This window comes from Callospermophilus lateralis, chromosome 14 (genome assembly GCF_048772815.1).
Source record: "Callospermophilus lateralis isolate mCalLat2 chromosome 14, mCalLat2.hap1, whole genome shotgun sequence".
Lineage (NCBI taxonomy): Eukaryota > Metazoa > Chordata > Mammalia > Rodentia > Sciuridae > Callospermophilus > Callospermophilus lateralis.
Window position 1 is genome coordinate 91,538,937 of NC_135318.1, and position 121,896 is coordinate 91,660,832.

At 47.8% G+C, this 121,896-nt stretch overlaps 2 protein-coding genes across 4 annotated transcripts; both read left to right on the forward strand.

The window, feature by feature from the left end:
* Nucleotides 1–62,683: 62,683 nt before the first annotated feature.
* LOC143637899 (mitoregulin-like) lies at nt 62,684–63,624 on the forward strand. Its single transcript, XM_077105223.1, has 2 exons — nt 62,684–62,967; nt 63,535–63,624. The coding sequence occupies exon 1, from the start codon at nt 62,718–62,720 to the stop codon at nt 62,886–62,888; it is 171 nt and encodes a 56-aa protein (XP_076961338.1). The 5' UTR covers nt 62,684–62,717; the 3' UTR covers nt 62,889–62,967; nt 63,535–63,624.
* Nucleotides 63,625–67,220: 3,596 nt separating this feature from the next.
* Nucleotides 67,221–115,017, forward strand: LOC143380794 (nephrocystin-1-like). 3 transcript variants are annotated; one of them, XM_076834039.2, is made up of 20 exons: nt 67,221–67,314; nt 70,332–70,405; nt 75,497–75,557; nt 76,553–76,677; nt 78,648–78,861; nt 80,324–80,425; nt 83,550–83,641; nt 83,944–83,986; nt 84,921–85,005; nt 86,937–87,031; nt 88,794–88,922; nt 94,115–94,189; nt 95,858–95,968; nt 97,174–97,256; nt 99,367–99,443; nt 100,655–100,754; nt 106,316–106,428; nt 108,860–108,933; nt 112,117–112,161; nt 113,877–115,017. In XM_076834039.2, the coding sequence occupies exons 1-20, from the start codon at nt 67,246–67,248 to the stop codon at nt 114,147–114,149; spliced, it is 2,040 nt and encodes a 679-aa protein (XP_076690154.2). In that variant the 5' UTR covers nt 67,221–67,245; the 3' UTR covers nt 114,150–115,017. The 3 variants fall into 3 exon arrangements, with proteins under 3 accessions (XP_076690154.2, XP_076690155.2, XP_076961367.1); XM_076834040.2 differs by lacking the exon at nt 95,858–95,968; XM_077105252.1 differs by lacking the exons at nt 67,221–67,314; nt 70,332–70,405; nt 75,497–75,557; ... (9 more) ...; nt 95,858–95,968; nt 97,174–97,256 and having other exon boundaries at nt 99,443–99,528.
* The last annotated feature ends 6,879 nt before the right edge of the window (nt 115,018–121,896 follow it).

A 121,896-nucleotide genomic window follows, 5' to 3' on the forward strand; every position in this document is an offset into this window, starting at 1 on the left:
CCATCATCCCTTGCCCGGCTTGGCTTCAGCTAGAGCTCCAGCTTTGAGGATTCAAAAACTGGATTCATAACCAGTCCCCCCTCCTCACCAGCTTTGTGATGCTAGACCTACCTTTGTGCCTCATGGGTGCTCCAGTGTCCCCAGCTCTTCCCTGGGAATTACTGTCACATCACTTCCTAGGATGTCATTGGGCATATGTGCCCATAAATGCCTGTATTGTAGACAGGATTCACAATTACAAGAAGGAAAGAATGAAACATAACCCATTCAGGCCTGTGTCCCACGCAGGGACCTGGGCAATGCCACTTTCCCCTCTTGTTTGCAGTTCCCACTCTGATCTATAGTCAGTTTGAAGCTATTGGGATTCAGACTGTCAATCCTCTAGCATAGAACTTCCCAAGACTTCTTGTGAGATTTCACATTGGCCCAAGTGCCTCTTCTCAGTCTAGGAGATAGGTAACCCACAGAGACTCTAAGATACCATAGCTTCCTGGTTCCCTCTTGTGTCTAAGGAATAGAATTGGGCAAAAGTGATGGGATGTCATCTCCAAGATTGAGTTATGGGAAGTCTGACTTGTGTCTGGCTCCCTCTCCAGCATTTTCCCCAACTCTTGCCGCAGTCCAGCTGCAGCAAAATAACCAGGGGGGTGATGAACAACTTGTGTACATTGATACAGCAGGAATGGGAGCCGTTTATTGTAGGACAGGAGAGGTATTTATACATTCCACACAGCTTATCTAATTAACATAAAATAGATACAGCAGTCAACCAATAAGGAATCTCCACACTTAATGGCTCGCTGGTGTTACTTCACAAACTCTGTCTCCCTTTCAATCTTGATCCAAGGAATGAAATGATATGCTGTCTTTGTATACAACTTTGTGGTAAAGACCAGTCCTCCCATCAGAAAAGTGTTGAGTCTCAGCCAAACTGGTTTTTTACCAGGATCACAGGCATGAGCTCAGAGGCAGATTCTCCCAGCTAAGCCTCAGTGGGATCTGCAGTCAAAGCCTCCAGGGACATGGAGACAGAGGCATCCAGCTGAGCCACCTTGGACACAGTTGCACAGAAACTTGACCTTATAAATGCCCATGGCTTTCAGTTGTGAGTTAGCGGGTGATGATCCACAACTCTGGACATTGAGTGCAGTCTCCAGGCTGTGCGGTGTGGCCTAACCTATCCCTATCTGCCCAGGCCCTCCAGCCGTATTGGTCTTTTATCCATCCTCCTCTTGTGGCCACACTGAATCAGGACTTCCAATTTCTATGTGGCCCTACCTTCCCCAACACGCTGTTCCCAAAATGAGCAGGACTGGCTTCCTTTTGTCATTCTAGTTCCTGTAGCAATGCCACATCACAGAGATGGTTCTCAGTCCCCACCTAGTGACTCCAGCTTTCCTTCACACTGGGCCCTATTTTGGCTCTGGCTCTTGTTCTATTCTTTCACGTGCATCTGCTTTGTGAATTTTGTGCACCTCCAGCTGCAGATGTGCAGCTACCAGAGGGTAGGGCTCATGGTGGTGATTTTCAGAGCCTGTGCAGGCCCAGCATGACCTTTAGGTAGGGTGAGTGCTGGAATACAGTGATGAGTGAAGAAATGAATTCAGAAACCCCCTGCCTCTTAGTTGCTCCTACTATGCACAGGAATGCTAATGATGGGAGGTCCCATGGCATGGGACACTTTGGACATACCATGACTAGGGCCCTCTGAGCATGGATAATACTGCAACCCCTGGTGGCCAGCATCAGCACTATGCCCCAGGGAGGAAACCCCAAATCAAAACCTTGACCTGAGTGTGGGTATTCCCAAGGCAATGAGATCACAGAGTCCCTGGTGCAAAGCAGTAAATCCTCTAAATTCCAGGGGAATGAAGGGAAATCAGAGTCTCCCTTGTTTCTTTTTTCCCTCTGCAGGACCCAGAGTGTTGTCCTCACTTCAGCCAGGGCTATGACCCTGGCCGCAGTCTGGCTGGGCACAATTCAGGAGCCACTTGTCAAAAGAAACTAACTTTATTTTTAGAACCACACAAGATAAACAAAACAGCTCCTCAGGAAAAAACCCTCAGAGCCCAACTGCCACCACCGGCTTCCCACAAGCCACACACCCCAACAACCAACCTCCCACAATCCTCCTGCTCTTGAGGCCGATTGGCTGGGTCGCATGGGCGGAGCCAAAAAAGTCCCCCAATGAGCAGCTCCGTGGTCTGAAAGGGCAGGGAAACAGCCCAATGAGCATCACCGCAGAGGAGCCAATCAGCTAGATGTTGCTAGATGTTGCTGGGGCTGCTGTGAGCCAATCATCAGCTGGTAGTCTGAAAGGGCAGGGAAACAGCTCAATGAGCATCTCCACAGAGGAGCCAATCAGCTAGGTGTTGCTGGGGCCGCTGTGAGCCAATCATCAGCTGGCAGTCTGAAAGTTTGCTGGAGCCCCTTCGGCTGTGGCTCTCAACAGACCCTGGCCCCAAACCCAAATGAGGATCATTAGATTTCAAAAAGACAGTCCTTTCATTGGACCCAGTGCTATGGGCCAGGCTATCTGGGCAATGACCAAACACATCCCATTTTACAGTGAGACTCCATATCATGTAACAAATGCTTCTCCCATGGGAAAGCCCCGCCTCTGTACCTATTAATAGTTACCTAGCAAAACATACTTGGCAACACAAAATAGCAATTCTTATACAATGTAAAATTGTTCTTTTTGGTTTCCATTTTTCTTGGGCAATGTACCTTCTCAGAGATTGATTGTCTAGACGTTAGTATCCATTTTCTAACTTGTACTGAACTAGTTACTTCCCTTCTTGCTTGCTTGCTGCTATGCCGACCTGGAGAGTCCCATGGGAAATACCAACGTACCCATTGCATTGTCTTGCTAACTGCCTAATTCAGTTTCTGTACCTGCTTGCTTGGAGCTACGTCACCCCAGATGGCTTTTTGCCTTTAAATATGCTAAAATGTTCAGGCTTGGGGCTGTTCCTTGCAGAGACAGTTATGGGAGTGCGGGGAGCAGTCACTGGCTGTCTGGCTAAATAAAGACTCTTCAATTTGGACAAAACTGGGACGTGTGTGTTTTCTGAGTGACCTGCCCCACGATACCAGGAGGAGTGGCCCAATCTAACAACCCTCTGCACAATCCAAGTCCCTGTTCCCCCTAACCCCAAGCTTCTTGCTCTTGAGAAAACCTGGGAAAGGAAGATAATTTTCCAAGGATCATGTTAGGCAAGTGATTCATAGATGGTGAACTGTCACCACCAGAAACTACTGGGAGCATACATGGACCTTGCATCCCTGGCTCATGAACCTGGATTTTCTTCCCACATTGATTTTTTAGAGGAAGTGAGGCTTCTCATGTGGCACCCCCACACTAAGGCATCTCTTACTTCTTCCGTGGGAACAATGGTGGGCAATGGACCTCATACCATGTCTTTCAAGAGCATGCTGGGGCATCCCCAGCCCATCCTGACCCTAGGGAACCTTGGGGACATCCCACAAACAGCATAGCATTTCTCCACTTCACATGCAAAGATCCCAGGTGAGAGCCCTACATTCCACTCTGGACTCTGCCCCTGTCATGTGCCTTGAACAGTCCTTCCTCTTTCCTGTCATAGTTCCTTGATTGTCCTTCTACGGTTAGTTCATGGAACCCAGGGGCTTGTGGCCCACCCTACCCTGCTGTTGAGATCTATAGAGAAAGTAGTGACACTGTGGAACATGTCTGGGAACCTGTGTATGATGGAAAGCCCCACCCTCCAGGTTTTCATCTTCAAGGTAATGTGTCGAAAGGGAGCCAGAAATGCTCTGCCAGATAGAGACAGGTGTGAGAACTGACTGAGCCTCAAAAGGTGCCCAGGTCTTGGGTGCAGAGTTAGTTTTATGTGGAATTGCTGGGGACCCTGAAGAAAACCTATTTACCTTGATGCAAAGAGAAGGTGGACTCCCTCAGTCTGGTCATGCTGCTGTGCTTCTCAGAACCCTGGGACATCCCAGGTGTGTGGAGGTGGGAGTCCACATAACATCCCAGTCTGCACCTGGGCACCTCTATCTGGATTTGAAGCATGTGTATCTGCCTCAGGGATCATCAGAACAATGTAACCCCCTCTGAAAGTGGGCTTAAAGACACTCAGGTCTGAAATAGCCCTGCCCTCTGGACTCCCTAGTCCCTGTTCTTTAGGAGACAACACCAATTCTTAGCCCACAGACTGGGCCCACTCAGATCCCAGGAGAATCCAGGTAGTGTTTTTTCTACCTCTAGCCTTCATGACCCACAAGACAGTGTGTGGATGGACAAAATCAGATTCCTCTTCACCATGGGGATGGCCCCAGCCCACTTCTTAGCATGCTCACGTCTGTACATTGGCCTGTAGAGACCTGGAGAGGAGGGAACCCACAGGCTGGGACCCAAGACCCTAGATCCTATGATCAGAGCAGTCCACTGACATGAACAAACAGGTCATAGCACATAGTCACCACTACCTGTCACTGAGAATTCAATTGAGACACCTGCAGAGTTGAAGTTGACCTGGTATTCCCAGGAGTGGGGGTAAACTGCATCCAATTACAATGACGGTTTTCACAAAAACATAAATGTTTTAGAATTTCACTTATCTCACATTCCCAGTAATCAGGTTCATAAAAATATAAAGTAGAATTTTCTTTTCTTGGGCCTGGGGAGGGCACTAGAATTCAGTCTTGACAGCAAAATGAGAGTCCTGGGGATAGATGGTGGTGACGGCTGTGCAGCAACATGAATGTACTTAATGCCATTGAACTGTGCACATAAAAATGGCTAAAATTACAAAATGGATGTTTCATGTATTTTACACAATTACAAAATTAGAGAAATTGTTGATTTACTCCTTGGGGTTGTTTGTGTTGTGATGGCAGAGACCGTGTAATTTATAGAAGAGACTTTATTTCTCAAAGTTCTGGAGGTTGGAAATCCAATATCAGGTGCCACGTTCTGAGAACATTCTTGCTGTGACCTCCTGTGTCAGAAGGTAAAACAGGGAGGGACAAGGGCGGCTTTGAGAAGCTTCCTTTGTAAGGACCTTAATGCCATTCTCAAGCAAGGAGTCTCCATGGCCTAATGACCTCTTAATGTCCCCACCTGTTAACACATCATATTCAGGAGACACACGTTGAAAGTATAAAACCACTAAGTAGAGACAAAACACAATGATATAGCATGGTCCTGCTGTGCCTTCCCGGGGCCCCTGTCCTCCTGTGCAGCAGTCCTGTCACCCTGTCTAACTGTCACCTGTCACCCTGTCTAGCTGTTTCAGACCAGAAAGCCCAGCATCCGGCCCAGTGCACAGGGTCCCACGGCCACTAGGGGGCAGCCGCAGGCCTCACACTAGGGAGTTTGTATCTAGGTGAGGATCTGGTGGCAACCTAGGTCACCAGCTGAGGTGACAGGCCAGCAGGCGGAGCGCGCGGAGGGCACCGCCCCCAGCAGGCCAACCCTAAGGGGGAAGCGGAGCCGTCGCCAGGGAGACGGGGGCGGGGCCTCTGCCAGGGCGGGAACATGGAGCCGCGGTCGCGCGGAGGGACCCGCCCCCAGGGGGCCAACTCTTAGGGGAAGCGGAGCTGTCGCCAGGGAGACGGGGGCGGGGCCTCTGCCAGGGCGGGAACATGGAGCCGCGGTCGCGCGGAGGGCACCGCCCCCAGGGGGCCAACTCTAAGGGGAAGCGGAGCCGTCGCCAGGGAGACGGGGGCGGGGCCTCTGCCAGGGCGGGAACTTGGAGCCGCGGTCGCGCGGAGGGCACCGCCCCCAGGGGGCCAACCCTAAGGGGAAGCGGAGCCGTCGCCAGGGAGACGGGGGCGGGGCCTATCCAGGGCGCGAACTTGGAGCCGCTGTCGCGCGGAGCTCCGTGTGGGAGGAGCCCGGAAGTAGCGCCCGGCGGCGGGGCTGCAGGTCCCGGCGGGTTGGCTCGCGGGGTCCGTGACAGGAGAAGGTGAGCTGCCGGGAGCGGCCCCGGTCTAGGCGCCCACACGAGGGTGCGACCCGGGAGGACGCTGCCGCCGCCCTGGAGCCTCGGTCCCGGCTGCCTGTCCCCGGATCCGCCGGGGCGGTCCCCACAGCGCCCACCCCGACCCCGCTGTCCAGGTCCTCACCTGAGGGCTCTCCTCAGTGGAGCTGCTGGCCACAGCTGGTGGGTTTTGATCTGCAGGGTCCTGTTCAGGATGCGGTGGCCTCAGCAGTGTGGCCTTCGCCGCGGACCTCAGAGGAGAAGAGGTGGCCTGACCCGCAGGACCCTGGAGAGGGGATGGCGACGGAGGAGCCAGGTGACCTGGGAGCAGGAGGCGGTTTACAGAGGGACCCGCCCAGGTACTTCGGTCTCACTGACTCTGTGTCCTTCTGTTTCCTGTCCACCTGTGGGTCTTGTCTTAAGTCCTCGCTTTAAAAACCCTTTCCTGTGTCCTCCTGCTCCTGGTGAGCACTGGGGAGAGACCCTGCGGGGTTTTAATCGTGCAGTTCCTGGAAGTGCCTGGGAGAGAGCAGTGACTTAGGGTGGGACAGGGAGTGCGTCCTGGGCTCCAGCGTCTCCACTGTGAGAGAGTCGCCTGAGGACAGTTTTGCAATCTGTGCCATGGGGTGATTCCCAGCGATGGCGGTTGAGTGCTGAAACGTGTTGTCTGCTTGCTTGGTTTCAGACACCAGCCTAAGCCCTGATTCCTCTAGGAAACTCCATGGAACCACGAGGTGGACAGTCCTGGGGACCTTCTGTTTTAGAGGTGAGGAAAGTGAGCTGGCAGGGGTTAAGTGATTTTCAAAAGGGCGGTGCCCGATTTTTTATTGAAAACCTCAGTGTTTCCTGATGCATGTTGTTGTGGGAGATGTGCTTCCCTTCTCCTGTGACCAGGGGTTTATATTCAGCTTGGCAGAGAATGAATTGGACACCTGTAAGGAACGTGAACTAGCACGTGTTCTGACTGCTCCATGTATGTTAAGTCAGAACCTAGGACATGTGAGTCTGTAAAAAGAGCACAGTGTACGAGGTTACGGTTGCATGTTCCCTAATACAAGTTATTGAGTTGAAGTTGCATTTGTTAATTTTAAAATATAGAAGCAAGTATGGAGTTTGGTCCATTTGAGGATTTATTCAATGCAATATCAGACTTTGTTTCTTTTTACTGGCACTGTGGAGATGTGAATGAGAACAAGTTGGTGACATCTTTCAGGTGGAAACATTGCCCGAGGAGGAGGTCATCAAGTTGGCCGAGAAGCCATTTTGTGAAGCACCTGTTGACTCAAGGCTTTTGATGATGAACTCAGGTATGGAGACTTTAATTCTTCCTAGATCTTTGCATTTGGTGAGTCACAGAAAGTATCTGAGTAGATGATTATTTGTAAGCATGTCCACAATAATCTCATGTAGTGTGCTTAACTGAGTAACAGATCTCGGATGGGGAAATATTGCCATTTCCTTTGTTGCATTGAAGAAAAGTAATCAATGACATAATATTTTCTTTTTTAAAAAAAAGTTTTTATTTTGCCTTGAGGTATGCCAGTGTGTTGACCAAGCATGATTGTTGGTAGGTAGGATAGCAAGAACTTGAATTCAGGGATTTGACTGTCATGTGTCCATCTGTTGTTTTTCATTGATTTCTTTGAATAGATCCAGATTGGCAGCCGTCACAGTTTTAGCTTTTGACTTTCCCAGCTGTGGGCATCCTGATGGCCCTCAACTCCCTGTCAACACAGACAAGTCTATAAGGAACATGAGGATAAATATCCCTATGCATGTCCCCTTGCTTAAGCAATATGTAGGTAAAGTACGGACAGGTGGAATTTCTGGGTCAAAGAATGTCTGTTTACATCTTTGACTAAGCAGTGCCAGGTGGCTCTTCTGAAGAGCTCAACCTGTCCACATATGGCCAGCATTCTCTTCTCTAGGTTTCTGACTTGTGCATGTTGAGTAGCTAGCACACTGTTTTTGTTGGTATTTTTCTTAGTGTCTATTCTGATGCTTTTCATTGGGGGATTCTCTCCCGTGAAAATGAGCTTCCTCTGCATCCCCCTACCCATTCCTCTGCTTGACCTTGTTTTTTTCTTATCGCACATGTAAGTTCTCTGGAGATGTTGGATTGTTTGTCCATTATGAGACCAACACAGGCCCTCTAGAACTTTCAAACAATTAGTAAATTCCTAAAGAGAAAGTGAGCCCAGAAATTGTGCTAGCATTTTGGGAAGAAAAGTGTTGGATGATATATTCAAAGCATGAGGTTCTATTTTATTCTTTCCAAAATATCTCTGGGCAATGAAATGGAAGTCAGGGTATCTGAGGAAATAATCATCTGTTTCCAATTTTCTGGGCTTTGGTTTAAGTGGTCAAGTTGTGATACGTATTAATTCATGGATCCAATAGGGTGATAGTTCTTTTAGGTTATCTTAGGTGCCTTCAAACTGAGGTTGTTGGCTGTCCTCGGCATAGTTAGTGACATGGAGCCATGACAGTTGTTGATACACTTGCAACTCTAGTGCAGTCTTGAAGAGGCAATGTGTCTGGTCCCATTTCCCCCCTTCAGGCTCCATGTGCACATTTGAGAATGGTTCCAGCCATTTTCTTATCCCTTAGATCATTCCCCTCATATGTCCTGTGAGACATTTTCTATGTGAGGCTTGAAGAAGAGACTATTCTGTAAAGAAAACCTTGTGATCTGTGTAGTATAATATTGAATCAGGTCATTGAGAAATCACAAATTCTGTTTAAAGATATTTGCATCTTAGCCAAATAAAACCTATTTCTAGGCATCCTGGTGCAGACAAGGATTTATCTTTATATCTACCATCATCTGTTTTTTTTCGCTTGCATGAAGTTCATCAATTTACAGGCCATTTTATCAGATGTGCAACTAGATCCCATTTAAATGACACACTTTTAAATGGTAGACCTTTTTACATGAGTGCTTTTTCAAACACAGGTTTGGGCTCACGAGCCCACATGCCAGTAGTTAGCTGGAACAGGTTCTTCAGTTTGGCCTATCCCTCAGTATCCCCCCGACGTCATCTGTTCAATCAGCTTCATTCCTCCAGCTCCGTCACTGGCTTTCATAGAAACCACATGCTGTCTATGAATCAGGGATTCCAGTCCTACAACATTGCATTCTTTGCGTATTTAAAGTAATCCAGTTTTCACATCACCATGCCTGACATCAGCAGTAATATTTATCAGCAAATGTTAGCTTTTCCAAGATGCAATTCTATGTGCTCCTCTCCCAAAGAGTCTTACTAGGCATATTGCATACGTAATTATTAAGTAAAGACCGTAATGTTTAAAATGTCATTCATTGTGCAGTTGACATATGTCTGAGATACTTTTTATTTTGGCGGAGGTATTATTTAATGGGGAATTTCAACAGCTACGTAATAGTGAAATGAGAAATCTTGCATCCATTTTTTTCTTTGTGTATGATGATTTTTATGAGTAAGGATAAGATACTTCCTTGTTCCAATGCAGATGATGCCCACTTCTGTGAATGTATGCAGAGAGTCACCTGCTACTTGGATGTCTGCGTGTTGTGCTTGACACTAACATCGTACTTGGTAGGTGGCAGAAAGTCAATACCTAAGTTAAGCTTCTGTGTTCTAGCAGCTGTGCTGAATATCTTTGGTGTGCCACCTTCTGCAATCCATGCTGCTCTGTTCGAGTCCTTTAATGACTTCCTGGTGATGAGCATCATGGTCTCCTGGTCTTTAGAACGGCCAAGCATTGCTTTGTGAATGCGGAAGATGGTCATGTGGAGGGCTCCAGGGAGGACGGATCATTGAACATGTACTCTAATCCGTATGCCTCTTTAATGACCTGTTTTTTCTTCTTGGGTTTTAAGGGAGACAGTGCCCTCAAACACTTCTGTGCACCTGGGAATCCAGGCTTCTGCTTCACCTTGAAGGAAGCATTAATGATTCATTTCCAGAAGACATGAGAAGTGAGCCTCTGGTATCCTGCAGGTTCCTTGCATTGCCCATGGGCTAGAAGAGAGAAGAGTTGCTGCATGAGATTTGATCTCCTTTTTCCTGAAGAGTTCCACACAGAGGTGAGTCCCCAGCATGTTTAGATACCATTTCAGACATCTTTGTTGATGGAAATGAATCAGAGCCCCTGATGATGTGGAAGAGCTAAAGATGGGTTTGCTATGAATTTTCTATTTCATTTCTCAGGGACTGAGTCAAGCCAGCCATGATACTGTCAGCGCATGAGCTGCTGGTCAAATGTGAGGAAGTGGTCTTGCTTTGTGAAAACACCACCCTGATTCAGGGAGCCAGAGGCAGCCTGCAGTCCCTCAGTTTTCCTGTAAAGGCAGATTGCTATGGATGGCCTCTGCCCTCGTCTTGGGTTTGAGGGTCCAGGCAGATCCCTAGTTCCTTTGGACCTTTATTGCCATTGGGCCGGCCCAGGGTCCTTGGACTCTACTTGGTCTTCTGGCCTGGGTCAGGGGATGTGAGGTTTGGAATCCCCCTCTGTGGCAGGATCCCAGGCCCCCCACCACTTGAGGGCAGGCACAGCCTTCCCCAATTGTGTTAGAGGGGGAGACTTCTCCCACCCATCCTCATCCATGCTCATCCCGCATCGTGTGGCTTGACACCTGAGGACCTTTATTCATTGACTTAGTGGTTAGTGATGATGGTTGCTAAGACCAAGTGACTCTTTCAAGGTCACATCACTTGTATAATAGGGCTAGAGTATGGATCTTCCTAATTGATTTCATGGGACTCTCTCATGGGAACTGTGACTGCCTCCTAAACACACACACTACATTTGCAGTGTCAAAATTCATGGCGCTGTCTCCTTGGCAAGTGTATCTTGTCTTGTACTTGGGAATTTCACAAATATTTTCCTTTGGTTTGTGGAGGTTATGCAGAAGGAATTTCATTTGAAATAGCCCAAATAAGAAATACCAGTTGTCTTTTTCACACATTGATTTGTGTATTGAATATCTCTGTGTGTGTGCTTGCATGAGTTGCTCCTTCGAATTTGTTGAAGAATGGTTGGCTGGGGAGCAAGGTAACGAGAGATGGATATCAAAGCTTGTCCAGTATTCTGAGGTGATGAATGTATTTAGGATGTGAAGGCTTTTCTAGCCAGTTCCTATGACTCAGTCAGGGATCAGTCAGAGGATTCTGTCTGGTAGACTCTTTGGAGCAGACATCAAAGTGGCCTGGTCTTACCCTGTCCAGGACTGAATGCTGAGCTTGAATGGGAGCTTCTTGTCATTTCAAGCATTTCCATGAGTCTGTCCTCTGTTCTCTTGAATCCAAGCGGTTTCTAACAGGAAAGGAGAACAAAAATTGAAAGTATGGTGATTGATTATTTATACCAATGTCATTTCAATCAACTTTGTATTATACAAAATTAACTTTCTGCTAGTCATATTTCATAAGTTGAAGAAATAATGAAAATATTGGGTTTGGGGGATGAGGATGTACTAATCAAATATTTTTGAGCAACAAGACCTGTTTTTTTGTTTGTTTGTTTGTTTGTTTGTTTTTTTACTTAAATAATAAAGTGCCAGAGGACCACACCTGCCATTCAGCCTCAAAAACCTCCAGGTCCAGCGTCCAGGTGGACCATTTCATCAGGGTGTGTGGAACCACACTGTCCTGGGATGAGAGAGCAGTACCCAGGGATGTTGTCATCTCACCGAGTAGATATTGCCAGAGACAGTGGGGAGGTAGCTGCACATGAGGAAGGGAAGAGCTCTCAGGATAGGAAGAGGGGACCACTTTGGGACTCACTGGGTATGGCACGAGGCTGCTGGATGTGCTATATGCCTGGGCCCACTGAGTGGGGCAGATCCCTGCTCTGTGTCCCTGTACCCTCCTCGTAGCCTGTGTTGGCAGCAGATTAGGGAATTGGGATCAGAAGTTCCCCCAGTAACACAGGCACCAGCCCCCACAGTGTGTTCCTAGCCCTTTCCCCACCTGGCCTGACTTGGCGCTTTTCTTGCTTCAGGGCTGAGACCCTACAGTCATTAGAGTCTGTCTGTGGCCCAGATGCACCCTGCATGGCCAACATGCTCAGACCTTCAGCTGGGTCCTAAGCGCTGCAACCAAACCCTATCAACTGGGTGGCCTACAGCAGAGGAAGGGCCTTCGGTTGAAATCCAGAGGCTCAACACAGTAGGTGTTGGGCTGTCCCAGTGCCAAAACCCCTCCCAGGTTTCTAGGGGAGTGTCCCCCCAACTCTGTCAGCCCTTGCCCACTCTCCTACCGCTGCCCACGATCTGTGGTTCCCGTATGGGCATCCCCTCCTGACTCCAACCTCACGTAGGCAGTGTCCCCAAGTCTCCCTGGTCTCTGGGTCCAGACTCTCCTCTTCCTACAAGAATATCAGATATTGGATTTGGGCCCAGTTGATGCTGTATTCCATCATGTGAGCTCTTAGCTTCATCACTGTGCAAAGATTTTTTTTCTACACAAGTTCGCACGAATTTTGGGTGGCTAAGAATTTTCAGGGGACACTCTTCTAATGAGTAAACTTTCCTTCCTTCAGATCTCTTCCCACTGAGCCTTCCTTGCACCCTTGTTCTAATTCCTTTATGGCAGGTTTCCTCCTTATGGCTGAGAGGACCTAGTGACCCCTAGATTCATACATTCTCTTTAATCACCAACACACTGAAGAATTCTCCATGGGACTGCGGTGTTTGCATTAGAACCCACCCCCTGACCTCTAAAAGTGTCTAGACAATTGGGTTGGCTCCCTCCCTCCTGAAAATCTTTGATGCCCTTTGAAGTAAGTTATTCTTTTGGATTCCTCCCACAGTAGGCAAGTCCTTGGATCCCCTGCAAGAAAGTCTTCTGGCCTGAAGGTCAGATGTGTCCAGATGTTGTCTTGAAGGATATCAGCTCCTAGAAGCCCTCATCCTGGCTGCAGTGTTTCCTCGCCTCAATGCAAAGCAAGAAAGTGCAGTTGGCCCTGCACCCATTCTTCTGCATCCATGGTCCCCACCAGCTGGAAATCCAAACTATCAGGAAAGGAGTTGTGTCTCTCTGGACAGATACTTCTCTCCTCCTTGTTTCCTGGATCTTACAGTGTTACAGAGAATGACACTGCCCTTTCATTGTATTAGGTGTCAGAAGTCATCTGGAGATAATGGAAGTGCTCCAGGAAGAAGATATGCAGCATTTAGATGCAAATACTCTGGCATTTTTGTAAGAGACTTGAGCCTGTGTGGCTGGTGTTTTTGGAGGACTTTGAACAAATCTCCCTTGGATTTCCTGTGACATTTCTGGTTTCTGGGCTTGGGAGTGTTCAGGACTTGAGTGTGAGTCAGCCCCATGGGGATGTGATAGGGGGGCAGTCGGAGCTGTTGTGCAGAACCTCAGTGATGGCTTGTAAGGCCACATGCAACACTGCGAGCAGCAGATGAGAAGGGAGCCCTCTCCCCATGTGTTTAGCTTAGCTCTTGTCTTTTATCCAAAATCATGACTTGTGAAATGTTGCAGAAATGGACTCATGCCAAGAAGTTGGGATGTTCTGGGGAGCATGGGCTGTCATTCTATTCTGTCTCTGCATTATGATGTGTTAGAGGGTGGGAACTTGAAGATGTGCTTAGGCCATGGATTCTTCTTTCCTGGGAAGGGGCTTCTCAAAGCAGCCCTTGTCCCTGTTTCACCTGCTTCCCCAGGAGGACACAACAAGAACATTCTTACAAGTTGGCCCCCAGTCTTGGTCTTCCAGCCTCCCAAATTTGAGAAATAAAATCTGAGCTATGAATTAACAGTGTCTTGTATTCTGCCATCACAACACAAACTATGCTAAGATGAGTCAATCAGTAGTCTCCCAAGTGTTTACATTGTGGTAATCAACACCAAACATCCATTTTGTAATTGAACCATTTTGGAGTGCACAGTTGAGTGGCATTAAGCATGTTCATATTGGTGCATAGGCATCGCCACCATGCATCTCTAGAACTCACATGGACATACTCTTGCCATCAGTACTGAATTCTAGTGCCCTCCCAGGCCCAGGCAAAAAACATTGTACTTTATCTTTTGATGAACCTGATAATTGGGAACCTGAGATGAGTGAGATCCTACAAAATTTGTTTTTCTCTGGACATCATCATTTTCAAGGGATGCAGTTCACCCCCACTCGTGGGCATACCAGGTCAGCTGCCAAATCTGCGGGTGTCTCAATTGCATTCTCAGTGACAGTGGTGGTTGTGTTCACATGAGCTGTTGTCTGTCCAGCTCAGATCCCAGGATCTAGGGTCTTGGGTTCCACGCAGCCTTTAAGTCCCCTCCTCCTCCAGGTCTCTACAGGCCAATGTGCATGAAGGCTCTGTGCCTGGTGGTTTCCTTAGCTGATTGCAGGATGTGTCCATTGTGTTGTAGGTCATGATGGACTATAAATAGAACCAATGCCTGGATACTCCTGGGATGTGAGGGGGCCCAGCCCGTGTGCTGAGAATTGGTGTGACCTCCTAATTAATAGGCCCTCAGGATCCCAGAGGAAAGGGCAAGTCCAGAGCCAGCGGAATTTCAGTGTCTCTGAGAGAACTTTTGGGGTGGGGGGCCGGGATATATTGATGTGATGACTCTGATGGAGAGTCACGTACTTCGAATCCAGGTCGAGGTGCTCAGGAGCAGCCTGGGATGGCACTTGGGTTCCCCACCTCCATACCCATGGGACATCTCAGGGCTCTGAGAAGCACAGCTGCCCGACCACAATGAGGGCATCTGCTGTCTCTGCATACAGTGAGCTGGGTTTTCTTCACGTCTCTCAACAATTCCACATAACACCAGCTCTGAACCCAGAGTCCTGGGCACTTAGTTGAGGCTCAGTTAGCTCCCACCTCTCTCTACCTGACAGAGCCCTCCTGGCTCCCTCTGCACTCATTGCGTTGAAGATGAAAACCTGGAGGGTGGGACTTCCCATCATCCCAAAGTTCCCAGACACATTCCACTGTGTCATTTGTTCCTGGCACCCAGACGGTTGTGGTGGGCCACAAGCACCCTGGCATCCATGTCTGGAACCATAGCAGTACAATCAAGAAACAGAAAGGAGAGGGGTCCGACTGATCAGGTCAGATGACAGGGCATAGTACAGAGTGGAATGGAGAGTTCCCACCCGGGGTGATTGTTGTGATGTGCAGAAATGCTCTGCTGGTGCTGGGTGCCCCCATGGTTCCCAGGGTCTTGAAAGGCTACAGATGCCCCCTGAATGATTCAGATGCACATAGTAGGAAGCCCATTGCCCACTATTTTCTTGTGGAAGAAGTAGGAGACCCTCTTAGTGTGGAGGTGCCATCTAAGAAACAGCCTCACTTCTCTGAAAAAATTGATGGGAAAAAAAGGGTATGGACCTGTGCCCAAAGGGCCATATATGCTCCTGGAAGTTGGTGGTGGCCATAGTTCTCCATCCATTAAGTACTCCCTCACCCACTAATGTCCTTGTGTCCTTGAGAAATGCTCTCCCTTTCCTGGTTTTCCTGAATAGAAATCCTCTTGCATCTTGGGTGAATAGGGTTATGGGTTGTGCAGAGGGTGTTTGTCCACTGAACACCTTAGAGACTGTCCTTTATGGAGCCTAATGATCCTCATTGAGGTTGAAGCCAGGGTCCTAACTGTGGTTAGTGTGAGGACACCCTGGGTTCAGCAGAGGGAAAGAAGGACAAGGGAAACTCAGATGTCCCTTCATTGTCCCTGGACTTGAGAGGACTTACCCCTTTGCACCTGGGATCAGGAGACCTCATTTCCTCAAGGACACCCACACTCAGGGGTAGGTCTTGAGTTTGGGGTCCTTACTGGGGTCCAGGGCTGTTGTTAGCCACCAGGAATGACAGTGCTCTCCATGCTCAGTGGAGCCAGTGTTTCCAGGGAAGAGAGCCCATGGTCACGCCTTGTCTAAAGCATCCCACACCAGGGGCTCCCATCCCTAGCACTCCTGTCCTGAAAGGAAGCCCCTGAGAGGCAAGGTGAGTCCAACCACCTCTCATGTGTTCACTCATCACCGTGTTCCAGCAGTCACCCCAGTTAACAGTCCTGACAGGCTTGAACATGGCTCAGAATGGAACCTCATGAGCTCTACCCTGCTGTAGCTGCAGATCTGTGGCTGTAGAGACACAAAATCTCAAAACATATGCACTTGAAAGAAAAGAGCAAGAGCCAGCACCCAAACAGGCCAGTTTTGGCAAGGACAGCCTGAGTGCCTAGGTTGGGACTCAGAATTATGTCAGTGGGGTGGCATTGCTGCTGGCACCAGCATGATAACAGAGAGCCAGCCCTGCTCAATTTTGGTAGCAGTGTGTTGGGGAAGGCAGCAGAAATTGAGAGGCAGGATTGAGTTTGGCCCTAGAAGGAGGCTGGATAAAAGGCCAGTGTGGGTTGGAGGGCCTGGGCAGATAGAGAGAGGCCAGGGCACACCTTAAAGCCTAGAGACTGCACTTGATGTCCAGGGTTGTGAAACGCCACCTCCCCTCTTATTCACAACTGAGAGCAAGAGGCATTGAGAAGTTCAGTTTGTGTGCAGCTCATCCAAGGTGGCTCGGGTAGGCACCTCTATTTCCTTGTCTCAGGAGGCTGGGAGTCCAGGCTCTACCGAGGCTCGGCTGGGAGGATCAGAGTCTGAGTTCATGCCTGTGTTCCTGGTGGGATCCATGTTGGCTAGCCTCAGGGCTTTTGTGATGAGAGGATAGGTGATTGTCATGTCTTTATCCCAGGACACACTTGCTAAATGGATTTGTTCTGTTCCCATGAATCCAGAGATAGAGAATGAGCCCCCTTGAGGTGAGGGGAGAACTGGTTCTGGGCAGTAGGATGCTGTGGTACCTCGGAGTCTCTGTGAGACCCCAACACTAGACACACTTGGCCCTTTTGAAATCTTAGGAGAAGCCTTGGGAAGTTGTATGGCAGAGGGGAGCAGCCTCTGCATCGCAGTCACCTCCAACTTGCCATGGTGTAGAGTGGGAACTGCAGCCACGATGGGACGGACATTGGCCACGTCCCTGTGTGGGACACAGGTCTGATTGAGTCAGGGTGCATTCTCTGTCTCTCCCCTTCTTGTGATTGTCCCATCTCTACATTTGTGCTTTAGCCACCTATGAGTCCCATCTCTGGTCTCCGAGAGAATACAGGGTTTTATGGGCCAATAGACACAATAATCCCTAGAAATTAGATGCTACCCTACTTTCCAGAAAAGACTGGGCACTCCATGAGTGGCACAATGATGGGATCAGAGTCCCAAAGCTGGTGAGAGGGATGGACTTGTTGTGAATGCATTTGTGAAGGCTCCAAGCTGGAATTCTATTGAAAGCAAGCTGGGCAGGCACTGGTGGGGGTATTTGGGTATTTGTTGGTGAACTCATGTGCAGTTGATGTTGGTAGGCACGGGGGAGAAATCAGCAGCCCATAGAGCTTTTGAAAGTGGTCTTATGTGAAAAGAGTCTCAGGTATGGGGAGCACAGGAAATGACATCATTGCCTTGACAATGGATCAAACAGAACATGGAACCCTGGTATCCAGGCACCCACTTCACTGACCAAGCCATCCGAGCTCATTTGGTTGGAGTCACTGGAGTGAGAAGGATGTTCTCCTGTGGTTGCAAACAATGCCGAGCCTCAGGCCCCCAGGAATCTCAGGGGGGCCAAGTAGCCCTTTTGGGGAAACATTGGAGGCTTCATCTTAGATGCCAGAGCCTCTGGCGATTGTCGCAGAGGAGCTCAAGAGTAACCCTGTGTAGCACAGGGCAGGTGAGCCCAGCAGGCCTTTTAGTCTGATCCCTGATGAATGGCCCAGGATTCCTATTCTGACTGTGTGTGTGTGTGTGTGTGTGTGTGTGTGTGTGTGTGTGTGTTTGTACTGATGGGAACTGTTCCATTGTGCTTTGACTCAAGTCATTTTTCTGTTTGTCACCTTTTCCATTTTGAACCCACCATTCTTGGTCCCAACCCAGGGTGAAAATGATCAGAACACGGATGAGCCCTGCAGGGTACAGAGCCTTGTACCTTACAGGCAGGATCAGCTTAGGAATCAGCTCCTGCCTGTCATTTGTGGGAGGAACCTAGATTTCAGCAGCAACATGGGGTTCATCTACTGGGATTTCATCCCCACCCAGCAGGTGCTGGACCTGCTGTTTTCAAGGTAAGCACCAGACCACCAAGCCCAAGTGTGTAGCCCCCTCATGCCTGGGTCTTGGGGCTGCCATGTACCTCTCAGGGACCCAAAGTTTTGTGATACCTAGTGAGATAGAGGACCACGCTCATAGTGGAATGTCAGCCCTGAGTGGGATGAATCCTGGAGGTGCCTGCCACAGCCTTGCAAGGGGAATGAACTCCCCCTCTCAGGCAGAGAAACCATCCTGACTCCAGGTGGTCCACAGAGGTCCGTGGAGCAGCCCCCACACACTGGGCACCACAGCTCAATTGTGTTCGCTGAGCTCATTCCCAGGTGGACTCAGTGAGGCTAGGTGGCCTTTCTGGTGTGATGTTGGCTTCGTGAAGAAATAGTTCTGTGCCAGAGGCGTCTCATAACTCAGGCCTTGGGCAAAGCACTTTTGGGTTAATAAAGACATGTTACTTTACATAGTGGGACAGAGCTTCCTAGCTGGGATATAGCTGGACAGGGGCTTTGGAGATGGCAGCTCCCACACCAGAGAGATATGTGGGAATCAGCACTTTGGGCTCATTCACTGATGAACATGGAGAAAGCACCCACTGTGTGAAGACACGTTTCCAGTCACGTTTCATAATTCAGTGAAAAATGGGGTACAAATGATTGCCACTGTGTCCCTTGTCATGGGGGTCAGCCCGAAACTACAGGTGCCATGAGTACATATCCTACATGTGACAGCATCCCTGACTCCATGAGGCATAACTGCACGTTGTCCTCTTCAGTGAACATGGTAGACCCCTGGACCAACTTCAACATGGAATGGGCTTGGGGTCAAGAGGGTGGGCTCCTGTTTCCAGAATAGGGACCTGCAAGGTGATTTGACTTGGGAAGGCTGAGGAAAGACTGCTCTCCCCAATTCTGTTTTCTGCCTGCAGTGTAAGGTGTGGGGCTTCAACAGTAGGAGGGGTAAGGCAGGGAGTTGTAGGTGGAGTCATGGTCCTCTGGGGACAATGGATCCCCCCACACTACACCTCCCTGTCCTCCCCAGGGCCACAGAGATGTGGCCTGCACTCATGGGAAAAGAGAGGTCCACTGCTGCTCAGGGGGACTCAGTGAGAGCTCACAGAGAATGAGGTAGCATTGCAGCCCACGCCAGGGGAGGAGGTGTCTCTTGAGCCCTGAGAAGAGGGGGCAGGAGGACAGACACTCCTGGAAGGTGCATTCCAGGTTGGAGAGCACGTAGCCAAGAGGAAGAAGAGTGTCAGGCCTGCCCAGAGGAGGGGAGAGCTGGTCATACCATGGATCTAACGCTCCTTGGTTGAAGGTTCTTTGCCTAGCAACCTGTCCTGTCCCTGCCTGTACAGCCACTGTGTCTTGTCTGGGGTGGGCTGGTGTGTGCAGAGCCAGGGAAGGTTCAGGAGCATAGGGTCCGAGTTTTGCTCTGGAGGCCGTGGCGAAGGCGAGGCCAGGATTTTGCTGACTCCATACCTGCCTCCCCACAGTGCCTCACATTCCTTCCCGGGGACCTGGGTGAACTTCCACACTGAGGCTTCCCATCAGCCTCCAGGCTCTCTGAGTCTGCAGCTGCTGCTGCGATCCATGTGGCTCCTGCTGGGTGGCTTGAACCTGGAGCACCAGGCACACCACCTCCTGGCCGCAATTGAAGATGGCAAATCAAGCCAGGCAGAGCCTGAGAGCCAGGCGGACTGGGGTGAGTACCTAAGGGTACATGAGGAAAGGTCCGAGTGTTGTCCCACTGCGGGGTGTCTGTATGTCCGGTGTTGGGCTGGAAATTAGGATAAGCCTTTGTCCACTCAGGAAGTGACCCCAGTGTGCAAAGAGGTCCTGTGTGGGCTAAGGGCCTGAGGTCTTCTTGGCAGCAGGGGCTTTGTCTGTCTGTGCGAAGGTCAGGGCAAGGCAGTCATGTTGGCATCGTTTCTCCTCTAGCTACAAGCTCAGTTCCTGTCACGGCTCCTAAACCAACCCCAGAGCCAGAGCCTTCTCCCTGGGAAGGGGCAGAGCCGGAGTCCAGGACATCAGGGGTCTCCACTAGGAACTCTTCTCGGCCCCAATTCAACAAGCGGGTGGGAGGCAGATGCCTCATTCACGTGTACATGGAAAATGAAAGGACAAAGTATAAGAGCATCCTGGTGAGTCTTTGAGTGGGGGAGTCTCCTGGGAGCCCACACTGGGGAAGACCGAGTCCACAGCAAACACCTTGGACTAGGCCTGTCTTCTTGAATTGGAGCTTCTGGAAGGTCAGGAAGGAGAGCAGAAAATGAGGAAGAGAGAGTTTGGTGTTAAGAGCTTGACCTGAGAGGCGGGGAGCAGCAGCATGCCAGGTCTGGGTGGGAGTGGGCCTGTGTGTTTTGGGGTGTGCAGGTCAGAAGTGCAGGAGTGAGGGCTGGGTTCAGAGGAAGTCAGAGAAATATCGAGGGTACAGGCCATCCTCTACTGACCTTGGTATTGAGGAGGAGCATATTGAACCATGGAGGTTGAAGCAGAGGAGTTGGCAGTCATTTTCTTATGTGTGGGAGGGGACATGTTGCTGGTTGAAGGGAAGGGAGCCATTGTGGGATGATTAGGGTGGGTAGGTGTGGGTCACAGACAACTGGGGGCCTTGGAGGAGCCCATTAGTGTCCTAGTTTGCATGTATGTGAATAGAGAATGAGCGGCTCTCTCTGCAGAATTTTCCTGGGTGTGGAGTATCCATCATGAGACTCTGGTGTCCAGCTGCAGGGGAGCCATGTTGAACCACCACACCTGCTGGGTCTGTACCTCCTGACACCCCAGCAAGCACTGACACTCTCGAGCCCAGCAGCTTCCATGCCTATCATTAAAGAGTCCTAAGTGTGTGTTGTGCCCTGGCTGTCAGGACTAAAGCACCTAGGGTTTGTGCCTGGTCCACACAAAAATGCAGCTGCATCCCAGACCAGAGCAGGGATATGGAAGTCCACTGGACCATACCTCCCATCTTGATGGGACTAGAGTGTGTCTGTGCAAAGCCTTTTGGTCCTTATTCCCTTCTCCCTGCAGGGCATAGCAGGTTGAAGCAAACTCTTGTACCAAGATTGGGATTGGGCTAGAAGCACATAGGAAGACCCCACATGGTCACATGAAGGCCTCAGGTAGCAGGGTAACAAGATGGTGCCCTTGTGTTGAGAGCTCAGTTGTCTCTGATTGTCCTTGAGCACTGTCCTCTGGGTAGCTACTCCCAAATTCCCTCTCTGATGAGCTTTCTCCAACCCTGCTCAGGTGACCTGCCAGGACAGGGCTCCAGTCATCATCCGCAGGGCCTTAGATGCACACTTTCTCCAGCAGGAGGATCCAGAAAACTTTGAGCTTCTGCAAATTGTCTCGAACCATCAGAGTAAGTGGAACCATCAGAGGGTAGGGAGCAGTGAGTCACAGTGGGCTCAAGAAAACTGGGAGCCAAAACACAGTGTGCGTTCACCAAATGCCCAGGAAGAGTATGGTGGGACTTGTGCACAAGACAAAGTGTAATGTATAAATCTGTAGGTTCTTCATATTCCCCAGGGACTGTGGACCTGCCTACCATGTATTCTATCCTTGGCCTGAGGAGGCATTGCAAAGCTATTATCCATGAGGGACCAAGAAGAGAGGCTTCTTTGTCTTGTGTCAAAGAAGACAGACAACCACAGGGTGCCTACTTTGGCAGCCTTTCCTGACTGAGACAAGTACATGAGAAAAGCAGTTCAATGAAGAATCATTTCTGGCTTCCAATCTTTCTATTCATTGCAAACTGAGTCCACTTACGACCAGAGGCCATTTCTAGAGAGAAGTGTGTGGTAGAATAGAACCCTTCACAGCTTGTAAACTCTTGTTGGAGCGAGAGAGAAAGAGAGAGAGAGAGGAGAAAGAAGGAGGAGGAGGAGGAGGAGAAAAATGAAAATGAGTTGAAGGAGAGGACAATGAATTAGAAGGTCAAGATGACTATAAGAAGAAGCATGAGGAGAAGATAAAGAAGGACAAGAACAAGGAGAAACAGAAGCAGAACAAGAAGTATAACAATAAATTGATTAAAAATGTGAATGAGAATTATACTCATGAGGAGGAAATGCAGAGGTGGGGAACTCAAGAGAAATATGTTGCTCTGAATGGCACAGCCCTGCTGTGGACATCCTCCACCCACGCTCAACACACCTCCAAACCGTACCCCTCAAATTAGCGTAGCCCTGTATGAGGGGATGGATCCACTGGCAAGGTGGAGGCACCCACCATCTAGTGCTTTTCCCCAAACCCACCTGTGATCATTGCTGCAGTGGGGAGAAAACCTTCAACACATGAGTCTTTGGGGGCCAATCCAGATGCAAAGTCTAGCTGTTTCTCTTTGGCGGGTTCAACATGAACTGAGAGGTTCTGGGGTGCAAGGGGCTATTTCCTAGAAAGGTGATCCTGTAGTGGACCTCCTGTGCATAGAGGGTCCTCAGGGAGGAATCAGTGGGGAGTCTTTGGTGGAACAGTAGGTGGATTTGCGGGCTCTCAGGTCTGTGTGTGAGACCTGCGCTGGCAGAGGCTCTCAGTTGTGGGGGATGTTGGGTAGTGTATTCCTTGAGTGTCACCTACCACGCCTCTGCCCCTTCCTCTCCAGAGCTGAGGATCCCTGCTGATGGGAACGTATATTACGCCCTGGATGGCAGAGTGGATTATAACTTCCTACTTCGGGAAACAGCTGCCAGAAAGTGGTTCAAGGTCAAGCCAAAGGAGGTAATCAGCCACCTTCTTCAGTCTTTAATCCTGGGGCCACTCCACATCCTCCAAGGGGACAGGAACCTCAGGTTCTGGATGGATGTTGTAGAATGCCCACGGAGCCAACTGCCAGGCTGGGTGGGGTGCAGGTGCTGGGCTTTGCTGATGTTGTCATCCCCCACAGTTCTTGGAGCCTTCTGTGGCAGTGACATCCAGGATCCCAGCAGCTGGGAGCAGCAGCTCTGCAGTGGCTGCAGGACCATCGCCCCAGGCCACCCAAAGCAATGAGTGGTGCAAGAGGAAAGTCACCAGTAGCAGCTCCTCACTGCTTCACTCCAGCGAGCAGGTGGAAGACAGCCGCTTTGTTCACATCCTCCTACAAGGACAGAGCCGGAGGGAGACAAAGCGCATCCTGGTAAGCCCAACAGCAGGGCTGCCTACTGAGTGTCCACACAGTGGAAGGTAGTAGACACAGCCAACCCCGGGGCTGTGGTGGGAAATAAAGAAGAGAGAGGTCCATCTTAAGGGCTTGACCTGAGGAGGGAGAGCCTCAGCATGCCCAGCTCCAGCGGTGAGTGGGTCTGTGTATTGTGGGTTTTGCAGGCCAGAAGTGCAGACGGAAGTGCTGTGGGCAGATGAGGTCAGAGAAATGTCCAGGGTGCAGGCTGCAGTGCCTAGAACTTGGTATTCTCAATGAGTGAGGTTGGAGCACAGGAGGTGGCAGTGACTTGTCACATGTGGAGGAGGGGATGTGTTGCTGGTGGCAGGGAAGAAAACCTCCTTAGCATGACTAGGTGTGGGAATTTGGGGTCGGGATCACCTGGGGGGTCATGCCAAAGCTTCGGAATGTCAGCTTTTGCATGTATGTGAATAGGGAGCTAAAGGGGTTTTTGGCAGAATTTCTATGGATGTGCAGTAGACACGCTAATGCTGCAGGTGTCCAGCTGCAGAGGAGACATGTTCAGTGCCTGCCAGTGCTGAGTCAAGTACATCATTACAACCAGACCCACACTGAGCTTCCAGAGGCCAGGGCCTCTCCAGGCTGTCATGAAACACTCAAGTGCACACTCTTGTATCTGAGTCTGTTTTGTGTAGTGGCAGTCAGGACCAAAATTTTTAGTGTATCTGCCTCTTCCACCCAGAAAGGCAGCCTGCATCCCAGAGCACACTTGGCACGCAGGTCCCTGGCCCATTGCTCTCATCTCAGTGAGTTGAGAGTGTGTCTGTGCACAGGCAGTTTGGTCCTTTGCCTGAGTGGAATGTGGCTCCCCAGGGGGAGGGGGGATGGCAGGTACAGGCAGATATTTGTACCAGGATTGTTCTAGTAGCACATTGCAAGAACCCAGGGGGTATATGGAGGCCACACTCAGGTAGCAGGATAACAAGATTGTGCCCTTGTCTATGTAGCTGAGATTTCTCCTGAATGTTTGACCACAGTCTTCTGGGTAGCTCCTCTAAAAACCATTCTCTGATGACATTTGTCCCACCCTGATCCAGGTGACCTGCCAGGAGAGGGTGACGAGCCTCATCCGCAGGGCCTTGGACCAAAATAGGTTGCAGCATGAGGATGTGGACAACTATGAGCTGCTGAGAATGATGTCTCTGCAGGAGAGTAAGTAGGACAATCAGACAGTGGGGAGAAATGATCCACAGTGGGCTCAGGATAACTCACAAGAGAAAGTGGGCCTTGGCCCTAAAAAAACCAGAGTGTGGTGGGCCTGGTGCAGGAAACCAACTACAGTGATGGGTATGTCCAATGTGGAGGTACTCAATGAGGCCCCAGGGGGCTGTTGGACCTCCCTAAATGTGTTCTCCCCTGGACCTGGTCAGGCAATGCAAAGCTAATATCGATGAGGGGCAAGGAAGAGAGAGGCTTAATCAACGTGAGTTTGGTTTATGGCTCACTGATAAGGATGCCTTCAAATGAAGAGGAGGAGAACAGGGCTCCTGATTGGATCAGCATTGCTATGGACGGAAGCAGCACAGGTCCCAATCCATGGCCAGGATATGAGAAGTCCTGCCTACTCACAAGAATGTCAGGATGGCAGCAACTGAGAACAGGACTCAGTGAAGAGGAAGTCAAGGCCAGGGGACAGCCTGTTTGGGTTATTTTTGGAATAATTCCAAGTCCTCTGTGCCTGGGTGCCCATCTCCTGAAGATACCAGAATGGCCAGGTTATGATTCCTTCCAGCAATAAAGAAGGCCATCTGAAGAACATAGGCCACAATGCTGAGCTATCCACAATGAAAGTGCTCTTTCCTTTCTTGTGAGCCAGACACTCCTAGCCTCCACCATCCCAGCCTGTCCACAATAGAATCCACCATCTGTTGGGCATGTAGGTGAGTTTTCCCATTTTCACACACCACCTCATTTGGGTTGGCTCTGTCTTACACATGAGGAAGACTGAGGTGCAAGGAGCTGGGCAAGGGGGCAGTGTCTGCGAATCTCAGGGAGTTGGGAGGCTGTGCAGGAGGACCAGAAGTTCCCAACAGCCTCAGAAACTTAGGGAGACCCTGTACCCAAGTCGAAAGGCCTGGGAATGGTCTCAGTGCTTAAGTGCCTCTGGTTTTATCCCTGGTACAAAAATAAGCCAGTCAATAAGGAATTACCAAACTGAGAATCTACGAAGGTGATTTCAGAAACACACTTTCAACCCAAGCATCAGTTGAGAGCAGGCTCCAGACCAGGGGAGGTTTGTGTGTAACAAACGTCAAAAGGGAGGACTAGCAGGGGGCCTGGAACCCACTAGGTGTGATGGCATCTATGCCTTATGGCAGGAGGGTGGCAGTGATGCTGGCCCTTTCCTAGATTTTGAAAATCTTGTTTTCATTGGGGAAGCTTTATGGAGGTGGAATCTAGTTTAGCAATCCTGGTCCAGATGAGGTGCTGACTACCACAGGTAGAAGCCTATCCAGAATGCGGTGTCTGTTATTCAATCTTTCCTGACTATGAGTATGACAAAGAAAGGAAGTCACTTGTCTTTGGTCTTGGTTTCACTCCCGGCCATTGATTGAGAACTGATTTCATCTTGGGGTTCTGAAGAGAGGCTGCATCTGGGCAGAAGAGTGTGATAGATTTGAACTCCTCAGGATGCCCAGCCATTGCCAGAGAAAGAAGGAGAAGGAGGAGGAGGAGAAAGAGGACACTCCTGAGTGGGGAGAGGATCACACGATGAAGAGCAGGAGGAGAAGAAGGAAAAAAGGAGGTGAAACGGAAGGAAGTGTGGAGGGAGATACACAAGAAGAAGAACAAGAAGGAATCATGTAAGAACAAGAAAAAGACCCAGAAAGAACTACAAGAAGATGCAGGACAGAAAGAAGAGCCACAAGTAGAACAAGAACCAGAATACAAGCACCAAGCAGACAGTCATGATGAGAAACAAGGGGAAGGAGAGCGAACCTAGAAAACAATAGAGTTCTCCAGGCACCACCCTGCTGAAGTCCTCCCATGTCCATGCCCAACACACCTCTGATGGATACCACCTCCCCTCCGCGTATTCATCCATGAGTGAATTCATCCAGGCAAGAGGGTGAATTGACCCACCATCCAACGCTTCCCTGAATGCCCATGTGTAAGCATGCAGGAGCCTTTGGGGTGCCAATCCTGATGCAAAGTCTAGCAGTGTCTCTTTGGCAGGTGCAACCTGCACTGAGAAGTTCTGGGGCCCAAGGTGTTGTAGGGCCAAAGAGGCAAGGCACTGAAGATAGCAGGAAACAGTTTAATTTGGCTGCAGCCAGGTTCAGAGGGTACAGCTTTTGCTGTAATCAATCAATCCCCTGAACCCGGAGTTCAGGGAATTTCAGGGTTTTATACCCAGCATGTAAGGGGAGGGGCTCAGAAGTTCACAGTCTGCAGAAGTTCACATAAAAGCAGCTTTTCTTTCACTTTTGTGGGCAAGTTAACTCTTCAAGGACAACACCTGAGAGTGGTAGAGCTTCTTTTCCCTTTCTTTCCTCCCCCTGCCAGCTGTTACCATGGAGCCCATTTGTAACTTATCTTAAAAAAAAAAATGTAGACATCTCTGTGCTGCTCAGCTCAAAGCCAGAGGCCTTGTTTGCACATTTCTTCAAAGTACTATACTGGATACGTTTGTGAAAAACTAGTAAGAAGGTGTCCAACACCTGGAGTGTTGGTATCTTCTTAGCCAGTGGCCAAGTAAACAGGGTGACATGAAAATAGGAAGTTTATCTACCATGGACTCTCTTGCTGACAGTCTTCAAATCAGCCATGTTTGTAGAAGGCTTTTCTGTGGAGAAAGGGGGTGCCACTTCAAAGGTGCTGTTTCCATTGTCAGGTGCTCTTTTGGTTAAAATCCTGTGCATCATCTTCTCCAGGGAAGAATCATTGAGGGAGTCTTTGGTGGCACTGTAGCTGGATTGGAGGGCTCTCAAGTCTGGTGCTGGCCTGCCCTGGCGGAGACTCTCAGGGGTTGGGGGTGTTTTGTGGTATAATCCTTGAGTGCCCCCTAACAATTCTCTCCACTTCTCTCTGCAGAAATCAAGGTCCCTGACCACTCACTCATGTATCTGTCCATGAATCCGAGAATAAAATACCATTTCATCGTGAGGAAACGCCCCCAGGTCAAGGGAAAGGAGGTAAACACCTACCTTATTCAAGCTGTACTTGTGCTGCCATTCCACTTCCACCTGGGGAAACAAGAAGCCTCATCACCTGGACATATGTGCTAGAAGCCCATAGAGCTAACTGACAGGCTGGGGTGGCTTTCTGTTTCTGGGTTTGCTGATGTTCCATCCCCCACAGTTCTCAGAATCATCCTGCAAGTCCTCCAGGCCACTTTCCCACAAGCAGGTGGGAGACACCAGCTTAATTCGTGTCCAGTTAGAAACACAAAGTCCAAAGATGGCCAAGACTTTCCTGGTAAGCCTGGGAGCAGGGGTGTCCCCTGGTGCTTACACCTGGGTGGGGAGCAGACACTGGTCCAATACCATGGACTACTCATGCCCTCTTGCATTGGAGTTTCTGGATGATCAGGAGGATAGATGGGAATCAAGAAGGGAGAGGTCAGTGTGAAGGGCTGGAGCTGAGATGAGGGAGAGCAGCAGCTTGTCCACCGCCACGTCTGAGGGAGTCTGCGTGTCAGGTGGCAGCATGCAGTCCAGAAGGGCAGGGACAGGTATGGGTGACAGATGAGAATAGGACAGGACCTAGGTGGCAGGTTCCCATGTATGGGATGCTGTCATCCATGGAGGAGGACAGCAGTGTGAGGTACTGCATGTTCCTTAAACAAGGAGCTGAGAGGGTCCCTCTGCAGAGTCGATATGGATGTGTAGAGCAAGCACACTAAATGTCCAGGTAATCTGCAGGACAGGAGCCCTTTCCAATGACCACCCTTGCCGGATGAGGTGTCCTCCTACACGCCAGCCAGCACTGAGCCTCTGGAGGCCAGGAGCTCTCGTGGCTGTCTTTCAGCACTCCTGTGTGTGGTCATGTTCCTGGGTCTGTTTTGGGCCCTGGCAATCCAGACCAAAGCCCTCTAGGTTTTGTGTCTGGGCCACCCAAATGCCGCCTGCATCCTCAAGCAGACCTGGGATCTTGGAGGCCACTGTCCCATTCCTCCCAACTTGTGAGATGAGATTGCATCTGTATACAGGGAGTGGGGTCCTTTCACCTTGAGTGGAGTGGGGCTCCACAAAGAGCAATGGCAGGTCCAGAAAGTCCTATGTACAAGGATTGGGCCAGTAGCCTATGGGAAGAGCCCACACGATGAGCAGGAAGCCAGCCTCAGGTAGTAAGGTCATGGATGTTGCCCTTGTATTTAGAGTGGAGGTGCCTCCAAAATGCCCCTGCCCACTGTCCTTGAGTAGTCACTTCAAGGCCCATTTCCTGAAGGCCTGTCTCCCACGCTGCTCCAGGTGACCTGCCACGATAGGGCTCCTGTCGTCATCCGCAGGGCCCTCGAGCTACACTTGCTTGATCAGGAGAAGCCGGAGGAATATGAGCTGGGCCAAATCATCTCTCACCGTCAGAGTAAGTGGGACAATCAGGTGGCAGGGAGCAAGGGTCAGGATGTGGACTCAGGTCAACTCTTAGCACCAAAGAGTAGTCTCTGACCCCCAAGAACACTCCAGCAGGGTGTGTTGGGGCTCGTGCACAAAGACAACTGCACTTCTGCTGGTGTAATTCTCGAGGTTCTATGGTATACCCCAGTGGCTATTGCAGCTCCCCACCAGATGCCCTCCCCTGGACATGAACAGGCATCTAAAACTGACATCAGTGAGGAGTGAGGAGGAAAGCCTGCTTACAGGCTGTGGTCTGGGATAAGAGTGGTTTCAGAGGAACATGGGAATGCATGGGCTAAAGATGGAACTGGCACTTTTGTGGACTGAATCAGCAATATTGAAAGCTTCTGTGTGACCAGAAAACCACTGCCTGGGCAGAGCATGGCCAGGATTCTAGCAAGCAGTAACAGGATGAAATTGGGAAGAATACACAGCCTGGGAGACAGCCTGAATCATCTGTGTTTGGATAAAGTCCATGGTCTTCCGCACCTGAGTCCACTTGCCAAGGAGTGATCACAATAGCCAGGTTATGACCCCTAACTGAAGTCACATGAGGGCTTCCTGAGCACGTCGGCCACAAAGCTCATCTGTTAATAATGCCAGCGCTTTTTGGTGGGTTGGTTTGTTTTTGTGAGCCCAACACCCACAGCAGCCATGATCCCAGCCTATGTATGCTGAAGACCACCACCCCTATGAGTTCTAGGATCAATTTTCTCCTATCTTAACATACTGTTAGGTTAGTAGAATCTATGGAAGAGGAAGTCTGTCTGGGGCCTTGGTAGCCTAAGAAATTCATAGCAGAGATCCACACATCCAACCCGAAGGGATGGAGAACAGGTTCTAGGTTAGACGAGGCTGAAAGGAAACACGTGTTCAGAGGAAGGAGAAGCGGGCTGTTGTATTCCCCCACTCGGGGTCATGGCACCACTGGACCATACACCATGTTGGAGGGAAGCAGTCCCTTTGCTGGTCTTTGGAAACATTGTTCTCAGTAGGGCAGCATTTGGAGTGTGGCCTCCATTCTCGGAAGCCTGGTCCACATGGAGGCGGGCACCAACAATGACAGAAGCATGGCTCTAATGTGGTATCTGTTCTGGTCAGCCTGTCCTCCCTGTGGCCATACTTGAGGAAAATAACTCAGAAGAGGAATCCTAGGCCTTTTCTCCGGGTTTCACAGCTTTCTCTTTGGTTGTGCACTGAGGCTGTCCATAAAGCTCTAGTGTGTGGCAGTGGAGAGCTCCTCAGCCCTTGCCAAACAGGCATAGACTGGGAGAGAGAGAATGAGGCTGGCAGACAGGGAGAGAGAGAAAGACAGAGAGGAGAGGAGGACCTCTACTTGGAGGATGAGGATTCAGTGGAGCCAACAGGGCCAAGGTACTATTGTCCAGGACGCACCCCTGTTTAGGTCTTCCTCCAACCATACCCACCCTTTCTTCCAGTCCCTCCCACCTCCCAGTAATATGTTCATCTTGAATGAGAATTTCATGATGACATCAGAGCACTCACCATCCAATGCTTCCCTCCAAAGCCACCTATGAAGACGGCCCATGTGGGGTCTGAATCTTCGGCACAGGAGCCTTGTGTGGGAGATTTCAGATGCAAACCCTAGTGGTGTGCTTTGGCAGATGCAAGAGGACCTGGGATGTTCTGGAGTCCAAAGCCTTTGGAAGGAACAGACATTAGGTCTGTTGAAGTGCTCTGCCTAGTTTTTGCTCAGGGAGGACTGTGGAGGCTGTCTTTGTTGGTATTGGTGCTGAGTTGGAGAGCTCTCAGGTGTGTGGCTCAGGTCCTTTCTGGCACGCACAGGCTGTCAGATGTTGGGGTGTCCTAGGGAGCACCTCCTGAGTGCCACCTTCTTTTTGTACTTGCCTCTCTCCCCAGAGCTGAGGATTCCAGCGCAGGCCAACGTATTTTATGCAAAGAACCCTCACACAAAATCCAACTTCGGGCTGAGGAAAAGGACCCTCTCCCAAAAGAATGATGAGTGGATCCAGCCTCAACCTCCCTCTCTTCCTGCAAAGAAGGCTCCAGCCCTCCTGAGGATGCTTGCAAAACCATTCTGCTGCTGTGTGCCTGGGCGGGGCTGAGGCAGCCCAGGAATATTTACATTGATTACTATTTGCTTGGAAAGTTTGAACCTATAGTTTGCCATTGTCCTTGACCTTGTTTAGTAACACAGTTGTTACTCTATCCTGTATTTGTTGTTTCCATTAATATATTATTATTTAAAAATATATATGTTTTTGTTACCTGATCTACTCTGATGATTTGAGTATACTAAATGTAGCAGTGATTCCTAAAGGACACATCCAAACCAACAGGAAGGAATGTTTCCTTGTGTCAGCAAGAATTTTGGTTTTTAGGAGTTTGGCAGATGGCATTATCTGAGTCAGTTTTCCAATGTGGGCAATGAAGTACCGACTATCATGGTACAAACACACACTAGAACACACACACACACACTAGAACACACACACACACTAGAACACACACACACACTAGAACACACACACACACACACTAGAGCACACACACACACAAGCACACACTCACTGAGAGATAGATACACAGATAGATTTGGTCTCTGCTGAAATACTTTGGAGACGTGGTTCTGATTTCTCCCATTTTGGAGTATTTTCAATTGCATAAGGTGTCTTGCAAATGAATCCCATGTCTGAAGAAGACATGCATGTGTACTTCACATGCCACTTTCCACATAGCAGGAAGGTCATGTCATGTAATATTTTTCAAGCAGCTGTGTTTTGACTGTGAACCATCCCATGAGGTCAGCTGTGGAATTTTCCACTGGTAGCATCACAATGGGGATCCACTCTTTGGATTTGGGGTATTTCTGATTTTCTTGATTCAGATTGGAATGATATATATATGATTTTTGATCAAAATTGTGCATTTGATGATAATGAATGCCATGCATCTAGGAATCTGTAGACTCTAGACAATGAATGAATGTCTACTGTTGCCTGGACTATTCTGCAAATTCCTGTAGCATTTGAGCATGTGTGAGGGCTTCATAGGGCTTGCAAAATATCTAGGTCAGATGGTCCTGCATGAAGCTGAGCTCCTAGTGGTCTCCTTCACAGCATAAGGGCCAAGGAGAAACCCACTTCCACTTAGAATATGGGAAGCTACCTTATGAAGGTGATCGTAGGTGTGGGACCCTCTTGCTAGGACCCTTTTTTATTGGGCCAGAACTGTGCTCTGAATGTGCTTGCTGAGAAGAGCTTGGAATTTCCTAACTGAAGCAGTTCGTGCAAGCTTCTTCCACTTGCAGGAACAAAGTTTGTTCTTGTTGAGCACTTTGGGTTGTCCCTGGTTGAACTAGAGTGTGTCAGAAGCACTTGTAATGATTGACATTCATGGTTTCACATTGAAGCCTCTGTGCCATTGTTCAACCACTGATGGCTGCAGGTAAGGCCCCTGCCTTTCAATGAGTTTTATGAAAAAATAGGAGTTTTGGATTTCAATGAACCTTTGGAGAACTGATCTTCTCAACATTCCCCTTGCCTCCCCAAGTTGGGTGGTGTCAATTATGCAGGCTTCCTTGGGAGCACACATTTTATATTGGGCTGGAATTGGACTCTGGATGTGATTGCTGAAAATAGCTGGGGAGTGGGAGAATGGAAGCTGTTTGCTGCAAGCAGTTTCAATTTGATTTGTTGATTAACTTTCTTGTAAGTGGGCACATGGTGTTTTTTTCTGTGTGACCTAGAAGAAAGCAAAACTGCTTCTTACAGGTGACAGGCATGCTTTCACATTGAAGCCTCTGTGCCATTGATCAAAAACAGTTCACTCATGTGGCACCTGCACTTCAAGGGAATGTTGTAAACAAGTGTGACAAATGGATGTCAATGAGACTTTGGAGAACTGATCTTCTCAGCTGGTCCTCTTTTCCCCTGCAAGTGGGTGATGCTAGATTCAAGAGATGTCTTTCTGGCACCCTTTGTGTTTCATGCCTGAACTGTGCTCTGAAAGGGCTTGAGGAGAACAGTATAGAAGTGCAGAAGTGAAGCTGTTTGTGGAAGCAGCTTCAAGTGGCACAAGCTAACTTGTTCTCAGTGAGCACATGGGGATGTTTCCCTGGTTGAAGCAGTGTGAGTGAGAACGGCTTCTCAGAGCTGGTAGGCATGTTTGCATTTGGCAAACTTTGCCATCTGTCACACAGAGTTCCTTGCATGAAACCTGCATTTCCAGTGTTTTCAGAAAGGTCTCATGAGTGGGTTTCCATGGAATTTTGTGGAATTGATCTTTTCAGCAGTCCTCATTGCCTTCTCAAAATTGGTGATCCTGGGCACAAGGACTCTCTTGCCAGCCAACATTGTATTTTGGGCCTGACCTCGGCTCTGAATGTGCTTGCTGAGAGTAGTTTGGGAGTGCAAAAGTAAAGCAGTCTCTCAGCAGCTTCAACATTCAGGAGCTCATTCTGTTCTCAGTGAGCACATTGGGGTTTTTCGCTACTTAAACTAGCATGAAGAACCACCGCTTCTCAGAGGTGGCACTTTCCCTCTGAAGCATCTGTACAATTGGTCAATGCAAGTTCAATGCAGGCAGGCACTTGCATGTCAAGTGAATTCTGTGACAAACAATTGAGCAATGGATTTCAATCAACCTTCAGGAATTGCTCTTCCCAGTGGGCCCACAGTTCTCCTCCATGTTGGTGAACCTAGGTCCAAGGGCTCTCTTGCTAGCACTCTTTGCATATGGGCTGAAACTGTGCTCTGAGTGTGCTTCCTGAAAATATTTTGGAAGTGCAGCACAGAAGAATTTTGGCAAGCAGCTTCCACATTAGGAAATGACATTTTTCTCATCGTGCCCATTGAGCTTTGTACCTGGCTGAAGTAGCCTTAAATCCAATGGCTTCTGAGAGCTAGCAGGCCCAGTTTCCTTTGGAAACAACTGTGCTCTTGGTCAATGGTAAGTTGGTTGCTGTCAGGAACCTGCAGTTTCAATGAGTTTTTAGAAGAAGGAGACCAAGGGAATACAATGAAACCTTGTGCAATTCATTTCCTAATTAATGTTGGTGATGCTAGACCAGAATGGACTTTTGCAATGATACTTTGTCATGATTTTGCAGGAAATGTGTTCTGAATGTGCATCCTGAGATCCATTTGTAGGGGGCAAACAGAAAGTTTGTGCACAAAGTAGCTTTGTTCTCAGTGAACACGTGGGGAGTTTTCCCTGGTTGAACATGCAGGAAGCAGAACCTCTTGTCAGAGCTGATGGCACCATTTCACTTGGAACCATCTGTGCATTCAATAAAGCAGAGGTCATTGCAGACAGGCTCATGCAACTTCAAGATAGTTTTCAGAATCTGTTTGAGGAATGGATTCCAAAGAATCTTTGAGGAATTGATCCACCCAGTAGTCCCATCGCTTCCTATCTGAGCAAATGCTCCGAGGTACAAGGGCTCTCCTGCTAGCACACTTCGGATATTGAGCCTGAAGTGCTCTCTGGATGTGCTCGGTGAGAAAAGTGTGAAGTGCAGAAGAGAAGCAGGGTGTGCAAACAGCTTCAATTGCAGGATGTAAAAGTGTTTCTAGAGAGCATATTGGGATTTGGGCTTGGTTGAACTAGTAGGAATTGGAACCCCTTCTCAGAGCCAGCAGCCACTGGCTTTACTTAGAAGTTTCTGTGTCTTGTATAAAGCAGAGTTTGTTTCTCATGGGCACCTTCATTTCCAGTGAGTTTTCAGAAAAAAATTGAGAAAAAGGTTTCAATGAAACTCTGGGCATTGATCTTGTCAACTGTCCAATGTTCCACGTGAATATTGGTGCTGTCCCAAGGGCTCTCTGGGTAGCACAATTTGCATTTTGGGTGTAAAGTGTTGTCTGAACGTGCCGGCTGAGAAAAGGTTGGAAGTGCAGAACATAAGCATTTTGTGCAGGCAGCTTCCAGTTAAAGGAACGGTCTTGTTCTCTGTAAGAACATTGGGTTTTGTTTCTGGTTGAAGCTGCATGAAGCAGAATTGCTTCTCAGAGCCGGCACTCTCAGTTTCTCTCTGAAGCATCTGTTCCATTGGAAATTCAGATTCCCTGCATGAAGGCTCCTGCATTTCCAGTTTGTTTTCTGAGAAAGGGGGAACCATTGATTTCAGTGAAACATTGGCAAATGTATTTTCTTCAAAGGGCAGCTTTCCTCTTTAAAGTTGGTGATCGGAGCTACAAGGGCTCTCTTATAGGTACACTTTTCCTATTGGGCCTGAAGTGGGGTCTGAATGTGCTTGCTCGGGAGAGTTCATAAGGTCAGAAGTGAAGCCGTTCATCCAACCAGCTTTCACTTGTGGGAGCAAAGTGTGTTCCCAGTGAGCAATTTGTGGCTGTCCCTGGTTGAACTAGAGTGCCGCAGAATTACGTGTAATAACTGGCAGACACAGTTTCACTTTGAAGCCTTTGTGCCATCAGTAAACCTGTTTGTTGTATGCGGGTCCCTGCATGTCATTTACCACTAAACTCATCCAAGTTCAGCACGGTAGTGGTTCTCGGAATCAAAAAAAGAATTGTAAAGTGTCTATTGAACACGAAGCTCACACGTTGGCAAGGAAGGCTGTGCTTGAAAACACCTCAAGCCCACACGGGTATCTTCAGCTGTGAGTCTGTAGCATTTCCTCCTGGGGCCTCTTTTCCAGTGATGCTGTCGCCCTGCCCTCGCCAGCTTCCCTACATTTCCCATCTTTCCTCTCTCTGGTCCACTGCTCAGATCCCATCCTCCCTTTAATAGGGCTTCATCCAGGCCTCTCCATTCTCCACATTGATGTCTCTCAGCAGGGAGGACTCCTCCATGCTTGGATGGCAGGGCTGTGGTCACCTGGGAAGGTGGAAATAGGAGGCTTCCAGGGGGCTGGTGGTGTTCCTAGCCAGGGTGCTGGACACTGCAGTGCATTTAATCTATGGATCTGAAGGAGCCTTATGCTGCAGATTTGTGTACTTCTGCATCTGTATGCACCTAGTTCTTCATGTGGGAGAAAAAAGCAATGTTCTCAAAGTTTGCTTTATATTATACTCAACTGGTAATTTACAAACCCCAGTGTCCCATCTTAGCCCAGAGCCATTCCATCAGCCCAGGGCCAGTGGGTGGTCCAGCTGTCAGTACTATGCATAGCTCTCAGGTGGCTCCAGTGTGCAGCTGAATTTGAGAGCCCTTGAGGTTAGAACTCACTGACTTCCTCTTATGTCATTTCACTGGTTCAGGATATTCCTTGTCTCATTAACTATTTTGTGAAATCTTCAAGTTAGCCATCTCTGGTCATTTCTACCCTCTGATGGCACCTAGTTCAACAGGTTGTTGTTGGGTGGGGTCGGTCATGGCCAGTCCTGGGTCACAGAGAGGGACAGGAAGACCATAATGTGGAATAGTGGTGTAGAGAGTAAGGGGTGGGGCCAGAGCCCACACTGTGGTTAGGGTAGGGAAGGGATCTGAAGAGACTACCTTGAAAGCGAGATCTGGCTGCGGTTAACCAGGAACAGGGCCTGGAAATGGAAGCCATGACAGAGCTTCTGACTAGAAAGGACACATCCTTCTGGGCTGAGTTGGAGGTCCATCCAGGCAGAGGAACACAGAGAGGATGCAGGAGAGGGGGATGGTCTAGATCATAGAGCTGCTCCGTCATCTTATCTTAGAGAGTGAATTTTTTTCTTCCAGCTGTTGGTAAATGCTAATTCATTCACGTGTTACATTCACATCCACCTCGTCCATTGGAAAGGCCGCTCAACCACCACAGGCAGTGATATCTTGGTGGATGTGTGCATTCTAAAAGGAGGTGAGATTGGCACCAATAGGGTGTGTGGGCACTCAGGCATTGGCAAGCTTGCTTTGGAGAGTGAATCCTCTAAATGTTATTGGGCTGCTTTTGAAAGCTCGTGTGGTTTGGCTAGACGTAGAATTCTTCCACACACTTAAGCATAATGTACATTTTAGAGAGCATTTTCGCTGAGGGGAAGGTTGGGGGTGTGGAGCCGTGAGTATTAACATCTATCATGTTTCTCACCTGGAGTTGGCTACCTACAACTGGTGACCGTGTTTTGCTACTGCTGAGCAATACTGAACAAGTCTCTGGGCCAGTAATCCATTGCTGAACTACATCACCAACAAAAAGACACTGAGTGAGAGTGAGGACCAGAAGAGCCTGGGAACCACCTGACAGCAGCCCTGAAGTCCTGAGTTCTGGGACATCATATGCCAACTCAACTGTGTATCAACCTTGTCTTCCTGGCCTCATTAGAACTGTGTGCCTAAAGGTGCCCTCAACTTTCAGAAGCAAATTCAGAATGATAGAATCTGCTCTGAGGACACTTTCCTGAGTCTTATTTGCAGCATGTCTTTACTGGAATGAGTAGGCATCTGGCATTCTGTTGTACTTAAAATTTCATGAGATTCTACACCTACTTGGTAGGTTGTGTGAAAGAGACTTGGCCTGAATGCATTGTACATGCCAAAATATGACTTGTCTTTTCTCCTAAACCTATCAGGGCAGTCAGAGCAGCCAAGAGAACTAAAAACAGGCGTAAAATGGTCAGATAGACTGGGATCACTGCACACCTTTCTAGAACCTTCTGTCATGCTCTGGCTTTCCTGAGGTTAAAGTGTGTGGACCCTGCAATCCAGATTTGTTAGCAAGTAGTTTTCTTGGGAGGTGATGCTAGAAAACTCCAGGTGGGAACAGGAAGTGATTAGGAACTGGAAGACAGGGTGTACCAGCCAGTTGTTGCCACTGAGTGACTAAGCACAGGCCTGCTAAGGAGTGCTGGGGTTCCATGTAGATCATGCTACTAATAGAAGCCCTCTTACAGGGTGAGAGAGCTGGAGGTTCTCCACCCACTCCTGCCAGCCATGGCAGGAAGCTGCTGCTGGCCTTCACTGTAGGCAAATGGGCCATGGTGCTGGGGGCTGGAGGTCAGCTGGGGTGTGAAGAAATGACATAGTGCTGGACAATGTCATCCAGCTTTGAATCCCCAGACTGGGATCTTTAGCAGGGCAAGGTCAGAGACTGTGCTCAATGCAGCGTCTACTGCTCAGCATAGTGCCAGGCACACAGCGGACCTTCATCAATCCCCGTGGAATGCGCTGACTCGCCCCAGCCCTGCTCCAGGTCTCTCAGCTGTGCTCTCTCTGCTGGTCCTGTCTGTTCTAGTGTATTCAGCTCTTGCTTCTATGTCTTTAGCTTTCCTGAGTTTTTTTTCCTGTCTCTCCAACTCCTGTGGTCACTCTGCCTTATTCCCAGGTGGCTGTCTGGCGGGGCTGTGGCAGAGAGATCTCATTACTACCAGAGATGGAGTTTTTAAACCAAATAAGACACGTGCTCTGCTGCTTAGAATTGTCTTCAGCATAATGTGAGGTAGAAGTTTGAAATTAGAATTGCCCTCCCAATCTTAAGGCATGTAATTCCTGTGTGCAGACCAGGAAGTGCCCTGGGAAGAAAGGCAGGTGTGGGTTTGGAATCAGAGACCAGCATGAGAAGAACACTTTCACTGCTTACTAGACAATGACCTTGGGCATGTTCTGTAACCTCTTGGGGCCTCAGTGTTTGCATATCTGAAATGGGGATAGTTGTATGACTGACTTCAGGAGGTGGGTAGAGAGAATCCTAGAAGTAGAGGAAGAAAACACCTGGTATCTATGAAGCACCCCACACCCATCATTAGCCTTTCCATGATTTTCTAAGCGTGTGTTGATGGACTGTTGGTTACAGCATGCCTGTAGATTTACCTGAGGTCCCGTCTAATCCACACGGACGGAGAAGCTCACTTTTGCCCAGTTGCCATAATTGCAAGGACACCTTCTAATAGAATCAGATCTAGGATTCTGGGGTCCCTTTGCAGAACATACAGGATCCACAGCAAAGTTCAAGCCCCTGAGACAGAGGGCTTCTGCTGGTGTCCTCATGTCCTCGTGGGCACTGCAATGCCTTTCTCCACCGATGTTCATTGAGAGCCTGGTCCAGGCCAGGCAGGGCTCCCTGCTGAGGATGTGGCAGAGAATGAAGCACCTTCCTGGCTGGCTTGTAGGGGACTCAACAATCGGGGGCAAGACAGGCCAGTGATGGCGAAGACAAGACCAGTTAGTTGACTTGTCTGAAGGTCTTGGAGCCAAGCACTCTTCTAAGCACCTTATCATAAAAGCTTCCTCATCCCTCAATAGTTGCAGGAGGAACAGTGCTTTGGTTGTCCCCATTTTCCATAGGTGACAACTGAGGCACTGAAAGATCAGGTCACTTGGCCAAGGTCATGGAGATAGCACAGGGGGAAGTGTTGGCTGCAAACCCTCCCACGTGGCTACAGCTTTGGGCTCTTTATCACCCACGGCCTGCAACCTCTTGGTCATGCTGTGGCCCCTGTGACTTGTCTGTCACCAAATAGTGATTCACTGCAGGGCCTTTCCCGAGTCCTCTTCCACCTCAGAGGGCCTGTGTCTGGCAGAGAGTTTAATCAGATTCCTGGTCCCCACTGGAGCTCCTGGTTTTGCCAATCTGGGGCAGGGTCTGAAAATGTGTGTTTGTAACAAGGTCCCATGTGACCTTGAAGGTGATGGGTCTCAACACAGGTGACTTTCCCCCTCCCCTAGGGTCATTAACAATGCCTGGAGTCCTTTTGAGTTATCACAAGTCAGAGGTGCTGGTGCACAACTCAGGTAGAGGCCATGGGTGCTGCTGAATGTCTACACTGCACGGGAAGACCTCTGCAGACTAAGAAGGTATGGCCTGATGGGCCAAGGGCGCCAAGGTGAGGAACCCAGTGTGGAGTACAAGCACATGAACTTGGGTGTGTGAAGGTATGGCCTCGGGGCTTGTTTCAAACGTGGCTTCTGTCAGTGCAAAACTCCAGCACCTCTGAGTGGGAGCGTTTCTAACAAGCTCTGAGCAGGGATGCTGGTGCTGCTGACCAAGGGACCCCACTTTGAGTAGCCAAAGTGACGTGGAGTTCTTATGACACCATGAACTTCTCAGAAATGCAAAGTGGACATCTCCTGCATTGGTTCAGAAGGAAAGAAACCCTGAGTTGGAATAATCCTCTTTGGACTCACCTAGTTGCAATTTTGCCCTTAAAGCAGCGCTGAGACAGCGGGGCCAGGTGGGGGAGAAAGCTCCACTCCTCTCCTAGCTGCAGGCAGAGGCCTGCTGAAAATGAGGAGGGTGCAGAGGTGGGTGAGAACTACCTTGCTTCAGTCCCCAAGCATCCAGTCAAGTCTATTGTCACCTGGAATGGTGGCTTCTTTTCCAGGGCCCACGCTAACATTGGGGTTTGCATCTGCCTGCCTTTCAGTTCTGCGAATGGAAGGTGGGAACTGGCTGCTTGAGACATGGTTGCTCTCTTGGGAGAGGGTATGGGAGAAATGACATGATGCCCAGCCCTCCAGAGCCCGCACCCCTGCCCCTGTGATAAATGGCAGCATTAACAAGGTTTGGTTGAGAGGGTCCCCACAGATTTGTGACTTCACATGTCCGCCAGCAGATGTCACTATGGCTGGCAGAACAGAAGGCCTTTCAAGAGTGAGCTGGGGGGAGCAGAGAGGGGGAAATGGCATCAAACAGAAGGCAGAAGCCAAAACTACCCCTGGCCTAGCGGGCTATGGTTCACACTATCATTTTAGGAATGGGGGACATTCTCCAATAAACTCAATATCAGATCGTGTCATTGAGGTCTTGCTTCTGAGATTTAGGCAAAAATTCTCCAATGAAACACAAAGTTCCTGGCTTCTCTCAACTGAGAAAGTCTCCAGGTTTTGGCTCCTGGCCTATATGTATCATGAAACATTTTCTTGAAGGAAACGTTGCACTGAATAAACATATATTTGTTGTAGCTTACCCCAAGACATCATATTGACGGGTTTTAAAAATTGATTCATTTTACAAATTCAGCAGCTTAATCTGAAATTCCATTGCCCTCAAAATCCCTTATGATTGGCACATTAGCCAACAAGCAGTCAGAATTCTCTGAAGCCCCAGCAAGAAAAAAAAAATAAAGTCAAATTCCTATTTGTTGACATTTGAGGAAAACAAGGGAGAAGCAAGGGGCCCCACTCATTGGTGACAAAGTCCTGTTGACCATCTTTTTTTCTAATGCTTACCAAGAACGGTAGCAGAAACAGCACTGGTCCCTCAAACAGGGCTAGAGAGAGGTTGACACAGATGAAGAAGTACATGGCCATCCACATGGCCCAGTGGTTATAAAAATAGTAAAGTCTGGAGAGGAAAAAACAGTAAAGATGGTTATAACCACTGAGCAGGACTTATATAACACTCAAATTTCTGTGCAAAGATGAACAGGGGCCGGGGGTGGGACAGCAGCTCAGTGGTAGAGCAGTACCCAGCACGCACCAGGTCCTGGGTTCCTTCCCCAGCACTGCCAAATAAACAGGTAGATAAACAAATAAGACTCGTGATGGGTCACATGCCCTTTAGGTTCTCAGGAGCAGGGGTGATATTACTTGAGCTCAAACTATAAAACACCAACAGAAAACATCAAGACGATGATCATATCTCAAAGCACACTTGGTGGACAGTCTCGAGCCAGCTTTAGCACCTTCTTCATGGGGTTGTTGTGACAGTAATAAGAGAACACTCTGAACCAGAGACTGACAAAGTGAACCCTCAGTTAAAGTGACCTAATGCCATGTGGGCGTAGCTGAGTCCAATGTGAAAATGTGCACAGCCCATCTCAACGCGGTATACTCAGGACAGATGTGGCTGCCACGGGCCAGATCCCCGCAGGGTGGGACAGTCCCCCACTCCTGCTGGGCAGCCTGGGCACATGAGGTGTTTGTTGCTTTTGGAGACACTGACACCGAGCGCTGCTGTAAGAGAGGGATTTTCCTTACTCTAGCCGAGGGCTTGGTCTTAGTTCAAGCTTTGGGGGGAGATAGAAAAGGCTGGATTCCCAGGAAAGGAGTGAATGTGTGGATAGCATGAGAAGATGGCAGAGGGAAAAGAGAAGCCCTCCTTTGCACTCCAGGTGACGCTGGCTAGGAAGAAAGATGGCCATGTGCGTCCAGCTTGGGCACTCCATCTCCTGGCCCTGGTGGTGTCCATTACCCCCTGGTCTGCTCTTAACTGACCGGATGTTCCTTGCACATGGGACACTGTGCTCTTAGAACTTAACCCAAACCACCAGGCCCGGGGGCTGGGCTGCAGCTCCGTGGTGAAGTGCTTGCTTAGCACAGGCCCATCTCTGGGTCGGCTCCCAGCACCACAGAACAAAACGCTCTTGGGTTTTACCCAAATGTATGTGCTGTACCTAGACCCCTCTGAAAAGTTTCTATGGAAAGAATGCCTCCCTTTGACACTCACAAGCTTGAGGTAGACCATCCACACGCCCTCCAGAGGGAGGATGGGAAAACCACTCCCACCAACCCTGGGAGCCAGGCCAGGGGGTTATCTCCATGAGACATCACCCAGACCATAGACCTGAATGAGACCAGCACAGGTTTCCCTCCAGTGCCCCTGGCCATCCGGACACCCCTGGTTGTCAAGATCTGCTCAGGCTCTGTAACTTGAAGCCTGCTCCAGGAACAGCCCACGAAAGTGCTCTCGAGGCTTTCCGTTCCTTAACAGGAGGCACATTTCTGACATCTGTCTCCACTTGCAATCTCATCTGCTCTGCCTTCTGGGCCTACTTCCCTCCTTCCCGTTACTGTGCAACTTCTTTCTCCTGCCCATTTCACTTGGGAAATGTTGTTCTCAGCAGATGAACTGTAATAAGCACGCTTACTTGTACTAAAGCCATTTATGTCTTCCCAGAAAACAAATTCTTTTCACCCAACCCAAGAATGTGACCTATCTTGGACACCCCATTCTGACACTTTATACTTTTCAAGTTTATATGGTATGTTAGTTGGCTTTCTGCCACTGTAAGACCTGAGGTCGCTCATCTTATAAAGAGAAAAAAGTGTATTTGGCTCACAGTTTCCGAGGATCCAGTTCACATTTGATTGACCCTGTTGCTTTAGACCTGTAGTGAGGCAGCACAATATGGCAGGCAGTGCATGGTAGAGCTACCCACTCACCTCACAGCAGCTGGGAAGCAGAAAGAGAAAGCCAGGAAGGGACCAGGGTCCCAACATGCCCTTCAAAGGCACACCCTTAATGACCTAAGGTCCCCCACTGGACCCCACCTCTTAAACGTTCCACCACCTCCCAAGAGAGTCACAGACTGAGGATGGAGCCTTTAATACATGGGACTTTGGGGAACATTCTAGATCCAAATGATAGCCCATGGGAACCACTGTCCACATCTACCATGAAAATGGCAACCACCAAATACAGATGCTCCCCTGGAGGCACCTCATACATGCTGCACCAGCCCACAGAGGGCCCTGGTGGACACAGGGGTTCTCAGTCCCCACGGCAGGGGTCAACTCCCTGGGGAGCTTTCAAAGACCCTGGTGCCAAGAACACCCCACACCAGCTGCGTCAGAACCTCCAGGAGGCAGGACCTGGGATCCGCTTTTTAAAGTTTAAAAGTGACATGACGGTCCAGTGAGAGTGGGAAGCAGGGTCTACACTGGCCTTTCCCTGCGGCTTCCCTCCTGCAGTCGGTTCTCACTGCACCGTGAGTGATGCACCTCCCCGACTCCCTTGTCTCCTCTTCTCATAGCTGTGAGGTTTCCTCTTCTCCTCGAGATTGAAAACTGGATTTTAAACAGTTGTGTTTCCTCCCTCCCCTCCTGACCCAACCTTGTAAGCCTTAGAAGGGAGGGGAGAGCACAGAAAGGAGGCACAGATGATTCCAGAGGTTCTCAGGGGAGAGCAAGGACGTTCCTTCTGAACGCCCAGCAGACACCCTCTTCAGTCTCCCCTGCCATAGGAGTGACCACCACGAGCCCCAGATACCATCAGGCAGGCAGGCGACAGGAGCCGGGAATCTGAAGCTGCTGATGGAAGTGCTTTGAAACACAGCTAACATGTCTTGTTCATATAGATAAGAAAATCAGCATAACTAGCCATATCTCAAGGTCAAGAGAAGTCCCCACACCTCTTAAATTCTTCTCCACTCGGGTTTTTCCTCCCAGTGCCAACGCTCCGTCTGTCACTACAAACAGTCTTGGCCCTGTCGTGCCTACCTCTGCTCCTGCCATAAACTCATCCTGCACGTGGATAAACAGAGCAGGCCCCTGTTTCCCAGGGTGCCCTGTGCCAAAGCTGCCAGTGACTTCTCTTCCCTTAGAGCTACTCTCCTTTGCCCAGATAACCAAGTGGGAAATCCTTGGCTTGGTTTTTAGGGGCCCCACAATCCCCTCTCTCCAACTTTCTCTCCCTGGCTTTCCCTCCAGGAACAACGTTCTCTGGAAAAAACAGATGGGATTCCTTGTCCACTGCCCACCACGGGCCCCACCTCCACACCTGATCTCATGCTTAGGTGCTGCCCTCCCACTGTCCTTCCTTGGACTCCATCTCACACTGCACTCTCTCCAGGAGGACGAGCAATCCCACATTTCCACATGGAAAGAACACCCAGAGAAACTGGGGCAGTGCCCATACAGTGCGCATCCCATACAGACAGCAGCCAAGGGTGGAGGGCACCGGCTACTCTGGCAAGAAGGGTGGGTGAATGAGTGACCGCAAAGAGGCATTAGGACAAATACATCGTGTCCCTCAGCATAGCCACTTGCAAACCAACAACCCACAGGCCAAGTGCAGTCTAAAGGTATGTTTTGTTTGGCCTGTAGAATGTGTTTAGGATGTTGGCTACTAATTCAAATTTTTTCAAAACTGGAACTTACACAAAAATTTGAACTTATGTTTCCTATTTAAAAGATGGTTAACATCTGGCAAGATGGGGCTGTGTTATGGTTAGTTATTGCTGCTCGTCCTGATACTTCATCACCTGAACAAACACTTAATATTTTCCAGTGTTCTGCAGGTCAGCTGGGCAGTCCTTTTTAGAGCCAACTTAGCTAATCCTGAAGGTCATGAATACTGGGTGTTCTAGGAGGGTCTTGCTCACATCTCTTGGCCATGTGTGTCCAGAGCATCGAGAGAGCAAGCACCAACACTCATGGGCTTCGCACACCTCTACTTGTGGACATCTGTTAATGTCCCATTGGCCAAAGCAAGTTCCATATCCAACTGCAGGTTCAAGGGCTGGAGAAATGGACCCTAACTGTATGGAAAGGAATTGCAAAGTCACTTTGCAAAGGGGGCCTGCATTCAGGGATTGGAGACTTGGTGGCCATCTCGGCAATCTATGATCCACCCCATGACACAGCTGGAGGTGGGTGACTGTGCTTTTCTTAGGGCAAGGGACATGCCCTCCAGGTCATCACAAGCCCTGTCCCCTCTGTCACTGAATCATTCCCACCTAGCTGGCTGATTTTATGTTGCTCTTGAGGGCACTGCAGATTAAACCAACACTGCTCTCTGGTGCTCCCAGGGAGCCCTGGCCAGCACACTGAAGGCTTCTGGTAACTGCCATCTTCCCCTGACAAGAACTTCTCTGCAAATGGCTATAAGGTAACCCCAGGGACCCAAGAGCTTGAAGACAAGAGTAATCACAGACCTGCATGAAAAAGTTGAAGAGTGAGAACATTCAAATAGAAGCACACAAAATATCAAAATTGACAAGAAACAGCATGGGGCACAGGTTCTCAGCCCTGGATGTACCTCTGAATCCCCCAGTAGCCTTGAAGTTACTGGTGGCATGAGCCACATCCTCACCAGTAAAATCAGAATCTCAGGGGCAAAGCTGAACAAAGTACCTTCCTAAAAACTTCCCAGTGAGTCTGACCAACAGTGAGGTTGGAAATCGCTAGCACTGGGATATTTCTATTTCAACTCTGAAGGTGAGGGTAAATTTCCCCCAAAAGTAGCCTGTCATCTTACAGCTGCCAAAGGAAACTCCCTGCAGGATAAGTTCTAAAAATCTCTTTGATAGGAGAGGATGCTGATACATTTTTCAGTGACTATGCAGTTTCCTGTTCTGTGACCCAAAGCTAACTTACAAAAGATTAACCCAGTCAACTGGCCACCCACCTCCCCAGATCTAGATGTTCTGCTGCCTCAGAAAACATGGGGCTCTGCTGAGGACTGTCTGTTGGTACCAGGTGCATTATCCTTAGTGCCTGCTCCCTGGAGGAGTTCTCTGAAAGACCTGGAGTCACAAAATCTCTGGCTCCTATAGACATGCATTAAACAAAACGGCTCACACTGGAGTCAGCCAGGACTCTGACTTATTTTCTGTCCTTCTTCTATTTGCTATTGCTTAGGGCCTCACTAAGTTGCTGAGGCTGGCTTTGAACTTGAGATCCTCCTGCCTCAGCCTCCCCAGCCACTGTGATTTCAGGCCAGTGCCACCAGGCCCAGCTGTACTTCTTGATCTCTCAAATTATTAGTCATTTGCATGCATCTCTTATTTAGACAAAGAAATATGAAACCCACAGAGGAAGGGCATCAAGCATCTCTGGCTAAAATGATTTTCTCTCCACTGAAGGCTCTCATGATCACAACAAAACCTGTCATTTTGTAGTTTCTGGGACCAAGGGCAAGACTGTGAACCAAGAAACCATCTCTTCCTCCTGTCCTTTGCCTGCTCACTCACTCATTCACCCACTCACTCACAGAGAGGACTTAGTAGAACCCACCTGTTGGAAGTGGCCTGATTTCTGTGGGAGAACAGCAGGCCAGATGGGAAGCCCAATGTTCCACCCCACCCATAAGGACCCTGTGGACTCTCTCCAGCAGGCTACGTAGCCCACTGGGAAGCAAAGGAGCAGTGGATACCATTCAGCCCAGAGTTGAATGACAGAGCCAGTCCAGCAAAGATGGGAAGCAGGACTAAAACACTCTGACCTCCTACACACTTGCATGGCCTGAAGGAAATGCCCAGCGTCACTGTGTGCCAGGCACTGGGCTGAACCTAACCTGCGTGGTCATCCCACAAGGTGATTGCGATTTACAAATCCCACCTTACAGAGGCTCAAGGAAGAGACCAGCCCGTGATCTGGAAACTGCTCCATCAGAACAGGGGTTCTTGCCTCTCTCTCCACCTTCTGTTTCTTATCCTGCCAAAGGGCGCAGCCCAGGAGCAGCTGCTTGGAAGCTCCAAGTCATCCAGAGGAGCCTGTCTGTCACAACACAGAGCCCACTATGGAGCTGGGTCCCGCAGGCCCAGGAAGAGGCTGCAATCCCCATCCTAAGCTGGGACCCTCCGTTGTTTTCCTGCCGGTACAGAGCGCAGTGCGCGGCTCCAGAGCCAAACCAGCAAGACCTGGAATCAGGTCTCCATGCAATCCGGCTCAGTCCCCGCAGACGGGAGGCCTCTCCCGCGCCACAGGATTGACAGCTCCCAAGTGACCCCCAACGCGCAGGGCTGCCCTCCAGCCGACTGTGTGCTTCCAGGCTGCGCAGCTCTCCAGAGAATCTGGGGCTCTCTGGGCGCAGAGGACAGAGAAAGCGCCCCAGCAGAGGGGCTCCCCGCCCCACGTCCCCACAGGGGCCCTCGTTCGCAGCAGCCGGTGCTGGCTTTTAGCCGGTTCGTTTTCTCCCCGGGGGCTTTTCTCTGGGGAGGCGTCTGCCGCGGGGAGGGCGACCGGACGCGCTGCGATCCGGGCGCCCTCGGGCATGGCGGGCAGCGTCCCTTACCTCTTGGGCGAGAGGCTCATCGCGGAGCTCCAGGCGCAAGCGACACACCCCCGTGGCTGGGCTGGTCCCGGGCATCTCGGCTGCGGCGCACCAGAAAGGGATGCTCCAGCGTCGTGGCCGCGCCGGCGGACTCTGCCCCCAGCAGGCCCGCGGGAGGCCCTGGTTGCGCTGGACCCTCAATGTGACCCAACGGGTCGGCCCAGGGACGGTAGACCTGCCCCGGCCAGCGGCGAGAGCTCTGGAGGCCCCTTCCAGGCCGCGCTGGCCAAGGCGGGGCGGACAGCGTGCGGGGGCCGCGGGGACCGCGCGGGTGGCCTGGTCAGCAGCCTCTGGCCCAGCGTGCAGACTGTGCGCCCCAGCTCGGCACTGTGTGTGCCCTGCTTTCCCATCAGCGGAATAGGAAGGGAACCTTCCTCCAGAGCTTCTTTGGAGAATTAAATGAGCTGATATATGCGCAGGGGCTGCTGCTGCTGGGCGCTGGTAAATATTGGTTCCATCCTGCCCTGGTGGAGTCCCTGAGAGATGGGGTACGGACTTTAACGAGGCCTCCTGTGGCGGATACCCCCAGGGAAAGAGATGTGGATCCTCCTTTCTTCTCCTGGGGCTTCCCAGTACCAGCCTGACCTGGAACTCAGGGTTGCCAGAAATGCTAAATTTTCGAGAGAAAATGGAAATCTGAATTTATTTATTTATTTTTGGGGGTACTAGGGATTGAACTCAGGGGCACTCAGCCACTGAGCCACATCCCCGCCCTGTTTTGTATTTTATTTAGAGACAGAATCTCACTGAGTTGCTTAGAGCTTGCGATTCTCCTGCCTCAACCTCCAGAGCTGCTGGGATTATAGGCATGTGCCACCAAGACCAGCGGAAATCTGAATTTTCATGATCCTGTTCCTGAGTTTTTTTTCTTTTAATGTTGGCTATGAATTTAAAATAATGATAAATCCTTCCATGCCACCAAGGGCCAGCAAGGGCAAGTGTTGCTGGGCACCCATACCAACCAAATCCCTGGTCACCTCCAATAGAAGGGCGAGGCCTGGAGAGGCTGTGACTGGCTCTGTCACCTGTAGGCACATACTGTCCTTCTGGATGGTTCAGCAGGAATCTGCTAGGTCCTGATGGCTGGCAAGGTCAAGGTCAGAGAGAGAAAGATGGGCAGAATTACAGCCCCAAGGATTCTATCCCTTATCCCTGGAAGGGCATAATCTATTTCTTTTCAGACAAATGAGAAGTCTACAGATGTAATTCAGGTTCCTAATCAAGTGACTTTAAAAACAGGGAGGTCATCCTAGATGACCTGGGTTGGCCCCATGGAATCACAAGGGCTCTTAACATCAGCAGAGGACAGAAGGGGAGGTGACCATTCCAAGCCCACCAAGGACCCTGGGCAGGTTGGAAAGCTGTTACCTCCACCTGCAGGGGCAGCCCCCGAGCCTCCAGGAAGGAGCAAGGCTCAGCCCGTGCATTTATGGGCGCCTGTGAGGCCCCACTCAGAGGATGCGGCCTCGCCTCAGGGACCTCTGGCAATACAGGCTGTGTGAGAACGTATTTCAGTCTCCTCAGTGTGTTAAGGTGGAACCCTAACAGAACGCCGGCCTGCACCTCAGCGCTCACATCATGCTCCAGTCACAAGGCTGGCCCGCAGTGCCAACTGTGTGGCCTCAGCTCCTCGGGGAAAGCCAAACCCCACATCTGCAGCCCCACCTTTGATTGTTCCCACCCAGGCCCCACCTCACATCCCCTCTGAGCCCTTCCTCAACTTCTCAAGGCCAGTGGGTCACTTTCTCTCTGGTCCTGACTCTTCATGAAGACAGCCACCTGGCACTTTGCCGATGTAGTCCCCCCCCACCTCTCAGGCCACAGCATCTGTCAGAGGAAGAAGACAGGAAGGCTCTATCTTTGAATTCCCAGCACCTGACCTAGAATGGTAAAGAAAATTCACACTGGCTGCTGGCCACGGAGCTGTCTACAGGATGTATCAAAGACTCACCTTCGCAACTATTGATTGAGTGGATTATATAAAACTGCCTGCCTGCTCTTGAGAAAGGCCAAATATTCCATTTGTATCTTAAGTGACAACTTATAGAATGGTTGTTTTATGGTAGTGTCTTTTAAAATGGCTTTTTTTTTTTTTTTTGTAAATGTGTTCAGTGTGAAGAGTTAAAACAACTAATCAAAGATCGCGGCCACTGTGAGAACATTTTGATGGACAGCCTTCCCTACAGCTCCTTATCTGCATGTACACAAGCAGGCACACATGCTTCTGTAAAACAAATATCCTGCCCTGCACCCACTGTGGATGGCCTTCCACCCTGCATCCCAGGCTCAGGTCAGACTTTCACCCCTCTGTCCACAGGAGGTTCCTCCTTGATCTTGGTTAGTCTTCACAGGGAACTTTCTATAAGGCAAGTACATGACTGAAGTTAGCTCAAACTGACTAAAAAGAAGCAGCGGGTTTAAGGGGAGAGGTGTCCTTCTCTCTTCCTCTCTTGCGCCTATGAAAGTATACTTTAAAAGCATGTGTTCCTGGCTGGGTGCAGTGGTGCACGCCTGTAATCCCAGTGGCTCGGGAGCCTGAGGCAGGAGGATCATGGGTCAAGGCCAGCCTCAGAAGCTTAGCGAAGTCCTAAGCAACTCAGTAAGACGCTGCGTCAAGGAAGTTTACCCAAGGCTTCAGTGCCCAGAGGTTTTCTTGGAACTTGGTCACAGCCTGCGTGGCTAACCGTAGACTGCTGCCTATCTCCGGGCTGATACCTTTGGTTTGGTTCCTCTAGAGTTTGGAACTAATACTCCATAGCCCAGAGCCCCCAGACAAACTCAATGTTTCTGCCCAGCAGGATGTTCCCAGTCCAGAGGATCTCCCGGTGACTGAGGGCAGAGGCTAGATCTCTCTTTGGCCAGGGTTAGTTCTTCACTACATATTTGTACTTATATTTGTTTTCTTTCTGCAAATTCTCTTCTTTTACTATTTATACACAAAAGGATAAAACAATCTAAATATTCACTAAGAAGGGACTAGTAGAATAAGCCAACTAGAAAAAAAATGGGGGATATACCTATAGACCATGAGGCGATGGCCAGTGTATTACTCAGCTGTCCATTGCTATAACAAAATACATGAGATAATTAACGTATAAAGAGAAAAGGGTTATTTGGGGCTCACAGTTTTCGAAGATCTAGTTCATGTTTGGGAAGACCCAGTATATTTAGGCTTCTTAGTGGGATTGCTGGGTGGCAATGATGGGGAGCACGTAGCCGAGCAAAGCTGCTCACCTCGTGTCCAAGAAGCAAAAGAGAAGATGAGGGGGCACGGTTCCCAAATCCCCTCCAAGTGTGTGCCCCCAGAGATCCAAAGACCTCATTTAATTCTCGCTCTGAAATCCTCTACCACATCCCAATAGTGCTACCCTGAGGACCAAACCTTGAATACACAGGTTGCTGGGACACTTAACCAAACTGCTGAAAGGAACTATTTAGTGAAAAAGAAAGTTGGAAAAGACCTGTACATGTCATATTTCCGTTTACCTGGAGGGGCTTGAATATGTAAACAGTCACTCATAATAAAGACACGAAGGAAGGTTATACTAGAAACCTTTTTAAAAGTCATCTCGCGGAAAAAAAATAAGGTCATCTTGGGGAATAAGAGAATGAGGCATCTCCCATGTGCAGATGCAGTTTTTAAATAGTCCGTATTACTAAAAGGAGAAATGGCTTTTCCAGAGAAGGAAATACTCTGCTCCTTGACTTGCAATGGGGTCACAGCCTAATAAATCCATCATAAGTGGAAAATGTTGGGGCTGGGGTATGACTCAGTGATACAGCACTTACCCTGCATACATGAGGCCCTGGGTTTGTTCCACAGCATGCGCGTGCGCGCACGCGCGCGCGCACACACACACACACACACACTCACATTTTTAAGCCAAAAGTGCATTTAATAACCTCACCTATGGAATATCATAGCCTAGCCTTGCCTACCTTAAGCATGTTCAGAGGACTTACATTAGTCTACAGCTAGGCAAAGTAATCTAATGTGAAGTCTGTTTTATAATGAAGTGTCAGGTATGTCACATAATTTATTGAATACTATCCAGAAAATGAAAAGCAGAGTGGCTATATGGGTACACACTCACACCATCCCACAGTCAAAAGACTGTTAGCCTGGAGTGGTGACACGCCTGTAATCCCAGCAGCTACGGAGGCTGAGGCAGGAGGATTGCAAAGTCAAGGCCAGCCAGACTCAGCAACTTAATGAGGCCCTAAGCAACTTAATGAGACCCTGTCTCAAAATTAAACATTTTTTTAAAAAAAGGGCTAGGTGTATTGCTCAGTGGTTAAGCTGAGAAAAAAAAAATTGTTAATTCACACCATCATTAAGTCAGGGACCCACTGTACACAAATGAGCCTGGGACATCTTGTCATGCCAGAGAGCAAGGGGGCAGACTGAGAGGACTGGTCATGTATGGAAGGACTCGGGGACCAGCTTCACTGGCCAGAGATGACATCGTTGGAGCACCAACAAGGGTAATCATAGCAACAGGCTGAAACATTAAGTAAGCTGAACTCTGTGAGTTACTAATGACAAAAAGAGTTCAGCCAGAGGAGGCCTGGAAACCAATTCATTATTTGGAGAACTGGTGAATGAGGAGAAGACCCAACATATACCCCAACTTTAATTTCATTTAATCAAACTATATTCAGGATACCACTGGGTGGATGGCAGGAAGTTTCTCCTTACTGCCGTATTCCAGGTGAGAAGGAAGAAGAAACGTAGCATTAGAGCATGACCACGTGCAGTTCCTGCTGAGCTCACGGGTGAGGGCCAGGGCCACCGCGGCTCCCGACATCATTGGGAAGAAAAAATCAGGTGTCTCTGCCTCCCCGCAGCACCTATGATGTACCCAGGCTGAAACTGAACTTGACAAAAGTCTCTACACCTAACCATCACTGTGAAGAAGAGAGAAAGAAAAAAAGAAAGTGAGGGAGGGAGGGAAGGAGATGGAGTGAGAGAAGGAAGGAAAAGTGGGAAGGAGGGAAACAGAAGGAAAAGAAGAGGGAAGCCAGGTGCAGTGGCACAGACCTGTAACCCCAGCAGCTTGGGAGGCAGGAGGATCGCGAGTTCAAAGCCAGCCTCAGCTACAGTAAGGTGCTAAGCAACTCCGTGAGAACCTGTCTCTAAATAAAATACAAAATAGGGCTGGGGATGTGGCTCAGGGGTCGAGTGCCCCTGAGGTCAATCCCCAGTAATAATAAAAAAAAAAAAAGGCATGAAAAAGTCCTCTAGGCATGGATTTTACATGCAAGTGGGTGGAGTGGTGATCATACACACACCACTTACAACGTGATTGGCATCGCCCTCCCCTTAAACATTCACCATTTCTTAGTGTCAGGAAGCTCTAATCTCCTCTCTTTTCTAGTTCCTTATAAATTTGTGATATGCTGTTGTAAACCACGATTGCCCCACTGTGATCTAACTGCACTTGAAACCATTATTCTCCCCAGAATGTAGATTTTTAAGAAGAGTTTTGATTCTCAAAAAGTCGGAGCACTGTTGATGCTTGGTATTCTTGTCCTAAAGTCCCTGACCACTGAATTAGCCATGTTGACTGCTGCCCCTCGGGGTAGGTTCCTGTGGGCTATGGTCACATTTTCATCCACTGGTCAGGCTGCAGCCCTGTTCAATGTGCACTTCTGTTTCCCTCATTTAACTCACAGCTGACAGCACTGTATCTCATGCTCCAGTGAAGCTTATCTAGCATATTTTCCCCACAGGTAAGTCCCAGATCTTGCTCTTAGGAACACTACACAGCACTTCAGTGCTTGCTTGAAAAAATGCAAATATGCAAAAAAAATAAATCGTGGACTCAATAGAATAGGACACTTGTTTGTAGCAAGTGAGAACTGAAGCAAAAGAGTACAACTTTGAATGACCTCAGCTGGGGGTGTGCATGTGAAAGGACCCAAGTCTTGACAGTTCTGCAGATGTCTGCAAATTCCTGCAAAAGCACTATGAGAATTGAGTACTGCAGGTATTGGTTTTGGAGTTGCACATACGTTTTAGCAGGTTGTCAAATTCACAGAATCTGGAGGAATGAGGAGTAATTGTATTTCACAGATCCAGGATTGTAGCTAGGTGAACAGACTTGCTCCAGGTAGGCCATTTTTGAAAGAGCCATGGTGGTTTTCAAGTGATAAAGACCTTTGATGCAGCCATAAGAAGTTTGTGCAAGCTTCTCTGCCCACCCGAGAATCTTCCTCCACAGTGTGGAACAACCCCTGCCCAGTGCTGTCTCTGGACAGCGGATGGTCCTGTAGCCATAGGGTTAGTGTTGCCCACCTGGTCCACGGGTCCCACACAGTACCCAGATCCATCCACACCTGGTGCCTTACTCTTTCCCAGCCACTTATTTGTCTGTCAGTCTCCTGGATGTGTCTTGGGTGCTCAGAAAAGGTGTGTCAACTGACAGACACCAGGCTCTAAGCTGGACCGCTGAACTCGAAGTGAAATACAGGAGAAAGACCAGGTGTTTGGGGATGGAGGTGGAAGGATGTGTCACTCTGGGCCGGTAGGGGAAAAGTGAACAATTAAACTAGGAGGATCTGAGGTGGGTTTAGTTAAAGGATTACTTATAAAAGGATAGGGGCTCTAGAATAATCTTTAGGGCTAGCCAGGCTGAGCTGGCACCATCCTCAGCCCCCTCCCCAGGCCAAAGGGAGAGGGAGACGCAGCTGCTTCCGCGAGGAGGAGCAGGGAGGATGGAGACATGTCCTCCTTCAGAGGGGCCAGAGCAGAGTAAGAAGGCAAAGCCCTCTGTCCAAAAGGCACAGTCACCTGAGAGGTATTAAAGTGTCTTCAGGGGGTCCTCCTCCTTCCCCTCTTCCTCTCTCGTGTTTCCGTTCTCTCTCTCTCTGTCATGTTGCTTTTCAATGACTATTTAGTGTCACACTCCCTCCAAAGAGGGAACAGACCCTCGCAGGCATCTGCTCTGGATCTTAGGAGACCCTTCCTCCCCACTGCAGGGTTCTGCTGACCCCAGTCACAGGACTGGGTGGATGTGTCACACCCCAGCAGGAGGAGAGCAAGCGGAGCCAGGCATCCTCCATTCCCAAGAGCTGCCACCCTAGCCAACATGGCAAGAAAAGCAACCCCCCAGGAATTAGAACCTTCACCCCAGGATGCACCAGGCACCCGCATGAGCTGGGGAAAAGGCTCAACCCTTCAAGAGGTGCCTGTGGAAATGGCCAGGGTGCTGCCGACTTGTGGGATGGTGGAGGACGGCCACAGCCACGCCCCAAGTGTGGGCACCCTACCCTAACCCCCCATGCACCCACACCTTACCTGGGGGGTAGCATGGCAGCAGTTGCTGCACCAGGGGAGAAGGGAAGGCTGTGTGAGGCCAGGGCACTCAGTGGGAAAGCAGGTGGCTGAGAGCCCACCTTGGGAGATGGGCCTCTCCTAAGGCAAGGCTCCAGGTCCTGGCACATGCTCTACTGTCCCGATTGAACTTCCCCTTTTGAAACTCAGATTCAAAGCAAATTATGAAGAATTTCAGGATGGCCACTGCAGAGCCAGGGCCATTCTGAATGTGGAATCCTGTGAGCTGCGCCAGTCCTACCCCTGTGAAGCCATCCCTGAGAGGAGAGGGACAAGATCAACTGGAGATGACACCATGGAGAGGCAGTCAGGGAATAAGACCCCAACCTCGCTTTCCTCCCCATTTCTGGGTGGGTCTCTTCAATGGGAGAACCCAAATGCCAGCCAGAAGGCAAGATTGCCAGTGGAACAGAATCCACAGAGGTCCGCCTCCTGGGGCCGATGGAAGGACGGAAAGATGTGGAGAGTCTAATCCCACCCAGTCTGCACCCTCGTCCCTCAGGATTCACTCTTTAATATGGGTGGGAAAGAGCTACCATATCACTGGAAGCTAATGTCAGCTTGGTCATTGGTATGGTCTGAATGCTTGTGTCCCCCAGATTCATGTGTGGATCCCTAACCCCCCATATGGTGGTCTTAAGAGGTGAAGCCTCAGCGACATGAGGGTGGGCCTTTCAGGAATGCAATTGGTGTCCTTATAAAGAGGCCCCAGAGAATTTCTCTCAACCTTTCCACCATGTGAGGATAGAGCTCCATACCTGCCATGCTGCCATCTTGGATTTCCCAGCCTCTAGAACTGTAAGAAATAAATTTTCATTGTTTATAAGCTACCCTACCCTACCTGTAGTTTGTTACAGTCACACTCCCACCTGAAACAGAAAGGGAGCCACCAGCGACATCCTCCATAGAAAGTAGTGGGACAGCAGGCAACAATGAAGTAACATCAGCCTGACTGCAGAAACCCTGCTTCTGTAGCTGGTCCCAGAACCTACGGGGTAATGACATCCCTCCACCTGCTCCATGATCCCCTCAGCCTTTGCTAAACAGGGGTCTTTAGCTGGCAGAGTGATCCCACCTTCCTCTCCTACGGGAACTCCACTGGCAGTCCCGTCTTACTTGGGTTGCTATAGTTTTTTCCATAAACTTGTACAGTGGGACGTGGAAATATAATAAGAGATGTCCAATGCACCTCCAAGACTCCAGACCTGGCTCTCCCTGCCCCACTGTAGAGCAGATCTTCCCTTGGCCACTGGGACTATTAGCATAGGCAACATAAAACCCCTCCCTGTGCATGTTGTTTGGCAGCACGAGGAGCCCAGAATAGGCAGGGATATTCCACTTGCAGGGCTTTGGTACCTGGTAGAGAGAGTCTCCCTTCAGTACCAACACTGCTTTGGTTTGGAAGAGTGTATCCCACAGGTCCATGAGTTGGAAGCTGGGTCTGCAGGGTGATGCTATGGGAAAGTCCGATGGGCCTTTAGGAAGAAGGGCCTAGGTCACTGAGGGAGCACCCCAAGGGACATTCTGGGACCTCATGCCCATCCTCTCTTTTTCTTTGCTTCCTAGCTCATGATGTCAGCAGTTTGTTCCATTGTGCACTCCTGACATGTTATGCTGCCTTTGCCAAAGCCCCTAAGTAGTGGGGGAGTCACAAGGTCTAGGGATGGATCCCCCAGAACCATGAGCCCAAATAAACCTTTTCTCTTTACAAGTTAATTGCATTGAGTATTTCGTTATAGTAAAATGAAGTTGAATAATGCAGACATCTCCAAACCTTGTAGAGGCAGAAAGCAAAACTTATTTGAGTGAGTTGTTGGGTAGAATAGTAATAGGGGCCACTTTTCCCACCACCCAAGACCTAAAAAACATCCATAAATGGGGGAGTTGGCATCACATATGGAGTGTTTGCTGGCTCAAGGTGTCCCATCTGCTGCAGGGCATGACCACCCTCCCAGCGAGCGCAGCACCTCAGCTTTCACTAGGACAGCCATTGTTCTCAAGCCACCCACTTCTCCGATAAAAACTGGAGGATTCCATGAGTTTCAATCCTCACTGCCAAACACCTGTGGCTAAACTGGGTGTCACCTCCATATTGTGCATCCCTGGAGAAGGCACAGTGTCAGGATGTGAATGGTGGTGCCCGCACCTGTTCTGTGGCAGGAGAGTTAAATCCATGCCTGGTGAGGACAAGGCATTGACCCCTTAGAGACAGGAATCACACAGTGTCATCACCCTGCCACTCCTCCTCTATAAACTAGCCACTCCTCCTCTATAAACGGGATGGTGGCAATCCCAGGGCTCAGTGGCTTTCAGCAGTGGTGGGGACTGAACAAGCCTGGTGAAGGGAGACCATGTTACCTTCTATCCCCAGCTAAACTACCACCTTGCACATGAACCTATTTTGAGCAAGTGCCAGGGAGGCGGGGAATGGACGTCTGGCACCCACAGGAAGGGTCATCTTGCTACCTGGCTTGTTGAGCACCTTCTCTGTGTCAGGTGTCCCCTGGTGGTCATCCAAAGCAGGTCCACTCATGAACCAGGAATGGGATGTTTCCAGAAAATTCTCCCGGTCCTCCTGAGCATGCAAGTGCAGGCTGAGAGAGAGGCAGGGAGCTGGAGGAGAGGCTGAGGGAAGTTTGAGCAGGGAGCTCACACAGTCTCCCTGGGCCCTTGAACAGGCCCAGGCCCAGTCTCCCACTTATTATTCTCTCTTAAAAATGGGGCACTGCTGTATATATCCAGTTATCAGCCATCAGGTAATATTCCTTTCACAACAGTCCACTCAGGCTCCAGAGTCCTTGAGATCCCACAGGCAGGAGTGCAGCTTCTACCTGGGTTGACGAGCAACACAGGAAGTGCTGAACTAAGAGCATTTGCCACAGAGGAAGATGGGAGGTCTCCCTTGCAGTGCTCTACGGGGGGCTCAGCAGAAGCTCCACACCTCATCCTCGTAGCTGCCACAGGTACTCCCAGTGCCAGAGTTGGCTCCATGATAACAACAGCTCGCCAGTCAGTCTCACGAGCTGCCTGGCTGGAGCAGCACTCCAACCCCCAGACCCAAAGAGCCACTAGATGTATTGCCAAGCGCAGCTACTTCCCTATTCACTTTAGAAGGGATATCCTGACCTGCCCAGACCACTGGACACCTGGACACTCACCATGCAGCTTGACCCTGAACTTAGCTGTCTCTATGACCTTCCGGCTTGTACCTGTCCTACAAAGACACCCACAGTTCCTAGTATTTCCTGTTACCAGCCCATTGCCATGAACGGACCAGCATGCTATTTTGCAGGATTTCAAGATTGTCAAGGTTCCTCTGAACAAATGGACAGAACCCTGAAGCAAGACAGTGAAAATATAAGGCTGTCCCTGCAATAGAAATGCAAATTGCTTTTGACTTCTCCTCTGACGGGATTGGGAAAGAGAGCCTTTACCAGGTCAATCAAACACTATGGTGAATGCCAAAAATCCGCGTGCAGAGCTGCAAACTTCAGACTTCAAACTACAGTCTGACCACTCCAACATTACTGTAGCAGGGGTCTAACTTGAAGACACATATATTTTACTATATAAGTATATTTTGCCATTTGTCTATGCTTAGTAATAAATTCGAATTTTTTTTATTTGATATAACAAAGGCTTTGATGTAATTTCTCTTAGATTTTGCATTTTTTCGTTATTATTATGCTTAACCTCAAACATTATTGATTCTTATATCATTGTATTAGTATTATGAATAATCACATGAAATGTTGTGAATATAATTATAGGGCGTTTTTTTTCATTTAGTAGGAACCTTTCCATCAGTGTGGAAAACTAAGAAAATTTCTTCCCGCTGTATAATCTGGCGTTTGTAGCTTAAAGTATATTTTTCTGTGAATAAAATGTACTAAACAAATGCTTATATAATTATATCAAAATGGATTCTGCTGTCATATATGACTAAAAAGAACCAATAAATTAAAAATATATCCAAAAATGCAAATAAAAAGATGAAAAAAACTATGGTGTTTAGAAATGAAATATTTGGGAGGTGATTAGGATTAAATAAATTCACCTCAGTGAAGTCCCCGTGATTGGATACAGGTGACTTTATAAAGGGAGGGGGAGGGGAGATCTCGGAGGACACCCATCCTTACAAGTGTGGTTCCCACCCCGTGATTCTCTGCCCTGGCTCGGGACTCTGCTGGCCATCCTCAGCTGCTGCCCTTGCCCCTGACGTGGACCTGGGAAACAAACCTCTCCTCTTTACACTCCTCCACTCTGGTACTGTGTCATTAGCGACAGTGACTGGATTAATAGAAGGCGAATGCTCTGTTTTAATCAGATCACAGATTCATCTTTTATGGGCACATTCAAGTATAAAGTGACCACTTTATTGCTTAGGGCCTGGGAGTTGCAGAGGAATGTAACGTCATTTATATATTTTAAATGAATTTACATAAGCAGCAAAGGTTCAGTATGGTACATGCTTGGTAAGTGCTTGGAACAGCAAACTCAACAGCAGCAATTAATGTATCCTTCAAAAGACACTCTGTAATCAATGAACTCATGACATTTGACTATTTAACCTATTATTTTTTTAAAAAAGAGAGAGGGAGAGAGAGAGAGAGAGAGAGAGAGAGAATTTTTTTTAATATTTATTTTTTAGTTTTCGGCAGACACAACATATTTGTTTGTATGTGGTGCTGAGGATTGAACCCGGGCCGCACGCATGCCAGGCGAGCGCACTACCGCTTGAGCCACATCCCCAGCCCCATATTTAGCCTATTATTAATCCATATTTAATATTCACCTCAAAACTAGTTTACCATTATCAAATCCACTAAAATGTCCTACTGAAACAATTTTCCAAGGTGAAAAAAAATATAAAGACTCAAGCTGGGGACATGTTGGCTTCTTAAGAGGGATTTTAAGAGTGTAGATCTTTGTCTCTTCCCAGCAGCTCTCTGAATATGACCCCAGTTTCCTCATGTTAAAATAAGGGCATTGCACAGTCTGGCTGGCTCCACTGGACTAAGGTTCCCATGTCCAGGATCTGCCTATTTTTAGCCCAAGGCATCTTAGGGATGAGGCCAGAATTCCAAATGAGGTCCAAATTTGCAACAACACTAGTGGCCCAGGTACACAGTCTCAGAAAAAGACTCCAAAATGACTTAAAATTAACACATCATACCAAACTTTTTGTTTTATAAGTGAGAAAACTTAATTAAGGAGAAATTTCATGTTTTCTCCTGATTAACCTACTTATCTTTCAAAATTCAGTTCTGAGATGGAGGTACATAGCTCAGTGGCAGAATGCGTGCCTAGAAAGTGGGAGGTCCTGGGTTCCATGCCCAGCATTGCAGAGAAGAAGAAGAGGAAGAGGAAGAGGGAAGGAAGAAGAGGACAGGGGGGAAGAGAGAGAGGACCTGAGAGGAGAGACTGATTTAATTTAGCCATTCACCCAGAAGATACAGCTGACCACTCCCTACTGTCATCAACATCAAATATTCACTGTTGTCAGTTATCTGCCAGTCCCTGTTCTAAGCACTTAGGATTCATGGTGCACAATGGAGACGAAAATCCTTGCTCTCAAGTGGCTTATATTCTAGGTGGGTGGGGGGAGGGCGGGAGGCACTGCACTGTAAATGTAATAAGTAAATCATGCTGTATGTGGAAGGGAACCAGTACTAGAGGGAGACAGAACAGGATCATGGGGATCAGGAGCATCAAGAGTGGGGATGGCTGAGTTTGTGATTGACTTATTTAGTTAGTTAGTTAGTTAGTTAGTTAGTTTTGAGTTTGAGATTTTTACATAGTCTGATAGCCTCATAAAGAGGTGAAAGTTGATTTAAAAAAAAAAACCTTATAGGAGATGGGGAAACGAGCCAGGGAGTATCTGGAAGAGGAAGAACAGCAGTTCAGGTCACAATGAGCAGGCTCTTGAGAGATAAGGCTAGGGAAGCTGGTCACACAGAGCCCTCGGGGCCACCACAGATGCTTTTACACTCCAGGGTTTGAGTAGAGCAGTGATATGATCCAACTTCTTTCCTGCAGGCCCACCTGCTCTGGTTGCTATGTGGGGAATAGAACATGGTGGATAGGAAGAGAAGCTCCGAAAGATGGTGGGGGCTGTTGCAGCCCCTCAGGTAAGAGGACACGACTGCTTGGACCCAGGGCGGTAGCAGAGGTCGGCTCTGTCCTGAAAACACTACAGGGTGAGCTAAGAGATGAGATGACGCTAATGGGTAAACATGAGTAAAGTGTTTCCTTGAGTTTTGTAACCAAACAAATCAAGCCAAGGACAGGGTTGTGGGAGCTCCTGATTTATACCTGTCGGATGTATAAGCGACAAACTACCACTTGAAACTGGCAATTTGAAGGGGGCGGGGTGTGGTCAGAGTCTTGTGATTCTGAGCTCTCAACTTGTGGTATCTGACACTATTTCCAGATAGAATTGGAGGACATTCAACTGCTGGTGTTCACTGCAGAACTGGTTGGTGTGTGGGGCTTCTCCCACATCTGATGTCTGAAGTGTAGAGCGTCTGAATAAGAGGTAGTCGGTACTGAAAACCAGAGTGGGAAAGTGTTTTTCCCACACTGTGTAACACATTGCTGCAAACTTAGCAACTTAAAACAATACACCCTTATTCTCTCACACTTTCAATGGGCCAGGAGTCTTTAGCTAGGTCCTCTGTTAAAAGTTTCACAAGGCTGCAACTAAGGTGCCAGGCTGTGTTCTCATCTGGAGGCCCCAGTGAGGAAAATCTGCTTCCAAGCTCATTCAGGTTGCAGACAGTTGGTTTATTTGTGGTTGTAGGATAAGGGATCTAGCTGTTAGCTTGGAGCACCCTGCCATTCCCAGGGGTCACTCACAGTTCTTTGATGTCAACTCCTTCAACACTTCCACCCTCTTCATCAAGCTGTAAGGAAAGTCTTCAATGTAACATAAAGCAATCACAGGCTGACACCGTATCACCTTTGCTTTATTCTATTAGTTAGAAGCAAATCTCTGGACCTGCACACTCAAGTGCCTGAACACCAGGAAGTGGGACACACTCGGGATCACAGTGACCTGTATCATTAGAAGTGTGTGTGCCCCCCATCTCAACAATTCTGTCTCCTGTTAGCTCTGGCATAGCATGGCTAGTGTGACAAAAGAACTTCATTTTCTTTTTAATTTTTTTTTTTTTTTTAGTTGTTGACAGACCTTTATTTTATTTATTTTTTATGCGGTGCTTAGAATCAAACCCAGTGCCTCACACATGCTGGGCAAGAGCGCTTCCACTGGGCCCCAGCCCCAGCCCTAAGAATTTCATTTTCAATTTAAAGAAATCTAATGATCAATTTAATTTAAAAACCCATAGTAAACTCAGTTTCAGGAAAAAAAAATTGTGTAAGTAAATGAGACTTCTTTTTCAACTGTAAATTTTATAAAACTAGACACAGATCAAATGTCTCCACTGAAAACTCAGTGTTTAAACAGTATGATTGATGTTAATTGTAAAGATATACACCAAGTTTCAAAGACAATACAAAAACCAGAAATCTCTTAAATAATTTCCAAACTGATGTTGAAATGATAAGATATATTATTAAAAACAATTTTATCTGCTTGTACTTATTTTTGAAAGAAACGAGTTACCAGAGGATTTTAAGTTACACACGTGGTTCAAATTCTATTGCTGAGCAAAAATAAAGAGGTGCTGAGCTTACACTTGGCAAGACACCAATGTCAGCTAATAGTGCAAGGAAACATCTGATTAATGATAGATAGGACACTGTGGAGGGCGCAGAGGGGTGCAGACGGGCTCTCCAAGCGCTGGGAAGGTCTCAGGAGAAGGCCGACCTGTTGCTGACACACCCAGCAGGACGCCCCGCGCCAGCAGCTGCTCCGCCGGCTCTTCGCCCCGTGCCCACTGTGAACGCGCGGCGCTGCTTGACCCTCGCGCAGCGCCGTAGGCCGCGCTGCACGCCCGGCGGCCGCGATGGCGGACGTGTCGGAGAGGACGCTGCAGGTGTCGGTGCTGGTGGCTTTCGCCTCCGAAGTGCTCGTCGGCTGGCAGGCGAACCGGCTACGGAGGCGCTACCTGGACTGGAGGAAGCGGAGGCTGCAGGACAAGCTGGCGACGACGCAGAAGAAGCTGGACCTGGCCTGAGTGGACGCCTCGCGATGCGCGCGCGTGCCCCCGGCTCCCTCGCCCTCCCGCCCGCGGGGCCGGCCCTTCCCCAGCGTCGGTGAGCAGATGGATCGTGGGGCCTGGGTCCGCGGTAGGGTGGGGCCGCCGGGAGGGAGTTGCTTCCCTCCCCAGAGACCAGAAGGAGGAACTTTGCTGAGTACTAGCGCTTGGGTGTAATAGTTGAGCTTCCTGCGGGGGTTTGGTGGCACTGACTTGCCACGTGCAGTGTCGCCGCACCCTGACATCGTTAAAAGTGAAAAATCCTGGAAAGAACGACAGGGGGAAAAAGGAAAGGCCATGGGAACCACGAAGATACCTCTTGCACCTCCTCCCCCTCAGTCCATCCCCGTGGCTCCGGGGGACCTCTTTGCATTAACGTTTTGTAAACTCCAGGCAGAAAACTTAGGTTGTGGGAAGTTGGTGAAGAGGAAAGAGCAGTGGTCTGGAAGTCAGAATCCTTGCATTTAGTCCAGACTTTCTCATCAGAGCTGTTTGTCATAGATTTTCAGGACCTCCGTTTCCTTGTAACAGCAGATCTTAATAATTCAGGGTTTAAAGCTACAGCATAATTATTTGAAGTTAAAGAGTGTGTTACCAACCTTTTCTTTTTTTCTGTTTCCAACAGCTTGCTGAAGAAGGATGTAGAGTACCGGAAAGAAATAAGTTCTTCTTGCACTTTATGAATCTATTTTTAAAATAAAAAAACTTTAAAACATCTTTGAACCTTTTTTTCCTTTAAGGGAAAGGGATCTTTTGCCTGCTGTTAAGTTTGCTGTGTGAAGAGATTCTGGATTCTTAAGCTTATGCATTAGCAGTTTTCAACAAGTAACTTCTTTCCTTATGGAATCTATGCCGGGTCGTTGGTACAGCCACAAGGCAGAATTCACCAGGGAACCATTGTGGGTCCTTTTGTTGGACCAGGAAAGCAAGGGTCTGTGTACACATAACTGAGGTGAGGATGATGTATGTAAGACCTTTGCACTTCAGAGAGTGACAGTGTACCAAGTTCAGAGTAGACATTTCTATTGGCAGAAGTCTCCTGTATGTCTCATTACGGAATATACATGTGAACAAGAAATGTTATCGAAAAGAGCTTGGTGATAAATTCTGTAAATCAAGAGTGAGTGACTAGGTCCACGGTTACTTTTTATTTGCAAGTGATGCTTTCTAGCACACCACCCTTGCTCATTCTTATAAAGATGACTTTTGTGTCTCAGCTCCATAGCAACATAAGGAAATTTAGAAAAGGTGTTCCTACAGAAAGTCTATTAAAGTCACACTACTTCCAACTTAGTTCTTTTTCATTCTGTGAATGCAGTACATAAGGACCCAAAGGATGGTTCTTAGAGCTTCATCCTGTTGGCTCCAGTTAGCTGAAGCTTTCTAGTTACCATCTTTCATTGAGGCTCAGAGTTAAAGGCTCAGAGTTACAGGTCTTCGAGACACAGTAGGTTTCTTGAGGTACATGTTGCCCTTCAACTATTGGGATGTTCCTTGTTAAGTATCTGAGTTCTGACAAGTTCTGCTTCTGGACCTGTTCCTGTACCCTGTTCCTGGTGGACCTGGTCTTTCCAGGTTCTTTCCTCTTTGCTTGCATGCAGCGCCCTGGTGTACTCAGTCCCCATCTCCTGTCCCATATCTGGGCATCCCTGCCTATGGGCTTGTGCTGCTCATTCCCAAGTCGCTTTGTTTCCCATGGGTCTTCACCCATTCTGTGCCACTCCTAATCTCATTTTCTGTGCCTATTATCTCTTTATGCTCTATGCACATGTGTCCCCATCTCTATAGTGGGGAATCCCCCTTGATATTCTGTCACCTTTTTCTTACCTTTACTCAAATTAGTTTTTCTCCCCTGAAATGCTTTCTCACATACAGGCAGCACCCTTTGCTATGTTAACCAAAACTGGAAACAGGAGGTTGGGAGCCAGGAGTCACAACAGTAGATATCCTGGATATGACATACTGCTGACTTGAAATAAATACCCCACCCCCACTTGCCATGCCATTTAATCACAACATCTACTTGTCTTGGTTGTCTCACTCTTCTATCTTGTCTTCTTTCTGCCCCATATGGGCTTCTCAGACCACCTACTGCATTCCACATTGCTTTAGCTAAATCCTGGATCTTCTTTTCAACAGACTTGGACCTCATCTCATACTTGGCTTCTTTGATCTCAGCAGGTGAAACCCTCCTTGTTTAGGACAGCTGACATCAGTAAAAGTGCCAACTCAAGACCACTGATTATACTACCCTCCAGTTCACCTTGTCAGTTATCCTGGGCTTCCTGATCACATTAGACTCCATCCCCACTTACACATTTACCCCTCAACACTGTTGTTGCCACCAAACTTAGCAGAGGAAGATAACTTCACCTTTCTCATGTGGCCTACCATAAGTGGGTTCTAATGTGTCGCAGTAATGTTTCTTCCCAGTGTATATCTCATTCCTAGGAGATTGCTCTCCATCATATGAGAAGATAAAGGCCGTGAGGTGGGAATTCCCTTAGCTCTCAATGATCTGACTAGAGCAGTGGTTTTCAACAGGGCCGACCATTACGATCATCTAAAGAACCTTCACAATAGGAATCCCTGAAATTTTGCTGCATGTAGTTGGTTTGGGCGTTAGGATTTTAAAGCTCCCCAGGTAACTCTAATGCTCAGTAGAGGCTGAGACCCAGTGGTTCAGGCTCTGTTGCATGACCTTTCCTTTATTGTTGGGGACTGCAAATCAAGTCAAGATGGCGCCTGGCAGTTTGCCAGGAGGAGTGATTTGTGAGGCAACGCCACGGAGCCATTAAGATGATGGGAATTCCTTATTGGCTGATTGCTGTATCTGGATGATGCTAATTGAGTCAAGCTGTGTATAATCAGTTAGGTATATATACCACTGTTGTCCCGCAATAAAGCAGTTCCAGCTTCAACCTTCAAGTTGCTTGTCACCTCCCGGTTATTTTGCCCAGGCGGACTGCAGCACTTTACTTGGAAAGCAGATGTAGGGGCCCCTTCATAGGCTATCTCCTCTCTGGTCTCAGTTGTATCTGTATCTACCCTGGACCTTCAATCTTTCCCAGCTTTCCCTTAATCACAAGAACAGATCTTGACTTAAAATTCCTTTTAGTTGACCCACTTGAGAATGAACATACTACAACTAAGTACAGCATCTTACAAACACAAGGTTGACACAAGAATTCTGTACACAGCATAATTCCATTATATTGTCCAAAAGGAAGCAAAACAAGTTTGTAGTGTTTACTTTGGGTGGGGGGGGGATAAGGGTGAGTAAGAACTAGGAGAGGAAGAACTGTTAGGGTGCATGTAATGTTTCTTAATCTGGGTGCCATTACATGGGGCATACAGTGAAGATTCAGGAAGCTGCATGCTTTCATTCTGCACTTTTTTTTTTCCTGGGTACTGGGGATTGAACTCGGGTGCTTTACCACCAAGTATGTCTCCAGTTCTTTTAAATTTTTTATTTGAGATAGGGTCTTGCTAAGTTGCTGAAGCTGGCATCTAACCTGTGATCCTCCCAGTTCTGCCTCCCAAGTTGCAAGCAATACAGGCAGTACTTGGCTTTATGGACTTTTCTATCATTTTTGAAGAAAGAAGTATATAATAAAAATGTGACAGTTTGGCTTGACCTGTGGAATCAACTTATGTATAGTTCTGAAGAACACACACTTATATTAATGTGGTCCATCATTTGGGAGGTTAGCTGGGTCTATCATGCTTGCTCAAGTAAAATGTTGCCACAGTGGAATTTGGGGATTGAATTTACAGAATTCAGCCCCGCTTGGGGAATAATTATTACCAGCTTCCTAAGAGTGCATGTAAACTGGGGATCAAGGTGAAGATGCATTATTTGCTCGCAGACTTGCTTGGAACAGAATCACCATCCTCCCAGAATTCAGATGGACGACGTGCAAAATCAGAATGGAGAGAAACTACAGTTATATCCCAGAAGACAAAGACTTTGAAAGCAACAGTATGCGCCAAAATCATGCACCCCGTGAAGGCTACACTGGACAGTTCTTGTAGTTATGAAAGTGTTAAAACGCTCAAATCGCATCTTAAGATTTGCTCAGTGAGACTGGCATGAGTCAACAGCATAAAACAGCACCCCAACCCGAGGTAATAACGATACGCTGTGGCACGTGTAGTTTCGCACACCCGGGGCTTCGCGAGTAGGCCACCGCCACGGGCGTGCTACCGCCCTCACTTTCTTCCCGCCTGTCAGCGGGTGGGCGGGGCTAGAGGACGGGCGCGGCGTGGCGTCATCTTCCGGCGCCGCCTTAGTCTCCCTGGCAACCGGCGCGCGCCGGGCGCCGCGGCCTAGGAGATGCTGCCACGCCGGCCGCGGGATCCGCTGCAGGCGGTGCGGCGCCGCAGTCAGGAGCTGAAGCAGCAGGTACGGTGGGGCCGGGCGCACCCCGGGGTGGGCGGGGGGGCGCGGGGCGCCGCGGCGCTGCGGCGCTTTCCTCCCGGCGACCCCACGCCCTGGGAGCCGGCGTCTGAACCAAACGCTCCGCACCCGCGACCTCCCCGCGCCAAACCCCGCTCCAGCCCGCGCTGCGCCCGGCCCGGCCACCCACGGAACCTCCCGACAGTCCACGACAGACCGCGTTCCCCGCCCTGACGACCCCCAGCCGCCGGGTCTGCAGCCCAGGGCTGCGCAGGAGCTGCCCTACCCGCGCCCGCCCCGGGCTCTCTGGGTCCCTGTCCCTGGAACCACCGCTCCTGGGGCCCAAGCCCCAGGAAGAATCCTACTGTGTCAGGACTGCAGGACCTGGAGGGCGAGCAGGGACATTAACTAGAGGACACACAAGTGATGTCTGCATGAAAGTTAACTTCAAAGATAAACCAGTGGCAAAGGAGATGAACTCTCCCAAAGACTGTGAAAGTGGCCACACTCAGTCTTGGAGAAGGCGTGGCCGGCCTGGCACCTAGACTCTCTGCTCCAGGGTGTCAGGTTCGGCTTTCTGGAAAGCACTGTGACGAGGTGTAGCCGATGTGCATGCGCCCAGGCTGGGTAGTGGAGTTCCAGAAACCTGCCCTATGTAATAATGAAACGTTGGGACAGAGATTGATAGTAAAAGTACTGGTCTCATTGTTGCTTAATAGAAAAAATGATACACTTTAATGAGAAGTAATAGGGGAATGAATAACTTTCGATGGGATATAATAATACTATGACTAAACTTTTGTTAAATCTTAATGTGTTAGGGAAAATATTTGTGATCAAATGGCAAGTTAACAAAAACAAAACGGAATAAAAGGTATCTTAATGACGTTTTTCTATATATAGTACATGAAAAAGATATAAAAGAAAACATGCTGAAATGGTATCTCTGTGGTGGAATGCTGGGAGTAGTGTTTTTTCTCATTTTTAAGTACACCGAATGCCTATGCCTTTTTTTTTTTTTTTTTCCAGTACTGAGATTGAACCCAGGTGTGCCCTATCACTGAGCCACATCCCAGCTCTTTTATTATTTATTTGTTTTTGTGGTACTCGGGATAAGTCTGGGGCCTTGTGCATGCTAGACATGTAAGTGCTCCACCGCTGAGCCACATCCCTAGCCCTTTTTATTTTTTATTGTGACACAGAGTCTGGCTAAATTGCTGAGGCTGGCCTTGAACTTGTGATTCTCCTGCTTTAGCCTCCATAGTAGCTGGGATTATAGGAGTGTGCCATTTCATCCCAGGTCTATTACCTTGCAAGAAAAAAAAAAAGGTAAATAGCAATTAATAGGTTTATTTTTTTAGATTCTTTATCAGTTTGCTAAGTTTATTTTGTAAAAAGGGATCTATTGCCAAGATTTTTACTCTAAATAAAATTATTTTATAATATATCAGTTAAAAATAAGCCAGGCACGGTGAAGCAGGCCTGTAATCCCAGCAGCTCTGGAGGCTGAGGCAGGAGGATGGTGAATTCAAAGCCAGCCTCAGCAAAAATGAGGTGCTGTACAATTCAGTGAGACTGTCTCTAAATAAAATACAAAATAGGACTGGGGTCATGTGCCCCTGAGTTCAATCCCTGGTACCTAAAAAGAATTTTTAAAAATAAATTTTAAAATGTACCAAAGAATTTGGCACATAAATATTTAAGTGACTTTGTATTGGAATCACAGTGGTACAGCAAAAGCAAAATTGTCTCCTGGAAGAAATGAAAAATAAAACTTGATGGAGTATTGACTTACTTCCTGGTAACTTACTGTGGTTCTGTATTTAATTTTAAATTTAGTGGGACATTAAGAGAACCAGGAAATTTTTCAAAAGTAAACTATAAAAGCAGTTAGTAAAGCAAAAATAAAAGATGATTACAAAATTATTCAACTCGGAGACAAATTGATTCAGGAACCACTTGATACCTTGAATAACTGGAAAGTATATTTTAATAGTATTAGCTCGTTCTTTCTTGTATCCACAAAAGAGACCTGAAAAGAAAGTGGACGGGGCTGGGGATGTGGCTCAAGCGCTAATGTGCTCCCTGGCATTCCCGGAGGGGGTGGGGGTTGGGGGCTGGGTGGTTCAATCCTCAGCACCACATAAAAATAAAATAAAGATGTTGTGCCCACCGAAAACTAAAAAATAAATATTAAAAATTTCTCTCTCTTTAAAAAAAAAAAAAAAGAAGAAGAAGAAGAAGAAATTTCCAGAATGGTATCCATGGGACAAGGAATCAGCTTCCTATTTGGGTCACTGAGTGTATGACTTTTGTAAATAACTCAGGTGGATGCCAAATAATAAGGACAAAGAAGAAGCTAGTGGAATTTACTTCTTTTTTATCTACTTTATCTTTTCCACATAATCTGCAGAAAAGAAACCAAAGAAAGGTGTGCCTTTTTGGAGGGGTACATTGACAAAGATGCAAGTAGTCTTTAGTAACACGGGAAGTCAGGACAAAGTCATGGTACATTCGATGCAATGAATACTATTTGGTAATAAGGAATAAACTTATGATACAACAGTGTGGAAGCATAACATTACATGGTTCATGTAGACAAGAGTTCATACTGTACAGTTCATTTATATAAAAGTTCAAGAGCAGGCAAAATTTAGGGTGGGAAAAAAAATCAAGACAAGTTTGTCTCTGGAGGAATGGGATGGAATTTACTAGAAAGGACATTGGAGTTCTTTTATGAGGTTTCAGTTATAAACACACATGTTTGTCAAAATGCAGCAAATATACCTTTTAGGTTTGTGCATGTCTTTGTTTTACATCAAATATTCAGCTCTCTTAGTGGTAACTATAGCACATTATTTAGGGGGCAGTGTATTGGTGACTGCAGTTGACTTCAAAATGCATAAAAATAAAGTGGGTTGATGGATAGATAGACCAAATAAGTAGGGTAAAATGTGAACAGTAGAATCGAGGTAGTGGCATATAGGTAATATGATGTTTTAAACTGTCTCCGTTTGCCATAGGTTGATAGTCTGCTTTCTGAGAGCCGATTGAAAGAAGCTCTAGAACCTAATAAAAGTCGAGATATTTACCAAAGGTAAAGTATGCTCAATTATTGGGTTTTCTCGGGACTACATTTATATCTCAGTGAGTTGGATTTAAGGCACAGAAGTTGTTTGAGACTTTCTTGCCCTCTTTCCCTTTCTTTCTTGCTTTTTCTTTTTATTTATCTACTTTTCCCTCAAAAGACAAAATAATAATGATAGGTAAATTGAGGTAACAGTGAATAAGATTTTCTAAAATGTACTTTTAAATATTTCCTATCATTAATTGAGGTAACAGTGAATAAGATTTTCTAAAATGTACTTTAAAATATTTCCTATCATTATCTATATCTACCTGGTCTTAATTTGAAATGATAAGATCAAATAAAGAATAGTAAATATTAAAGAGAAGCACCTATCATTTATTTTATACTCTTTATGGGCCAGGCATTATAGTCTGTACTCCTCAAACTTTTTCTTAATTTTTTCAATAATACCATAAGGTACTTATTAACATAAATAAGAAAATCAAGGCTCACAGCAGTTAGTTAATGCATCTAGCATTACTTGGCTTTAAGACACTAAAGTTGGGAGCCTATGAAAATGTTTTAAGGTGGCTAAGAAATGCAGAATTCCTTGAAGCAAGGGAGGGCACTTGACGAGAATCTCAGAGGTGCAGGGTTTAGTCCATTACAACCAAATGGAAGGACTGCATGGTGAAGTCATGAAGGTCTAGAAGGAACCAGCTACACCTAGTGGTTGTGGGCTTGTTGTTATTGTGCAGCAACTAAAATCTGCTCAGAGTGTACTGTGGTGGCTCACGCAGAATTACCCTAGGCCCTTGGCTTGTGTAGCCCAGAAATGATCAGAAATCTTGCTAGAAGCAATTTGTCTTTGCTTGGGATAATGACCTTTAATTTTCTTGAAAAGATATGGTGTTCTCTATATAAGTAAGTAGTTTCTGGTTTTAATCCCTGGGAAATTTTAATATTAAATAGACATAACAAACTAAACTGAACTAGACTGCTAACACTTTTGCATAAAGTTCAGAACATCATTAAGTTAATCTACATATTTTGGGGTATTTAAAGAGTTTATAGCATTCAGAAGAACATGAGAAGGGGCACCAGGAGATAAATAGTAAATACTTAAGTAATAAGACCATGGGGAAGAAAAGAAAAAGAGCATGAGATCCATTCTATCAACTTAAATTATTTATTAGAAGTATTTGGAAAAGTTTTACTTAAGCCAGGAATTCAAAGTGCCTAAAGGCAAAGTAAAATATAAATAATTTTTAAAATGTCAAATGGAATTTAATTTACCATTATTGGCAGGATTGATTGTTTAAGGAATTATTTCAAATTAAGTTAATTAATAATAGTGAAGAAAATAATGAAGGTAATTGTGCTTGCTTTGCTAGATTTAAAAACAAAATATACAGACTATATTTGAAGCCTTAGGGAAAGCTAAGTTTTGAATTTTCTTTTAAATAATATTAAGTGTTGGGGCTGGGAATGTGGCTCAAGCCGTAGCGTGCTCGCCTGGCATGCATGGGGCGCTGGGTTCGATCCTCAGCACCACATAAAAAGAAAATAAAGATGTTGTGTCCACTGAAAACTAAAAAATAAATATTAAAAAATTCTCTTTCTCTCTCTCTCTCTCTCTCTCAAAATAAAAAATATTGTTTATGGGGGGAAGGGATTGAACCCAGGCCTCTTTGCCACATGGTTACATCCCTCGTCCTATTTATTTTTTTCTTCTGAGACAAGGTCTTGTTAAGTTGCCCTGGCTGGCCTCAGACTTTCAGTCCTCCTCCTCAGCCTCTAGAGTTGCTGGGACTGTAGATGTGTGACACCCCGCCTGGCAATAATAAGTATTTTTAAGCCATAGTTAGCTTGTGTAGAAAATGATCCCTTCACAGTCCCTTAAAAATTCACCCTGATGTTTGCAAGTCTGAAAATGTCATTTTGCCCTTATGTTTGATTAATAGTTAGCTGGTTATAGAATTTAAAATAATTGCTACTAAAACTTTTGAAGGCATTGTTCAGTTTTCTTTGCATGCAGTGATGCTGGTAAGTCTAATTATCGTTCCTTAATAATTAGCCTATTGACTTTTCAGCCTTGGTGTTTTGAAATTTTAGCACAATATATTTTGGCATTGTTTTTATCTGTTTAGCACCAAGTGGATAGTTTCACTTTGAAAACTCATATATTTCTCATGAGCTCTGGGAAATTTTATTTTACTAAAGATAATTTCTTTACTTCCATTTATCTATTTTTCCTGAAACATCTTTGTCGGGTGTTGAATATCTTGGATAGATTCTCTAGGTTTCTAAACCTCTCATGAATACCTTTTGTTGCTTGTTTTTTTGCTTACGCCTGGGAGATTCTCTTGACTTTTTTTTTCTCCTAAATGGAATTGTAATTGAGGATTGGGTAACAAATACTGACATTATTTTGTGTAGCAGCCACAATTAAGTCCATCAGACATTCCAAATAAAACACTAACAAAAATTTTTATAACTTCTATGAATGTTTTATTTTACTGATTATGTTGTTTATTTACTAGTGTTTTTTCTTGTTTTCAAATTGTTCTTTTTTTTTTTTTATAGTATCATATTCCTGCTTTCAGATTTTCTCCTTCCACGCTTAGGTTTGTTTTTAAGTTTTCTTCTGTTCTTTGAATTGTCTTTGCTTCCTTGGTGCTCAGATTCCTATTTATTTATTAATTTTACATTTTATCCTTATGTTGCTGGTTTTCTTTATTTAGTCTGGTGGCCCTTTGCTATTCATTTTTATTTGAGAATGTGAGCCTGGGTTGGCTCACATTCGGGTTCTTCCACTGTGGCATATCTTGGTGTCTTTCCTGTTAGCACCATATGCTGAATGCTAATCAAGTTTTTAGCAGGTGGACAGGGCTCATCATGGGGTCAGGAACCAGCCTTTAGTCTGAGGAGCCCTCAGTGCAGAAATAGGTGTGCTGGAAAGTTCTTTAGTAATTATGATTCTCCCAAAATCATTTATTATTATTATTATTATTATTATTATTATATTTTAAGAAGAATCTTCTGGTTCAGTGGGAGAACAGAAGGTGAGGTAAGAGAAGAGAGCTAATAGGCTCAGGATTTCTGTAAATAAACTTTAAAAAATTACTACACTTATTACAAAAGAGCCTTAACTAAATGTAAACTTAATGAGAAACTTTGCTCTTTCCCTGAGAAATACAAAGACTCCTGATGGCTTTAAGATTGATTTCCCTAAACGTGCACCCATGTGCATCCTAGACAGACCTTCATAATCCTGGAGTCTTCTGCCGGGTGTCCCTCATGCCTGTGTGACACTTGATAAGAGTGTCACTTGATAAAAGAGCATGCTTCTGTTTTTTCCACGAAGCAGAAATTTGTTGCCCTCTCTTGCTGGCCCATGATCCTTTCCCATTCTTTGCAGTTTGGGGTTATTACCTTCGAAAACACTTTAGTCATTTTTTGTTTGGTTTCAGGAGGCAGAGAAGATGAGTGTGTGCTTAGTTTTTATCCTGAACCAGGAATCATAAATATCTGGGCTGTTTGAGGATTTGATAATTTTATAGATATGAAGGAGATAATTATAATTATTTTCTTGGATTGTGTATTATACAAAAATCATTTTGCACTCTGGCTCTCAAGTGAGATTTCTGAGTTCTTTCATTCGAGCAACAGGACATCTGTCAAAATAAGCAGCTTTACTAAGTCTCATCTGACAAAACTCTGCTGCTGGATTCTCCGGGGTGGGTCAGTGGCTCCTGATGTCCTAAGACCAGCTGTTGGTGACATTCTGTCTATTTTGCCAGCCTCAGCTTGTTGATGATGTCCTCAGAAGTGCAAAGTCCTTAGGGGGCAGTATTTAAGAGCAGGGAGGGGAGGGGGGTTCTTAATGCCTTGCTATAGAGGCTGGGGGCAGGGGCATCCTGAGCATGTTCTTTTATGTTCTGTTGGCCAGCCCAGGTGTCCCCCCACCAACTGCGGTGGAGGCTGAGAACAGAGGTGCCAACAGAGCGCAGGTCACAGGATAGAGGAAGCCAGAGGAGGGTTTGGGGCAGGCACCTGGCAGGGTCAACCAGTTTCATGTTGCCATTTCTCTTTTTCTGCCTATTTCACAAAGGACTTTTGACTCCTACCCCTTTTCCCTTTTATGTTACTTTATGTCATTTCACTCACATCTGTAAGAGAAAAACAGCTCCAGTAACACAGAAGTCACTTTTTAGAGAGTGAGAGAAAAGCCAGGGCTCTGAATACTGAAAAAAGATTTGATTTTTGAAAACTCCTCTAGGTGCCACGGCACACACCTGTGATCTCAGTGGCTTAGGAGGCTGAGGCAGGAGGATCAGGGGTTCAGAGGCAGCCTGAGCAACTTAGTGAGTCTCCAAGCAACTCAGGGACACCCTCTCTAAATAATGCAGAAAAGGGCTGGGGTTGTGGCTCTGTGGTTCAGTGCTCCTGGATTCAATCCTTAGTATCAAGAAAAAGAAAGAAAACTCCTCTATCATCAGTTGTACCCCATTCTTGGTCATTTTTTATATCTCTTCTCTGGGTGTCTGAGACTTAAACTGAGATATATGAGCTGTCTCTGTAGCCCAAAGCATTGTACCTGTCCCGAGAGCCTGTTCAAAAGGGGTGCGTGTGGCAGTGGCAGGAAGAGGCAACCAGAGTCCAAGTGCCTACCTGTCCTCCCTGCTGCCCTCCCAGGGACCCACTGTGGTTCTTTTTAGAACCTTATTTTCTCTGCCTGGAGTCAGGCTTGTTGGGAGACTTACACAGCTGTGGTGGGGGTCAGTTGTGTCTCATGTCCAGTTCCTTGGCCTTGGGAACTGTAGAGCTGGGGAGGTGTCTTAGAACCCAGAGCCCCTCCTCATTTTAGACTCAAGAGACTGAGGCCCCAGGTTCCTGACATTTCTGAGCCTGGTTTTCCTGCCCAGGGCCTTGGAGCGCCCCCTTGGATCATCTAAAGCAATGGGTACAAAAGTTTTTACATGTGGATTTTTAAACATTATTCTTAACAATAGCCAATGGCCTTGCCTGCTTAGTGATTGAATGATTTTTTTAAATAGCTTTCTAATTGTGACAACAGAAAAGTCATTATATTTTCTTTCTTTTTTTAAAATTTAGATGTATCCAGTTAAAACAGGCAATAGATGAGAATAAAAATGTTCTTCAAAAGTTAAGAAAAGTAAGTATTATGTGAATCATATTAGAAAAAAACTTTTTATATAAATATTTTCACTAAGAGGAATGAATTGGAGTCAGTAAGTTCCTGGGTTTGCATTAGAAATAAAGCCCAACCCAGAGGCGCTGAGTTGGGCCATGGGCTCCCAAGTGTGCTTCAGAGCAGAAGAGAACCTCTAGCCCTGCTGAGCTCTTCAGCATTAGGACCCAGAAACCCAGACACTGCCTTTCAAATGTGTGCATTGTATAACTTAGATGAGGTGCAGTTTAGAGCTGTTTTGATTTTAATCCCACTGAGGGTAGAGTCTAGCCCCGGGTGAGTGGAAGGAACTCTGGTCTCAGTGTCGGCTTTCACAGCAATGACTGCCAGATTGGAGGAGCAAGCTTTACCCTTGGCTATCCCTTCAGGACTTTTTTTTTTTGTATGGGCCTGAGTTTCATCTATGTGTCTAGGGCTAGAGGCTCATGGAGCAAGTGGAAGTCACTGAAAGTGTCCCCTGCCTGTGTCTGAATCCTTGTTACTGCATCTGAGTGTCTCTTCTGCATTTCTGCAGTGACACAGAACTTTTCAACTCAGGAGGCAGGCTCGCCCTGAGTTTGAAAACCTAGTTAACCCATTTCACAGATGGGAAAACAGGCCTTCAAAGGTGAAGAAACAATGTCTCTGTCAGTAAGCGGCAGAACCTGGGACCAGCCCTCGCCTTTCTGACTCTGGAGCCAATATCCTGTCAGACCCTGTCCCCTACTTGACTGCAGAGTGTCTGCAGTGCTCAGCAAGAAACAAAACGAAAACAAAACCATGTGGTTTTGTGTTTTCATTTGGCTTGCATTCCAACTCAATAACTTCCTTTCTTTTAACTTTGATGTATTTCCCTAAGAAATACATCACACTAGTCTTTATTTTGTCCTACAGCACTTACTGTGGTTTTTATTGTTTTTTTTTAAATGAATGTAATTAGGAAACTAAAATTTATTTTTCAATGAAATATTCTCTCCTAGGCGGATGAGTCTGCACCTGTCGGGAACTATAATCAGAGAAAGGAGGAGGAGCAGAATTTTCTGGACAAGCTCACTCAACAGCTGCAGGCGCTTGCTGTGACCACAATTAGAGAACATAGAACTGAGTATGCCATCTTCTTGCCTTCATTCCTTTCTTTCAGATATTATGTTGCTATCATTTTTACATTTGATTCTGAAATAAATATATGCTATGACAGCATAGATATGAAGAAATGACAACAATGGTCTGAATAATGAACAGTTATTGTGCATGATAGGACACGTCAAATCCCAAGAGAGATGTAAAGATGTGCCCGTCCTGGTCTCTGCCCTCAGATTACTCAAAATATAGTTGGGAAAGCAAAACAGAGGTGCGAGAAGCTACGTAAACAATGTTAAATAGCTGGGATGATGCCCTGAGTGTCAGTGTTGATGGTAAGGAAAATGACTTGCAGTGTCTACTGACAGGGTTCCCTTTCTTATCAATGTTTTTTAAAAATTTGAAGTAGACACATAATTGTTTTTCTGCTGGAGAGAATGTTAATAATATCTCTTACAAATTACAAAAGACTTGTAGGTATAAACAAACCCAATTTGTAGGGAGCAACAAAATATCAATTATTTAGACCCTTCAAATGCTGTTCCCCAGCTTTTTACACTGTACTCTGGGGAAAATGCTAAGAATATTGACTTGAAGGTTCTAGAATTTTCACTGAATTCTAGCATTAAGAATGACAGAATAGCTGATATTTTACTTAACTTTTCCACCACAAACAACTATAAAATCTGTGCAAATAAATAATATGCATTCTTTTCAAGTGAACATATAACATTAGCCAAAATGAGCCATATAGGATCAGAGATCAATTTTCAATAAATTTCAAAGAAGTGAAGTTGTATATATTTTTTGATCTCTTAGAATTATATTAAAGCTCAATGACAGAAAAATAACTAGATATCACTAAAACTCTGCAAAGTAAGTTACATACTTTATCTGTATGACCCATTAATTCAAGAAAGTGTTGCACTGGAAATTGGAAAATATTTCAAATGATAAAAATGTATGACTCTGGGGCTGGGTTGTGGCTCAGCGGTAGAGTGCTTGCCTAGCATGTGTGAGACGCTGGGTTTGAGCCTCAGCACTACATAAAAATAAATAAATAAATAAATAAAGGTATTATGTCCAACTACAACTAAAAAAATATTTTAAAAAGTATGTATGACTCATGGGTTGCAGTCAAAGTAGTGCTTAGAAAGGAATTCATAGCATCAATGAATAATTTTAAAAGATACCAAAAATCAATTACTGAAGCTGTTAACTTAAGAAGCCAGAAAAAGAACAAGGTAAGCCCAAGGGAAAGGAAAAAATACAGTGGGAACAGAAAACAGTGACATCAACAGATAAATAGTAGGTGCAATCAGCAAAGCCAAACATTGACTTTTCTGTAAATATTAATCAAATTGATAAATTCTTAGCCACACTGATTAAGAGGAAAGAAATAAAATAGTGATGAAGATAAATGGCTCCAGGTATATTCAGATACTCCAGTATATTCAAGAGCTCTACCACTGAGCCACCGCCTCAGCCCTCATCCTAATTGGCTCTGATGGGAAGCTCACTGCAGGCAGACATTGTTCTAAACACTTTACGGATTGTCACTCACCTGATCCTCATGACAGCCTTAGGAGTCAGGTTCTGTTGTTATCTCAACTTTACTTATGAGAAAGGGAGAGCTCACAAGAAGGTCACCTACGGAAGAGAGAGAGCCAGAATCAAAACCCCCACTTGTGTTTCAAGCACTGTGTGAGAGCGCTGAAGCAGCGTGTCCCAAACGGGGGACCCAGGCCGTGGGTGGGGTGCTCTTGTCGCACAGGCCTCGCTCAGATCAGCCGGCTCCTTATCCACCCTCAGTCCTTCAGGTCACGCGTGCTCAGCACGGTTGTGGGAACCATTAGTTGTACTTTCCTTTCATTGCTTTTTTTTTGGCCAGCTCCAAAAATGGAACAGTTCTTCAGGGTACAGAGGTTCTGCTCCCACTGGGTTTGTACTCAAATGTTTTGTCAAGAGGTCTCCTCATACAAATGCTTTTTGTAGAACTGATGTGCTTACTGACAAAGAGGAAGATGAGGATTCTTCTGAGGAAGATGAAGAAGATGAAGATGATGACGGAATGGAAGAAAGTGGTGGAGAGGAAGAAGAATCAGAAGAGGAAGAGGAACAAGAAAATGAATCTCCTAAACAAACAAGTAGAAAATACATTGCTCTTGGAGATTTTACTGCTCAGCAAGTTGGGGACCTTACATTTAAGGTAGGTAGAGAAGACGGGGACCTAGTGTAAGGGGAATGTTTCTAAAGGCTCAATCTGTTTAAATAAGGAATTTACAAGCAGTAGTTATGTGAGAGTCTATTATTAACGTTACCTGTTCTAAAGATTTTTTTAAAGTGGCTTTAGTGTTGATAAATCTTAACAAGGGGTAAAATTTTATAATTAGTTTCTGAATGTCATATGTACCAAGGTATTCAGGTGGGTTAGGCAGTGTCCTAGCTGAGGTAGGGGGAGCACTATCACACTTCTTCCTGTTGGCTTAGACTTGAAGGGGCGCACGTCCATTCTAGGCCTGTGCATAGATAAGTGGCAGGTGGGATAGAAAAATGAAGTTGTGGGGTCTTGTTTGTTTGTTTATGCAGAGCAGGGATCAGACCTGGCCTAGCCGGGCAGGTGATCTACCCCTGAGCTATAGCCTCAACTGTGCAGGTGTGGTTTGTAAAGGATTTGAGACAGTTTTCTGCTAGTGAAATGAGTCAAAGAAATTTTTATTGAATATATAAATCTTGATCTTTTGTTTAACTTCAAAGTGTGATACTCATTAATAGTAAAATATGCAAGAATATTGTACAACTAATATATTTATTGTTTTTTGTTTGGTTTGGTACCAGGGATTGAACTTGGGAGTGCTTTACCACTGAGCTACGTCCCCACCCCTTTTTTATTTTTACTTTGAGACAGGGCCCCTTGCTAAGTTGCTTAGAACCTCGCCAAGTTGCTGAGGCTGGCCCCAAACTTGCAGTCCTCCTGACTCAGACTCCCAAGTCACTGAAATTACAGGCATGTGCTACTGCACTCAGCTAATACATTTTAATTTATAGGTTTTTTTTTTAACTTTATTGGAAAAATGCCACCAATACTAAATAATAATGTATGTTCTAAGAAAGTCTTTGCTTTTACGTATCTTCAGTATCTTCAGTAGTGGAAATTACTGTTTTTCAAGGATGGATTATATTTCGTACATGGACAAGTATTGTTTTCAATGGACAAGTATTGTTGAAAACATGGATTAGGTAGGTAGGAACATTGGGTAAACTATTTTTGTTTCAAAATAGGGCTTAACTTTAATAGAATCATTTTTCTTCAGGGATTTATATGATACTCCTGGAAGAAATTTTCCAAAGAGAGACTTACAAATTCAAAAATATTTTCTGCAATAATCAAATTGCTAGAATAAGTACAGGTCCTCATAAATGCTTGTGGAAATGGTCCCCATTTGCATGTAGAACTTGAATGTGTGTTGAGCAACCCAAAGGAATGATTCATTTATAGTCACAAAGGTATTGGGTTATGGCAGTAGGGAGGCATTTTATAAAAGTTAGGATAAATATTGAATTAAGGAAATATTTCCTTTTTTCAGTATATATTTTAAAGCATTAGTAATGAAATGCTACTCATGACTATTGAGCTTTATTTTTAAATTTGTACTTTGTTTTGCTTTAAGAAAGGGGAAATTCTTCTTGTAATTGAGAAGAAGCCTGATGGTTGGTGGATAGCTAAGGACAGCAAAGGAAACGAAGGTCTGATTCCCAGAACCTACCTGGAGGTGAGTCTTTGTTGTTTATGCTTTCTCCTTCAGATAGATCTCATTTTCAGTTAAACATTAAGCTATATTCTTGGATCAGTTGACTAGAGAATGACTTGAAATTTAAATTTACTTTAGTTTCACAGATACAGGGTGTGAGGAGGACATTGTATATTGAGGTCCTGGGGGCCTGTGAAGAGCTCGGGTAAAAGTAAGCCCAGGAGCATTCTCATCAGGAGGTGGCTCTGTGAGCTGGTGGTGTTTATAACAACTAAGAGGCATTTATTATCATAAAACATGGCCACTGTTCACTTGGTGTTTACTTCCACAAATACATGACCACCTTACCAAGATATCAGCATACTGTCCATGCCTGTTTGGTCCTGAGTCGCAGCACGTGCTGCATGGTACAGACACCTGTCTGGATGAGCTCTGTCTGATGGAAATAAGAAACACCCACACATGGGATTCCAAGTCTTCCAGTGACCACACTGAGTTCCTGACAGTGGGGGCAGGGTTATTCTCTGATACCAGGGTGTCATTTTCCATATCAGCTCCTTAGCACCAGCCAGTGTCCAGCAACTCAGTTGGATTCTGGCCTTAACTCCTGGATTTAGCTCAGGTGTCCACACAGTAAGGGCACAGTCCCACTAGGCTGCCCTCTGTTCAAATGCCGGTCGCATGTCCCAGCAGCCACTTGTACTTCTGACTGATTGGCTAAAAATTCAGAAGTCTCCTCTCCTTCTGCAGGGGTCTGATGATTCCCTAGGGTGACTCACAGAACTCGGGAGAACACTTTCCAGTCTGTCCTCTGTATCTGAGGATACAGAGCAAAAATATCTTAAAACAGTTGCATCTATATTGAACATGTACAATTCTTTTTCTTGTTGTTATTTCCTAAACTATACAATATAATAATCATTTATATGGCATTTACGTTGTGTTAGAAATGATAGGTATTTTGTATATGATTTAAGGTATGTGGGAAGGTGTGTACAGGTCATATGCAAATACTGTATCATTTTATATAAGTGACTAGAGCATCCTTAGGTTTAGTATCCATGGGGATTCCTGGGACCAGTCCCCTGAGGATACTGCGGGACAACTATACTTGGGTGTACCAGTTTATTATAAAGGATGCAACTCAGGAACACAAGTGAAGAAGACACACAGGGCAAGATGTTGAGGTGGGGCGTGCAGGACCTAAGCGTGCTGTTCCCCAAAGCCTTTGTGTGTTCACCCACCTGGAAGATACCCAAGCCCCAACCTCCCGGGGTTTCTATGGAAGTTTGGTTAATCTCATTAACTAAATCACTGACCATTGGTGATGAATTTACTCTCCAGCTCCTCCATCCTCCCCAAAGTTTGGAAGGAAGAGCTGAAGGTTCCAACTTCTAATCCCTTCCTGAAGCTGTCTGGGGGTCCTCTAGAAGCACCTCACTAGCCTGCACACTAGAATGGTTGAACTTCTTAGGAATAAGAAAACTTCTTAAGAATAAGAATTCAGGAAATTCCAAGAGTTTTAGGAATTCTTTGCCAGCAAAAGACACAAATATATATTTTCATTATATACATTAAGAAGTAAACAAATAGGGGAATTATTTTTAATATTTTATATTGTCTAATATATCAAAAATATCGTTTCAACAGATGATCTATATTTGGACATTGAGTTACTTGTTTTATATTAGGTTCAAAATCCAGTGTGTGTTTATGTGGACAGCACATCTCAACCTATGCTAATGTGAAGAGCTCAGTAGCCACAGGTGGCGAAGGGCTATGCACCAGGCAGGACAGGTCTAGGTCGTCCTTTGGAAGGCAGCAAGCATTCCAGCTCTTGGTGACATTTATTCAGGGTGTTTGCAACCTATAATCACCATCAATTATGCCACAAAGAACCTAGAATTAGCTTCTATGAATTACCAAAAAATCTCCCCAAAGCAGCTCACCTGAGGTAGCAGCATCTTCTCCCACGCGTGGAAGGGGTGTGAAGATGACTTTCTGGCGCTGGTTCAGGCTCCACCTGGAATTCCATAGCGCCAGGTGAGGCAGCTCTTCCTGGGTTACCTCTTTAGTTAAGTCAGTGGCCAAATTCTTTAATGATTCTGAACAGCAAAAGGGAAAAGAGGAAAGAATCAAGAAATATGAGCTGCTATCTAAGGAGGTAAAAAGTTTTCTGGAAGTTTGAAAACTTCAGCCACGTCTCAACGACCAGCATATTTAGTCCCCAGGCCACACCTAGCTGCAAGGGAGGCTGTCTGGCCAGATGTAGTCTCAGCAGGCCCGATGAGTCAGGGGTTCTGCTAGAGAGGAAGAGGTGGAGGGTGGCCACCTGCAGCCTGTTTGGATCAGTCTGCATGTACCTCTTTGTAGACTCTTGGTTGTTCCTCTTGGGTGAATTCCTACATGCTTGTCAGTGCTTCAAAGGGTTTACACCTTTATATTTTGATTTATTTTGCCAATTTTGTCTTTGCAAAATTATGGCCTCCGATGTTAAGAGTGCTTATTTCTCCAGGCATCTGCCGAGGCTGGCCAATACCATTCTTTCTCAACCTTTGCCAATGTGAACAACAAAACAGCCTCATAGTTTTTATTTGCACTTGTGATACTCCGAATGAGGCTGAGCATCCTTTCATATGATTTACGACCATTTGCATTTCTTCTTTGTGGATAACCAGTTCAGTTTCTTTGACCATTTTTCAAATGGATTTTTTTCTTGATTTATAAGAGCTTTTTATAAAATTAACCCTTAGAATTTGATGTTAATGGTTTCTTTATTGACCTTCAGCTGCGTGTATTTTTTATTAGTGAAATCTGCTAGCATTTCCATTTATGATTTTTTTTTTATTTTGGTATCAATTGCAAAGGGCTTTACCCCACATTTATTTTCTCCTATCAAAGGTAATTATTTTAATTTTTTTCATTTGAATAAATTCTACCTGGGATTTATTTTGGTGAAATTGCTGTTTACTTTAGTCTTTGTCATTGTTTCACATAGTGAAGTTATCAGTCATGGGTTGAAATTTTTTTCCCTGTCACATACTAAATTCCCCTCTGTGCCTGAAAGTTTCTGAAAGTCGTAGCATTTTTATTGGTTGGTTTTTGTGTTAGTTGGAAAGCACTTCCTGTTTCAACACTTTTCCAGCCCTGTGATAAAGAAGAGGAGCAGGCGACAAGTGAAGAGGGCAGTGAGGAGGACGCCAGGGGGACGACGAGTGAAGCCGGAGCTGATCAGAGGTATAGAGCGCCGGAGAGCGAGCAGCTTCTGCCGACTTTTTATTTATTTTTACTATTAAAATAATGCAAGATTTTCTAGAAATGGAGTCAACTTATACCTAGAGAGCTTTTCATATTATTGTTGACTTAAAGGTCATGGCTACTTTAGTTTTGTATTATTTTTAGTGCATTTAGTTCTAGCTTCAACTCGCCTAGAGATTGTTTGGTCTTCAGAATCTACTGAGTGTTTGTACTTGTTCTCTGGTTCATGTGGTGACGGGCAGAGGCTGCGCCTGCACTTACCTGCTCTTTCATCTCCCCAGAACTGATACCCACTGCAGTGCTGTTCAAAAAGCTATCTCAGAGGTTGGTATCTGCTGTCTTATTAATAATACCTTATATTGATGTCTTATAATATTTTTAGCAAATATTAGCAAACACTAAGACATTTGGGATGTCTTAGTGTGTTATTATCTATAGTTCCGGTTGAGTTCAGATTCAAACCAGGATGGAGACTCTTCGAGACTGCCTAGATCTACCTAGGCTCAGTTGTGGAAGGCGCAGGGCAGAAGGCTTCTCTTTCTGCCTTAGCAAACTTGAGCTGCCACCAGCATTTCTCATTAGGGCTTCTGTACAAGAAGAGTAGATCATCTCATTCGTGGTGTGATTTCAGAGCTCGGAATCTTTCTCATTGATCCTATCCAGATTATTTATTATTTTGGCAAAGGCTGGAATTAGATTTTAGTTATTATTTGAAAAGTCTGAAAAACCCAGAAAGGTAAGACACTGTCTGTAATCCTATCATTTTAAAAAAATGACATGACAAAATGAAAATTCTCTACCCTGTGAGTAATCACCATGAACGGTTCAGTTAGCATCTTCCTGACCTTTTACTGCTCTTCTAACTCCCAAGGAGATGCTCGAGGTGCGGGTGGGTGGGGGTGCACTTACGCAAAGCACCTGACAGCTCCTCGGGCGTCAGTAGCGGTATCATCTGCTGAGTGGCAGTGCAGTATGGGGTGGGGCTGGAGCAGGAGCATTACAGACAGAATGTACTTGAAGCAGCTGATCTAGAAACACAAAGCTCTGCACCCGGCACTGTGTGGGCCCCAAGTCTTTGTGAGAGTGCAGATCCAGTGATGGCCATGTCCTCTCAGGAATCGGGTCACGTTGCAGCACTTTCCCGACATGTGCACGTGGTGTTTTCCCGTTGGGTTGTGCTTGCTGTGGTGCTGAAGGGACATAGTGGGGAGGTGAGGAATCATGGATGGATCACTTTTGTTTGTCCTCTCCTCGGCAGATGAACACCGTGGATGTGTTAACCAGCATGGGGGCTATTCCCGCAGGCTTCAGGCCTTCCATGCTCTCCCAGCTGCTGGAGGAAGGTACGGTGGCGCTCGGCCTCTGCAGCCATGCTTGGAGGCTAATGTTTCTTTGGTAGCTAAAACAAGTTGAGGAAGGTGCGGAGTTTCACTTCTCTTTGGAGCATAAGCAAGGACCCCAGTTCTATGAGAGGCCCATCTGTTTACCTGTGTTGTGGGCTCCAGCCCTTCCCTAGTCTCTTTAATCGCCACCCCTTTCCTTTTCTCTAGCCTGCCTGCCCTGCCTTCCCCTGCCACCACTGTGAGCAGCGTACCACAGTGCCACCAGCCCATCCCGTCCCAGCGAGGAAGCCTCCCTTCCTCTCCTCCTCTTCACAGCAAGGGCTCTCCTAGAGCGTCTCCAGTGGGCTTTCTGATTCCTGTTCATCCCTGAATTTCCCGGTACTTGGCAACTTTTGTCTAGAAGCTCATTTTGGAGGGGAGTCATGAGGGACAGGCTGGCTCCTATGTGCCTGAGCCATTAACTGTGGGTGGAAGGGCTACTTCAAGGTTACTTCTGCTGGGAAGGTTCTTCCTGGACCTCCCCAAACAGCTGCCCCTTTCCATCCTGTAATCTCAGGGTCCCTTCTACCTTGGCAGCAATGCCCGCTCTAGCAGCGCAGCTTCCCTCCCACCCCCGTGAGCACACGCACTAGTCTCATGTGCCTACTTCTCTGTTTCCTTTACTTAGCTGTAGGTCAACAAGGACTCTCGGCTCCATTTCCAGCTCCTAGAACAACCCATGGCACAGGGCAGGGACTCAAATTATTTCTTAAACAAATAAGTGATTTTATAATAAATGTTCTTCATGATAAACTATGGAAGAGGAGTATAAAAATGCTTATGTATCTCCCATATCCCGCGTGGGCAAGGGAATGGCTTCCCTCCGAAGGGATGGGCTGGCTGGGAAGTAACAGCTAAAAAAAGTACCACGAGATGACCTCAGAACACAGGAAAGCAGTTTCAGAGCAGGGGCATCGATGGGCAAAGCTGACCAGATGGGTCTAGCTCCTAACAAAGAATGGAGCCCGCGCTTGCTTTATTTATATCAGAACACATCAAAGACTTTTAGTAGAAAATTCTTCACCAAAGCAGGATAGAGGTGGGGGCAGGTAGGCTGCTCCGTTCCTGACAGGTCATACCCATCTCCGGTGCTGTGTAGGACCTTTTGGCAGAGTGGAGGGGGAGTTCACTTGCATTGGGTGGTCTTGATAGCAGAAGTGCCACTATAAGTTCCCAAATACGAGACCTACCCCTCGCTGGCTTCAGTGCTGAAAAGGTCCTCGTGCATTTTGTGGATGTATTCCTGCACTTTTGTGTTAAGAAGTAAAACTAGGTTCTGGGGCCGGGCTCAGTGTAGACCACTTGCCTAGCACATGTGAGGCACTGGGTCCGATCCTTAGCACCACGGAAGAGTAAATAAATAAAATAAAGGTATTGTATGCCTCTACAACTAAAATCATGTATGTGAAGAAAGAAGCAGGGCTGGGGCTGAATGGCAGAGCACTTGCCTAGCATGTGTGAGGTACCGGGTTCGATCCTCAGCACCACATATAAATAAATAAAAATAAAGTTACATCAACAACTAAAAAAAATTTAAAAAGAAGCAAAACTAATGGTTATGTATTTTTTCTAAAATATATAAAAATGTTACAGATTTCTGCATTTTATAGAAATATTTGAATAAATCATCTTCATCATGAAGCATGTTGTTGGTCTAAACTCTTTAAGATCTTCCTTAAAACTATCTTAAGTTAGTCTTTTATCAGTTTTTATCTTAAAATTTGAACATGATTTTATCTTGGTTCGTCTGTCTTGGAAAGCAAGTTGCTAGTAAGCCCCTTGGCATTTTGGAAATATCTGTTTCCTAAATTTGTAGCATAATGTCTTAAGACTTTTGGTTTTGAATTTCATTCTTCTTTTCATAAGAAAATAAAGGAAAGCTGTTTTTTCAGGGAATCAGTTTCGAGCAAGTTACTTTCTACAACCTGAGCTCACAGCGTCACAGCTGGCCTTCAGAGATCTGATGTGGGACGCGAAGACAGGCACCGTGAGTACAGCGACAGCAGAGAAGCTGCAGCCTGGCTGCCGTTGTCCTGGGGCCAGCACATGAGTGACATGTGGTTTTAAACCAGTGGTGTTCACATAGCCAAGGCAGCACCTAGACTTGGTCCCCTGACTCTGGTTTCTCTTAGCGGTTGCGCCCTCCTCCCATCGCCACAAAGGACGTAATACTGAGTCTCCCTGTTCATCATGCTTTACCTCAGTGTCTTCATCTGGGAACAGGGATGACAGTCCTTCTAACATCGAGTGGTTGTGAGAATTTACGAAGGCTTTGGCAGAGCCTGGCAGAGTATGAGAACGCAGTCAGTGTTGGCCAGCACTGTGCTTTGGATAGATGCCCCACGGCCCGTGGGTCAAGGCTTGCTGCCAGCCTGAGGGCTATTGGGAGGTGGTAGGACCTGGAGCTGGGGCCTAGTGGGAGGAAGTTACATGGCTGGGCCACACCCATGAAGGGATTGTGGGACCCCAGCCCCTGCCTCTCTCCCATCTGCTTCCTGGCTGCTGCGAGGTGACACATCACGCCACCATGTGCTCCCCGCTCTGATTCCCTGCCTCGCCACTGGCCCCAAAACAGTGGAGCCAAGCGACCATGGACTGAGACCAAGAGCTGAGCAGACTTTGCTCTCTGCAAGCGGCTCATCTCAGATCTCTTGCAGTGGGAAGCTGCCAGCTCCATCAGGAGGAATAAGAGTGACATGATCTTAGTTGAGTGGGAATGAAGAAGTCGGCAGAACTTCATGATCACACTTTTTGGGTACCACCAAGAATAAAAGATTTTTGCTATCCCAGTATTTGAAGTAGAATATGCTCTTGATCTTTAATTCTACTTTATATCTGCCTGTAACAGATATAAACTGCATTAGAGTATGTCATTCCCTTCCCGTTTACCTTGACTTTACCCTTCAGTGGTGGCCAGGGTGGTAGGAAGTGGGGGTGCAGAACTTGGTGCCCCTATTCCTCTCACCCTGAGCATCAACTGGCGCCTTAGTAGGAGGTGCTGTATTGCAAGTGGGCAGAGAGGGGCTGCTTGGTGCACCAGTGCTTGAGCAGATCACAGTTAATGTCATGAACTTGTGCCCAGGAACTAAAAACCCAGCTCTCATTACTGAAATAAAAATGTGACAGATTATTGAAATTATCTTATCTTTTGCAACAATATAAATTATTTAAATGAAAAGGCTTGTGATCGTAAAGCAGAATGTAAAATTTAGCTAATTGAAGCTGTTCTTTAAAAATAAAAATACAGAATGTGAGTTTATTTATTCACAATCTGACCTTTATCTGTGAAATAGATTTGAACAATCAGACCAAACATTACATTCTATGTCAAAGCATCTAAGAAGCCAAAGAGGAGGTAGCTGGGTGACATTAATGCCAGGTGTCTTGGTTGTCATGCCAGGGCAACTGTCTACAATTTCACACATCGTATGGGAATGGACCTGGAGACTGGAATACAGTGATTCGAGGGTCAGGTCATATATTTTACCTGCTAGTACTAGTAGTCTTTTCATTGAAGTTTTTAAGTGATTAAGAAAAAATGCAAATATTTCAAATATAACTTTATGCAAAATTTACCTGAAATAACTGGGTTTGATTTTGAACAGACTATTGAAACTCTGTGTATGTATATCCATGTGAAAGTTTTCCTTTTTGTATTCTATGTATATCTTCTTAAGCTATATTTTACAAATGATGCTTTGGAAATGGATTTGTACTACTATTAATAGGTTTTTGTATTTTTCTTTCAGATTAAGTCAAGGCCAAGTCGTGTTTCTTTAATCCTCACCCTGTGGAGTTGTAAGATGATTCCTCTCCCAGGAACGAGCATCCAGGTGCTCAGCAGACATGTTCGCCTCTGTCTGTTTGATGGCAGTAAGGTAAGCTCACCGGGTTGAACCATCTCACACAGGATGACAGAGAAGCCCTTCTGTGATACCACATATTAAATGTGGAGTGCACTGTGTGTGTGAGTACGTGGTACTGCAGTGGGTTAACCCTGGCTCTTCAGTTGCTATGTGTCTGATGTTGGTACACACACAGTTAACCCATCTGGGCCTTAGATTTCTTCACTTATGAGAGGGACTGGTACCTGTCTTCTAGTATTGTGTACAGTTCAGGTCTAAGGATAGAGCAATGCATTTTTGAAAATGCAATGTATATCTAGCTCCCCAGTCAAGATATGGAGCATCGCCATCTCCCGTGAGGTCTCCTGGAATCCTTTTCTACTCAGCTCTTCCGTGATTCCTAAAAGACCATTTTTTACCTAATACCAAATGATAGTCTGAATGACTTCTAAAAAAATAATATATCTTTCATGAGATGTAGCTTAAGTGGTGCTTAGGTAGAAATTCGTAGCTTTAATTGCATATACTAGAAAGAGGGAAGGTTTAAAATCAGTGATCTAAGCTGGGAACTTAAGAGACTAGAAATTGAAGAGTGAGTTAAACCTAAGATTGTAGAAAAGAGGAAATAACAAAGAGTAGAAATTAATGAAATAGAAAACAGATGGACAGAAGAGAAAATCAATGGAGATTAAGGTTGATTCTTTGAATGAAGAGATTAATAAAATTGAAAGATGCCCAGAAAGACTGACCAAGATACTTTAAAAAGAGTGAAAGAAAGCTGGGTGAGATGGCACATGCACACCTGTAATCCCAGCAGCTCTGGAGGCTGAGATAGGAGAATCGTAAGTTCAAAGCCAGCCTCAGCAACAGTGAGGTACTAGGCAACACAGTGAGACCCTGTCTCTAAATTTAAAAAAAAACAAAAAAAAAAAAAACAAAAAACAGGGCTGGGGATGTAGCTCAGTGGTTGAGTTCAATCCCTGGTACAAAAAAAAAAAAAAAAAGGAAGAAAACAAATTATCAATATCTCCCATTGAAATAGAAACATCGTTACTGATCCTGCAGACACTAAGGACAATAAGGGATATTATAAGGAATTATATGCCAGTAAATCTGACAACATTGATGAAATAGATAATTTTATAAAAAACCATAATTTACTGAAACTGACATAAGAAGAAATAGAAAATTTGAATTTCTCTTTTAAAGAAAATACAACTTCAATTAAAAAACTTCCTACAATGAAAACTCCAAGTCCTTATGGCTTCACTCTAGTGACTTCCCGCAAACATTTAAGGAAGAAATAATACCCATCTTATGCAAACTCTTCCAAAGAATAGAAAAGGAGAAAACATTCCCTAAAGTATTTCCTAAATCTAGGAAAAACATGACACCAAATGATGACATTATAAGACCAGTATCCTTCATGAATATAGAAACTAAAATCCTAAACAACATTCTCAAGTTGGATCTAGCAATTTATAGAAAGGACAGTAGGTCACAACCAGCTGGAATTTCTCCCCATGTTCAGATGTACATACCTGTGCAGCCAGCATTGGACATGCGAAATTGTGATGTTATTTCATCATATTAGTAGACAAGAAAAAATCATGTGAACATCTCAATAAACATAGAAAAAACATTGACAAATTCCAGTGTCCATTCACGAGTTTTAAAAAATTATCTACAAACTAGGAACAGATGAGAACTTCTTCAAATTTATAAAGAACAAGAAAAACCTAAATTACTATCATTGACAGTGAAATGTAGAATTTTTTTTTTTTTAGTCTAAGATTAAGAACAAGTCAAGGATGCTAAGAAATAAAAATATAACTCAGTTTTTTAAATGAGCAAAAACTTGAACAGGCCCTTCAAAAAAGAAAACATGAGAAACCAAGAGGCATATAAAAATATACCTAACATGTAGGGGAATGTAAGTCAGAATTTACAGTGAGAGACCCACTTAGATGCTCCATACAAAAAGCCCACCTTAAATAGAAAAGGTAAGTTAAAGGGACGAGGGTTCACTATTCAAGATATTAATGTCAGGCTGGGAATGTGGCTCTGTTGTTGAGCACTTGTCTGGCATCTGCAAGGCCCTGGGTTCAACCCCCAGTGCATTAAAAAAAAAAAAAAAAAGGTCAAAGTAGATACATACCCAGTCACCCCATGTTAGAGCTTTAAAACACATGACCTAAAAATTGATGGAACTGAAAAAAGAAATGGGAAAAGCCACCATTATAATTGGAAACTTCACTACTGTTCTCTCAGGAATATAGAACAAGCAGACAGAAGATGAGAAAGGATATTAGGAATTGATTAACCTATTGACAAACTAGGTAGAATCAGTATTGAGCAGCACTTCACCTCTAAACAGTAAGAAGCACATTCTGAGTGCATGTGGAATATCCACCAGTCTACACAGGCGGACCTGGGTCAGAAAGTAAACCCAAACGAGTCTAAAAGAGTTGAGAGCCATGTACCGTATGGCCTTTGAGCACATGAGATTAAGCTAGATATCAGTAACAGAAAGATCCATGGGCAAAGTCTTCAAATGCTTGGAAATGAACAGATTTCTAAATAATCAATGAGTCAAAGGGAAATTAGAAAATATTTTGTACTAAACACAAAGTGGAAGTGAAACAGTCTGGTAGATGTCAGCTAAAGCCTAGTTAGAGGGGTTCCCAGAGTGGGTGGGAGCCACAGGACAGCTCCTCACGGCCTCACCCCCTGAGCTGAGGAGCCCCAGGCCTCCGTGGACATGCAGGCAGAGGCCCTCTGGGGAGGGGACTCCAGGGGGAGCAGGGTGGCCGTCAGTGTGGAATCCTGACAGTGAGTGTCTGGAAGGCAGACAGTGTGAGGAGCAGTGCGCGTCTGTCCTAAAAACAGCAGAGGGCACTGAAGGAGGTAACATGATAAGATTCATGTTCTAGAAAGATCTCTGGCTCCTCTCCGAAGAATGGATTAGAGGGCAGCCAGAGGGGACTCAAGTGGACCACTGGGGGCAGGGCCATGGCACAGCATGGCAGGCAGAGGACAACAGGCATCATCTTCAAGAAGCAAAATCTGGACCCAGCTTGCTTAGGATTGCCCCTGACGCTGGCATTTGCACAACATGGGACCTTGACCTTGCTCTCAGGCTCCTCCTCTTGTACCTCCTGGGATCAATGCAAGGAATCTGGGTTAATATAAGTAAAGCACGGAGAACAACACATGGAGCATAATAAGTGCAACCAAAAGAGTGATGACGATTACAGCTTGGGTGGAGATCAGATGGGGGGAGATGCAGGAGGCGGGAACCAACGGGATTGGTGGTGGGCTGAGTGTGGAGGGTGGAGGGAGAGCCGGTGTGGAGCAGGCAGTAGGTCTCAGACATCCACTCCTGGATAGACCGTGGTCACACGCACACAGGTAGGGAGGACTGGGTGTGGCGCTGCCCTGGTGGTTTTCTTCCACCTGAACTTGGAGTAAGGGTGACCAGAGGGCTACTGTGCACAAAAGCACCACTGCAAACGCGCCAGGAGGTGTCAGCAGTGACCAAGAAGAGAGAACCTGCTGTACTCTCCTGTTCTCGCATGAGAACAGGAAACAAAAACTAGAATTTCACTTTAATAACATGAAAATATGGGATTCATTTTATATCCAGATCCTAGAAGTTCATTAATGAAATTAATTTTTATCAGAGTTGGAAATTGAGAAGTTTTACATCATATTTAATAGTTAGAAAAATGCATTATTTGCTTTTTGAAGGCTTCTTTAACAAATCTAGCCTATTACAAATGAAAAGCTCTGTTGTCAAGCCTGGGCAGCGCCACTCCAGGATGCCCTCCCAGCACCCACAGTCCTCACAGGGCAGGAGTACCCACACCTGCAGCGTTGGGGGGAGCCTCAAGCCTCTGGGTCTGTTGCCTGCTTTTTTTTTTTTTGTTTTATTTTCTAGGGCTGGGAGGGAGTCCGGCTTTGTTCTCTCTCCCTGTTGTCCTCTGTTCTCTTTCCTCCTTCTTGCGTGTGGCTTGGACGTTTCTTAGAACTCCGTTCTGAATTATACGTGGTGTTGAGTGGTCTCTCTGGGTGGCTTCCTGGGTGCTTGCTGTTGGTGTCATTTTACACACCCAGCTGAACACACAGGCAGTGTTCTGGTTGGAGAGAGAGGCAGAGACTGTCCCTCTCTCTAATTCTCTTTGTCCTCATTCACTCACAACTGGCTTGCACATTTCCTGTACATACACTGAAACCACATCACCCAGTCTTACAATTTTTGCTTCAACCATCCACTGAGAAAATTTGTAGTATTTAGTCAGATCTTTACTGTTCCCATTGATCTCCTTCCCGATGTTCCAAGATTCCTTCTTTAGATTGTTGTCCCTTCTGTACAGAGAGTGTCCTTTAACCATCCTTTCAGGGTGACAGATTCTCTTAAACTAGCTTTATCTGAGTATCTGTCTCCCCTCCTCCCTAAAGGACCTTTCCATTAGATGTGGGACTCTGGGTTGACAGTTCTTTTCGTCTACCACTTAAACAACGTGGTGCTACCTCTTCCTGGCCTCTGGTTTCTGCCGAGACACTCACTGCCATCTGAGTCATTCCTCTGGCTTAACCTGGCTGTTTTTCTCTCTTGCTACCTTCAGTGGGTTTTTTTGTTTTTTTTTTTTTCCTGTTTACTTTAGAAGTGTGGTGTACCTGGCACAAACCCTTTTGGGTCTCCCCTGTTTGGAATTTGCTCAGCTTCTTAAATCTGTAGGTTTCTGTCTGGCTGAAATTGGGGATTTTTCAGCCATTATTTCCTACAGTACCTTTTAAACTCCTCTCCTCTGGGACTCCGATGACACAAGGGTTAGATCTTCTATTTTAATCCTGTAGGCTTCTGAGTTTCTACCTGAAGTGTCACTTCCTCTTCTAGTAAGCATATCTCAGATATTGAGTATTCACTTGATATGGTTTATTACTGTCACAAGAGCACAAATCTGAATCTATTTTATCAGTTCCTTCATTGTTTTATTAAGAAGTATTGGGACTCTTGTTTTCACTGTTTGAAAAGTTAGATGCATACTATATTGGATGTAGAAAGAAACCCAGATCTTACAGAACTGCATGAAATAAAAAATGGAACCCCTTCCTCTCCCTCTGCCCTGACCAATATAGCCACTGGTAATTATCTGGGACTCGGAAGGGTGATGTTTCAAAGAACTTCCTACAGCCTGATCTGAAATCGGAAAATCTTTCAGGTCCTGAGCAACATTCACACTGTGAGGGCCACGTGGCAACCCAAAAAGCCCAAAACCTGGACCTTTTCTCCCCAGGTAAGAAATCTGCTGAGTAGCAGAACGGGAAACACCCTTCTTTCCTCCTGGGCGGTCAGCAGTTAAGACCTGAGACGAGGCTGTGGAGGCGTCACATTTAGCACAGAACACATGGAGCCTCATGTGAACCCTTAGATTCTTTACTGTTCTAGGAGGACTTTGATTAAAATTATTTGTGTTTCTGACCCACCAAGGTTATAATTCCAATGAATCATCCTATTCATTGGATTTCAATTTTAGGAAATGCCCATTTGATGAAAAATGCAGACAAGAAGATAAAATTTAGGAAGTGAAGTGTTTTTTCAGAAATGGAGTCTTACGACTGCACTAATGACAGTTGTGTTTTCCTCTGATGAATGAAAGGTGACGCCTAAAGAACCAGTACACTCCAGACTGTCAGAACTGGAATGAGGTTAAGGTTTATACCACTGAGTCAGGCTCGTAGGGATGGATGCTAGTGAATCCAAGATGTCTCTCTGTTCTTTTTATAATACGAATTGTCTGTAGTTCACCTACTTCCACCCCCAGGTTTCATTACTTGAGTGTTTACTTCCCTCCCACAACTAACTCCCTTTATTACTGCACCCTAATTACCCTTCTCCTAATAAAGATCTTAACACAAATGGGGGTTCATCGAGAGGGCACTGGCTGTGAGTGAGGCCCGCCGCTCTCTGGGTGCTGCAGGCATCCTTGCTTGACTACAGCACAATGCCTGAAAGTGAGCGTGGCCTCCTGACCTCCTGACCTCCCTGCCTCCAGGGAGACACACCACATATCTTTGGGCCTGTCATTTTACAGTTCTGTGACGCACAGCTGTGTGTCATGCTTTCTCAGGATATAAAGGTGAGCTTTGGGAGGAATAACTAAGTGCTTGTCACCTTCCTGAATGAATGGAGGCATCCGTTACGTGCCCACATTGTTCCTAGGTGCATGAGGGTTTACTTGTATGTCAGTGGGGAAGAAACACAGCTGCAAATAATAAGAATGCTCTTTACTTAGGATGCTCTAGCCACGCACAGGCCCTTGGGTCCCCGCTTTATTCAATCCTTAGAGTTGCCCTGTGGGGCGGGCACTATGGATTACTCCGGCTCAGGCAGGCTGTGAGGATATGGGGCTCCAAGTGCTTTGGGAAACACAGAGGAGGGGGAAGTTAATTCTAGCCCTTGAGCCTCAGGAGGTTTTGTAAAAGAAAACTAGACCTTAAAGACTGGGTAGGGTTTTATAGGCAAGAAAGGGAGGATGTGCTGTGTACGGAGAGGGGTAGGAGGAGCCCAAGGGGAGGGGGCCTGTTCCAGGAAGGCATCAGGAAAGCCCAGCAGACGTGTGTGCCCAGCCACTCAATTCTGTTTAAAATGAACAGTGATTGGCATAAAAACCTTATAACATATGCCAGGTGGGCCTCGAGCACCTCGGGGGCGGTGTGCCGCACACGTTGTATGTTAGCCCTGCTCGGAGAAAAGTAAGTGAAGAGAAAGATGTTTCCCTCAACAAGGGAGCTGAGTGTGTTTACCAAGTCAGTGGTGTGGATGGGTCAGTCCGTCTGCTCTTAACTTTCCTTAAGAGACCTTTGTGGTAATGCAGAGGCACAAGCCTTGTGTTTGGACGGGGCAGACCGCCCCTTCCCACTGTGCACTGTGGTCAGTAACCCACGTTTCTTTATTGTTCCAGGTCACTGGCATCTTGCCATGCTTGCTCCATGGCGACTGTTTTATCAGGTCCAATTCTTCATCTCCAGACCTGGGAATATTATTTGAACTTGGAATTTCTTATATTCGCAATGTATGTCAGACGCAAGATAAATGTCACTTTATAATATACCAGTTAAAAGGGAATTGGCAGGCCAGGTGCCGTGGTGCAGGCCTGTGATTTCACCGACTCAGGAGGCTGAGCAGGAAGATGGCAAGTTCAAAGCCAGCCTCAGCAACTTTGAGAGGACCTAAGCAACTTAGTGAGACCCTGTCTCTAAATAAAAAAGTAAAAGGGATGGGGATGTGGCTCAGTGGTGAAGCACCCCTGGGATCAGTTCCCAATACAAGGAAAAAAAAAAAATGAGTGCCGGAGTGTGGGTCTCCCTGGGTGGGATTTTCATCTCTGGCAGAGAGAGCTGGCAGTGCTCATGATTCTTAGGCAGTGCTGCTTTCTCAGTGGCATTTAAGATGAACAGGACCTGCTTACATGTTGTAGCACCAGTGAACGCCAGAGCTCCTAAAGAACGGAAATTCAGAACAGAAGGGGTTTTCAGAAAGTGATCAGAAGCACCGTGGCACTCCAACCCCAGGACCCAGTGCACCTGGCCCTACAGTCAGCAACTCTTATTGAGAAACCTGGCCAAGTGGCGGTTCTGTGCAGAGAACACCAGAAGCATGGTGTCATGTGAACTGCTGGAGCCGAGGTGTGGCTGTGCTAGCAGCCCCCCATCTCCCACCCCCTAGCAGCATCTGAATGCAGTATAGGAACCCGGCCCCTCGTAGCCCAGAGCCACCACAGGTACCCTGTGTACTGCATCATCCCGCGTTTCTTTAGGACAAGTACACCCAGGGGAGTCGCAGATGAGTCAGAGCGAGGAGAGGAGCAGCCTGGAGCCAGGCCCAGTGGCCTCTGGCAGTGAACAGTGGGGCAGACTTCCAGGTGTCAAGGCCTTTGCATGCTGAATCCCCACAGTCCACTGCAGGGGGACAGAGCTTGCTGATCCAGGAGCACCCATGTGCCTCTGGGTGATGCCACAGGAAGTGCTCAGCTCCTGAGGCACCTGTTAGCACATCATCAGTTTCAGGGATTTTCAAGGGAAATTTTGACAAAATGTGAGCATCACTTAAAGTGCCACCTCTGCTCTACCGTGGGACCCACCACGTTTCATTTTATTTTCTGGGGCAGAACTGCTTAGCCCTAAGGGGGGATACTGGCCTTGTTCCTTTCAGGGGCTTGCATGTGCTTATAATTTGACTCGTTCAGATGTTGTTTCTCAGACTTGTTTTATTTCCTAGTCAACGGGTGAGAGAGGAGAGTTAAGTTGCGGCTGGGTGTTTCTCAGGCTCTTCGATGCCAGTGGCGTTCCAATACCAGCAAAGTAAGTGCGCTGTGTATTCCTAGCAGTTGTGTGATTTTGTAGAAGTTCTTTTTTTAGGATCAAGGAACTCAGATTTGTTCTGTTGGCATGTCAACAGCTTTTGGGGCGAGGGCTTTTAATGTTGATTTTAGTGTTGTATAAAGTAAAATATGAAAGCAACACACGCACTCTCACCCAGAGAGGAAGAAGGACACATAGGACGTGTTCTAGAATATGCTTGCACTGTCTGTCTGCTGGGACTGTTCCCTGAAGTACTGGCACATTCCATCATGATGAAAACAGTGCGAAAGCTAAGTCCAGGGTCCCCAGGTCCTCTGCGAATCTGTGTAGGACATTGAAATTATAGCAATTTTTTTAATATTTATTTTTTAGTTGTAGTTGGACACAATACCTTTATTTATTTATTTTTATGTGGTACTGAGGACTGAACGCAGGGCCCCACACTTGCTAGGCAAGTGTTCTATCTCAGCCTCAGCCCTCCTGTAAGCAAATTTTAACTTTAAAAGCATAATGCAAGCTAGAAGCAAATATCATCATGCATACCACAAAGTTGGAATGTTGTTAGCCCTAATGTAAAAAGAGCCCTTGAAAATTAATAAGTAAAAGATCATCTGAATATTTATTTATTTATTTATTGGTTCCAGTGATTGAACCCAGGGGTGCTTAACCACTGAGCTACATCCCCAGCCCTTTTTATTTTTTTATTTTGAGACAGAGTCTCGCTGAGTTGCTTAGGACCTCACTAAGTTGCTGAGGCTGGCTTTGAACTTGTGATCTATCTGCCTCAGCCTCCCAAGTCACTGGGATCATAGGCATGTGCCTCCTCACCCAGCTCATATGAATATTTAAATGGGGAAAATAAAGATCTAAGTCTAGGATATAAACAAGACATTCACAGAGGGCTACAGATGGACAAGCAGTAGGGAGGATGGGGATCAAGATCCTAAATTTGTCATTACAGAAACTCAGGGTGCTGGGTCCCACACTGCCTGTATAACAGGAGGTATGCGCCATAGTATCCAAATTCCCCCCACCTTTAATCTAGGGGAATAATTCCTACCCCACAAGCTCCTGGTGAGGATTAACTTGGATAACATGCCCTGCACAGCCTCCTTACCACTGGGCAGACGTGAAAGTTCTGAACCCTAGTTTCTAGCCTCATCCTAGCCGGAGCAGGAGGGCGCCCTGTTATCAGGAGTTAATACAGAAACCCAAGTTTCTTATGATTCTTTAAAAAATATGTTCAGGATTTTCATTTATACTTAGAAGAAAAAAAAATAAGGAAACATCCAAAATTCCACCTTGGCAAAGTGAGGTCCCAGTTATTTCCTAGGAGGTGGAGCTCAGTCGATAGGGAAGCATTCTGATGTGTATTATGAGGCACAGGGAGTCACAGGGTGGGTGACAGGGCAGGAGACTTACTGAACTAGGGGGAAGGACAGAGGAATTTTTCACTTTTTACGTGTCCTGTCTATGCCATTCCAACATTTTTCTTAAATATTTATTTTTTAGTTATAAGTAAACACAATATCTTTATTTTTTATTTTATGTGGTGCTGAGGATCGAACCCAGTGCCTCACGCATGCTAGGCAAGCGCTCTACCTCCAAGCCACAACCCCAGCCCCCATTACAACATTTTACAACGATCTGTATTACTGTTTTATTTTAAAAATCATATAAATTCATAATGGCTTAATTTCAAATATTGATTCAACACATTTAAAAACAGTAATTACTTGCTATTAACAAGTCATTCAAGTCAAAACATCTTTATTTTTATTTGTTTATTTTTATGTGGTGCTGAGGACCGAACCCAGTGCCTCACGTGTGCAAGGCAAGTGCTCTACCACTGAGCTACAGCCTCAGGCCCATCTTAATAACAAAAAGTAATCTTTCTCATTTTCATATAAATACATTTCCTGGGTTGAGCTTGGGACAGAGTCTCTTGGCTGAGATGACACCCCATGGAAGGGTCGACACTGTCATTCTCATTCATCAATGAGACATAAATAGAATGAATACATTTGTGCTAAAAATGTTTCACTTCTGGTTCGGGTGTCTACGGAATGCCCGCCATGCGCAGCCATCATAGTATGTTATTCTTTCACAGAACTTACGAGCTCTTCTTGAATGGTGGCACTCCTTATGAAAAAGGTGTTGAAGTGGACCCTTCAGTGTCCAGAAGAGGTACGCAGTGGGGCGCTGCCTTCTGTCAGTCAGCTTTCCGTCACTGTGACAACGTACCTGAGATAATCAACTTCAGAAGAAAGAGGTTTATTTTGCTTCACGGGTTTCCGTCCATGATTGCTTGGCCGGTTCTTTGAGCCTGTGACGTCATGGTGGGAGCACATGGCAGAGGAGGCCTGTTCATCTCATGGTTGCCAGGACTCAGAGGAAGGGTTGGGGTCCAGTATCTTCAACTGACCAGTGTCCTAGCCTCCTCCCATAAGGCCCCATCTCTTATAGGTCCCACACCTTCTCCCTCGGTGCCACAGGCTGGTGACCAAGCCTTTAATTTGTGGGCCTTTGGGGAACACCTCAGATCCAAACCGTGGCACCTCCTCTTCCTTAAAGATGAAACAAATGGCAGAGGCTTCAGAGAAGGCAGCCATATTCCAGTAAGCATGACAGTTTCTACTTGGATTCACATGTTTTAAGCTGTGCCATTTGGTGATGTGATCTTAGTCATTTTTATCTAAGTGATTATTATTTGGGCAGCACATGTAAGACTATAATATTGAAAATCATGAGAAATGGGGCCCTGCGTTAGTTCTGTCGCTGAACGCTGAGCTGATGCTGTGGCAGGTACAGAGTGAGTGAAGCCGGCTGCCTCAGAGATGGCCCATTTCGGGGTCAGGGCGTGTAGGCATTGAAATCGTGACATGCATGCCACCTCACCCTCCAGCCACCCTCCAGGAAGATGGAGCACCCATCAGTATGTCTGTTGGCCAGGGGACACTAGGGAAGGGAGTGGAGGGCAGCACAGATGGGCCCTCCCTCGGGGAGCTGCGGGCTGACGGCTGGAGCCCCCTCGCACGCCTCAGCCCTCCCGTCCTTGTGTGGTCCAGGACACCAACCCTGGCTGCTGCCCCGGTGCCAGGCTCTCTCCTCCTGGAAACAGGAAGGAGTTGGGGTTTGGGGTGCAGGTGCTTCTTCCTGGGGCCGCATGTGCCCTTCCCCCTTTCTCTGTGTGCTGCTGCGGCTATCTGCCCTAGTGGCCAGGGGGTGCTGTAGGGAGGCCCCAGGTTGCTGTCACCGCCCGATCTCTTCTGACAGCCGGAGGGGTGTGGGCGCCTCCTGCCTGCTGTAACCACCAGTTTGCTGACCTCTCACTTAATAGTCTTACCAAACGCCCGTTCCGAGCGCTGACAGCTGTGGGTCTGTTTCTGTTTTGACAGCGCAAGGCAGTGTTTTCCAGCAGATGATGACCATGCGGAGGCAGCCTCAACTCCTGGTGAAACTGAGGTCTCTCACCCAAAGGTCGCGGAGCATGCTCAGGTGCGTCCTGCTTCCCAGGCAGTGCCCGCAGGCACTCGACCCCAGGTCGCATCTGCCTTGGGTCCCCCCTGCTTGGCTGTCTCTTGTCAGTTACTTTTTCCCCCATTAATTATTTTTTGCCAAAGAACAGAAGAGAAATAGAAAAATAATAAAGCTTAGCATCATTTACTCTTCTTTACCACTTAGCTCAAGTGACAGACTTGGTAATAAATCCTTCAGCAACTTTTGAACAAATGAGACTGACCAATGCCTGGGCCTATCTTCAGGGAAATCTTTTTTCACTTGTTCTTTTTGGTTTTATAGGACAGGAGAATGTATTTTGACATATCCTACATACATGGTGTACGACTTCCCATTCTTGTGGTTGTACATAGTGTGGAGTTCCACTGGTCGTGGGTTCATATATGAACACAGGAAAGTGACGTCCCACTCATTCTGCTGTCTTTCCTATTTCCAGCCCCTCTCCCTTCCCCTCATTCCTCTTTGTCTAATCCAATGAACTTTTCTTCTTCCCTCCCCTCCCCTTATTGTGTGTTAGCATCTGCTTATCAGAGAGAACATTTGGCCTTTTGTTTTTGGGGACTGACTAGCATATTTCACTTAGCATGATAGTCTCCAGTTCCATCCATTTATTGGCAGATGCCATAGTTTCATTCTTCTTTAGGCTGAGTAATGCTCTGTTGTGTGTATAGATACCACATTTTCTTCATCCATTCATCTCTTGGTTCCATAGCTTGGCTACTGTGAATTGAGCTGCCATAAACACTGATGTGGCCAAGTCACTACAGTATGAATTTTTTTTTTAATGTTAGTTTTATTTAGGTTTGACTTGCATGCAGTAAAATTTATGATTTGGGGGTTGCAGTTCCTGGAGTTTTGACAAATGTACCAATCACGTGACAATCACCACAATCCAAAGAGCACTCCCTTTGCTCTCAGAGGTTCTCTTTTGTCCCTCTGTGGTCAGCTCCCAGCCCCGGCCTCGGGGAAGCATTCCTCAGTTTTCTTCCCCAGCACTTTGGCCTTTCCCAGATGCCGTAGGTGGATTCATGCGGCCTGCGAGTCTGGCGTCTTTGACCATCATACATCTGAGGCTCGTCCACACTGTTGCCTGTGTTAAGTGATTTGTTCCTGTTCATTCTAAATGGTAACTGCTGCATTTGATGGACATGCCACCATGTGTTTATCATCCTCTAGTTGGTGGTCATTTGGGTTTTTCTAGGTTTGGGTAACTATAAATAAACCTGCTCTAAATATTTGCATATACGTTTCTGCATGCGTGGACGTGAGGCTACCTACATCTCAAGTAGGACTGCCTAGCAGAGGGTTTGCCGGGACATCTGGTGTTGGTCTGGCTGCTTTCCTGAACGCCTGTGCCATTGACCGTCTCACCCTCACTGTGCACGGGTTTCAGTGACTCTGTGTTCTTGGCAGCATATGGTATGGTTTTCTGTTTAGACCAGTTTAAAAAGTAAACAGCAGTTTCTCACCGTGGTTTCATTTGCCTTTTCCTGGGGAGATCCCAGAGCTTCCAGTTCTCACTCGATGCCCTATAGTCATGTAACCTTCTCTTGGGATTTCAGTGGCTGCCTCTTTAAGATGGGGATAATAGCAATATCAGTTCCCTCCAGCTGTAATGAGGTTTAATTGAAAGCAAGTATATAAAACACTTAGTGCATATTTATAGTCCCTGGCTATAGGGAAACACAATGGTGTTGGCTATAATTATCTATATCATAATTATTTTATATCCAAATAAATGTCAGTGCACACCAGGTAGATACATGGTGCCGTATCCTGAAATTTGTTCAATGTCGAGGTGCAACACAGCTGGTAGGATTGAGGAATTTAAAACAGGTGTTAACTGATTGGAGGGATGAGAGGGCCTTCCTCCAGGTCACACAGGGGACACGGGACAGTGAGCCTGATGCAGGTTTTGGAGCAGCAGGGGAAGCAGACTGACATGGCCCCTGAGTGGTGGCTTCCGGCCCTGGGTCGGGGCCTTGCTTTAAGTATCCCCTATTCCTTCTCCAGAGCTGACAGGTGCTTGTCATCACACACGGGTGTTGAGTCTTTCAGTAACTGTTAATAACGTGCTCCTGGGGATTAGTCTTTCTCCTTACCTGCCCCCCTTTTTTTTTCTTTCCTGGATGTTCGTGGCCCTTTTTTGGCAAATCTTTCCTCAGAAAAATTGTGGTTTTTTTCCCCAGTGAGAGGAGAAGCAGCACAGTAGCGGTCTTTGTCAGGGGCCAGCCGGATCTCGTGGGGCCTAGTTCTCCCTCTTGCTGCTGCTGCCAGCCGCTCCTCCGGGAACCCAGGGCACCCATGCAGCCCTGTCAGTGCAGCGCTTCCGGCAGTTTCTGTGGCTCCAGATACTAGCTTTTAGGTCCTTTCACCATCTCAAGGTCAGGTTTGACCGTGGTGCCAGGGGTGGATGAGACTAGGAGCACTCTTCTGTGTGTTGGGTTACTAAGAAGGCCCTGGGTCCTTGTCCCCAACCTCAGGGACTGAGGCTCTCGCTTGAGTGTAGTGTACACAGGCACCCAGACCTTTGGTGTCAGAGCACGCCTCTCAGGAGCCCTGCTGCTGCCGCCCCTGCCACTTACCCAGACTTGAGGGCTGTCCTGCCATTGCCTCTGCACATGGCGGGATCCTGCCATGTGCGCCCCTGGTGATGCTGAGGGTGGGTTTGGGCACCCTGCTGGTGTGACCCAGGGACAGTCTGGCTCACCGACAGCAGGCCATGCAGTGAAGCCAGAGGCCCTAGACCTTTCCACAGCCGTGGACCATGGGCTGCGGTGTACGTAGGTCAAGGTCAGAGGCTGGATGTGAGCTTTAGGATGTGGCTGCCCTGCCTGAGCACCTGGAGGGGCAAAGGCAGGACTGACCCAACTGGGCATCCTCGCCACCCATACTGCTACCTGCAGAGAGAAGGGAACGAGTATGGCACCTGCAGCCCCCTCCTCTCTTTCCAAGGTGCATACACCTCCAGCCCCACCTGCCCTGCCTACTAGCTCCACCTTGGCTCAGCCACGTCTCTGCTCACAGAAGACAGGAGGGGTCTTTCCAGGACGCCAGCGAGCACAGAACAGTGGAGCAGCAGCGCCAAGAGCAGGAAGCCCAGTGTCTGTCTCAGAGCCCGTCGTCCCCTAGGGCCCTAGCTGCCCAGCCCACAGCCTTACATGAGTGTAGCCTGTGGGTGTCAGGAGACCTTGAAAATGCAGGTGAAGCCGGGCAGACCCGTGCTTCCTGGAGAGAGCTCCAGGGTCCTGCACAGGGGCCCAGCAGACTGTTCAGCGAGCTAGCTGGGCTGGGACAGGCTGGGGGGAGCTGTCAGTGTGGCAGGGAGCACACAGGTGTCTCAGGTTCCCCAAGGCTTGGCTTTCTGACTCTGCAACTGTTCCAGATCTAACTTAGTGCTCTATATTGTTTAGCCTTGATCTCAGGGTTAAATAGGAATTACCCTTCTCGTTCTGGAGCTCTTATACAAAGGGTTCAATTTGCAGAGATCAGGTTCTCAGCCCCTTAGGGGAGGGGAAGCTCCGAGTTTGAACTCTTGAGTTCTGAGCACCAAGAAGCGCTGGCCTATAGAAGCAAGCTATGTGCACGTGTCTGTGGCGGTGCTGGAAATGGACTTCCCTTTGCCTTTTTGATGCATTCTTTTCCTCTCTTTTAATGCTGTTATATTACTGCTAAAAATAAATAGGATATGGCCTATCTGAGGCCCATTCACCCCAATCACAGCACCTCTGCCACCAGAGACTGCTGGTCCCCGTGCGAGGTCAAGAGGATATGTTCTTACTTCTTCAACTCAGCTAACCTTTGGTGACACAGAACTTTCTGGCCATCTTAGGTTTGGAAAAATCAGGAGGTTTCTCTAAAGGAATTTAAAAAAAAAAAAAAAAGTTAAGCAGCATTGCCTCATGGAGTGGGAAGGTGCCAGAAGGAAAGGCGTGCCCGCTGTGGGAGTGCCGTGCCTGCCAGACAGATGAACAGAGAGGTGGGCAGCAAACGAGGGGGTGAGAAGGAAGGAAGGAAGGAGGGTTCCACCCTTCCCCTGTGCAGCACAGCGACCACTGTTACTCAGCAGCAGCTGGAACACGGGCCACAGGGGCCGGAGGCAGAGCAGCCCCTGGAGTCACAGCACGACTGCTGGGTGCACATGGGGCACTGAGGCTGCCAGTATGCGACTCGTACGTAGGTCAGGAGTAGACGTGGGAACCTGAGTGGCTTCGAAGAGGGCAGCGGCTGCTCCTGCCTGGAGTGGGGGGAGGGAGAGCTGGCCTGCACCATGCCTCGATGTCTCTGGACAGTGGGCAAGGTGCTGCTCCAGTTCCCAGGAAGCTTAGGAACGGGGATCCCCTCGCTCAGGCCAGCCCAGGGTCACGATCACCATTTCCTTCCAGCCAGCTGGGAGCCTGAATGTGGCCCCGAGGATAATTGTTCAAAAACTCTGGAGTTAAGATAGAGGATTAATTTATAAAATTAAGATCTCTTTTATAACTTCTGAGTGTAAAAGTGAGTCTCTTATAGGAAAGCATATAGTTGGATCTCGTTTTGTATCCATTCTGACAATCTGTGGCTTTGAATTTTGGGGGGGTTAATCTATTACACTTAAGGTCATTGCTGGTCGGGGCTGGGGATGGCCTCAGTGGCAGAGCCCATTCCCAGTGTGCCCAGGCCCTGGGTTCCAGCCCCAGCAGCACCAGATAAATGAATAAAGTGGTCGCTGGCGGGCAGGCCTTGCCCTGGGCGGTTGTTCTCTGAGTGTCCTGGAGCTTCTGTCCTGATTTCCCGCTCCTGCTTCCCCTGGTGTTGAAGTGATTTTTATAGTGACACAGTTGGTTCCCTTTCAGTTTCCTTGGTGTCTGTTCTGGAGGTGGTGTCTTTGTGGTCACCATAGGAGTGGTGGGTCATATCCTAAAGTCACAACCGTCTATTCTAAACCGATACCAACTGAACTTCAGTACTGAGTCTTCTGTCCACCCCGAGTCCCTGCCCCATCTCGGGCCCTGTACCAGGCCTTCCACACAGGCCACCTTTAACCACCCAGTTCCTTGAAATGCAGGTAGCAGCTCATTCCACAAACGAGGAAACGAAAGCACAAGGAGAAAAGTTGATTAATCCACAATCAGGAAGTGGCCAAGTCAGGATGCCACAGGCCTGTCCCACCCCCGTGTCCCACCCTGCCCTGTCTGATCTGGCATTTCCTCTGCACTCCCAGCTAGGCGTGGCAGCACATACCCTGTTACAACCTGTAGCTCCCTAATCCCCTGCTCTCCTGAACATGTAATTGATGACTTTTTACTTGACCTTTGATGTGGGCGTGTAGGCCAGCATTTCGACTCAGAGCTGAGACTCCAAAGTGTCACCTAAAATACAAGTTGTGTGGAGTTTAATGTGGCCAGCTGGAGTGGAAGTTTCACCTTTAGGTTGTTAAAATGTTTCCAGTAATGAAGCAAAACTTGCAGCCTCTCCTTAGAGTAATTACAGTAAAAAGCCCTGTCGGCTGGCCAGCCTAGGGGCTGTTTAGTGACTGCCTCTTTGTCCTTCCGTAACAGCCTGCTGCCAGAAACACTGATCGGAGGGATGTGCTACGTCCACCTGCTGATATTTTATCGACAAATTCTTGGAGATGTGCTCCTCAGGGACAGGATGAGCCTGCAGAGTACTGGTAAGGGGCCTGCGTGGTTTCCTGTGTGTCCATGCTCTGTGCTCCTGAGTGTGTTTGACCCGTGCCACCCTCTGTCTTCTGCCTGTAAATGTGACATTGGGAACACCATATTAGAAGTGCACCTGGCCCTTCCTTTGTGGGACTCCTTCAGAACACTGAACTTCGTGAGCTCAAGTGCATGTAAATTCTTTCACATATTCTCATTTTAAATTCCGGAGGTTGGAGATCCTAAAACACAGATATAATCATATTTTCTCTGTCTCTGAATCATTTGTTTTTGTTCCATAAGTTCTCCCTGCATCTTTGGGGGATGAAACCAGAATCACCCCAAATAGCTGGTTCTTAATGCATGAAGTGGAAGTGCCAGTGGAATAAAACCAGCGTATCCAGTAAGGAGTGTTCCGGGTTCTGGGCGCTAGTTTTACTTATAGCTTCTTTAAGTTTGAAGTTTTTCCAAGTCCAATAATTTTAGGAAATCAAGTTTCTTACATGAATGAATTGACAATGAGAGAGAAATGTGTTACCAGAATTGCCTCTAAAAAGAAAAATAGTTTAAATTTATTGGATCGCCTTTGAACTCATTAATAAACGAGTAAGCAGATGTGTCCTGTCTCATGTGCCAGACGTGGTGCTGGCCCTGGTGAGTGACAGAGGCATGGCTGCCCCTCAACCCAGCAGTGCAGGGTTTCCGCCTCCACAGGAAGTGCTCTGGAGGAAGGAAGCGTGGAGAGGAGATTAACAGGGTCCCTTCTGGGGAGAGGGATGGCGTACTTGAAGGCCCAGGCAGGAAAACTGCAGGAGCTGAAGGGACACCAGGGAAGGCAGGCCAGAGGGGACAGGAGAGTGAGTGAAAGAGCAGCCCAACTCCTGTTAGACAGAGTCCACACCCAGGAAATTACCACCTGGTACCTGGCAGCTCAAAGTCAGCAGCCATTTTTTTTAAAATATTTATTTATTTATTTTAGGTGTAGATGGACACAACATAATGCCTTTATTTTTGTGTAGTGCTAAGGATCAAACCCGGGTCCCGCCTGAACGAGGCGAGCGCTTAACCCCTGAGCCACAATCCTAGCCCTAGCAGCCATTTTTTAGCAAGGCCATACGCTAAGGGAGGATCATTAAGCCTGATGAGTTTATTTTAATGACTCTAGAAAAACTTCACAAGTGACACAACTTCTTTTAGTTTTTGTTTTTTGATACTACCACTGAGCCACATCCCCAGCCCTTCTTATTTTTTATTTACAGACAGGGTCTTGCTAAATTGCTTAGGGCCTTGCTAAGTTGCTAAGGGTGGCTTTGAACTTGTGGTCCTCCTGCCTTGGCCTCCCTGGTTGCTGGGATTACAGGCGTGGGCCACCACACCCAGTGTGACATGACTTATTGAAGAGAATGAGGTTTATTAGTCAGTCCCTCCTGTGGGTGAGAAGATCACTCAAGATGGCTGACTGCATTTGATCATCAGAATAAGCATAATAAGATCAAGAGGAGGGGTTTTTCTTTAGTGAGGACACAAAATTATAGAATAGATCTGCCCTTTCAGAAGTCCCTCTGTGTATCAAGTGTTGCTGCAGCGGTGGTGTTAAGAGGTGGGACCTGGAGAAGTGACTGGGGATAGGTGCCTCCCATATGAAGGGCCTAGGTGCCCTTAGAGGAGCTTGGTGCAGGGAACGTGCCTTCCCGACCTTCCCCGCCTTCCTCACGTGGGCCCCAGCATTCCTCTTCTTCAGGGGAGCCACACAGTAAGAAGCCAGATACCAGCTGCTGGTGCCTTGGCAGTGGACCCCAAGGATTCCTCCTCCAGAATTGTCAGAGGTGACCTGCTGCTGCTGCAGGAGTCGCCGGGCTCAGGCACTGGACAACAGCACAGTGCATGGGGCCTGGGCCAGCTGCCTCCTGTGCCGCCCTCCTGTGGGCCTTCAGTGCTGTCCTATGTGTCTGTAGCCGTGGGGCCAGGCCCTCCAGTTCTGGATCCTTCCATTTTCACCCACCAACACCCACTGGCACCTGTCCAAGGCTGGGGTCCTTCCCAAGGGCTGGAGCCACCCTGAGCAGCAGCTCCCTCTCCTTCCCCTGGCATTTCCTGGCTCCTGCCCACCCTCCGGGAGCAAGGCTACCTAACTGGAAGTTCCTCTTGCCAGGCCACCCTCATAGGAGGAAGGGGTGGAAATGTGAAAGAAACCCCAGGAGAAGAAATAAACTTCCCAGCCTCCCTGTTGAGAGCCTAGTGACCCGCACCCTAGCAGGAATCGCTTTAAACTCCCTGAAACAGGACAAGGGGGTCGGGGTAGGGGGTGTCGGGGGCACTGTGTTGAGCCTCCTGGAGGTCAAGGTGTGTGGCGGGTGTTAACAAATCATTTGGCCCAATCATTTAATGTGAGTGTTTTTAGACGCAGGGCAAAGAGGTGCATTGACTCTGTGGTGTGTCTTTCAGATCTGATTAGTCACCCCATGCTGGCCACCTTCCCCCAGCTCCTGGAGCAGCCCGACGTGATGGACGCCCTCAGGGTGGGTAGATGGTGCCCATGCACCTGCTGGCTTTGCTTTAGTGAGCTCTGTCACCTAGCTCTGTCACCTGTTCAGTAGATGGCGTCTCCCAGGACTGTTCTGCTGTCAGAGTAAAAGCTCTTGCCAGGCTGCCCCCCTGACCCAGCAGCACGAGGTACCTGTGGTCCCTATGGCATTTTTGTGCCTACTTCTTTCTGGGCTTAACATGACCACCAGTGACGTCCTAAAAGCGGAAATCCACCAGCTGAGTTCTCAGAGGCGAGTCAGAGCACGCGGCGCTCCTGAGGGCCAGTTCACACGGGCTGCTGTGTCTAGAACAGCAGGGACGTTAGGCCAGAGCACGTGACATCTCCAGTGTCCAGTGGCTTTGGCTTTAAGAGATGGCGGGTCCCCGTGGCTCAAGCTAATACGTCAGGATTAACAAACATTAGAGGACCCATGTTCATGCCAGGTGCGTGCCCAGAGCAGGACGGTGCCCTGGGCCATGGCGACTTAAAGAAGGCAGCAGTGCTTCATTAAGGAGCTCTGGGCTGGGCCAGCAGGGATTTCAACTCACTGAGGGCGGGTGAAGACGCTGAGCAGACATTCCAAGCAGGAAGGAATCAGTGGAGAGTATTCTAGAGGAGAGCTGTTTTCTGGTTTGGCATGCTGGGTGCAGGCCAGGGAGCGACGGAGGGTGGGCGAGGTTGCCCACCCAGTGTGGAGGGCACGGGCACTGGGAGTGGTTCCCGCCAGGCTTGTGCTGCAGGCGGGCTCCTCCTCAGCCCATGTGCAGGAAGGAGGCGGCCAGGCTCTGGGGACTCAGTGGCTAGGAGGTGGTCAGAGGGCCTGACAGCAAACGTGGAAGGCCCCGGAGATCCCCGGCAGACCTGCAGCTGACTGCGTGCTGGCGGGACTGGGGTGGGGGAATAAGAAGATTCTCTTTAGACCTTTTTCAGCAAAAAGGTCATGGCCATGGCCACTTGCATGGTCCCCTGGGGCTGTACTGGACGGTGCAGTATTGGTCTTGCTTCCCTCTGAAGTCCCTAGCACAGGGCAGCTGTTCACTGAGGGCTGGGCCTTTTCGCCACAGGAACGTCTCTGTTATGGGGACCTCAGGGCCAGGCTAGCCGACGGTTGCGTGTCCTTGAGAAGCAGATGGCTTAGAAACGTGCAGTGACCTGACTGGCCCCGGAGTTCATCAGGGCCCAGCAGGGCTGTCACCGAGGGCCAGCTGGGTGCAGCCAGTTAGGCCACAGGCTGGGCCACGGAGCACACAAGGAGAAAGCCATGCAGTCTGTTGCAACATAAAGGAAAAATACCTCGTTTGGGACACGCTGGGTACATGTGGGTGGTGTATCCACAGAGAGAGCTGCATGCATGTGTGCACGTTCGTGTGCGCAGATGTGGGTACATGTGGTTACGTGTTACTTACATGGGCGGGGGATCTGTGAGAACATCTGGAAGATGATGCTCCAGGAAACTACCAGTGATGGCCTCTGGGTCATGGGTCATTTTAATCTGTATTGTCTTAATTTTTCCATAGTGAATTTTAGAAATGGCAGAGTGTTTGCACCACACTCTCCAGCCTTCTGCCCTGGCCTGTTGTGTGACAGGACAAGCAAGGCTTCACCAGCCGCCCACACGGGCTTGGGCTGGCTTCTCACTCATGGACCCTGCCCAGCTTGGGTCAGCGAAGACCCTGTTCCATGGTCCCCCAATAGTGCGGGCTGGCAGAGGCCCACCCTGAGGGCATCATCCAGAACTAGAACAAGCAGCCTCCTCTGCTGCCCATTGTCCCTGCAGGAACAGGGAGAGGACAGAGGGAGGTTTGTCCGGTGAGATCTCCACAGCCTTCGCCCTGAGGGTACCTGGGCCAGCACTAGTTCTGTGGGCCTACCCGACTTGAAGGGAGCCGGGGGCAGGGACTTCTGTCTGCTGCAGAAAGGAAGAAGGGGCCTGGTGCAGAGCAGGGCTGTGGGAAAGAGCTGACCACTGGCTGCTGCTCAGTGAAAGATGGTGCAGGATGTCACCAACAATAGTCAGAGTTTACCGCAGAGTCGGTCTAAAGCTGTTCAGTGATATTCACATTAAGCCATATTGTCTTCAGATTTACATGATGAAGTGTGTGTACCTCTTGGTGTATTTAAATAAGTGCAGTTTTGTTAGGGTTTTTTTTTTTTTTTTTTTTTTTTTGAGATGGGGTCTCACTAAGTTGCTTAGGGCCTCACTAAATTGCTGAGGCTGGCCTCAAACTTGCAATCCTCTTGCCTCAGCCTCCTGAATCCTGGGATTACAGCTGTGCACCACTATGCTTAGCATGTGATTAGCTTTTAATAATAAGAATGGTGCCTGGCCTGATTAGTAAAGTATTCTGGCTCTTTAAGGGGCCTCTTCAGGCCTTTGAGGACCTTCAGGCAATGGTGAATAGTCAGTAGTGTGGGGAACCATGTCTGATGAGGCAGTGAAAATTGAACACTCCGGAACCTTCTCACAGTGGCTTCATCTGTGATCACTCCTGGAGCAGCCTCTCTGTCATAGAGACTCTCTTTCCTGGTACCCGTGTCCATGAGCACCCCAGAGTCTCCCTCCTAAGAATGGGGTGCGGCCTGCAGGTGTACCACAAATCAGGCCCCGGCAGGGGAAGCCTCCTGCACCCAGGCTGGGAGGCAGCCCTGAGGCTGGCCGCACTCCATCCAGGCTCACCGGCTGCCAGGACCGGGGCTGGGAACTCCAGTCCATACCCCATGGGATCAGTTACCCCAGGGTTTCTTATTTCTCTAAAGGAGCTTTTGTGAAGCCTGTGGGCAGGCTGGAATATTGCAAAACTGCTTCACTCTATCTCCCCCATCCATGGGCATCGCATGGCAGCAGGATTGTCGGGGACTGTGGCATCTGGCAGTGTTTTCTCGCTGATGTCTTACCTTGGAAGCTCAGTGCCAGCTCACAGCCCTAGCCTGTGGCACTGCAGACCGCATGACTTGTGGCTGCCGCTGTCTCTTAAGTTGGTTCTGACTTATAAGAACTGAGCTCCTGGGGCACCTTGCACACCTCTGCCGTGTGGGTCTGGTACCTGGTGATTGGCAGCAGGTGTGTCATTTGGTCACTCTGTGCTGTTCCCAGCCCTGCCCGCAGGTTCCCTCAGAGACAAGCTGCAGAAGTGCTGCGGGGACACAGGACTGACCTCTTTCTGTGCTTTTCTAGAGTTCGTGGGCTGAGAGAGAGAGCATGTTGAAAAGATCGGAGAAGGTAATGTGGCTTTCACGCTGACTTCGTATTTGCAGCGCTGTTGTTTGCATTCAAGTAATGCCACCTCCTTTTTTTTCCTATATTTGGTTAGTTGTCACTAGACTCCATTTATTTGTATGTGCTGCTGAACATACATTTGTATATTCCCCTGGATGGAACCCAGTGCCTCAGCATGCCAGGCAAGCGATCTGCCACTGAGCCCCGCCCAGCCCCATAATGGCTCTTCTCCAGCCAAGTGGCCACAGTGGTGCTTGCTGTCTGTCAGGGAAACTATGTCACTGTGGTCACAGTGCACATTCCAAGAAGGGTGTGCGTGATCGGGTCTGAATGTGCAAAGGCATCTCAGGTCACTGAGTCTCACTGAAATGAAGGAGTTTCTGAACCAGCCCTTCTGGCTGGCTCTCCAATGTTCCTTACTTTTAAAAATTCCTGTAGCTCTCAATACCCATAGCAGAGAATGAGAAGGAGAAACCAGCCTAAACTGCGTCACGTATCGGAAATAGTACTTGCTCTGCCTTCTGTTGAGAGGTAATCAGCACATGGAACTTGCAGTGGACAGTGGACCGTGGTGGGGTTTGACGTCTGTAATCCAGGATTTGGCAGCCTTTTTCTTTGGGGGATTGGATGGAATCCAGGGACTTAACCACTGAGCACATCCCCAGCCCTTTTTATTTAGAGACAGGATTTCACTTAAGTCCTAAGGGCCTCACCAAGTTGCTGAGGCTGGCCTTAAACTCGCAATCCTCCTGCCTCAGCCTCCCAAGCAACTGAGGTTACAGGTGTGCACCACTGCGCCTGGCAACAAACTTTGTGTAAATGGCCAGATAGTAAATATTTCTGGCTTTGTAGGTGTCATAGCCTCTGTCGGGACTGCTCAACTCCAGGTGGGGGTGAAGCTCATTTATAGAGCAGTCACTTAGCACGTGTGAGGCCTTGGACTCAAAGCAGCTGCTCCACTGTGCTGCAAAAGTGGCCGCAGACAGGGCACATGTGGCTGAGCTCCCTGTGTCCCTGTGAAGAGCGAGAAGGCTGCTCGGACCTGCAGTCCGCGGCAGCCAGTTCCTGAATGGAGGCGGTGGTCACCTGCAAGGAACGAGGGATAAAGACATGCTAATGCCCCTAAACCCAGGGGTCAGGGTCGAGACACTGTCCTGAGTCCCATAGGACTACCCCAGTGCTCACATGGGCACAGCTGGGGACACATCATGGGCTCTGCTGCGTGTGACAGCTCTGCCCTGGGCCTGCTGGGCCCTCTGAGACCCACCGCAGCCGGTGCTGGTATGCATCACTCTTGTCACTGGGAGCTTTTGACACCCTCAGGACCGAGGGCCCCCACCCCACCCAGGTGTGGCTGCAAATCTTGTCCTGGGGTCTCCTTTGTCTGGACCCCATGCAGGACACAGCCGTCCCTGCCACCAGGATGTGACCATGGCTCTGATAGGCTGTGGTGGAGCCGAGTTGACAGCTTTGCTGTATTTGCTTGTCTGGCCTGGACCATGCCCTGTCACCCATCCTACCGCAGCACCCTGGTCTCCGGAGCCCTGGAGGCTCGGGCAGGGCCGAGCTCCCCTTCTTGCCCACCTTGCTCCTGCCCCGGGCGGCTGCACCCCCTGCCGGGCCCCAGGGCACCCTCCACCCCGCCCCCAGGTGGCTGTCGTGCCTCAGGTGCAGCGAGTGGGCCGTCCTGGTCACTTGTGGTTTTGGCATTTTCCCAGAGAGACCCCGAGTGCCTGAAGGCCACCTTCCTCCTGGTCTACCACGACTGCGCGTGGCCACTCCTGTGCTCCACGCTGCTGCCCCCGCTGCGCTGGGCAGAAGAGGAGAGCGAGGGGGCTCGCTGGAGGGCCGTCGCTGACTTCCTCAAGCAGAACCAGGAGCATGGGGGCGCCCTGCGTGCTCTTCTGTCCCCAGATGGGGCCCACCAGCCTTTCGACCTCTCAGAGCAGGCCTATGACTTCCTGGGGGAGGTGAGGAAGCTGTCGGCCTGACCCAGCGGCCCAGCCCCTGCTCCAGAGCCAAAGGCAGCTGCCCATGGGACTCTGGTCTCACCCCCTTTTTGGATACAGATTGTGTTTTTTAAGAAATAGTTATATAATTTGGGTAGGTTTTAAAACAATAAATTTTATAAGAAATACTGTCGCATCTAAATTTGAAGACTTTAAAAAAAAACTAAGTTGGCAATGTCAATTTCTATAAAAGCAAGATTTTATCAGAAACTAAATTTATGACCATTTAAAAAAGTGAAGAGACAGTGCACTGGATAGGAGAAGGTATTTCCAAGCCACCTATCTGATAAGAGTTTAGGATCCAGAATACATAAAATGTATGATCATTGCTACTAAAATTTTTGTTGTTTGAGAAATTAAGTGTATTTAAGCACTTAATTCTGTCTGATATTTGAATGTTATTTATTCCTAATTAGGTACAAAAGCAGAATCGTTTTTTCCTTTTCAAGTCAGCATAGTAAGTGCTCTGTCAAAAAACAAGAAAAAACCCTTCCAGCCTGGTCCCTTTAGAGAACAGAGAGGAGTCCATCCCGTCTTGTTGCGTTTTGAGTGAAACTGTGACTGCTGGTGGAAGGTCCCGAGCCTTTGCTGTTAGAAGCAGGCAGTAGCAGCGGGCATTAGCTGAGTACCTACTGTGTGCCTAGCGCTTGGGTTAACCTGCCAGTTCTCCCCACTGCTACTGAAGTAACAAGCCAGGCGCGATAAACAGTTTGCTCAGGTCAGAGCTGGCAAGTGTCACAGCTGACACACAAGGGAAGACACCATGGTAAGTTTCTTCTGCCTACCATGTTCTGCCTCATCCATGCAAACCTTTAAGAAGCATTTGTGCAAATAAAATTTGAGAGAGCTATTTGAAGAAAAGTGTGAATGAATTAGAAAAAAATTAACTTAAACTCTTAAAAGTACCTATGAGGTACTTGTGTTTTGGCAGCATACCATCTTAAAAGAGGCTTTTTTAGAGGTTTATCATATTATGAAACTTCTGAACTACATCTTAGTTAACTTACTCAAAGCCCTTAACCTAAACTTGGTCCTTGTATGGGTTCATTTCTGTTACTATAACAAAATACCTGAGGCTAGGGACTTATGAAGAAAAGAGTTTTATTTAGCTCACAGCTCTGGAGACTCAAGAGCACAGCACTAGTACCAGCTGGGCTCTGGTGAGGGCCTCACAGCAGATGGCATCACAATGGCAGGAGCTAATGCACGAGAGAGGGTGCCGGGTGAGAAGTGAGCCCCCGGGGGTGGGGGGGGGACCACGCACTCTCAGAACTAACTCAGGCCCCACAAAAGCCACCCGCTGCCAGCAGGCCCCACCCGCTCTTCACATGGCCCCAGGGACCAGGCTTCCAACCCCTGAAATTTGGGGGACTCACATTCAAATCAGAGCAGCCTTTAACTTCAGAAGTTAGCCTGGCATGAAGGGACCCAGCAGCAGCCTGCCAGGTGAGAACTTGGCCCACAGAGCTCCCACTTATCCCCAGGAGCTGGGTTCCAGGGTGCGCCCCTCTGTGTCCCCTCTGCCCTCGGTGACATGTGGATGACACGAAGAGGCAGGAAGACCCTCTCCTTGCCCATCATGAAGCAGCCTCCGTGGACCTTCCCAGTGGCACCTCTGCTCTGCAGAGGTGTGAGCCCCCGAGGGATTGGTTCCTGCCCTGTCACCAAGTCACCTTAGTCCCTGAAGGCCTGTTCTCAGAGGAACCCGAGACTTGCCCCTGCCCCACTGGGAACGCCGCTCACTGTGGGATCTACTTCCTAAGTCCCCCCTTTCTATGTTTTAAGCATTGGCCTGTTCTTGGCCGGAAGCCAGGTGGGGCGTTGGGGTGGAGGCACCGGCAGGAGCAGGAGCAGGACTGGTCCAGGGTCTCCCCACTGCCTCCCTGCTCATCTGAGGAGGTGTCAGGAGTCAGCTTTGAGTTTCTGAAGCACAGGGACAGGAGAGGGGCCAGAAAGTGAGGGGCACAGGAGTCAGCCTGGCTGGCGGGGACAGGCTCAGGGCCGGGCGGCTGCTGCTGAGGGCCACCTCCTCTTCAGGCAGCACGATATTTTTTTTTTCCCAGTAAAACCTCTCTGAGTTTTTAAATGCCACTTTGAGCTTCCACAACAGGAAGGGGTTGTCAGGGCGTCAGAGACATCCTGGCCAGGAGCCCGGGGTCCTGTGGGGAGCACTCCTTAGCAGCACACTGGCCACAGTGTGTGACTGCACGTCCTGCCTATCCTCCCAGTCCTCCAGTCCCTGAAGCCAGGGACCCCGCACCAGAACCACGTCCCTCTCCATCTCCTGACCTCCCAGCGTTGGTCGGATCTCCTGGAGGTGAGAGTCACGGCTGTGCCCCTGTCTGGATGCCTGGGACAAATGCCAGGGCAGAGGCACATCCAAAACCACTCGATGGCACCCGCAGCTTGGCCTCGCCATCCAGTGCAATGGGAAGCCCCCTGCTCCCACAGGCTCCAGCAGTGTCCCCTGCCAGCAGCAGTGGGCGCGACCTCTGCTGGGACTGGCTCTGCTTCCTTTGCACAGAGCATCCCCGGCTGGCCAGAGGGTGTTCAGGGCAAGGAGTGGTCAGAGCTGGCGGGAACAGGACCGCCCTTGGCGCTGCGCTCTGGGGCTTCTAACTGTTCACGCCTCGACTCCACACGTGGCCACGTCACAGGCCCTGGGCTCCAGGCACAGCACAGGCACCAGGGGACAGCAGTTGCCCACGGCAACTGGAGGCAAGGGTACTCATGGCTGGGCGGTCCTGGCCTTGTGTTTTGTTGGTGTCCTATTTAAACCCACCAATCCTGTGGCCTGGGAGGTTCCCTGCCTCATGGTGGCGAAGTCAGGGGCGAGGACACAGGCGTCCTTCCCCTCCTACCCCCCGCACAGCTCCCTCACTGGCTCTCAGGGTCCAGGTGACTCAGCAGCTCTCTGAATCCAGTCGCGGGGCTCAGGTGATTTGCCACAGGAACCAGATGGGCATGGACAAGGGCTGGGCATGGACATAGGAAAGCGGAGGGTGGACCCACGGGCCATGGAGGCCTGGGTGGTTGGGTTAGCACTGCTGGCTGACCCCTGGCCTGCAGGCCCGCGAGCAGCAGGAGAGCCCAGAGATCACCAATGGACTCCAGCGGCTCAGGTCCTGTCCTGTTTTGAGGACAGAGTGGACCTTAACCAGCCGCTCCTGTCGGACCCTGCCAGCAGCCAGTGCTTCAGAACTTTGTCCTCACAGAGCCACACCGAGCTCCTCTGGTGGGGTGGGGGGGTATCTGGAAGACTCGTTTCCCGTGAGTCTGTTCTGCTAGCTGTCCTTTGACCCTGGAGTGCACCGGGCTTGCTCTGAATTGTTAGGGACACTGGGAGCCAGGTTCCCTGGACACAGCACTACCCCCAGCTCCCCAGCCCATCCTCCCTGCACCCTGCCACCCAGGGAGTGTTGAGGTGACTGAAGTCAAGACACTAGCTATGTCCAGTTGGGCCTGTGTCCTGTGACGTCAAGGGGACAGGCTGTGTCCTACAGCCTCCACTGCGGGGACTGTCAGTGGACAGAGTTCCCAGCCCAACATCCACGTCCCCCTCGCATGGCTCCCCCCCACCTTGGGGCAAGGCCTGAGTCACTGGTGAAGTCACCTGAAGCCAGCTACCCTGCACTCGTCATTTTCCTGAGATAATGACTTCCCCTCCCTGGGAAGGAGGGAAATGGGTCCCCTAAGAACTGGGCCTCCTGGCGCTGGCTGTGGAAGGATCCTAGTGGACATGACGGTCTGTTCTTCTCCCAGCTCTCTCTGACTGTCCTGCGGCCTGACCCTGTGTGTTGGTGACTGACTGTAGGTCATTTCTGAAGAACATGCAGAGCACGTGTAGGCAGGAGAGGATCTAGGGAAGGAAAGAGAGAAACAGTTGTCCCCAAAGTCCTCATGACTAGGTTGGATCAGTCCTGCAGAAGCACTTACCGGGGTGCTCTGTGTGCCAGGAATTCAAGATGGTGCAGTGGCCATGGTCCTCCACAAGAACGAGGCTATCGCTGCCCTGAAGCCCATGTCCCAGGGAAGGGTGCGGAGGAGGGTGAAGAAAGAATAGGCAAATGGATAAGCGAGAGGGACTGGGACAGCGATGAGCAGGGGACAATGACGGCTGGGTCACTTCAGCTGTGATCAAGTAGAGAAAGCTGTCCCCCTTCTGCCACCAAGTGCAGCGAAGGGCCCTCGGCAGATTGCATGCAGTTGCTCTCTGGGGACCCCCAGAAGCAAATGGAGCAGGATGTGGGAGGAACCAGATTCAGGACACTACCCAGCTGGTGCTGAGCGTCCTGTTTTCCCAGCCTGGACTCAGAGGCCACCTGAATCCCAGAGCTGGACACAAGACACAAAGAAAGACATCTCCAGAAGAAGCCCTCTTATTTCTGGTCCCAGGAATTGGAAAGAGACCCCTGCAGGTCAAAGAGAGTGAACAACCTCTCTCACTGTTTCCTGTCCCAGGCCATGTAATGATAGTGGCAAGGCCTGGGGCAGCTGGGAAGGTACCTCTAACTGAGGAAGGGGACTGTCCCCCAGCAGAGGAGCCCTGGTCCCGAGAGCACAGGGGGATCCCCATTTCTTCCTCACCTCCAAACTGCTTGTCAGCCCCTGAGATGGACATGGTCACAGGAATGAAAACCCTGAGTTTTGTCTAGAGGACCAGGGTGAGAATGGAGGGGCAGGCTGCTGGGACTTGGGAGGTGTCTAGGGGACACAGCAAGGGAGCTCAAGAAAATGGTCCCATAAAATAGTACATGACTATCTGAGCTCACCCCAAAGCTGACCCCAAACAGAATCCCAAAGGCTTTCAGAACTGAGTCACAGGGACCCAGGCTGGTCTCAGGCCCAGGACTGTCACACTAACCAGATTCGAATGACCCTGCAGAGCTAAGAACATCTCACACCGAAACCACAGCCCAGAGCAGGCGAGGGACCCCGACAGGCTACCCGCTGGGGACATAGCTCCGTGGTAGAGGGCTGGCCTCGCAGGCACAAGGCCTTGGGTACAATCCCTAACACCACCAAAACAAAACAAAAATCAGTTTCAAAACAGGATTTAAACACGACTCACAGCACAAGACACCATAGTCATGATGTCCAGGATACAGTCCAAAATGACAGGAAAATCTCAACATCTCTGAAGGGGAAAAAGGGAAAAGAAAATCAGAGACATCAAGAGCCCACTCCAAGATGGCCCAGTGTGGGACTGAGACCCAGAGGCAGCGGTTGTGACCATGCTCTAAGAAGGAAAGGCAGCCTTTCACAGTGAAAGGAAAGACAGCCCATTTCACAGAGAAACAGGAGAGAACCGAACTGAAATTTGAGAAAAAAATATAAATAATAACCAAATGACAGAATTTAGTAACAGACTCAATGCTCTGATGGAGCCAGTCCAGAGCGCAGGGGGCCCGAGTCAGAGGCTCTAAACACAGGTCAGTATGAGGAGTTGTCCAGACTTAACAACAAAAGGAAATCGATTAATAGATGGAAAAATAAACTCACAGGTCGTACAAAGCCAAGAGTCTAACATTCCTCAGGGTCTCAGGAGGAGGGAAGAAAGTGTAATGAGGAAAAAAAAAAAAACCACTATTTTTTTCTTTTTTTTGTGTATGGTGCTGAGACTTGAACCCAGGGGTGCTTTACCCCTGAGGTACATCCCCAGCCCCCTTTTTTTTGAGTCAGGGACACTAAGTTGCGCGGGCTGGCCTCACACTTGTGATTCTGTCGGCCTCTCAGGTCACAGAACATACCCTGCTCAGAAAAAAAAATATTGAAAAAATAATGACTGAAAATGTCCCAAATTTGGTAAAAGCCATCAAGTTAAAGATTTAAGAAACTCAGTGAGCACCAAGTGAGATAAGGCCCGGTGTTACAATCAAACTACTAAAACTGAAACCAACTAGAAACACGGATGAACCCTGCAGCGTAGAGAGCCTTGAAACTTACAGGCAGGACCAGCTTAGGAATGAGCTGCTGCTTGTCATTTGTGGGAGGAACCTAGATTTCAGCAGCAACTTGGAGTTCATCTACTGGGATTTCATCCCCACCCAGCAGGTGCTGGACCTGCTGTTCCCAAGGTAAGCACCAGACCACCAAGCCCAAGTGTGTAGCCCCCTCATGCCTGGGTCTTGGGGCTGCCATGTACCTCTCAGGGACCCAAAGGTTTGTGATCCCTAATGAGATAGAGGACCACGCTCATAGTGGAATGTCAGCCCCGAGTAGGATGAGTCCTGGAGGTGCCTACCACAGCCTTGCAAGGGGAGTGAACTCTCCCTCTCAGGCAGAGGAAACCATCCTGACACCAGCTGGTCACCAAAGTGTGTGGAGCATTCCCCAAACCCTGGGCACCACAGCTCAAAGGTGTGTGCTGAGCTCATTCCCAGGTGGACTCAGAGAGGCCTGGGGTTTTGTCAGGTATAATATTTTCTTTTTGTATGAAAAAGCTCAGTGCCAGGGGCATCTCATAACTCAGGCATTGATCAAAGCATTTAGTGTTAATAAGGGATGTGCCAGGTTCCATAGTGGATCAGAACTTCCTATCTGAGATATAGCTGGACAGGGCCTTTGGAGATGGTAGCTCCCAGGCCCAGAGAGATACGTGGGAAGCAGCAGGTTGGGCTCATTCACCAATGAGCATGGAGAAAACACTCACTGCCTGAAGACATGTTTCCAGGCATGTTGCATAATTCAGTGAACAATGGGGTCAAAATTTCTGCCATTGTGTCCCTTTTCATGGGGGTCAGCCTGAAGCCGCAGGTGCCACGAGTACATATCCTACATGTGACAGCATCCCTGACTCCATGAGGCATAACTTCACGTTGTCCTCTTCAGTGAACATGGTGGACCCCTGGACCAACTTCAACATGGAATGGGCTTGGGGTCAAGAGGGTCGGCTCCTGTTTCCAGAGTAGGCACCTGCAAGGTGATTTGACTGGGAAGGCTGAGCAAACACTGGTTGCTCCAGTTCTGTTTCCTGCATGCAGCTTAAGGTCTAGAGCTTTAACTGAAGGAGGAATAAGGCAAAGAGCTATAGGTAGAGTCATGGTCCTCTGGGGAACTGAGAGGAGATGTTGGCCTCAGAGAAAGCTCCTGTGACAATTGACCCCGCCATAGCCAATCCCAGTCCGACTACACTCCTCTGTCCTCCTCCAGGGCCACAGAGATGTTGGCTTCACTTGTTGAACAAGAGAGATCAGTTGCTTCTCCAAGGAACTCGGTGAGAGCTCAAGAGAATAAAGTAGCATGGCAGCCCAAGCCAGGAGAGGAGGCATCCCTGCATCCCTGATAATAGTGGGCATGAGAACAGATAACTTCTGGAGGTTGAATTCCAGGTTGGAGAGCATGTAGCAAAGAGAAAAGTGTCAGGCATATGTCCCGAGGCGGGCAGAGCTGGTCATACCATGGATCTAATGTTCCTTTCAATGTAGTTTCTTTGCCTAGAGACCTGACCTGTCGCTGCGTGTACAGCCACTATGTCTTATCTGGGTGGACTGGTCTATGCAGAGACAGGGAAAGTTCAGAAGTCCAGGTTTACAGTTTTGTTACTGGAGGCTGCAGGGAAGGAGAGACCAGGCTTCTGCACACCTGCCTCCCCACAGTGCCACACCTTCCTTCGCAGGTATCTGGATGGACTTGTACACTGAGGCTTCCCATCAGCCTCCAGGATCTCTGATTCTCCAGCTGCTGCTGCCATACATGCGGCTCCTCCTGGGTGGCTTGAACCTGGAGC

Bases quoted from the DNA above. Each gene is read 5' to 3' on its own strand.
- LOC143380794 (XM_076834039.2), top strand. From the start codon at position 67,246: ATGCTGCCACGCCGGCCGCGGGATCCGCTGCAGGCGGTGCGGCGCCGC. The intron at 75,558-76,552 runs GTAAGTATTATG...ATTCTCTCCTAG, and splicing joins TTCTTCAAAAGTTAAGAAAA to GCGGATGAGTCTGCACCTGT. The intron at 94,190-95,857 runs GTAAGAAATCTG...TTATTGTTCCAG, and splicing joins CCTGGACCTTTTCTCCCCAG to GTCACTGGCATCTTGCCATG.
- LOC143637899 (XM_077105223.1), top strand. From the start codon at position 62,718: ATGGCGGACGTGTCGGAGAGGACGCTGCAGGTGTCGGTGCTGGTGGCT.